Source organism: Malaclemys terrapin, chromosome 4 (genome assembly GCF_027887155.1).
Source record: "Malaclemys terrapin pileata isolate rMalTer1 chromosome 4, rMalTer1.hap1, whole genome shotgun sequence".
Classification (NCBI taxonomy): domain Eukaryota; kingdom Metazoa; phylum Chordata; order Testudines; family Emydidae; genus Malaclemys; species Malaclemys terrapin.
Window position 1 is genome coordinate 48386718 of NC_071508.1, and position 106032 is coordinate 48492749.

General features: G+C 44.7%; 1 protein-coding gene across 1 annotated transcript; it reads right to left on the reverse strand.

The window, feature by feature from the left end:
* Positions 1 to 247: 247 nt before the first annotated feature.
* Positions 248 to 64180, reverse strand: TMEM86A (transmembrane protein 86A). Its single transcript, XM_054025881.1, has 3 exons — positions 64062 to 64180; positions 18372 to 18636; positions 248 to 9667 (listed from the first exon to the last, which is right to left on the reverse strand). Exons 1-3 carry the CDS (start codon positions 64080 to 64082, stop codon positions 9240 to 9242), a joined length of 714 nt encoding a protein of 237 aa, XP_053881856.1. The 5' UTR covers positions 64083 to 64180; the 3' UTR covers positions 248 to 9239.
* Positions 64181 to 106032: the final 41852 nt, after the last annotated feature.

Consider the following 106032-nt stretch of genomic DNA (forward strand, 5'->3'; position numbering starts at 1 on the left):
GCTATTTTACTGCATCAAATATGGCTAAAAAATACTGGGCCAAATCCTCAGCTGGAGTAGACTGGCATAGCTCCATTGGATAGAACTACACCCTGTACATTAGCTGAAGATCTGGACCATCGACTGGAGTTCTACTTGGGTTCAATTGAAGTAGCACAGTGTTGACTCGGGACCTGTATTTCAAGATGAAACTGTCATGGAAAGAGGAAAACAAGCAAAAAGTAGTTTCAGCTAGGCAGTAAAAATATCAAGTAAATTAATATTTTAATTATTGGTACACATACAAGAAATTAGAGGAAAAAATACATTCCAAATACAGAATAATAGTAAAATTAACATAAAAATGCATCAAAGATAGTATCAAGTGACCATACTGCATGTGGTGACCTTTAAATTGATGGCAAAATAGATTAGCTAAGTGCTAGTAACTTTAAAACATGGCTAAGTGCTTAGACTGTGAATGGAGGAGGGGAGCTGCTTGATTTGTATATTAAATCTTTAAATATGCTTTGCCTTTAATTCACCAGAACACAGGAGGTTCAGTTCATATAGGAGTCATTGAGATTAACAGGTCAGGACTTGTAGCCTGATCCTGAAGTCCTTACCCGACAAAACTACCACTTATCCCAGTGGGATATTTTCACAGAGGGAAAGATTCTGCCAACCTTCCCAACAGCAAATAGCACCGTACTCCATGAACAGTCTTATCTGGGAAACAAAATAGGCCTATTTTTGCGTAGGCCCTGAGTAAGGACTGCAGGTTTGGGCCCTGGATTTCTAAATTGTCCTGATTTAACAAAGTAACAGTGTGGGACAGTTATTGTTTTTTAATTAGGTTGCCAAGATAATAGTTTCCTTATTGGTGCTAAATTTCCTGATGTTCTATTTTACTGCCAGTAGGAATATAACCTAGGCCCTGATCATACTCCCAATGATGTATCATTGGAGCAGAAGCAGGCCCTAAACCCCCTCTTTCACAGAGTTAGTTGCAAGGGTTCTGAAGTAGCAAATTATCTCTAGCCACAGTACATCAAGCCTGTACTTCATCCATCTTTTCTTTTAATGAATTTATTTCTACAGCAATTTGGTGTCACCACGACACAATACAAGCCACTAAAAATTTTGGCATTTCAGCCAACTGGCCATTTTTTGAATTTTTTTAATCTATAGGTATATAGACATAATTTTTATATTTTTACATTAAAAGGAAAAAAAATACATCAACGGAACTTCCTCCAAACTAAGAAAATGAATATCTATCAAACATTTAAAGAAACAATAAAAATTTGCATTGTAATTGCCTTTGAGTTCATAATAATGTAAGTTTTACTGCTTGAGAATTATGGTCCATTTCACAGGTATACACACATTTTTAGAATGTAAGCGCTTCATTCTTCATTTGTGTTTGTACAGTACCTAGCACATTGTGGGTGCTACTGGAAAAAATAATTTACAATTGGGAGCCTGATTTGAAATCAAGAGAGTTATGCCAATTTATACCATTTGAGAGATCCAATCATATTTTGGAGCCATAATTCTGTTCATAAGTTTGTTCTGAGTCCAGTGGCTGTTTATACAAACACATTCTCATCTGGAAAATTTTATACATCCTACATACAGTGGGACAGGAATTCATTCCAAAATGGGCATTCGCTCTCCACTGGCTTTAAAGTCCATAAAGTTTATGATCAAAGAAAATTAAATCTCTTTTGTAACTCGTTCCTTAAAATCTAGTTGACTTTCTGCATCATAAAAGGTGAACAGAACCGCAGCCTTTTCAACTTCAACATTTTCAGCAATAATCAAGCTAGAATTAGGATATTTTGTTTTGGCTGTGTCAAGGCTTATTCTTGCTCATTCAGAGATGAGCCTGAGTTGCAAAATTGGGATGTGGTGCTCACATCTTGGGGTTTTGCGCCTGACTTTTGGAAAGACCAAGGACCACTTGCAACCTTGGGATCTGAGTTCAGACTTGTTAAAAAAAAAAACACTTTCCTTAAAGTTTGGGTGTGTCTGGGTCCCAGAATTTTGGCTTGGGCTCATCCCTAATAGATAATGCAAATAACTATTTTGCATTTGCTTTCCATCTGATGCAGAAATCTAACTGAAACACGAAAAGGCATTTATTCGTGTCACCTTTTTTCAAGTGAATTTCTGCAGGTTCCTAGAAGCATTTTTATTTTGAATACTATAGTATAATAATAATACTTAGCACTTATCTAGCGCTTTACACCTTTCAAAGCACTTTACGAACATGCACTAATCCTCACACCACCCCTGTGAGGTAGGTAAGCATTTTACAGATGGGGGGGAAGGGGAGGAGAAACAGACACAGAGAGTTAGGTTCTCAACTGCTGTAAACTGGCATACCTATATTGATTTTAATCAGAATTATATCCTTTCAGACCAACTGATTTAACCAAGGCCACAAAAGGAATCGGTGTCAAAGCCAGGCTCAGAACTTAAGAGTTGTAGACATCCTGTCCTGGGCTCAGACCACTCAACTCTGCTGCATCTCCAGATAAAAGAGCATCTCTCTCTGCCAAAACTAGGCAATTCAGCACTCCCATGCACCCAAACTAGAGAAAGAGACATCTGCCACTGAGCTTTATATCGCCTCTGTTTTGGCCACTTTCCCCTCCAAGGCCAATAGCTACGTTAGAAAGAAGGGGCGGGTAGTGAAAGCCTTCAAGTCCTTCTTCTAAACTGTGTATTAAATACTAAGGGCCCATTTGACCGAATTCTGATCTCACGCTGGTGTAAATCAAGACTGGCTCTGCTGAACTCTCCTCTACACTCCAGTTTTACACCAGTGTAGCTCCACTGACTTCAGTGGTATTGGTATGGTCCAGCCCAGCCCAATGGAGTTACAGGAGTGTAAAAATGGTGTGAGGTGAAAATCAGGCCACTTGTCTTCAAAAGGAGCATTTGTGAGCAAAGGAGTTCAGAGTTGGGTCCCATATAAGGTAATGGCTAGGGAGATCAAGTAGACTCAACACATTCTTAGTCTCCCTGAATAAGGAGTTAGTGGATCTACTGGCACTTAATGGTTAGTTCAGTAGTGGAAGATGTGGTTTGTATTGTATATAAAACCTCAATTAACCACACACAAGAATTTCAAAGGGGATTTTGAGTACAAAATCCTTAAAGATTTTGCTTCCAAAGGGAAAGTCTGTGTATGTGTTTGGAGTGGGGGGGAAGGGAAGTAGAACAATACCGTCAAATGTAAAAGGCAAAGAAAGACAATAGGAGAGTAAGGAAGGAAGTGAAAAAGACTCAGATGGACATTTATGTGCTCTCCATTCCTACTTTGCCACCACCTTTCAAATTCCAGATTGCTTTCACCAGTGTTGAACAGTTTTTTGTCCCAGGAAACCGTATCTAACACAGACGCCCACCTCCACCAGCAACTGGTCAATGTTTCCCAGGCTTAATCAGAAGAATTAGAGCTGGCTGTGTCAAATCTGTGCTCATAGCAGCTGGCCTCTTCCCAGCAAGAAAGGCTTTCTCAGGAAAAAGGGGTTTGTTCAAGTAATGTGGATTAAAGGGGTGTGGAGAGGGAGACAGGTGAGAGACCAGGGTGACTAACAGCCTGAGCCTGTGACACCCCGGGCAACCCTCGACTGACTCTGAGTTCTCCAGCGCAGGCCCACAACAGAAGCAGTGCATTTTACAGTGCCCATGCTCAGATTACACTCATATCAAAATGACAGATCACCTATTAACACCTACTGCACCCCCTGCAATCATCATCAGGATCAAGGCCTGAGATTGGCAGATAGTAAAATAAACTGAAATGAAAAAAATTACAGAAAAATCATTAAAACTGCTTCAGGAAACTGAATAATAATACTCTCTGGAGGTAAAGAAAGTGATACCCTACTAACTCAGAGAGGGGGAGGTTATAACATTAAATGAAGGTATCCATTAGCCTCTTTACTTAGCATGTCAGTCTCTCTTACAAGAGGGGGGAAAAAATCCTTGGAGAAGATAAGAAGAGATATGCCAAGTTACATAGTCCAAGAGAGAATTAAATAAATCTTAAATTAGCCATTCACTCAAATCCTGCTCGCACTGGCCCCAGCTGACGGTTATAGCATGAACATGCATATTTTCTCTAGCTGGCTCTATGGCAGGAAGAGGGCTTCAACAAATGGCCTGTGTAACAGCAGGTGACATCCGCAAAGAGCAGCAACGCAGAGGCCAAGCTGGGGATTACGAGATAAGCAAAACTGATGAATGGAGATGCTGCACACCTCCTATAGCTGGTGACTCTAGCAGAAGCAATCCCTCGAGTGAATGAATACTGGCAATATTATGCAGCAGCATTAGAGGGAGGAGATTACAGGAGCTTGTGCTATTTACAATGCTGTCCCCCTCAATAATGCAGCTAACCTTTCTGGTGTATGTTTACAAAGCAGCGGACACTTCTGGAGGGGCACTATTGTTAACCCAGCCTTTTGCAATGGTACTTACATTTTCTAAAATATGAAGAGTCTTTGGAAGGAAGTCCAGATCCTCATTGAACTCAATGGAAGTCAAGAGCCTAAATAGTACTATTGTGCTACTGATGGGTGTGAAAACTACTCAGTAAAGAAAGTGTGGGGTGTCCTCCGTGCCAGCAGCCTATCGTGCACTGCTGCTAATACTGCCCACTGGTCCTGCCAGCCATGCTCAGGTAGAATAGTGCATTACTCTGCCAGTCGTCCCATGGATTCAGTGCTACCCTGTGAGCTAAACTGTAACACAGGAAGGGGCGCTCTTAGCACCAACCAAGGCAAAGGAAGGTTTGCGGGAGCATCACCAAGCCAAGGAGAGAAGCAGAAGCTGTCCTCTGTTGCTAACACTCACACAGGGGGCATGATCAGGGCTCCCTTATATCATGGCAGCCCTCAGCTGCCAGAACTACTGCCCAGGACCACTGGCAACTAGCATAGATTAGAATAGCTTTCAGGCCACTTCAACTTAGACTAGAGCCTGACCATGTGGCCAGAGGGTTACAGATTTGGCAAGGTGCAAAAGTCTCTTCAAGAGATCTTTGCCCCCTCTCCAGCCTGTGCCAAGCACTCCTTGGGTGCACCAGAGAATGGAGGCCCACATGTTTTATAGGAGGTTAAATCAAAGTGGAATTATATTTTCCTAAACTGCAGCATTCTCAGGTAAGAGTCCAAAACAACGCCACCCCCCTCAGTGTGATTGGCTCAGAAGAGTTTGTATGTCATATAAAATCAGGGGGCTGGTTGAGAGACTGGGGTGCTCACCTATGTAGCTCTCTAACTAAACACTAACACTGCCGCCTGGTTTGTTCTACCAGTGCCCGTCTCTCTCCCAGCATCTCCCTTTGAGACAGACACACAAGAGAAGAGGGTGTCAGGTGGAGATGCTGCACTTAGGAGATGCTCACCCATCTAGTCTTTCCCTGGCACAGGTGGTGTGTTCACCCTTACAACCAGTCACTGATAAAGACCATTTTCCTTCAATTCATGGACTTAATGCACAGATCATTCAGTTACTAATATTGTCTTGCTTCTTAGATTGCAAAGCCCTTTGGGCTAAGACCTGCTAACTGTGGGCCAAATCGACAGCTGGTGTAAATTGGCAAAGCTCCACAGAAAACAATGGCCCATTTACACCAGTTGTGGATTCCATTATTAACTCTACATCAGGGACGAATTTGGATCTGACAGCGTCTCTTTGTGTCATATATGGTCCTGAAAAACCTGCCATTTACTTTCAATATCTTAATAACAGGGAAGACAGGAGCTGTCTTTGAACAGTGCTGGGAGAACCCCCAAAGAACAAAGGCTATAGGAGCATGTGAACTAAAGTGACTATTAGTGGATTCCAGGGGGTGTAGTGAGCAGGGCTGCAGCAGAAACTGAGGCTTGGTCTAAACTACAAACTTATGTCAGCATAACTACGTCATGCGGTGGTGTGGAAAATCCATACCCTTGAGCAACGCAGTTAAACCAGGTGAACTGCTGGTATAGACAGCACTACATTGATGAGAGAAGCCTGCGTCTTGGGGAGGTGGAGTACCTACACTGATGGGAGAAGCTCTCCTGTCAGCATAGGTAGTGTCTTCACTAAGTGCTACAACTGTGCACTGCATCAGTGCAGCTGCAGCCCTGTGGACAAGTCCTCAGTCAGGGCATTGCAACTGGCCTACAATGATCCTGCAGGATCAATCTCAGAAACGCCAGGTGCAAAAACAAAGCTCTCACCGCATAGGGCCTATGATGAGATGTACTCCCCATACTAACCCTGCAAGGGCTGAATTAGGCCTAGTCAAGCCTAATCAACCAATTAGGCTGCAAACAGGGGAGATTTAGACTGGAGGAAGCTAATTAGAAGGAAGATCACCTGTGAGACGACAGGCAGGACTTCTACAAAGCCAGGAGACTGGAGCTAGTATAAGAAGGTAGCAGGGAGGAAGTCTGTTGTCCTACTTCTTGAGGTAGGGGAGAAGACTTACAGTAGGAAGGAGTCCAGGGGAGAGAGCAGTAAGGTTAGTACAGAGTTAGGCCTTAACTGTTCACTGTAGGGCCCTGGTCTGGAGCCCCGAATAGAGGGTGGGCCTCGGTTCCCCTACCAACCACTGCAGAGTGGTAGCGCTAAGGGTAGCGAACATGAAGACTGGTGGAGTGATGTTGACAGGGCAGTGGGTGTGAGGACTGCCTGTGGAAGGAGATGTTGAAAGACTATGGTGAAAGGGAAGCCACTTAATGACTTGGTTGGACAGCTGAATCGCAAAGAGGAAGCAGCAGCTCCCTGGAGTGAAAGAGGGGCTGCAGACAGAGAGGTGGATTGAAACCACGGGAAGAGGTGTTTGGTCTGGCAGAGCTAATCCTCAGAACCACCAGGAGGAGGTGCCATCCTGTGGTGAGTAGAGCACTCTGTGACAGGGCTCACTTGTGAACTCGCTCACATTTAGGAACAGTTATTCACCTGTGTAGTCTCATTAGAATCAGTGGGACTACTCATGTGAGTACCTGTCTGAGCAATAGGAGGAAGGGCCACAAAATAAACATTAAAGGGACCCCATCAGATTTGGGAAAGGGGGAAGGAAGCCCTCTCGATGTAATATCAATGTATATCCATAGGAAATGTCTCTCCGTCCATTTGTCATGCGTCAAAGAAAAATCCAGGGCAGCAACATTTCAGCACCTGTGAGCAACCCACAATAAATTAAAACCAGCATGCAGGAGGGAAGGAACTATTGGAAAGTAAAATTATAACTGTGAAATTAAAAAACTCACCAGAATCCTTTAACAGAGTCTAATGGCAGAGGGGAGGATAAGATGGCTAAACAGTTTGGGTTGGTAGGAAATTGGTTTTCCCGTCTCTAGTGGTTCTGATTTTATTATAGGCTCCAGGACGTTAGGAGAAATGGGGTGAGCTGGTTTTAACGCACAGAATTGTTCTTTTCAGGTAGCTTTGCCTCAAAGCGGGCTTTGCAAAGTCAAGTGGTACAAACTTGCTTCTTTGCCATTGACTGGTAAAAACCAGATACTTGTTCTACATAGCTGGCTTTGCAGGTAAGGGAAAATGCTAACAAATACCCTGAGTAAGGGGCATATTAAATATTATGTGCAAATATGCAGAGTATTCTCACTTAGCAGCTGTAAATACTGAGCGATAAATGCTTAAATGACAAATTCCCAGTCTCCCAATTCCCACATTATGGACAGAATGTGAGCCCAGAAGAAATCAATTATTCCTTAGTGGAATGCATCTCCAAAGGCGTGGTGCAAAGCACAGAATACTCCAGCTCAGGTTGCGTATGGTGGCTGCTAATACCATACTACTGTGCACCTATGTATAGGGTCAAGTGTGTAGACATATACCAATAGAGAAGCCTACTGGCCTTAATTGAATAAATAGTTTTCCCTGAAAAGCTGCCAAGCTCACAGTTAAAACAATTGCCTATTAACACTAATGATGCATCTATAAACTTGGGTCTGGAGTAACTTCACAGTGATCAAAGTATGCCATATCCCATTGTGTTTTAATACTTTGCCTTTGTTTTGGAGTTGGCACAAGCATTGTCACGGATTGAAGAGTTCTCAACACCTACAGAGGAGGTGCAGGTGGTTTGCCAGGCTTATTAATTCAGTCAACAAAGCTACTGGTAATAGGGGGTGAGGTCTGATGTTGAAAGACAGACCCATTGTTCCATCATATCTTCGCACACAGCCAAGGGACTGCTCTAGGCCAACATAGCAAATGCTGAAAGTTGCCTGCTAAAACTGCTCATTAACTTACAAGCATGTATCCTTTCATCATAACCCAGCCTGCTTAAAGAATGCCTTTAATTTCCCACTTTCAAAGTTCAGAATGCAATAACACACTTCCAGCAGCAACTTCAGAATATCACATACTAAATGCTCAGCAGCCTTCACATTGGGCGGAAAAAACTTTGAATGGCATTTAAGTAGGAAGTTGCATGAATTTGGAATTCACAAAAGAGCCCTGGTTAGAATCAGGTACAGTGCAAGTTTCCCACCACCCAATTCTTACCAATGTACTTCAGACCTGACCTGCACTACCTATCCTCCTGCTATGCCACTCCTGGGCTTTCTTTGAGCAGAGGCTGTCAGTTGCTGCACCCTGTGTAGTGGCTTTGTAATGCCCACAAGTGGGATCTAGTCTAGTCACCACCTAAACTCTGTCACCTAGGGTGACCAGATGTCCCAGTTTTATAGGGACAGTCCAGATTTTTGGGCCTTTTTCTTATATAGGATCCTATTACCACCCCACCCCCCCCACCGCCTGTCCTGATTTCTTTCACATTTGCTGTCTGGTCACCCTACTGTCACCTCCCTATCACCTTAGCTGAGATTTGGACATGTGTGTCCAGCATCGAAGGCAAGCCTCTTAACCTGCCTAGCCTCTTTTCATGGTCTCTTTAAATTAGCCTTCTCCTTCTATAACATTCAGAACCACCTTCAGGATTAACAAATACAATGTGGTATTAGAGGACTCCTGAAGCTTCCAAGAGGAAAAGGTCAATGAGTAGTTACTGTAGGAGCAGTCTAAATTCTCCAATGTGGTCTCCACACTGAAGTAAATTACATTCAAGGAGAGTCAGATTTAAAAAAAAACAAAGATAATGCTTCAAAGAAGCAAAATCTTTATCACCAATGCACCTTGAGAGATGGAGATCTCCCTCAGCGACTAATGCTGCTGCAGCACCCCAGTTATAATCCATGCAGTTCATGAGCCTGCTGGCGTTCCATCTAATTCCTGCTTTTGAAGTCCTCTTCATCCCTGCTCTCCACAGCTGAGAGTGCAATGAGCATCTGGGCTGCATAGTAAGTGGCCATGATGATGGCACGTGAGTAGGGCACCGGGAAGCAGAACTTGTTAACTGCAATGGTCAGATCTGACACCATGAAAAGCACTGCGCCAATACAGGCCGAAAGCTTGGTCCAAGTCCAGAGGTCATTGCACAGCTGCACGCCAGCAATGGCGCGCCACCCCATGAAGCCGATCAAAGCAATATAGACAGCTACCAGGTAGGTGAAGGGGCCTGAGAGGTAGGAGTACAGGAAGGTGTAGCAGAAGCTGGAAACAAGGGTCATCGCAAAGCCGGCTTTCAGGTCCAAAGGCTTCATCCCGAATGCTGAGGAGTACAGGATGTGTGTGATGGCAAACATCAGCAGACCTGGAAAGAGGCATTGACACAGCAAGTGTGAGCTTTAATGGGAATAACTAACACAGTAGCCCACCACAGTCAGGGACCTGTGGGTGGAGACTTATGAATACATCAGATTAAACAGTCACACAATTCTGCTCCCAGTGGTAAAACTCCCACGTGAGTTTAGTGGAAGCAGAGGTAGGCCAACATTCAGCCCTTCTGAAAATCCCATCCCTTTATTTATTAAAAAAAATAATAATAATAATAATTTAGTGACATCTGTAGAGGAGGCCACCCTGGTCAGATTGTTCCTGCCCTAGGAATATGTCCTGAAGTACACACAGTCGCACTGAGGATAATTCTGCTCTGCCAACCACCTCTGCTAACTCTACAGATCAATTAGGAAGAAACAAAACTCCAGTCTTTCAGACCGAACCTCTTTTTTGAATTTCAGAGTGGAGGAAGGCAGGTCTGAGATCCCAGATCTGTACATACCTGAAGAGTTTTTTGTTTTGTTTTTATTTCTGGGTGGTGCCAAAACTGGAAGGAACCTTTCCCCAGACCAGATGCAATCCAAATATTGTGAGAGCAATTAGCAAAGATTTCAACACCTCAAATTCCTCCAAATTCAGACCCAAACTCTGGCCTTGTTTAGCCACAAACCCAAACTCCAACCTGGGCCTAAGCTAGACCCAAGTCTAAACATCACCTCCTCCACCCACTGCTAGCAGAATCATAAACTGGAAGGAAGCAGCAGGCATATTTCAGGGATTACACCAGTTAAACCTGCCAACTTTTTTTTTATGGCTACTTGCAGGACCCAAATGATTCAAGAATGGAATTGATCAGAGAAAACAAAACAAGCTTCTCTTTGAAGAAAAACACCCCTGAGAAATCCCAGATGTTGGTGTAGGAAGGAATTGCCCATATGTTAATCCCTCTGCACTTGTCCATCTGACAAGAAATGTCACCATGTGTTGCAGCAGGTGCTGATTACTAGTTGGTCTTGCCAGTCTCATATGATGGACTCCAAAATAATTTCAGCTCCCTTCTCCCACCCTCAGCCCACAGACCTACATACACTGAAAGTCTGTTCCATTCTGTTCATACAGATTTGTTAACTTGGCTAGATGTTTTCATGCATAAATGAAACTGAAAAGAATCTGGAAATCTGAGTGCCCCAGCAGGCCAGTGGCTGCAAATTGTCGTGATGCCCTGGTACAAGGGGAACAGGAGCTCCTTAGCAACTAAAATCCACCAGTGAGAAGTTTGTTCTGCATGTCTGTCATACTCACAAACCAACACACTGGGCTAAAACAACTCAACCAGGTGGCACTGCCCCCTCTGCACTGGGGAGCGTCTTGTGCTATGTCCGGCTGATCTACAACTCAGATTGCTGGTGCATCTACAGAATGGAACTGGTAGAGAGAGGAGAGGCAGAGCCCACATGTAGGGCACAAGGCTAGATAGATGAGATCGGGCACTAAAGGAGAGGGATGAAATGGGGTTGGGGGAGGAGAGACACCAAATGATGGCTTCAAGACTAATTCAGGGAACAGGAGGGAAGACTTAATGAGATAGCTAAACATGAGGAGTAGGGAAATTTACTAAAGATCTAGGACAAGAGGTTTTTATACTACAACAATCTCATGCACAGTTTTAAGGGGAAGTTAAGGGATGTGAGGCTACTTTAGAGTAGGTGTCAGGAGAGGTTTCTTCTCCAAGAGGCTCAATTGCTTTATGTGGAAAAGCCAGGGATAGAGAATCAAAGAATATAATACATACAGTCGGGAAACAAGCCTGCTGTTAAGGTCTAGATAAGGGGTTCTCAGGGGTCTCTGAGGCCCACCGCAACATGCTATTAAAAACTCCATGGCCCACCTGTGCTACAACTGTTTTTCTGCATATAAAAGCCAGGATTGCCCTCAAAGGATAGCAAGCAGGGCAATTGCCCGGGGTCCCACGCCACAGGGGCACTGCAAAACTAAGTTGCTCAGGCTTTGGCTTCAGTCTGGGGTTGCGGGGGGGGCTTGGGGCCCCGGGCTGCAGTCCTGCGCAGCTGGGCTTTGGCTTTCTGCCCTGGGCCCTAGCGAGTCTAACAACCACCATGCTAGGTGGACTCCCTGAAACCTGCCCACAGACCCCTGGTTGAGAACCACTGGTCTAGATGGACACAGGATTCTGTGCATGTCTGACAAAAGGGTAGGTCCACACTACCCGCCCGATTTGGCAGGTAGAGATCGATCTTCTGGGATCGATTTATCGCGTCTCATCTGGAAGACAGACAGTGGATCACATGGATTCCTAGTGTAACTCCACTGAATCTGGCCTGGCATTGCTAAGGAAAATGGTGGTCGAGAGGAGAAGCAGAGAGGGGGAAGAGGTTTGTGATAAATTGTGAGGTTAGTCACAGACAGAAGATGGGCTGCTCCCAAGAGAGCTCATTCAGGCATTTGGAAGTGGCAGGAGGCCCCACCCCACCTAACTAAGGATGGGGGGGGGGGGGGGAGAGCAAACATTCAACAGCCTTCCAGTATATGTGTATTGCCATTACAAGGTGCTTGGATTACAAGATGTGCACAGACCAAGTCCTTGGATGTGCAAGAGTGTGATCTGGGAATCCAAATTTCCAGCTAATTCAGCCTTTTCCCTCTGCATCTTTTCTTACTCTCCCTTTCATTCTGGGCCAACTGCAATGGAAGCGGCTGACTTCCCTTACCTTTCTGTCTCTTCCCCAATGGAGAGGGCTAGCCAGCTGCAATCCATCCACCCCCACCTTGAGTGAATGAGATTCCCTTTTGTTACACCTTCCATTCCCGCATCTGAAATGCGAGTCTCTAGCCACCAGTGCAAAGGGCTAGCATAAGCAGAGACCAGAAACTTCACTTTGGTTTTAAATGTCTGTCATCAAGTGAGACGCATTTTCAATTACAAAATATCTCCTAGACACAATAGGATGCTAGTCAGAAAACAGCTTCCTATTAGTTGACTGTAATAGTAAAAAATGAGGCAACAAGACCAGCACAGCAAGAATAGCTCATCAGGACTTTCATCCTATAAAGTCACAAATGTCTTTTACCAAACTCCTCTTGCCAACAGCAGTTCAAAGGAGACCAACTCCAAAACTGTCTTCAGACTGACAGCCATATTTATAGAGATGGAAATGAAATGTTTGCTAAGATTGAATGTACTTTTATGGATATTTCCACAAAGAATGCTGTCAACACTTTAAATTCAAAGGGTTTTTTTCCCCTCAACCAGCACCAACTTACTAACTTTTAAACAAGGAGAAATTACTTTTTCTAGCGTCAATCAAAGATTAACTGTAGTGGTGCATGACATTTTGTCTGAAAATGGCTGAAGCTCAAATCTTCCTCTACTGTCTGTCACCACTGGAAAGAGTATTAAAGACTCCTGAGGTGGCTCAAAATGGCAAATGTTTGACATCAGCCTGTTTGGTGGGGGGTGGGGGGAGGAGGGATGACAATATGAAGGCAGAGATTTTCAAAGCCATCTAGGAGCGTTAGACACCCATTCCATTGAAATTAATGAGAGGTGTGTCCAAATCCCCTAGACCATGTGTTCTCAATGTGGGCACTTAAAAAACAGGCGTCAAGGGCTTGCAACCACACTTCCCATATTGCTAAATGCGTGGGAGGGGATCACTGACCTATTCCAGATATTTGGGAAGTTGGTCTCAAGACGATCCCACTATTATAGTGGTGCAGCAGTGCCATAATGGTTAAGGAAGCAATTTCTCTTTAAAGGTCACACTTTAAATCTTCTGAAATCTACATGTTTAGTTGGATTCCTTTGAAACTGGTGTGCCTCAGGAGCGGGTGGGGTAGGACTAGTGGCCCAAATTTGGAGTCATTTGAGACAGGTTGCAAAGATAAGTCCTGGAAAAAGTAGCCATTTTTCAAAATTTCCAGGGTGTGTGGATTGTGTGTAGGGTTTTTGTTTGGTTTGGTTTTGCGCAGAGCTAGAGATCAAGCTATAAATGTGATGCAAGTAAAAATGGTCTCAAGCTGTTGAGTTTCACCCAAAGTAGTGCACAGCACCCACTAAATCTTTGGGGGACAAATTGAGAACCATATTTAAGAAAACGTACTTTTTTTTTTTGGTGCATGTGCTAATATAGAAATACAGCTAAAAAGTTTCCATTCCTAACATTGTATATGTGCTACAGTTCAACTCTTGGAAGTACTCTAAAATCCTCTGTGGTGAAAGTGAATGGGTGTAAAAGGTGGTGAAGAGCTCTGACATTTCAGCAACTGTGGGGTTGGCAGAGTAAACCTGTGTTAACAGGGCGTATTAGGGCATTACTAAAAGAGGGTAGAGTCAAGGTTGCATGGGCAACATTAACTCTGCATTTCCTGGTTTTCCGAATGAGCTTTGCTCAACTCAGCCAGGCAAGCTTACTTCTGTGTTAATGTAGTTTTTTGCCATTGATAGGAAAGGGTTGTGAAAAGGTTGACAACCACTAGCCCAGACTGCTTTGAAAACCTCAGTTCAAACATTTGAGGAGGCAAGACAAAATTGTCAGCAGCCCCTGAAGAAAATGGGCTGATGGGTATTCATAAGAACAGCCACACTGGATCAGACCAATGGTCCATCTAGCCCAGTATCTTATCTTCTGGCAGTGACCAGTACCAGATGCTACAGAGGGAGTGAAAAGAACAGGGCAATTTATCGAGTGATCCACCCCATCATCCCCACTCCCAGCTTCTGGCAGTCAGAGGTTTAGGGGCATCCAGTGTATGGGGTTCTGTCCCGGACCATCTTAGCTAATAGTCTTTGAGAGACCTATCCTGCAGAATTATTTTAACTCACAACATTCCCAGCAATGAGTTCCACAGATTGACTGTGCATTGTGTGAAGAATTACTTCCTTATGTTTTAAACCTGCTGCCTATCAATTTCATTGGGTGACCCCTGGTTCTTATGTTATGTGAAGGGGTAAATAACATTTACTTCCTCCACACCATTCATGATTTTATAGACGCTATCATATCGCACCCCCTTAGTTGTCTCTTTTCTAAGATAAATACTCAGTCTTTTATTAATCTCTTCATATGGAAGCTATTCCATATTCCTAATAATTTTCATAGCCCTTCTCTCTACTTTCCACTCTCCCCCATTCTAATATTCTTCTATAGATGGTATTCAAGGTGTGTGTGTATAATGACTTTATATGAACAATCTTATTTTCTGTTTTATCTCTCCCTTTCCTAATGGTTCCTACCTTCTGCTCGCTTTTTTGAGTGCTGCTGCACCTTGAATGTATGTTTTCAGAGAACTATCCACCATGACTCCAAGATCTTTCTTGAGGGGTAACTGCTAATTTAGACACTCATTTTGTGTGTATAGTTGGGATTATGATTTCCAATGTGCATTACTTTGCATTCATCAACATTGACATTCATCTGCTATATTGAAGTCGCTCTGTTTTGTGAGATCCTTTTGACACTTCTGCTTTGGACTTATCTTAAGTAATTGTGACAAAGTTCCTCCTCTATCTTGGTGGGTCCAGCACTTATTGGCGGATTTTCTTGCCTCAGAGATTCACCATGTGGGTTGGGGAACAGCCCAGAGACCTTCCCCTCTGGAAGAACCCACAGTCGAGGTCAATTGGGAGGTTTGGTGGGAACCCGGGCCCGCCCTCTACTCCGGGTTCCAGCCCAGGGCCCTGTGGACTGCAGTTGTCTATAGTGCCTCCTGTAACAGCTGCACGACAGCTGCAACTCCCTGGGCTACTTCCCCATGGCCTCCTCCAAATACTTTCCTTATTCTCACCACAGTACCTTCCTCCTGGTGTCTGATAACGCTTGTGCTCCTCAGTCCTCCAGCAGTACTCACTCTCAGCTCCTTGCACCTCTTGCTCCCAGCTCCTCACACTCCCACAAACTGAAGTGAGCTCCTTTTAAAACCCAGGTGCCCTGATTAGCCTGCCTTAATTGATTCTAGCAGCTTCTTCTTAATTGGCTCCAGGTGTCCTAATTAGCCTGCCTGCCTTAACTGGTTCTAGCAGGTTCCTGATTACTCTAGGGCAGCCCCTTCTCTGGTCACTCAGGGAACAGAAAACTACTCATCCAGTGACCAGTATATTTGCCCTCTACCAGACTCCTGTACCCCACTGGTCTGGGTCTGTCACATAATTTAGTATCCTCTGCAAACTTTTTCCTCACCTCACTATTTACTTCCCCCCCACACACACAGATAATTTATAAATATGTTGAACAGTGGTCCAGTATAGACCCTTAGGGGACCCTGCTATTTACCTCTCTCCACTGTGAAAATTCATCATTCACTCCTGTCCTTTGTTTCCTATCTGTTTAACTAGTTACTGAACCATGAGATGACCTTCCTTTTATGTCAAGAACGCTTAGTTTGCTTAAGAGCCTTTGGTGAGAGGGACCTGATCAAAGCTTGCTGAAAGCCCTGCATTTTCAAGATAGCTTGTGACTCAAGTCAGCACATCTCCAATTAGGGGAAGGCCTAGTGGTTTCTATGGCCCACCTCTAGCCCCAGGGGCACTGAAGGATCACAGGCCTCAACCACAGCCACCACACAGCAGCTCACCTGAATGATTTGATTGGAGAAGCAGGCTAGTGAAGCTCTAGTTTGCATGGAGCCCTGCCCACAAAGCTCCTGATTTGGGGGGAGATGTCGAGATATCCAGCCGCACTAATTGGCCCAGATGCACTACTTAAGCCAGAAAGAGGCATAGGAAGTTGTCTGAGTGACTGGCGGAATCCTTGGCTGGCTGCTACTACACACCCTACCTATGTGCCTGACTCCTGTTTCCTGCCTTGCAGCCTGTTTCTGGTTTCTAGTCTCCTTATCCCAGATCACCATCTGTTCCTGCATTGCTAAAGGTCTTTGCTCCTATCCCAGACTCTAACTCCAGTTTCTCCTCCTGACTTGGTTACTGGCTCTGACCTTTCCCTTAGCACCTGACTATCCCCAGCTCTGGTTCCATGTCTGTGACTGTAACCTAGGGTTACCATTCATCCGGATTCCCCCAGACATGTCCGGCTTTTAGAGTTAAAAATAGCATCCGGGGGGAATTTGTAAATGTCCGGACTCTTCCCCCCCTTCTCCCCCCCACCCCCGCCCCCTGCAGAGCATGCGCTGCTGACAGGGCAGCCGGACGGATGGTGCCACTTACATGGGGCTCCGACAGCCAGAGAGAGCCCCTCCTCCATTTTCCCCTCCTCTCCCCTGCAGCTGAGAGCACTCCCTCCCTCCCTGCATTCGCAGATCACCAGCCGGCCGTTCGCACCGGCAGTCTGGAGCTCCTCCCCCTGCTCCTTCTCCCCGGCACGCTGGTCTGAGCGGCAGAGTAAGGGGGCCAGGGGGTCGGAGAAGGGGCAGGGAGGTTCTGGAGGGAGCAGTCAAGAAACGGGGGAAGGGGGGAGTCGGGCGTTCGAGGGGGGCTTTCTGGGGGTGGGGGTGTGGATAAGGTTTTGGGCAGTCAGGGTACAGGTAGGGGGTAGGATCCTGGGGGGAGCAGTTAGGGTGGGGGGGGTCTCAGGAGGGGGCAGTTAGGGGACAAGGAACAGGGAGGCTTAGGTACGGGGTGGGGTTCTGGAGGGCAGTTAGGAGCAGTGGTCCCAGGAGGGGTAGTCAGGGGCAAGGAGCGGGGGGGCTGTCAGGGGGCAGGGGTGGGGAGAGGGATCGGGGCTGTCAGGGGACAGGGAGCAGAGGGGTTTAGATGGGTCGGGAGTTCTGGGGGGGGGCTGTCAGGGGGTGGGGAGTGGTTGGATGGGGTGTGGAAGTCCCGGGGGTCTGTCTGGGGGTGGGGGTGTGGATAAGGGTTGGGGCAGTCAGGGGGCAGGTAGGGGGTAGAGTCCTAGGGGGCCAGTTAGGATGGGGGGAGGGTCTCAGGAGGGGGCAGTCAGGGAACAACGAGCAGGGAGGCTTAGGTAGGGGGTGGAGTCCTGGGGGGCAGTTAGGGGCAGGGGTCTCAGGAGGGGGCAGTCAGGGAACAACGAGCAGGGAGGCTTAGGTAGGGGGTGGAGTCCTGGAGGGCAGCTAGGGGCAGGGGTCCCAGGAGGGGGCAGTCAGGGGACAAGGAGCAGGGGGAGGGTTGGGGGTCCTGAGGGGGGCAGGAAGTGGGAGGGAGTGGAAGGGGCAGGGGCGGGGCTAGAGCAGGACTGGGGCGGGGCTCTTCCCGTCCTCTTTTTTGCTTGCTGAAATATGGTAACCCTACTCTAACCACTGCCCACAGCCTGCTCCCTACTCACATGCTTCCCTGTTAGAACGCTGAGAATCCACTTTCCTCTTCACTTGTTCTCTGCTTTACACTGGGGCTTCAGGAGTGCACATCACAGCAGCTATCCGTGTATAAGATGATTGCACAGAGTCCAGCCAAATGCTGAGTGATGGGAATATGGCAGAGGCAGAATGACCTCACAAGTCCTGCCAGTCCAGGGAATGAGGACAGATGCTGAGAATCAATCCTGGGCCAGCCCCATGACATGGCTACCAGCCAACCCCAGGCTCTTGGAATGTGAGTACAGAGGAGGACAGGGGTCATATCCAGCCATGGTGCACCCCCTCTAATTTCAATGCAAGGGATTTATGCATGGGATGAGTCCTTCCTACTGCCATGACAATGGGTTAAACACTAAATGAAAAATATTTAAACCCTCTGCATAAGAAATTCAGCACTAAATAAATGCTAACTGGTTGCTATTACATCCCTTCCGAACTGGTGCATCACTTACCATGAACAAAGTAGCCTTGCTCCTGCCAGATGAGGAAGGCATCCCCCACGGCAGAGAATATTAACCCTGCTAAGATCCTACTGGCGCTTCGATGTGCGACTAAGAAATTGATTCCATGTGCCAGCAGAAAAACCCATAAGCAGAAGATGGGCAGACACTTGATGAGGGCACTGAACCAGGAAGGGCTGGAAGTTGGCAGCCAGAGGACGAAATAGACACAAGTGGCTTTAAAAAAGGGCACCAGCTTGGGGCCTTCACTCTTCACCTAAAAGAAACAAGTTATTTAAAAAAAAATCAATAGGATCATTAGAGGCTACAGTATAATAAACCCCATTGTAGAATGCACCCCTTGGTTTTGAAAGGCTGCTTCCTTTCTAGTTCAGAGAGCCCCTGCGACTGGCAGTATTTACCCATCAGACAAAAGCTGCTTGCACTTTAACACACTTCACTCCCATTAGCTGTTCAGCCAAGGAGCTGCCCTGCACCTCTGTGCCAAAAATAAGGGTTTGTTTGCTTTTGAGTGGAAGTGGGGGAAGAAGTAGGTTTCTTTTCTTCATTGCAAGATAGTGTTAAATGCTCTACTGCCTTTGGGGGTGGGGGTGGGGGGAGAGAAAGAGGGCCTGAGCCAAAGCTTGCTAAAGTGAATGAAAAGATTTACAGTGACTTAAATAGGCTTTGGATCAGACTCTCTTTAGCATCCCTTCCCCCAATCTTGTGGCCTGGGAGAGACAGCATCAGTTATAGCCTGGTACAGGGGTCGGCAACCTTTCAGAAGTGGTGGGCCGAGTCTTCATTTATTCACTCTAATTTAAGTTTTCCCGTGCCAGTCATACATTTTAACGTTTTAGAAGGTCTAAGTCTATAATATATAACTAAACTATTGTTGTATGTAAAGTAAATAAGGTTTTTTAAATGTTTAAGAAGCTTCATTTAAAATTAAATTAAAATGCAGAACCCCCCGGACCGGTGGCCAGGACCCAGGCAGTGAGAGTGCCACTGAAAATCAGCTCACGTGCCGCCTTCGGCACCTGTGCCATAGGTTGCCTACCCCTGAAACAGACGCACCCTCTCCCCACACAGCTTCATAAACACAAATTCTCTTTGAACAGATGCTGATGATGGTTATTAGCATTGCAATAGCAGCTAGGGCCCACAACTAGGTCAGGGTCCCATTATGTAACCCCAGATGCAAAGTGCAGCAGGTGAGCTATACATGGTAAAAACAATGCATACGGGATAGAGCCACAGCGCCCAGATCTGAGCTATCCCAATGTCTGTAAGCAGTTGGAGTTGGTGTTCCAGGCTCTGCCCACCATAAAGAGAGACCCTAGGGGCAAAGTTCTCAGTCCAGATCCAAACTTATCCCAAGTCTGAGTGTGTGATCCAGTTTGGGCCCATCTCTAAACAGTGGGGTGGTATGATGGGAACATTATGCTATGCTGCCATAGCCTAGTGTTTCTCTCCACTTTAGGCCATATAGGGAAAAACACATCTAACCATGTTATACCCAAGAGATAAAAGGATCTTAGATCCTGTACACAGCTGGGCAGGGGAAAGGGAGGCTACCTGGCACAGCTGTCAGCTTATTACTGCAATCATGTCTGACAGCTGCTGGAGTCTTGGGGGAGGGCCAGCTCCCGCAGCAGAGCCATTGGTGGATGGTTTTGAAGGGGCCATTGATGGAGTTAAAACAAAGTACCCCACCGTGGACAGATAACCATCAGCTGATATGTGATGGCTCATGGAAAATCTCCCAAATTATGTTTGCTTTCATCTCCTCTAATGGAGTTACTCTGGCTTTACATGGATGTCACTGAGACTAGATTCTGGCCCACAAATGAGAAACACAAAATCATGCATCGTGCATCTGAAGAAGTGGGGTTTTACCCACAAAAGCTTGTGCCCAAATAAATCTGTTAGTCTTTAAGGTGCCACTGGAGTCCATGTTGTTTTTACAAATATCATGTATTCTCAAGTGGCCAGGGGTGATTATATTGTGTGTTTCCAAGCAGTGTTAATAAGGAGGCTGTATTCAGCACAGTGAGCATGCACCCTAATTGTCTCAGAAGGCACTGACCTTCATGCCCACCACAGAGGGATTTACAGCTCTCAATATTCCTAATTTTCTGGAGGCCCTAGATCAAGTGTTTCTATTTACTGTCCCCATGGCTGCTGCTAGGTGGGTGTAGCTCCCAGTACTGATGGTTTGGGGATCATTCGTTCAGTCAGAATAGGGACTGTCACTGATGCAACAGAACAGAATGTTGGGGTGAATATGGGAGAGGAACAGTTTGTTTCCAGCTGTGAAGTCTAGCAAAGCCAAAACTGCTCTGTAATGTGACGTTCTATGGGTCACAGTGCTATAGTGCTGAAAACCCAGTTACAGACCCCCTGCTTCAGAAGTATGGAAAAGAGAGTTGGCCTCTTCGCCACTCATTAGGCCCTCTGTTGCTGGAAAGAGGATTGTAAGGCCTGAGGCAAAACCCACTGAAGTCAATGGCAGTCCTTCCGTTGATTCAGTGTGCTTTGGTTCAGGACCCTAGAAGACAGGCTCTTCTGGTGTGTGGTTACATCATCTTCCTAGTGCAATGCCAAGTCCCTGAAGCCCAAACTCCCCACACGTTCAGTGGAGTAGAGCAGAGTTGGAATATTGAGGTGAAAAGTCAATCTGTAATGGGTAAAAGATGAAGCAATAGGACCACAGCAAATGAGCAACCCTAGGAAACTAGAGCTTGTCACAATAGATAAGGCTTTCAAAACTGCTGTCACATTGAATGGAAAGTTCCTCCACATAGCAGCAGCTCCTTAGCAGTGAGATTTTGTAACACCTCTGAGTACATTATTTATATTGCCAACACAAATTTTAAATGTTCTAATAAGCAACCAGGCTAGATAACTCATTCTCTCACAGCACATTAGCGTCTTACATTATAAGGAGACGCTGGTAGTGACTCCTATATTTGGGTTGCCTAACACTTTCCCGTATAAAAGATTCTTGTGAAATGTTTTAGAGACGCTCTTACTCCGCCGTTGCTTGACACAAACCTTTGAAATAGGGAATGGAGAAGTGCCTTTTCTTTGTTCCATGAAATTCTATTTAGATTTAAAGATCTGTAGAAAATTATTTTCCTTCTCTCACTTGTGTTTCTCAGGAAAACTTTGGCACCAAAATATTAACAGGACATGAATGTTCTAAGGCCAGATACATGCTGTCACCGAAACAGAAGACATTGTACTGGGAACACCTAGTAGCTACCAAACATCTGTAACAGGAGGGATGGGAGGAAGAGGGAGAGATGGGCTCCCCCCAACCACCCCTTCAAACCTAGCATATGGCCCAAGCAGCCCATCCTCCTTCCTCTGGATGCCATACAGAGCAAAAGCTCCCTCAACTCCTGGTTCGAAGTGGGGAGAGAAGGACACACACACACACACACACACACACACATATATAGGCCAGAGTACCCAACCATCCTCCAGGCCCAGCTTTTCGGGCCTGTCAAGGCTCCTTCCCCACTCTGAACTTTAGGGTACAGATGTGGGGGCCTGCATGAAAACTTCTAAGCTTAACTACCAGCTTAGATCTGGTCCGCTGCCACCACTCCCAATGTGCTAATTCCCTTCCCTGGGTAGCCTTGAGAGACTCTTCACCAATTCCCTGGTGAATACAGATCCAAACCCCTTGGATCTTAAAACAAGGAGAAATTAACCATTCCCCCGTCCTTTCTCCCACCAACTCTTGGTGGATCAAGATCCAACCGCCTTGGATCTAAAAACAAGGAAAAAATCAATCAGGTTCTTAAAAAGAAGGCTTTTAATTAAAGAAAAAGGTAAAAATCATCTCTGTAAAATCAGGATGGAAAATAACTTTACAGGGTAATCACACTTAAAGAGTCCAGAGGACCCCCCTCTAACCTTAGGTTCAAAGTTACAGCAAACAGAGGTAAACACCCTAGTAAAAGGTACATTTACAAGTTGAGAAAACAAAGATAAAACTAACACGCCTTGCCTGGCTGTTTACTTACAAGTTTGAAATATGAGAGACTTGTTCAGAAAGATTTGGAGAGCATGGATTGATGTCTGGTCCCTCTTAGTCCCAAGAGCGAACTCTCCCAAAACAAAGAGCACAAACAAAAGCCTTCCCCCCACCAAGATTTGAAAGTATCTTGGACCCTTATTGGTCCTTTGGGTCAGGTGTCCGCCAGGTTACCTGAGCTTCTTAACCCTTTACAGGTAAAAGGATTTTGGGGTCTCTGGCCAGGAGGGATTTTATAGTATTGTACACAGGAGGGCTGTTACCCTTCCCTTTATAGTTATGACAGGGCCCCTGCAGTCCTTTCCACCTCTGGAATAAAAGCCTTGTCTTCCTGTAGATTAAGTAGTAGACATCTGTGCTGAAAAGTCAGGGTTCAAGCCCAGCCCTGTTTGTGATGCATGGTGGAGAAGTGGTTACAAATGCACATAAGGAAACTTGTTTTTAACTTTTACCTTTTATAAAAATGTAGCAAATTGCATTTAAAACCCCTACATTAACTGAACATTACTTAGGTTACAAGATTTAAGGTTACCGGTGTAATCTTAATATGCCCCCCTTGTGTGTATGCATTATCATATACTCTTTAATTACATAATCATTATTTTCCCCAGGGCCCCGTCTCCTTCAGTGCACAGGATAGATGAACAAAAGGGCACAATTAAATTTGCAGTGCAACCATAAAACTGTTATTTCCTAACTTTTGAGTGCTTGATTTTGCAACCTAAATACTCATTTAATGAAGTTTTATAGTTATATAAACTTCATCTTAATACTAGTTTTGGAATTTTTCAAACACTTTTGGCCAGATTCTGATCTCAGTTACTCTGGTGTATACCATACCTGGAATCTGTAGTCATAACGCCCCCTACATAAGGATAACCTGCTGGCAATAGAGAGGCAGTATGATGTCACATTGTTAATAGTTCATCTTTTACATCTTCTAGACCAGCATTATTCTAAATGGGTTTTGTATAGGGTGCCACTTTTGAGGTACAATAAAGGGACATCTGGGATGATCCTTAGCCCATAAAACTGGACAGCTGAGCACCCTTACAGATTTCCAGGTCAGCTACCTTAAAAAGGGACAAAATCTGGACAGGTGGTAACCCTAGTTATGTAACAAAGCATGGAGTGATTCTTTAAGTACACCTGCTGACCTACTACGGCCCTGGTTCAGCCCCAAACAAGTGCAGTCTGGAAAGTAGTTTGCAGGGACTAATGGGAGATGTAGTCAGGGACCACCTGACTGTAGGGTGGGACAGCAAGGCATGCTGGGAAGGAACGGCAGGGCATATAAGAAGCAGCCTTGCTGCAGACCAGAAGGCTAGGGATTAGGTAAGAAGGAGGTGGTTCCTTCCTTCCCTACCAGAGCTGAGACAGTCTAAACACAGGCAAGCTATAGAAGGACCCTAGGGAAGGATGAGGTAAGTACCTGGTGGTAAAAGGATATAGAGGGGCTAAGATGTAAACTGAAAGCTAGAATCCCATTTTGGGTACATGACTGAGATGTTCAGTCTCCCTTCACTCATCACCAACTGAGATCACTGCAGGGGCAATTGTTTTGCCTATGGAAGGCCAGTTCCTATTGGTATTAATCAACCCTATGTCCACACAGGTGAAGGTTATTGCCTGGGGTTGGCCAAGAATGTCAGGTGTTTGGATTTCTGTTCCTTCCAAAAGGGAAGATCTCATTGTTTGGCTAGAGGACTGGACCATATCAAATCATCCAGCTACCCAAGAGTGAGGGGAAACTGAGTCACCTGTGATGGCTGTGTCTGGATGTTGGTAAGGTAAGAACCTGCTACTGCTGACTATATACACACATGCTAGTTTAAATGTCTGTCATGAGCTTAAATAAGCTTCTATTATCTTCACTATTCTTTCAAATGCTGTTTTTCTGGGATTTATAAACTCAATTGCCAACTTTACTCTGGGCTGAAACTTACTATGTAAAAAATTGCAGAGGAATTGCATTTACACATGCTGAATTGTATAACTATATATTAGCTCTGGACATTTCCTGTGCTCATGACTTCCAAATTACTTTGATTTTTAGAGGCTTTAAAAATTAAATTGCTCTAACATATTTTCACTATATCTGTGCAATTACAGTTAAAATATTATCACAACTACATGTATGCAGCCAAATCTAATAAAATGTTCCCAAACTTGGGCAAGCTAACAGGAAGTCAAGGCCTTTTACCTGTAAAGAAGTATGTGTGTACTTTATTTTATGCAGGAGAAAAATTCCATTGATCTAACTGGGGCTAACTGTGTAAAGCTAAAAATGTGAGTAGCTCTGTGCAGGATCAGAACTTTAAAATGCATCAATCACCTGCGAGACAGGAATTAATAGGGTTTCCGTATTTTTTTCCTCCCTTTTCTTGTTTATTCCTTCTTACTCTAATATGATATCATCCATCTCTTTGTAGCTGTAGTTCAGTGGTGACAGGTAACACTATGAAATATGTACCCCACTCAGGCAGCAGAGTGAACGCTTAGTGTAAGGGTATGACTGCCCGTGGAGTCAGTATACTCTTTAAAGTAAACAATGAACAAGCTATGAAGGCAAAACATGTTGAAGGATCTGCTAGTGCAGTGGTTGTCAACCTTTTTTCCATCCTAAAAAATTTCAAAGGGAGGTGTGGACCCCTTTGCAAATTGTCAACATAATCTGCAGACCTCCAGAGGTCCACTGTCTACAGCAGCGGTCACCAACCGGTAGATCGCAATTAACTGGTTGATCGCGGAGCTTCTACCAGTCAATCTCCGTCCACTAAAAGTCCGGTAGCGCAGCGGGGCTAAGGCAGGCTCTATTACAGTCTGAGGAAACCTGATTTAATGTGGTACAAGGACTACATAGGTAGGAGTAATGGGTTGAGTTTAAGACAGGGAAACCTTATTCTGAACAGCAGAGGGAAAATCTTTCCAACAGTGAAATGTACAGAAGTGGCAGAAGGTACCTACTTGGAAGCTATAAAAATGGATAAAACACTAGAAAATGTTTTGTAGGGAACAATCCTGTGGTGGCCCCCAGTAACTGAACTGGAGTACTGGATAAGTTACTTCAACCTGTAACTTCTCTGAAATTCTCTTGAATAGAAGAGGAGGGAATCAGCTTGCAACTTCTTCTAGACAAATAGGTGAGTGGCTACCTGCTAAAGGATGTAGGGGTCACTCCCATCAGGTTAAGAACGCTGCTTACTAGGAAACCTGCTTATAAAAATTTAATATCCCAAATATTCCAGTTAGTAACACTTTAGCACAACATTCTGTACAAACCAACAAAAGCTGGGGCACTTCCCCACTCACCCTTCAGAGTGGCCTGTTTTAACCAAGTAGAATGATACATTCAGTTGTCTTCACAAAGCTAAACTGTTTTTATTGGCCCTTGGCCTCCCACACTACAAATTCCACACTTCCCTGCCCTCCTGGGATAATTGTTTTCATTTCCTCTGTCTGTCAATGTTTAAGTGGTTGGCAGCTTTTTTGTGGTGGATGTTGTTGCTAGTCCAAGTCATGACTTGTGCTTCTCGTTCTCTGGTCTCCATAACTACTGTGACTGTTAGAATGAATGTCAACCATTTTGTCTCAAGTTGGAGCCCTGGGGCAAGGAAGTTGGCTTGGATTTGTGATGGTGTGAAGAGGGGGTCATGACTGCATGTGCAACTGTCAGGCTCTCTTCACAGATAGAAGGAAGAAGATTGTATTCAGTTTTCTTACCAGATCTTCTACTGAGTAAAACAGTGGCTCTCAACCATTCCAGACCACCATACCCCTTTTAGGAGTCTAATTTTTCTTGCATACCCCCAAGTTTCACCTCACTACTTGCTTATAAAAATACAAAAGTGTCACAGCACACTATTACTGAAAAATTGTTTACTTTTTCATTTTTAGCATTGTGATCGACCCAGACCAGTTGGGAACAGCAGAGTAGCAGAAGGGAGATATACTGGCCACTGGATAAATAGTTTTTCTGTTCCCTGAGTGACCAGAGCAAGGGCTGCTCCAGGCTAATAGACCACTTGACTGCTAAGAGTCAGGTGAGGCAGTTAAGCACCTGACTCTAAGGCACCTCTGATGCTATAAAAGGGCTCACTGCAGACAAGCCGGGGAAGCCAGAGGAGAGGAAGTATGTGTGAGGACCTGGGAGCAAGAGGTGTGCAAGAAACAGAGAGTGAGTAGGCGTACTGCTGAAGGACTGAGAAGTACAAGCATTATCAGACATCAGGAGGAAGGTCCGGTGGTGAGGACAAAGAAGGTGTTGGGAGGAGGCCATGGGGAAGTAGCCCAGGGAGTTGTAGGTGTCGTGCAACTGTACCAGGAGGCATTCTAAGCAGCTGCAGTCCACAGGGCCCTGGGCTGGAACCCAGAGTAGAGGGCGGTCCCGGGTTCCCCCCATACCTCCCAACTCCTGATCAAACACCGGAGGAATTGATCTGGACTATAGCTTCTACCAGAGGGGAAGGTCTCTGGACTGTTTCCTGACTCACAGGGTGAATCTGTGAAGCAAGCAAATCTGCCAATAAGCACAGGACCCACCAAGGTAGAGGAGGAACTTTGTCACAACTGGTGTCAGGAATGGGATTTGGGGTGCACAGCGCAGCAGAAGGAGTGTGACTTTATTTAAAAAAAAAAGAGGGTTCATTTATTTTTTTCACCACAATGGATGACTGAGTGCGGGCACTGATACAAGCTACGGCGGCCCAGAAGGAGGCTACCCGTGTCCAGGCAGCCGCCCAACAGAAGGCAGTGCGGCTGCAGCAAGAGACTAATCGCCTCCTGATGGACCAAGCTGCTCAAGACCGAGCTATGTTGCGAGAACTGGTAAGCCAGGTAAAGACCCTGACAGAGCTGAACCGTGGTCATGATGGGATGCGGCTCACACAGGCCAGCCATTGGCTGCAGAATATGAGGCAGGAGGATGATGTAGAGGCATACCTTCTGGCCTTTGAGAGGACAGCCCTACAGGAGGCCTGGCCTTGAGATCAGTGATCTGGCATCCTTGCCCCATTCCTGTGTGGGGAGGCCCAGAAGGCCTACTATGATCTGCCTGAAGAGGCTGCAGCAGACTATCCCCCCAGCTGAAAGCAGAGATCTTGGCCAGATCTGGGGTAACTACTGCAGTGCAGGCCCAGCGGTATCATGAGTGGAGGTACCAGGAAAACAAAACCCCGCGGTCCAAATTGTAGGACCTCATCCATCTCGCACGAAAGTGGTTGCGAACTGAGTCCCAGAATCTGGAAGAGATACTAGCGGTTCTGGTCATTGACCAATATATGAGGGGACTACCGCCAGACCTTTGTGCCTGGGTAAGCCAGAATGAACCCTGAACCTACGACAAGGTCGTCGCATTGGTAGAGGCGAAGGACGGTGAGGGAGTTGACCCGACCAGTTAAGGAAGAGGCACCCCGGGTTAAATTAGCAGCACCAAGCCCCAAAGGTCGGGTGACTGGGCCACCAAGAGGCCCCAGGTGGAAAAAGAGAGTGGCTGAAGGCCCACTAGAGGCCACAAAGAGTCAGAGCACTGAGGGAGAAGAGGATCGGGATGTTAGACTGCCCAAACCAAGAGATCTGGGAATGCCTAGGGCTCCATACAGATGTTATGCCTGTAGGGAATGGGGACACATAGCTGCACAGTGTCCCAATGCTGAGGAGCCTATACAGTAACCTGGGGAACTGGGCAGACCCATGCTCCCTAATCCACCTTGTGGGGGTCTCACTAACCCCACATATGTATACCAGACCAGTGAAACTAAATGGGGTAGAGACCACAGCACTGGTTGGTTCAGGGAGTGCTATCACGCTTATCTCGGGGAAGCTCGTGAAGCATAGTCAGCTGCTGTGGGCTAAGCATACAGGGATAACCTGTGTCCATGGGACAGTTGGTTATTACCCTACCATCCCAGTAAAAATCGAGATTCAGGAGAACACTACTGAGGTAGTAGCAGGTGTAGTCCCTAAACTCCCATACCCGGTGCTCGTAGGGAGGGACTTCCCAGGGTTTGGAGACTTACTCCCGGTAAGGGGATTGGAGAAAGGGGGAAACACTGAAGTTAGTGAGGCATCCACAGTAGACTGTCAACCCCCAGTCTTCTCTGAAATATCCCCAGATTTGTTCTCTACTCCCAGACAGGGTAGAAAGACAAAAAGGGAAAGGAGGGCAGCTAAGGCTTTGGGAACCCGAATACTGACCCAAAGCCAGAGAGTCACTCTCGTAGGTAGGTGGACCCGAGCAGCTGAAAAGGAGGCCACCCAGGAGGGAGAAGCACCCAAGTCTATCCCCCCACCCTAACACTTCTGAACCAGTAGAGGCAACAGAGACTGGCCCCCTAGATCTTGGGCAGATTAGCCCCGGGAGAGGAAATTTTGGACAGGACTAGGCAGAAGACCCAAGGTACGACAACATTAGGAAGGAGGTGACTGAAATAGATGGGGTCCCCGTGGAAGGGAAAACCCAGGGACCAGGACCCTACTTCATAATGAAGAAGGATCTCTTATACCGGATTGCACCAGTACAGAGGCAGAAGGTACAGCAGATCCTAGTACCTCAAAAACACCAGAATGCTGTATTAAGTCTTGCCCATAGTCATCTTTTTGGGGGACATTTGGGGGTAGAGAAGACTCTGGCCAGGGTCCTACGATGGTTCTTCTGGCCCAGAGTACATGAAGAAGTGCGGAGGTACTGTGCATCCTGCCCAGAGTGTCAGCTGCACACTCCCTGTCCCCACTTGAGGGCACCTTTAGTACCCCTTCCCATCATAAAGGTCCCCTTTGAGCGAATAGCCATGGACCTAGTGGGACCCCTGGAGAAGGCAGCCTGGGGCCCCCAATATATACTTGTCATTCTGGATTATGCTACTCGCTACCCAGAAGCCGTCCCCCTGCGAAACACGGCCTCTAAAACAATAGCTAAGGAGTTGGTGGGGATCTTTGCCCGAGTGGGGTTACCAAAGGAGATATTAACAGACCAAGGAACCCCATTTATGTCGAAGCTAATGAAGGACCTCTGTACACTGCTCCATATACATACCCTGACAACTTTGGTCTATCATTCGCAGACTGATGGATTGGTAGAAAGGTTTAACCGAGCCCTCAAGGCTATGATAAGGAAGGTGGTAAGTCGGGACGGGAAGGACTGGGACCTTATGTTCGCTATCCGGGAGGTACCTCAGGCCTCAACTGGATTCTCCCCCTTTGAGCTGTTTTATATGGGCGTAACCCCCGAGGCATCCTGGACATAGCCAAGGAAATTTGGGAGGAGGAACCCAGTGAGGGGAAGAACATAATAGAGCATGTGCTACAGATGAGGGACCGGATAGCCTGGGTCTCTCCCATAGTGAGGGAGCACCTAGAAAAGGCCCAAGAGTAATGGTACTGGTACCCATGGCCGAAAGTAAGCTGTTGGCCCAGTGGCAAGGGCCTTACGAAATAGGTGAACCCAAAGCCGGGTCGTACAACTGGATCATCATCACATCATCACGAACCCTGGGGCCAGAGTAACAATGAGGCCCTACCGGGTGCCAGCAGCCAAAAGGGAGGAAATAAAAGCAGAAGTCAGGAAAATGCTGGAGATGGGGATCATTGAAGAATCTCAGTCAGTAGTCCAGCCCAATAGTGTTGGTGCCCAAACCTGATGGCACCACAAGGTTCTGCAATGACTTCCGGCGACTAAATGAGATATCCCAGTTTGATACTTACCCTATACCCCGCATAGATTAATTAGTAGACCATCTGGGGAATGCCTGGTACTTAACGACCCTAGACTTGACAAAGGGGTACTGGCAGATTCCCCTAGCTGAAGATGCAAAGGAGAAAACAGCGTTCTCTACACCAGAGGGTCTTTTCCAGTATACAGTCCTTCCTTCCTTTTGGACTACATGGGGCCCCAGCTACCTCTCAGCGCCTCATGGACAAGTTATTACACCCCCATGCCAGCTATGCTGCGGCCTACTTGGATGACGTGGTGATTCATACCCCAGACTGGGAAACCCACTTGAAGAAGGTGGGGTGGGGGGGGTCCTTGATACCTTCAGGTGAACTACAAAGGTAGAGGAGGAACTTTGTCACGCCATATAATTATAAAATCAATTTAATATATTTTATTTTTCAATGTATAGTATATAGAGCAGTATAAACAAGTCCTTGTCTGAATGAAATTGCAGTTTGTACTGACTTTGCTAGTGCTTTTTATGTAGCCTGTTGTAAAACTAGGCAAGTTGATGTACCTCCTGGAAGACTTCTGAGTACCCCCAGGGGTACATGTACCCCTGGTTGAGAACCACTGGAGTACAGCACCTGCCTACAGCATTAGTCAATACTGAATGCTTCAGAGAAATAAATCTAGACCATGGGGGGGCGGGGTGAGGGGAAGGGGACTATTCTGATCTCAGTAGTAAATTGTCCTTTCCCTGAAGCAGACTGATTACCCCAATCTGCAATTGTTAATCATCTGTTGGTCTATCTGTGCAGGGCCAGCCATAGGAACATGTCACATGTGCAGAAGTAGGGACCACACTCTGGGAGGAGCACCCTTTGGGCATGCACCTAGGAACTACCAGCTGCTGGCTTACTGTAATTCCTCCAAAGATGAGCTTGGGAAGCCAGTCCTTCCAGCTTCACTGACTCTCCCCTTCCCACACAGTTACTCACCAGCTCATTTCTCTGTTGTGTAACAAACCTGTTGGATGTGTGTATGTATCATAACAGATAAAACAAGGGAATTTATGGTCAGCTGGGGGATTAGATTCAACTTTTGGCTCAGTCTGTTTGAGCAGCTGAATCCTCTGTTTTGGGTCTGAGTACCTAAAATTCCACTATTTTTATTTCTCCCTCTTAATGAGAGAAATCTTCCCTCTTATCCTCTCTGGGAAAATTCTCTTCCAGAAAATGCCTGGTGCTTTGCCTTTAGCACCAATTGCTGTATACCACTGCAAGTAAATGTGGAGGTACAGAAGGCATTTATACTAGCGTCTTCTAGATTTAAATTGCAGTAGGACGGATTGACACAGGGTTCAGAGGCCTTGCTTGTTCCCAAGTAAGGGGTTAATTCTAGCTGAGGCTTTGAAGGGTGTAGTAAGAAGGCAAGGCTAGAGAGACAAGGTCCAATTAGGCTCTCAAAAGGGACTAGAGGAAATTCTATAGGACAAACTCACTCCTGCATTGTGTTTGTTCTGCACTACCATAGCTAACAGCTCTGTGCTGTTGCTGCAGAAGCCTCTCCCTGTCTGGCATAGGGTGGCATTCTAAGATGGGCAGATGCCAGGTTGGAGGAAGGCCAGAGGATGGAGATGAGGGATCAAACAGTCCTGCATTTTGGCAATTCTGCACCCTAGCAGCGGCACAAAGCAGCCAGTGCAATAGTGGTGCTAATGACACTACTCTACAATTTTTGAGAAGTCGTCTGCTTCAGAGATAAAATGTGCTATTATGTATTTTGATGTGCTGAATTCAAATATGACAATTAAAACAACTGGCTACTGTTTAAGATATTTAAGTTTTTACATTTTATGTCTATGTATATTGTGTAGATAGAGTTTTAATCATAAATTGTAAATCTAGGTCTTTTCATGTGTTTATGGTTGCTTTACATAATTCACCTGTCCTGTTTATGTAACATTTTAAAAATCAGCAAAAGGGTTATATAAATAAAATTGTTTATGAAACAAAAGGCAAACTTATGTACATAGTTTAGTCCTATTCAGTGTCTACTCGGCGCTTCTTGGCTTGTCTCTTGTATTCATTAAATGGAGCATCTCTTGTCACTGTCCAGCAATAGTCTGCAAGCATTGATGGGCTCCATTTGCCCTGATAGCGTTTCTCCATTGTTGCAATGTCCTGGTGAAATCGCTCGCCGTGCTCGTCGCGCACTGCTCCGCAGTTCAGTGGAAAAAAATCTAGATGAGAGTGCAAAAAATGCATCTTTAGTGACATATTGCAACCAAGGCTTTTGTATGCCTTGAGGAGGTTTTCCACCAACAACCTGTAGTTGTCTGCCTTGTTGTTTTAGAGGAAAATTTATTGCCACTAACTGGAAGGCTTTCCATGCCGTCTTTTCCTTGCCACGCAGTGCGTGGTCAAATGCATCATCTCGAAGAAGTTCACGAATCTGAGGACCAACAAAGACACCTTCCTTTATCTTAGCTTCACTTAACCTTGGAAATTTTCCATGGAGGTACTTGAAAGCTGCTTGTGTTTTGTCAATGGCCTTGACAAAGTTCTTCATCAGACCCAGCTTGATGTGTAAGGGCAGTAACAAAATCTTCCTTGATTCAACAAGTGGTGGATGCTGAACACTTTTCCTCCCAGGCTCCAATGACTGAGTGGCCAATCTTTCTTGATGTAGTGGGAATCTCTTGCACGACTATCCCATTTGCAGAGAAAACAGCAGTACTTTGTGTATCCAGTCTGCAGACCAAGCAAGAGAGCAACAACCTTCAAATCGCCACAAAGTTGCCACTGATGTTGGTCATAGTTTATGCACCTCAAAAGTTGTTTCATGTTGTCATAGGTTTCCTTCACATTGACTGCATGACCAACTGGAATTGATGGCAAAACACTGCCATTATGCAGTAAAACAGCTTTAAGACTCGTCTTCGATGAATCAATGAACAGTCTCCACTCATCTGGATCGTGAACGATGTTGAGGGCTGCCATCACACCATCTATGTTGTTGCAGGCTACAAGATCACCTTCCATGAAGAAGAATGGGACAAGATCCTTTTGACGGTCACGGAACATGGAAACCCTAACATCACCTGCCAGGAGCTTCCACTGCTGTAGTCTGGAGCCCAACAGCTCTGCCTTACTCTTGGGTAGTTCCAAATCCCTGACAAGGTCATTCAGTTCACCTTGTGTTATGAGGTGTGGTTCAGAGGAGGAGGATGGGAGAAAATGTGGGTCCTATGACATTGATGGTTCAGGACCAGAAGTTTCATCCTCTACCTCGTCTGACTCAAGTGAGAATGATTCTGGTGCATCAGGAACCGGCAGTCCTTCTCTGTGGGGGACTGGGCGTATAGCTGATGGAATGTTTGGATAATGCACAGTCCACTTTTTCTTCTTTGACACACCTTTCCCAACTGGAGGCACCATGCAGAAGTAACAATTGCTGGTATGATCTGTTGGCTCTCTCCAAATCACTGGCACTGCAAAAGGCATAGACTTCCTTTTCCTGTTCAACCACTGGCGAAGATTTGTTGCACAAGTGTTGCAGCATGTGTGGGGCCCACCTCTTGTCCTGATCTCGAATTTTGCAGCCAAAATAAAGGTGATAGGCTTTCTTAACCATAGTGGTTATACTGAGCTTTTGTGATGCAAAAGTCACTTCACCACAAACATAGCAGAAGTTATCTACACTGTTCACACAAGCACGAGGCATCTCTGCTCACTTTGGCTAAACAGAAATGTGTCCCTTTGCAAAATCAAACACTGACACATAAGAGAGCATGACACTGTATGATTTCTAGAGCTGATATAGGGCAATTGGTTCAGTAGAGTGATGTAAGCTTTGTTATGATTGCATCATCCATGACTTCTAGGAATAACATGATGCAATTCATATCATGTATGACGCAATACCAGCTTCAGATTGCATCATTCATTGTTTTGCCTAAAAAGCAAGTACTGTCCAAACCCAGTCATAGATTTATTCATAAATCCAGTCAAAGATGTATTTTAGTCATTTCTGGTTTAAATTGAGATCCCTTTTCTTTATAACTCACTTATCCTCCGCCATTCCCAAGTCAAGGGTTGTATATACTGACCCAATAGCATATCTTGAAAACCAGAGCCAATCAACCATTTTAAGCATCATTTTTGTTCTCGGTGACCCAGAATTAGTAAAGTTTGACTACATTTATTTCAGAAGCATTTTGGCTGTAGAGCAGTGTAATCTGCACTCAGGCTCAAACAAACCACCAGTTAAGAGATGAGGTTCAAGTCCCCTCCCCCTCCATCCCTGCTCCAGTGCAGGAATGAACCTGCCTCAGGAAGAACAGCTCCTTCCTTGTCAGGAGAGAAGGGCAAGCTCCACACCTGTGCTCAAAGGACTAGCTTATGTCCTAGGTTGCCCTTCAACACAAGAACAAAACCTTGACCAATAGAGCTTGCTGACTGAGGCGGATTACTTTTGCTGCTGAACAAGCAGATTCATTCTCCCACCTTACAAAGCCTCACATGAAATACTGTGTTTACGCAATGTATCCGTCTGAGCCTTTATGCCTTTGAAATACTATGGGGAAAACACTTGATACGTGATCACATGCCTGCCAGAGGAACAAGTTTAAGTGTGCACTAGTCAGTAGAGGTGACTCTAAAATAGGTCCCAGAAGCTGGACTAACTGAGAGACTCCTGACCCTTTAAAGAGTTCAGTGCAATGACTATAACCTTGTACCACATGCAGACAAGCAGCTGTGGCAAGGGCTACAGTTACTGTTCCACCCACGCTGCCACTGTAAAGAGCTTGTAATTAATAAAACCAGGAAGGGAGAATGGCTACAGGGGTTGTACCTGAGAAGGTGATTGCTGATGATGAGGAGATCCCATCCATTACAACTGGTTGCTCCTATGGTGAATGACTGACAGCAGCACCGGAACCATGGGAGCCTGCTCCCCCCCCCCCCACACACACACACACACTTTTTAACATGGGTATAGTTTGTGAGGGCAGGGAAAGAGTTGCTCCCCCATAGTGCAAGCCACGGGCAGGTGTGGAGCAGCACTGGCAGGGGCTGTGCTTTGCCACAGGGGAGCTGATCACGGAGCTGCAGGTGCCAGACAGTGACTGGTAGGAAGGGTAGAAAGGACGGGCTGCACCGTGGTTCCCAACGAGCTATGTGCAGTCGCTGGAGGTATGAGACTGGATGCACCAAATACCTGGGGGGGTGAGGCGGTTAGTGCCACAAGGGAGTGCAGGGTTAGGGAAGAAGGGGGCACAGGAGGGGAGTGGAGGGGTTAGGGTACAAAGGATGCAGGAATCCACTTTGCCTCTGCCAAGGCCAATGTGTATGGGGGTGGTAGGCATGCAGGGTCACGTGACACCCCAGATTTCTCAGGATGCCTCTGGCTGGGACAACCAGCAGCGAGGAGGCAGTGTTCCTCCTGGCAACTGCACTCTCCATGTGTCTGTGCAGCGAGGGGAGGGAGGAAACAGGGTGCCTGGCTGCCGACTGAGCAGCCCCCCCCATGGAGCTCCTTCTCTTTCCCTGCTGCTGGACTCCCAGCACTGCTGCCTGCTTTGCAGACTGTCTGCTGAGGTGAGTCGGGGGGAGGCAGAGGCAATGTGTGGGGCAGTCACGTGCCCCACAACCTTTCAGTGGTGCCCCCCCCCCTAGCCAGTTGTCGCCTGCCCCATCCCCCACTTCTACAAAGGTTCTGGTGCCCTGGGTGACTGATCTGTAGAGAAATCAGGCACATACAACAAAGTGGCTTGTGACCTCTAATTGGACTTGGTGCTTGGGTCAGCTGTAGAGCAAGTCTTGTTTTTAGTGAAGTGAAAGAAACTTGTGATGCTTTGTAGTAGAGCACCAGAGGGCTCCATTTAGCACATGCCTAAATGAAGGCCAGATGTCATGTGACTAGATTTTAATGCTGACCATTCGTGCCAACCTTGCTATGGGGCACAATGCCTCTCCTACAAATTGCATCTGTGGCAGGAAGCAGTGCCATTAAACACTTGTCCCTGCTGTGGCTAATCCATTTGGTCATAATTAAATGAGAAATATAGATAGTAGGGTTTGTGATGACTGGGAGAACTGCACAGTAAATTGCCTGCCAGGTCCAAAGGTTGCAGATCTCACAAGACATCTAGACAGACTTATGTACAGTGCTGGGAAGGAGTCAGTGATTGTGGCATATGAATGTACCAGTGACATAGGGAAAGGTCTGAGAGAGATCCTTGAGGCCAAATTTCAGCTGGTAGGCAAGAGATTAAAGTCCAGGACCTCCATGGTAACATTGTCTGAAATGCTTCCAGTTCCACACACAGGGTCAAAGACAGGCAGAACAGCAGGATCTCAGAGAGTGGATAAGATGAAGGTATGGGAACTGGGAAACTTTTGGGAAAGGAGGAGCCTAGACAGGAAAGATGGCCTCCTCCAAACCAAAACCAAACCAGTTTGCTTGCATGTAAACTTAAAGCTTGTACAGGAGTTTTTAAACTAAGGTCTGGGAGAAAGCCAACATACAGAGGAGCACATAATTTGAGTGGAAATATCTCCTAGGGATGAATTTATTAAAGAAGGAACTCTATATCTTAGTAAAGAGGACAGGAAAGAAGTTGGTAAAGTACAGGTAGGAGCTAGTGAGGAACAGTCAGTCACATGTAAAGTCCCATTTAAATATAATGCATGAATGCAACCAACAGTATATTGGCAAAATGTACAAGTTCTTATGCATACATGCTAGAAGTCTAAATACTAAGATGGATGAACTAGAGTGTCTTGTATTAAACAAGGATATTGATCGAATAGACACAATGTATACTTGGTGGAATGAAGATAATTAATGGGATATGGTAATACCAAGGTACATTTGGTATATATAAAATAGGAATGACCAAGTAAGTCACACTGGTAGAATGGCATTGTTTGTGAAAGAAAGCTGAATTAAATAAAACAAAACATCTTAAATTAATCTAACTGTACCAAAAAAACCCTCTATGGATAGAAATTCCTTGCTTGAACAATAAAAGTGCAGCAGTAGGAATAAGCTACCAACCACCTAACCAGGATGGTGACTGAAATACTCAGAGTGGAAAGGCTGCAAAGGCAGAAAATGCAATAATAATGGGGGATTTCAACTATCCTCCTATTGACTGGGTATGTCACCTCAGGGAGGGATGCAGAGATAAAAATTTCTAGACCCCATAAATGACTGCTTCTGGGAATAGCTTGTCCTATAACCACAAAGGAAGAGGCAATTTATGATTTAGCCCTAAATGGATTACAGGATCTAGCCCTGGAGGTGAACACAGCTGAACCGCTTAGTAATAGCAACCGTAATGTAATTAAATTTAACATCCTTGTGGGTGGGGGGGAATGCCAAAGAAATCCCCCATTGTAGCATTAAATTAGTAAAAGGGAACCACACAAAACCGAGAAGAGGTGGTTGGGGCAAAAAGGCAGCCTTTAAAAATTGGAGATCCTATCCTAGTGAGGAAAATAGAAAGAAGCATAAACTTCAGCAAATCAAGTGTGAAAGTATAATTAGGCAGGCCAGGAAGGAAGAATTTGAAGAGCAACTAGCTAAGAACAAACTAACAAAAAAAATTAAGTACATTAGAAGCAGAAAGCCTCCCCAACAATCCTTGAGACCACTGGATAATCAAGTGCTAAAGGAGCACTCAAGGAAGACCAGGCTGTTGAGGAGAAGCTAAATGAATTCTTTGCATTGGTCTTCACAACAGAGGATATGGTGGAGATTCCCACACCTGAACCATTCTTATGAGGTGACAAATCTTAGGAACTGTCCCAGATTGAGAGGTTTTGGAACAAACTGATAAATTAAACAATAGTAAATCACCAGGACCAGATGGCATTCAGCCAAGAGTTCTGAAGGAACTCAAATATGAAACTGCAGAACCACGAACTGTGGTATGTAACCTATCACTAAAAATCCGCCTCTGTACCCGATGACTGGAGGGTAGCTCATGTAGTGCTTTTTTTTTTTTTTTTTTTAAAAGGCTCCAGAGGCAATCCTGGCAATTACAGGCTGCTAAGCCTAACTTCAGAACCAAGGAAATTGGTTGACTCTACAGTAAAGAATGAAATTATTGGACACAGGTGAACATAAGGTGGGGAAGAGTCAACATACCTTTGGTAACGCATGATTTCCCTTTACAAGTCTACTAGTATTCTTTGAAGGAGTCAACAAGCATGTGAACAAGGGTGATCCAGTGGATACAGTGTACTTGAACTTTCAGAAAGCATTTAACAAGGTCCCTCACCAAAGACTCCTAAGCAAAGTAAGGAGTTATGGGATAAGAGGAAAGGTCCTCTCATGGATCAGTGGAGAGAGGTAACCAGCAGGGTCCCCAAAGATTCTGTACTGGGACCAGCGCAATTTGACATTCACAAATTATCTGGAAAAAGGGGTAAACAGTGAAGGGGCAAAGTCTGCAGAAAATACTAACTTACTCAAGATAGGTAAGTCCAAAGCTGACTGAAAATTTACAGAGGGATCTCACTAAACTGGGCAACAAAATGGCAGATGAAATTCAGTGTTGATAAATGCAAAGTATTGCACAGTGGAAAACATTCCAATTATACATACAAAATGATGGGGTCTAAATTAGCTGTTACTACTCAAGAAAAATCCTGGCATCATCCTGGATAGTTCTCTGAAAACATCCTCTCAATATGCAGCAGCAGTCAAAAAAGCTAACTGTTAGAAACCATTAGGAAAGGGATAGATAAAACAGAAAATATCATAATGCTACTGTATAAATCCATGGTACATCCACATCTTAATATAGTGTACTGTTCTGGTTGCCCCATCTCAAAAATGAAAATGAGGAAGGTTATGGAACAGCTTCTATACAAGGAAAGATTAAAAAGACTGGAAGTGGTCACCTTAGAAAATGGACAGCTGGGGGAGAATAAGATATAGGTCTATAAAAGCATGAATGGTGTGGAGAAAGTGAAGAAGGAAGTTTTATTTACACCTTCACATAACATATGAACCAGGGGTCACCTGATGAAATTAATAGGCAGCAGGTTTAAAACAAACAAAAGGAAGTAATTCTTCACACAGTGCAGAATCAACCTGTGGAACTTTTTTCCAAGGGATGTTAAGGCCAAAAGCATGCCTGGGTTTAAAAAAGAATTACATAAATTCCTGGAGGATAGGTTCATCAATGATCCACCAACACAACATGCTCTGGGTGTCCCTAAGCTTCCAACTGCCAGAAGCATCAGGCATTGGCCCCAGTCAGAGACGGGATACTGGGCTAGATGGACCATTGACCTGCTGTAGAATGGCCATTCCTAAGTTTTTATGTAATCTGAGGGAGTCCCCTGCCAACTGGACACTAATGCAGACTTTGTTAGCTTAATACTTTCCACCCTGGAATGTCACAAATCAACCCCTCACCCTGCATCCTAATGGAATTTATGTTCTCTTCCTACAGTGGGCTCAGTAGCAATACCCCCAGTTGAGCAAAACAAGCCTTTCACATCCCTTCAGAGCCTTGCTCCTCAACTGACCAAAGCCGTTGGCAGCTAATAATGCTTGACTGTTTCTAAAGAGTAGACTGTGGCTATCTGCCAAAAGATTACAATTACACCTTTAGCACTGGCCCTTGGAATCCTTGGGTGCTGAACTTGAATGTATTGCTGGAGTAGCCTTGGTCTCAGAAAATCTCCTTTCCTGGCACCTCAGTGGAGGTGTAGGGAGAGGATGGGGTGGGAGAGAATTAATCAAATTGTCATTAAAAGGGGGGGGGGGGGGGGACTCCATCAAAGTGGATGGGAATTCCTTCACCGCTATGCTCTGAAATGGGAGTCACAAAAAATTGCTTAATTTTCAAGACAAAATTTTGCCATCCTTTTGACTTTCGGTTTCATCTCTGTATGGCAAAGATCAGCATTAATCATTGTGGCTGAACACAGAACTAAAACCATCCCAGTCATCGGTCTTGTCCCAACCAAACACATGAGGGAAGTGAATCTCTGACAGCATAGCTCTGAGGAAACAAACTAAGACAATATCTACTGTCAGCTCTACTGTCCTGTGGCTGTGCAATGTCTGCCCACAGGACTGAGTGAGCACTACTCAACCTCATGGTTGGAACCCAGTGTAACTCAGCAATAGGAGCTACTTCAATTTTGTGTTGCCAAACACCAGCCTCTCACTGCCCTGGCAATGCTGACAGGTGGTATTGAAAAGGCTAAGTATACTGTGGGTGGGTGAGGCGGGGGTGCCAATCTGCTGGCAAGGAATTGATTGTGATGTCACAAATAAAGTATTATAAACCAGAGTCAGCCCTGGGGAACCTAGAGATGCAACTCCCTTAAAAATCAAAGAAGCAACACTCACTGACGCCGGTGGGGAATTAGTCCCTGTTACTTTATTGCAAGACCAAGGGGAATGTGGTTGTGAAGATCTGTTACCTGTTGTCAATGTCTCCCATTGTGCCTTCAGACTTCTCAGGAAAAGAACCTGCTGTCTCTTCTTATCCAAGAACCCCAAGATATCCTGCATACTACTTTTCAACCATCTCACGGGTAGGGTACCAGGTGGCATGGTTTACCACAAACAATAATACCTATATCTTACATAGGATGTGCCTCTCCTCACCCAGGTAAACTTATGCAGTGATTCTACCATATCAATCATGAATCTTTGAAAGGCCTCCTCTAGGCTAGGTCTCCATCTCTTTTTAAAATGACACCATTCAGAATATATAGCACATGGGATTAGAGGGGGAGTGGAAGAGACAATGGGTGTCAGACAAGCTTTGAGGGATTGCCCAGAGGCCTACAAATTGAATATAACTAACAGGTCTCCTTGTATAGTGATCAGGGATAAGACACTTGTAATAACAGAAGTTGGTAACGAAGGAGTGACAGGTTCTATTGCTGCTTAGACTTTATGCAGGAGGTGCCCTGCCACCACTCCACAAAGCAAATACACCTCTACCTCGATATAACGCTGTCCTCGGGAGCCAAAAAATCTTGCATCTGAAGAAGTGAGGTTCTTACCCACGAAAGCTTATGCTCCCAGTACTTCTGTTAGTCTCAAAGGTGCCACAGGACCCTCTGTTGCTTTTTACAGATTCAGACTAACACGGCTACCCCTCTGATAAAAAAATCTTACTGCATTATAGGTGAAAACGCGTTATATTGAACTTGCTTTGATCCACCGGAGTGCACAGTACCCCCCCACACACACACACACACACCCCGGAGCACTGCTTTACTCTGTTATATCTGAATTTGTGTTATTGGGTCGCGTTATATGGAGGTATCAGTGTAAAAGTGCTCAAGTGTTAGCACCATCATGGTAAAATCTGATAGTTGTGTTTATTGATTGGGTATCTAATTTCTGAGGAGAATTAAATCAAAAAGGGAGGAACAGGTATTCATTAGGTGTGTCAGGTGTCAACAGTGAAAAGTGTTACTATACTGTATTGAAGGAGTATGGGAGAAAGGGAAAATATTTGATTTCTTTAATAGGTTCAACTCTGCCTATGATTTGTCCATACAGTTTCCTAACTGGAAAAATAGTACATTTTATATAACATATCTATCTTCTTTGGGGTGTAATCAGGCAGTTGCATATCTGACTTAGAAAATGCATCTGTAGTTATTTGTGCCTGTAAAACTGTAGCTGCAATTGCTTCCAGATGCAAAATTGCAGGCATGGAATCAAAATCAAGTGTCTAGAAGCTAGAGGAAGTTGCTCCCATTGAGTACAACTACTTTAAAGTACAGGTGGTCACATTTTGGCCCTAAACAAATACACCCTCACCCCACCCCACTTTGACACATTAAGATTACCCTATACAAATACATAGCATGCAAGTTGGCACCCGCTTTTGCTTTGTTAACCACCTCACTGCCATTTCTTGAAGTTGTGTACTGTCATTATGCAATGACACCAGGCATTGGATTATCCAGGTGTCACCATTAAGTCAGTGTTTGTTATGTCAGGTACCACAGTTGTCAATTATGTCCTGCCCTAAATATGGGGCGGGGGGGAAAGAGTGGTATCTCAGCTAACACTTTATGGTGACTGTCAGGACTGAGATCCCCACTTTGAACTTTAGGGTACAAATGTAGGGGCCTGTGTGAAAAACTTCTAAGCTTAACTACCAGCTTAGCTCTGGTTCGGCTGCCACCATCAATGGATTCCCTCCCTGGGAAGCCTTGAAAAACCCACACCAAATCCCTGGTGAAAACAAATCCAAAACCCCTTGGATCTTAAAACAAGGAGAAATTAACCATTCCCCTCCTTCCTCCCACCAACTCCTGGTGAATCAGTTCCAACCCCCCCCTGGGATCTACAACAGGGAGAAATTAACCATCCCCCCTCCTTCCTCCCACCAACTCCTGGTGAATCAAGATCCAAAACCCCTTTGGATCTAAAACAAGGAAAAATCAATCAGGTTCTTAAAAAGAAGGTTTTTAATTAAAGAAAAAGGTAAAAATCATCTCTGTAAAATCAGTATGGAAATTAACCTTACAGGGTAATCAAACTTAAAGAGCTCAGAGGACTCCCCTCTAGTCTTAGGTTCAAAGTACAGCAAACAAAGATAAACACTCTAGTAAAAGGTACATTTACAAGTTGAGAAAAACAAAGGAAAACTAACACGCCTTGCCTGGCTATTTACTTACAAGTTTGAAATAGGAGAGGCTTGTTTAGAAAAATGTGGAGAACCTGGATTGATGTCTGGTCCCTCTCATTCCCGGAGAACAAACACCGTCCCAAAACAAAGAACACAAACAAAAGCCTTCCCCCCCCAAGATTTGAAAGTATCTTGTCTCCTTATTGGTCCTTTAGGTCAGATGCCAGCCAGGTTACCTGAGCTTCTTAACCCTTTACAGGGAAAAGGATTTTGGAGTCTCTGGCCAGGAGGGATTTATAGTACTGTACACAGGACAGCTATTACCCTTTCCTTTATAGTTATGACAGTGACTTTTGGCAACAATTGGCTGTTTAACAGGGACCAGTGTACCTAGCACATTAGGCAGCATAGAAACTGCCATGAGGATTTAACAGCATAGTTCAATTTTTTTTCCATGTCAAAAGTAACGTATTTGTCCACGATTTAGTAGGAGAGAAGGAAAGCCTTCAAGTACTAGCCAACATGACTCCGCTATAAAGCCTTAATTTTGTGGCTAATGATTCATAAAGACAGATTATCAGAAACACACATTTCACTTTGTACTTAACCTGATGTTCTGCACCAAATGTCCTGTTATCCTACTTATTGGACTAACGTACTACTGTAAACAGGGCTCTTAAAACCCTTTTTAGCCAGCAGTAGAAATATGATTGGAAGGGGGGCTGACTAACTCCTGATCCCTCGCAATCCTTTGGGCATCAGTTTTCAAGGTAGTATTCATTGAGTGTGGTCAACAATGTACTGTTTCCAGTAGCCAACAGAATTAAAATGTGTTGCTGTTTCAGATACCTCTGGAGGGGGAAGGGAGCTCATGACAAATCAGCACTTTCTGAATGGTTATAATCAGTCATAGGAAACTGAGCACCAGAAAGTGGTGGTAGCAAGACTGCATCCTACTTAGCAGACCACGAAGTTGTGTGAAATGCTGGAGGAGAGGAATTGCTTTCATTTTCCTATGTCTTCCCTTATGCATAGGAGGAGTTCTTGCTTTGTAGATTATTTTTGTAAACCCAGTACATTAGCCTCTGTCAAATCTCTCCTTAAAAACTCACCTCTGCTGTGATAGCTTAAAAAACAAAACAAAAAAATGGTTAAAGACTGGATATGCTGTAACTGCTGCTTACTGCACTAACCATAACTGTCTTGTTACCGTGTGCTTCACACACCCATACCTGTATCTGCTTGTCCACCTGTTTCTCCTCATACTCTGACAGTAAGCTCTTTTGGGCAGGGACCATTGCTCTGTGTGTGTAGTGCTTGGCACAGAGGGACCCAAGTTCTTGACTGAGACCTCAGGGGGCTAATGTAATGCAAATGATAAATTCCAGTAGAGCCAGAAGCAGCCATCTACCAGACTGCAGGCTTACAATAATCACAGGGAAGATGCCGTGTATTTTCCTCCAAAATAACTTCATTATCGGGGGGGGGGGGGGAATACATTTAGCCGGGCAAGCCAATCTAGATAAACTTCTACTGCTACAGGAAAAAAAAAATCTTCATGGAGGATTGTGGTGATGGTTTTCAGGTCACAAGCACATGGTCTCATGAGACTCATCATTATTTAGATCACATTCTTCTGTGAAAAGAACAGATTTTACATTATCAAGGAAAAAATGCAGCGTTAGGTTTCATATCATTTTAAATGTTGCCTTGCAGGAGACTGGAAGGCTCAAGAAAGTGGTAATGGGATACACAGCTTCACAGCCTGCTTTCTAACTGTAATCCTGTACTTTGAGTGTGGATGGAGTAAGAGAGCAACGATGGCTCTAAGTCACTTTGCACTAGCCATGTTCTGGAGTTGTGCAGGGTTCTGTCTGGCCCACAGTGTAACTAGAGCAGCCTCAAGGCTGCTCTAACTTACATTCTGCTTCCTCAGGGCCCTGGAAAGCAGAGATTGTCTATAGTGCTGTGCACTCTGGCCATTCTCATACCAGGGTCTGGGAGCAGGGCTATAGTAGAGTCCTTACTTTACCTCTTCAGGAGTTGAGGAGGCTCTCTGCAGGGGTATTCTCAAGGGGGCATTTCTGCCCTCTTTCGGGCCTCTTTACAATGCCAAAATGGTGTAAAAAGGGCCTTAACATAAGGGAGAATAAGGCCTCTATTTCTAGGTTGCTGGATCAAAATGGGGAATAATTAGGTGACTAATTTCTAGGTTGTTGAGTTATTGGTGACCAATTAGGCCATGAAACAGTCTTCATCACTCTTTTCACATATAACTTGCTGGTCTCCATGCTCCTCGTAGAGCAGGTGCATATATTAAATAAACCACTTCAATAGGCACTTCACTGGTATCTGTTGGCAGTGTCAATAGGAAGGCAAAGAATTATTACAATGGAGACAAAACTACAGTCTCACCAATGGGACACGGAACGATGCTGTGGTGAGAGTTGTATTGCTATTAACTGTGCTGTGCCTGTTCTACAGATAAGCTATTTTGGTTTCCAGGCTGCAATGCTAGATTTTTGCCACCTTCATACATTTAGACCTGATTCTCCTGTCTGATTTGCACTGTATAAGCAGCAAATTCCCCCACTGTGCAGGGGAACGCTCCTGTACCTCCCCTACCTGTACACTCCCTCTCCCTCTGGCATGGCCAGCATGGAATGCGTGTTCCAGTGGTTAGGAAGGAGCAGGGCAGAGAGGTGCTCCACTATGTCCTATCTTCCACTGGCGTAAGTTAGAACTGCTCCCCTGCATGGACAGGGCTGAGTGAGGGCCCAAAAGAAAGGGAAGAGGTGCCCTTCTGTGTAGAATGGGGCCATTCCAGCCTGGGAAGTCCCTGCCATGACCTCTCGAGGTTCCTTTCAGTCCTAGAGTCTATGAATCTACGTACATTCTATGGGAAGTGATCTGAGTCTGTGAAAATGGTGATTCAAAACACACATGTAGATAGACTACAGAAGTACTAACATGGCTGAGCTGTATGCTCATGGCACATCACAGCCCTGTTTAAGATTCCAAAGGAGACTCTTTTCCCTTGGCAAGGCCAGGAGTCTCTTATCTCTGTGAAACTTTCTCCAGCCAGACTGGGGCTGCTGAAGGAATGCTCCTTCTGCTAGATTAACACAATGAATTCTCTCTCACACACACACACACACACACAGCCTAGCAACTGTGGACTTTGCAAGTTAAAGGAGATATGTGAGATACAGGGAAGAAGGGTGATAATGGATTTCAGTGGTGATGAAAGCCATTATAGAGCTGACAGCTGTAAAAGAAGGAGATTTACTGTAAAGGTGCTAGCACCGGGGTGCTGTCTGGATCTGCAGAATCTGTCAATAGCAAGCTGTGATTCATTGTTATAGGAAAAACATACTAGGAGTGAAGCACAGATTGCATTGTTCCCAATTTAGAGCAGAATTAGTACACTTAGTACAGGCATAGATGCTTTAACTGCAGATCACGTTCTTCTCACAGAAAGCCGGTGGTGATGAAGAAAATGAGAGCAAAATACTGAAGCGTCCCAATAGATGTGTATCCCAGTGAGATGTAATATTAGGAACAAATGGCAGCTGTCTTTGTTCTTGATGTGCTTGGAGGACAGTCTTGAGGTTAAAGCATGGCATTGGGGATACAGATTTTTAATTTCCAGACTTTGCCACAGGTTTCCTGTGACTTGAACAAGTCACTTTCCGACACTAGTCGCTGCGTGGGTCTGATCTCACACCAGTGAAGTCACTGGGAATTTTGCCATTGACTTCAGGGGACATAGCATCAGGCCTCATATGCGCCCTTTCCCCTCCCAATGTAGCCAAATTTGGCAGGTGCAATCACTATCAGTAATATAGTGCAACAAGTGTTTTGAACATGCACAATCCACTAACCCCAGTGGGTTTTGCAGGTACAAATTCTAATGATTATGTGCCTGGGTATTAAACTACTTTAAGAGGGGCACACAGGGGTCTGCACTCATAATATGATGGTGCAGGTATGTGCATGTTCCAAGTCCTAACAGATAATTAGCATTTTACAAACCGCTATTGTTCCACACAACAGTCTGCCCTCATCATGCCCACTTTACAGATAAGGGGAAGAAAGACAGAAGTTACGCAACTTGCCCAAGACCACCCAAGGGATCAATGTAACAGCTAGAATTAGAATCTAGGAGTGCCTAGCTCCCTGCTTTGTGCTTAGATCACACTTCTATCATTCATTACAAAAGCACAAGGAACAAAATAATTACTGATCCTGGCAGAAAATTGTGCCAGTCCCACAATTAAGTCACCATAGCTCTACTGAAGTCACTGGACCTACACCAGCTGAGGATCTGTCCCTTTGTCTCTTTAATCCATTCTACACGGAAAGATGTTCAGCTATAGCTCTTGATTTGAAAGTTACCTGTAACCTTTGGCAATAGGTCACCTGGAGCTTCCTGCTATTAGCATGAATGTATATTGTTACCTTTAGGAAATCCCTGTGCCTGATGCCAAGTAATTCCGATTTCACATGATTTAAAATCTATCTGCATGAAGAGTTGGGCTCTGGTTGGCGTATGGAGCGACTTCCTACATTCAAACACTACAAAAAGCTCAATACACAGCTTCACCCATTCTTATTTAAAGGTGTGGCTGGCCCAGTTTCCCTTCACACTTAGACTACAGATTTGGAAGTAATTTACAAAATTACTGTTAATGAAAGAGGACATCACAGCCCACCAAAGGAAAATGTGGTCTGCCTAGTAATGAATTGTCTCAGCTTTGACATTCCTTATTGTTTTAAACCCAGACTGCAAGGATATTTAAACCCCATGTGCCTCAGTCTAATCTCACAACTGGGTAAACCTCAGTAACTACTGTCATCAATGGGGCAGATCCTCAGGTGATATAAATCTGCACTTGCTCCGCTGACATCAATGGAGCTGTGTCCATTTATACCAGCTGAGGATCTGGCTCCATGGCATTAAAACTAGTGTAAATGGAGAACTGCATTCTCTTTGTCCAAAGAGAAACAGCCATTTATCTGAATCAAGGTTGTATTCCACTATGTGAATCACTTACCCAGGAACTCTCCACAATTATCACAAAACCCTTTCGGCCTGTGCCTAAAATCTTCAAGGCATCTGGCTAAATGGGGCTGTGCTGTACATGAAGAGAAGTCTGCCAACCTGCCACCTTCAAGCTGCTATTCCAGCTAATGATCAATTCCCTCCTCTTCACCACTATCCCAGAAGCAGCTTTGTCATGGTTACCTGGATACTTACTGATGAAGAACAGGAGTACCTGTGGCACCTTAGAGACTAACAAATTTATTTCAGCATAAGCTTTCGTGGGCTACAGCCCACTTCTTCAGATACATAGAGTGGAGGATGCTCCTACAGTAGTAGGTGCAGCGATGATCGAAGTGGTTAAACAGTCAGACTTATCTAGAAGTCAGTCATTAATTAAATGCTTTTTAGCTAATGGCAGTTTAAGCAATGGAGGGGGGGCGGGATGGGGAATGCATTGCTCCATCTGTCCGATGTGAGTACAAGGCAGCAGGATACCAGCACTGAGGATGGGGACATGAGGCCTTTTACTATAATAAATTGCCACGTGATTTTTAATAGGACATAACTGGTAGAGCTGGGTGACATGTTTTAGCCAAAACTTTTATCATTTGAAAAAAAAAAATGCAGATGAGTCAAATACAAAGTTAGATTGTTTTGATTTCAGGTAATTGTTTTGGTCAAAAAAGAATTTGGAAATGTTGAAACGGTTCACTTCAACAGTCACCACATTTCAAACATTCATAAAATGGAGGTGGTGTTAGAGGTGCTCCTCTTATACCAAATAACCTGGTGGTTAAGCCACTTACCTGGATGTGGGAGGTACAGATTCAGATCCCCACTCTGGAGGAGACTTGAACCAGCTTTTTTTTTTTTTTTTTGGGGGGGGGGGGGTGAGTGCCCTAGCCACCCAGCTATAGCCTATTATGGGGGTGGGGGCTCTCAATCTATCCTGTTGAAGATGTTCAACTTTGTATAAGTAGCATATTCATTGGCCTAGAGAAGAGTAAGGGATTCTATAGCCTGATGATTAGCTGGGTCACCTGGGTTCTAGTCCCAGTGTCAATGAACACTTAACTACTTATACAAAGTACAACAGGAGACCTTGAGGTCCACCAGCATATAGGCTTTCAGGTGGCAGCAGGGTGATAGGAGTTCAAGTACCATGTTCCCAGTGGGGATTTGAACCTGGCTCTCCTACATCCAAGGTAAGTACCCTAACCACAAGACTATTGGGTGGCAGGATGGCACCTGTTAAACACAATTGGCTACTTTAAAACTTCTATAGAAGTCTCATTCTCTATGGGATTTTCCATAAATGACATTATCTGCTGTCTTGCATTCACTTGTCACTAAATGTTAAATGACTAAATACTTTATAGTTGAGAAAAGTCTTGCAGGAAACATCAGTGGCTCTGTGTTTAACAAACAGTTATCAAAAGTGTTACTTCTCGCCAAATAGATACAACTCCCAGGAGGAAAGCATAGGTTCATTCCACCTGGCGAGCTGGATTAGAGCCCCGATATGGGACGGTTTCATGCTCTCATTAACTAAGTGGATTTTCCCCACAGAACATGGATGGCTCTCAGCCCTGTGCAATTATCTGCAAAGTTTATGGTGACTGAAGCCCTTGTGACCCTTGGGGTATTGTTTTGGATATAGATACTTCAACTTCAAATGAATATGAAAAGCCATCCTAAGGGAGTTTTGTCTAAGGACTTCAGACCCGGATTTTTATTTTTTTTTAAATCTACAAAGCATGTTTAGATTTATGGGCATATGACTAAAGATAAACTTGAGCAAATGAAGCAATTTAATTCCACTGCATTGTTGACAGTGGTGATCAGCACTGATTTCTTAAAACTTAACCACAGTGGGAGCAGGAGCAACAACCTTAATTAAGGTACAAATGCATCTTCTATTATAACTAGGGTTACCAGATAGCAACTATGGAAAAAAAGGGACAGGGGGTGGGAAGTAATAGGCACCTATGTAAGAAAAAGTCCCCAAAAATGGGACTGTCCCTTTAAAAATGGGATATCTGGTCACCCTAATTATAACCCTCCAATTTCAGTTGTTCATCACTAAGGCTAGTTGTTTGTCATGAGGGGTGTAAGGCTGATAAACCAAGGGCCAACTCTGGCCAACGCAGTAGGAGTTAGCTAAGAATTGACAAACTCATAGCTGGAAACCAAACCAGCTCTCCTGTATGTTAGTTTTGTTCAAAATAGGCATTAGTCTTAGAAGAAAGTATTTAGTGTTTAGACTCTATGAAACACTTGTCAGTTGCTGCATGCATTAATCTCACTTGTAATGTCTGTATTTCATGCCATAAGGAAATATGTAAATTTTCCTTTATAACTTTGAAAATGTTTGCTCTGAACATGTGAACCTGGCCATGGGGATTGTCACTGCATCCATTCAGGAGGCCTATCAAGATTAAACCGGCTACTAAGGGACATCACAATACAAAGGATTGGTGAATGGCTCTATCACACCTTGGAAATGCTGCATGCAAGGGGGCTCGTCTTATGGATTGGAAGCCAAATGTAAAAGATTAACAGAATCACAAGAAAATTTTTATTCTCTTTGCTGTTTGAACTCTCACTTGGATGGAGACCTTAAACTAAGGTAGAGATCCCCAGTGGTTACCCCGAAAGACATTTTAAACTTAGATTACCACATCTGTCATCCTTAGGAACCACAGAATGTAACTCAGTGTGTATATGTTTGCTTTAACTTGTAAATAACTAATTTCTCTTTCTTAAACCTTTAGTTAGTTTAACAATTATAAGATTGGCTATAAGCGCTGTCTTTGGTATGAGATTAAAGATACAAATTGACCTGGGGTAAGTGACTGGTCTCTTGGGACTGGAAACAACCTGAATACTTCATGTGTAAGTGACTATTTATCACTAAGTCTAGCTTGCCTGGGTGGCAAGATAGACTGGAGCGCCTAAGTGGACTGTCTGTGACTCCATGGTAAGACTTAAAGTGATCCAGGAGTTCACATTTGTTACTGAGTTAGTGAAACTTAATTATAGAACACACCACCAGTTTGGGGTGTCTGCCCTGTTTTTGACAATCTGTCCTGTCATGAGCCACTCTAGACCAGGGGGAAATAACTCTCATAGCAAAAAGTGTGCAAGTGATAACTTTAGTCTTTTTAAAAGTCATGACCTATAAGGCTGTCTGCTCAGATACTCAGACGGTAAAAACTGGCGTAGCTCCAATCTGGCCCATGAAGCTTTGCTCAATAGCAGGTCAGCTAGGGTGACAGTAGCTGTATATCCATAATCATCAATTGTGTCACCGAAGTTACAAAAGAGACACATGCAGCAATTAGCGCTCTGTCAAGAAAAAGCTTACTGCATTTTTGTTTAAACTTGGCTTGTTTTTTGTTCTGAGTCTTAAGACAATTCTGAAAACTACTGTAACTATGTAAACTTACAGCATAAGAAAAAAAAAAAATCTAGTTTGTATTGTATATTGACTGAATGAAAAAACTTATCAATACCGCTAGAGAAACAGCATTAGGACATAAACAAGATGGAAATAAGATTGTGTTCCACCACAACTATTTTTTTTTTTATCCTGAGAGTAGTGTTTAATTTCTCAACCTTAACCCTGAATCAATACATGTCCGGGGGAGGGAGAAAAAAAGAAAATGGGGCACTCCTATGACATGGCCAGGCAGGTTGAAACCCTGTTTTTGTCTTTGCAACAGCAGTTGTTTGGTTACACAACTTTAATCATCTCTCAATACATTTTACTGCTGTAGAAAATTGTGTAACAGCACCAGTCTTCAATCTTTTTTCATTTACAGACCCCTAAAAAATTTCAAGCAGAGGTGCTGACCCCATTAGAAATATTAGACATTGTCTGCAAACCCCAGGTTAAGTACCATTGTTCTATGGTAATGACAACTATTTGCAGACCTCTTAGACATAGTCTGGACCCCCAGGGGTCTGCGGACCACAGGTTGAAAAACACTTTTCTACAGTGTGTATTCTCTAAGCAGAGAAACTAACACCAGGCATATGTACACAAGCACAAACAAGGGAAATTCAGTTGGCTCTGATCAACAATGACATTGGCTTGGATGGATCTGAGGATACCCAGGACATGTGAGAAGCTGAATAACCAGCCCATGCAGCGCTTCTAGCTCTTTTACTATCTAGATACTTATAGGCCCAACATGTTATCTCCATCACACACTTTGTAGTTCCCTTCGTTGTCATGTATGTTTACAAAAACAAACAAGGTTTCCGCTGTAATGAGATCTAGCCTTCTACTGTGGTAATCCCATTACCATTAGACTTACAATGGATCTTTCAAGATTCTTTCCTTTACTGCTTTCCTCTTGTGAGGAAGGGGATCTGATGTAGCTTAGGAAGAGAACTGCCTTTAAACCAAAGCAAACTAATCCTAAGTTGTTCTCTACAGAAGGAACTGGAATTTTGGTTAAAACAACCTAAAAATATTATGCATCAGGACACAGGCTGATCACAAGCCAAGCTCACAAAAGAATGTACCTTTCCTCCCCATATATTGTATTGCACTAAGTTAGGGGCATCACTGGAGGGAGTTGGCTTTTCTGAAGGATCATGTACTTACTGTCAGGATCCTGTGGGGAGAAGAACCCTAGTGGATTAGTCTCTCTTTCCCAAAAGAGAAGTGCATGCTCAGGGGCAAACTCATTCATGCTCTTGGTAGCCTAGAAGAAGCCCTGTTTGCAGTGGCTCCCAGTGTGGGGATGTTTTCTTATGTGCTTGGTGCCCTACTTCCCATATAGGTGGAGTGAGAAGTGTTGCTATTACAAGTGTCATGTTCACACCTGCATGAACATTTGCCCCAAAATGGTTTAGGTTGCAACTAGCAGTATGAAATGATTCGGGGGCGCTTTGGAGGACCACATGAACAACATTCAAAAAAAAAAAAAAAAAAGTTACCAGGCAGGGAAATATTTGAAAAGCCCTCCTTCCTGCAAGCCCAATGTGCAGTCTGTCTAAATGAGGGTCCCATGAAATATGCAGCACTGCATACTCAGTAACTCTCAGTAACTGTCTTGTGTTTGCCTGGTTCTTATTTTTTCCAGACATTGAAATCAAACAGCGTGTACCAACAGGTCACAGGAAGGGAATCCTGCTTCCGTTAGTCATGCAGAGACCATGAAACACCTCATGCGCAGGGAAGTTGGTTTTGGCTCAAGGTGCCCCATGGGAATTAGTGCTGGTGATGTGATTCTGAGGACAAAGAGCACTGTTTGAAGGATACCAGCATCCCACTTCAATGGGAATTGACTTTAGGAGCCCATGATACTCTTGACCTTTAAAGGTTAGTTCCCAAAAGGGCAAGTGTTGCAGAACCGCACGACTTCCATGTGTGCAGAGACCATAAACTAAACTATGCATACAGTACAACCATACACAATGGCCTTGTCTGGCCTAGGGGAAAATTAGGAGTATAAATTCACCAACCCTATTCCACGGATGCTGTCATTGGAGAATTAAGGATACTGATTTTTCTTTGTGCAGAAGCAGTCAATGTTGCTATAAAGCCATTTGGAGAGGTAAAAGAGGAATAGAGGAAAAAGCACAAATGGTGGTAGATGCTAGTCACGTTGCTTAACACATCAATGGAAGATTCCCAATACCACAGAGATGGGTGCAGTATAAGAACCTAAATGGACTAGAGCAGAAACCCTGGGAGTGCAGGTTGAGTTGGATTCTTTAGGCACCAGTTCTTATTAAGGCATGAATAATATTGGCAAGCCATGTTTTCCACCGCCATTGCTAGCACAGGTGTAGAGCATGGCTTGAACATGGTCCCCAAAACAGAGCTAGAGACCAACTACCTGCTACATAGCCTATCACATGGCTTCAAATACAGTTGTAACCTGTTCTTTAACCCTGATACAACATACGTGGACCCAAACTGGCCCATCATGTTATAGTGTTACAATGCTTGAAAATGGTTTCTAACCAATTCAGCCTTGTCAAGACCAGGGAACAAATCAGAGCTGTGATGCTCCACCAGTGGTAGTGATGGTGGAAACAATACAGGCAAGGATTAAACTGCCTAAACCTTCTGCTGCTGCTAGTTGGGCAGAACTAGATTTTTTCAAAGAGATCTAAGGGAGTTAGGCACCTAAATCCCATTAGAATCCAAACTTCTTTAAGATCATTTGAAAATCTCAGGCTCCACATCTAAGTTTTTTGTCTAGAAGGCTAGAGCTACACTAGCAAGACTATTAGTGGGTGGGTGAGGTCAAGCCTAAATAATACCCTGGCCCCAGAGATAGCAGGGGCTCTGAGGCTGCTAGAAGGCATGAGCTGACAGTGGCTTTCAGTAATGAGTCCCTCTAAACCCATACTGGAAACTGTTTAAGTGGGAGAGGACAAAACCCCTTTCAATACCGTTTCAAAAAGCATTCTTTTCATTGAGACTGATGCCAGTGGCTACTGATTGAGAATAGAATTAATCAGCAAATACTTACTAAACAAACAGTCTCCATGTAATGCATTATATTAGTTTTCCTTTCTTTCTGCTAGTAGAAGGGGCCCTTAGGCCATCCTAGCCTACACCAAGGAAACAGCGCTTCAGTCTGGGTTTTGTTGCTTGCTTTCCCTTCAGTTTTACAAACCCACTCTTTAAGGCTGGTGCTACTCATCATTGCTGCACTAGTCCCTTCCAGAAACAAGGGCAGAACTCACTAACTCCTCCCACTAGTGTAATAATCTGCAGTGGAGCAATTGGCATTCTGCCTTTTCCTCCCCAATTCACAGAGCAAGTGTTCACAATCTAAGTGGTCCATCTCTTCAGTATGTGCCCAATCTCCACCTGCCCAGGGTGGTCAAGATCTTGGCTTTCCTCCATTAACTAACGCTCTGCTGCTGTACCACAAGCAAGTAAAGGCCAGGAGGTTATGAGATACCCAACGAGACTATAAGAGCTGCCTGCTAAGATTAGAAGGTGGTATATGCCATGGAGGCAAAGGAATTGCTTTGAGATATTGGGGGTGGGGAGGAACAGCATCCCAGAGTAAGTACTGAAACTTCCATCACGAGGGTCAGTTACAACAGAATCGTCAAAATACTGAAGAACACAGCAGGAAGGTCTGGCAGAGGGATGAGCCATTTCTGGGCCAGATCTATGCTATTTTACACCAACTGAGGCTTCATTGATGTTGAAGGAGCTACACTGATTGACACCAGCTGAGGCTCTGGTCCAGAGTTGATTCTAGCAGAGATGGCTTGCAATGTATCTGTAACATGCTCCTATGGCCTGTTTTATGCAAGAGTGTAGGGATATTAAAGAAGGTACTAACAGTGATTCCCCCAAGAGACAGTGACCCCCTCATAATTTGGCCCTCACACTTTAAAATCCAACAGTTTCACCAAGTACAAAAATCTCTTGGGTCTTCTGTTAAAACTTGTAAGCTACTGTCTGTAGAAACCATTGATTATATCTATCCTGTGACTACTATGTAAAACTTACAAACAAGTTAACTGACTTTGTTATACAATGTAAACAAACACTATAAGCTGTTAAGTGTCTTTCACTTCATTCAACTGCTCCTAGGACAGACCCCCACCCTCTGTGATTAAAGGGCCGGGAGTCTCAAATGAATTAGCACACACTCTGAAAGTGGTGGAGACCATAAATTAAAATATGGTTAAGGGATGGAATGTATGCTGATGAATGCTTGATATACATGGATGGTTAGGGAGGTGCCAGCCTAGAAAAGGAGTATCCATCGGCCGAAGAATGTGTCAAGTGGATGACCAGAAACCCCCGGAGGGTAAACTGGGACCCACCCCATCACCTGGAAGGATGAGAAACACAAACTTTGGACAGTGTGGAGCCACCAGGAATGTGCCACTTTGGACAGGAATGTGTGCCATCTGCTGACTGAGTCAGCAACAGCAGGATGAAACAGCTCCCATAGACTAACATAGGAATTAATTCCTATAAGAAGGGACTCTAAAGACTGATGACTTTGAGTCTCTGGTTCTGCTGCCAGCCTCCAGGAGCATCAGGTGCACCTGACACAGACTCGGCTCCATCCTCATGACCAAGATACCTGGCCAGTAACTTGGCATGAGCAACTTCTAGGCTGGTAACTATAACACCTATACAGAACTTGAATGAATGATTGTGTGAATGAATCTCTCTCTCTCTCTCTATATATATATATATATATATATATATATATATATATATATATATATATATATATATATGTGTGTGTGTGTGTGTGTGTATGTATAAGAAATAAGTAGTCAAACAACGTTGTTTACTTTTATCTTTTGCTTTATCAGTATATTTACAATAAATGTGGCATCTTTGCCTTATCCCTCTTAATAAGATCCTGCTGGTTTTTATTCTATTGGTATAACAAGAGGTCAGACTAAATTATCACAATGGTCTTTTCTGGCTTTGGAATATATGACTCTATGCCATAATACACTTTGCAGCATATACCCTTATTTACATTATGTAAGAATATAACTTGCATATAAGATATGCATAGTATGTATGAGAAAATGTCCTATTTACAGTGCCAAACCTCCATAAGTTATTTTTTTAAACAATAAATTGTGTGGTGGTGGAAATTAAACTTCCACTATTCCAACTTCTTTGCATTCAGGGATTCTTCCCTCTTCAACAAATTGCTTCATTCTATGTAGGAGTATTTGAGGGGAAATAAAAACTGGGAGAAAGATACTCCTCAGTAGCCAAAGACAATTGCTGCATCTGGAATGCACATACAAAGATCATCTTAGAAAACAAGAGAAATCATATCATGTGCTGTTTTCAAATATTTTTCCCACCCAGGCCAATACTGCAGGCAGGCAAGAGATGATATGCATTATGACCAAAAGCAATTCCATGTGCTAATCTGGTCTTGTATCAGGTAATAATGCCTTTGTGGTATATGCCCAGGATATCCCACATCCACTTTTCAGCTTGCTAGTCAGCTATCCCAGCATACTGCACTATCCAAGTCTGTGGGGAAAAGAGGAACATGAAAAGCGGCTGTTAAAGGTGAACTGCAAAGTAGTTGGTTTTGACTTTGCTGCTTCCTTATGAAATATAAAGACTCACTGTTTTCTTCTGCCAACTTTTACAAGATCGGTGGAGGAGCACAACATTGACTTTTAGGCAATCAGTTTCCTTTCCCACTTCTACAGTAGAGTGGAGCAGCTGCTGCTCTGGATACAGCTTCATGTGTTATCACTGTTCCAGTCCTCGTAAGGTTTTACCAAAGTTCTCCAGCAAACAAGAGGGGAACGAAGACTATATTTCAAGGGGGAAACAAGCAGAAACCAACTTTTAAAAAAGCTTGACTTTGGCATTGTGTAAGCACAACTGAAGGGCCCTAGTCTATTTTCTGCTCCACAATTCACTTTTAAGATGTAATTTCACACGGTGCAACATTTTGGGGTTCAACACAGACCAGTGAGAGGCCGTGTCACCAGCTTCCCTGTGTGCCTTAAATGCTTTGCTGCTGTGGCTCACAGCCTGATCCCCAACAGACAAGCATGTAGTTTCCTGAGCCTGTGTGTGCTGTGCAGCCCTGGTTCTGCACTCTGGCCCCAACCACCTGCCTACACCACATCAGCCCCACCCAGGTCTCCACTAGCCATGGTTAGTGCTTGCAAGGTGACCCCAACACACCCCCAGTTCTGAATTTGCCCAGAACCATCTGCCCTGAAGCCGCCAGCCCTCTCCTGGAACACTCAGGGAAGAGACAAAAGTACAGCTTATCATTTTAGCTGAAGTTAACCACTGTTGGATTACAGTGAAAATACAGCAAGGTTAAGTGATCCCAAGTATAAGGGAGAATGGTTACAAACAAAAGTAAAAATACACTTTCTAATGGCTAAGACCTAACTTAACAAGCTACAGACAGTGCTCAAGGTAGTTTTCTCTCTAATCAGTCTTTGTCCAGCACAGCTGACTAGACCCTGTGACCAGGAACCAACACACCAAGCATAAAGTGTTTGGTTCCTTTGTCTCCCCAGGTGTAAGATAAAGATGGAGTCTCTCTCTGTCCCTTATACTTCCTCCAAAGGAATTGTCTTTGTCCAGAATGTCAGGAAGGCCTCCTGGGGATTCAGGCACCAGTGGCCTTCTGGGGTGCAGGAGCCATATGAATGCTCTGCCTCCCAAGTTCAGTCTGAGGATAACCTCCACTGGTTTAGACCTTTCAGGGTTCCTTCCAATTCTAGGAGATAGGTATATCTCCATTTATTTATTTTTTTGATGGTTTTGTTTACTGCTAATATGTAAATTGAGGTAAACCCACATTCCTTTAGGACAAACCTGTGTATTATTGTGACAGGGTATAATTCACCACTGCAACACCTCCTACTGGTGGTCCTGGGAATTAGCTCTGCACCCTTTTCTGGTAGGGTCTCACCCACCCCCGTCATCTCTGTTCCTGGACACACATTACTCCTAGGATCACAGCATCCTCTTCATGACACTGCCCTCCAGCTGTGCCACACTGCATTCTCCCCTTCCAGGGGACCTGCAATCTCCACCCAGCCTCTTCCCTCAGTGGCAACTGCAGTTCATTGTCCCAGGGCCGCTTCCCATGCAGTTCCAGTACCCTCTTCTGCCCTTACCTCAGGGCCTCAACCTGCTGTCCCTAGCAGCCAGCCAGGAGCTGTCTCTAGCTCTCCAGTCCCTGCTTGCAGCACTGAATTGTCCCAGATGCTAGGGCTTCTCCCCTTGCATTCCAGTCAGTTACTGAACTCTGCTCTGCCTGTAGCCCGTCTTACATGGGCTTTCCAGGCCACGACTGGCTACTTCTCTCAGTCCCTTTCTAATTGGCTGCCTCTGGCGCAGCCTCCCTGAGGCTGCTTAGCCCCTTTTCTGCCAGTGAGGGGCAGCCACCCCCCCACAATTACCTTTTCCTAGCCTACAGAGTCTGGTTTTAAACATGTTCTAGAACAAATTTAATTGGGGGGGGGGGAGGGATAGCTCAGTGGTTTGAGCATTGGCCTGCTAAACCCAGGGTTGTGAGCTCAATCCTTGAGGGGGCCACTTGGGGATCTGGGGCAAAATCAGTACTTGGTCCTGCTAGTGAAGGCAGGGGGCTGCACTCAATGACCTTTCAAGGTCCCTTCCACTTCTAGGAGATGGGATATCTCCATCAATTCTTCAAATGCACTAAGAGCAAACTTCAAAGGCTGCCCCCTAAAAGCATAAAAAGAAATTAACAACATTTGCATGATATTGCAGTTATTTTAATTCAGGCTCTAAAGACCTATTCACCTCTTCACTACTGTTGCACTGACTGCAAGGGACAGTCACTGGAATGTGAGGCAGCAAACTATTGTGCAGGCCTGGCAAAGACGGGGGTAAAGAGTCTTTGCACCTACTGCTTTTGAAGTGTTTGATCAAAGAACTTCCAGCTTTGATGTAAAGCACAAGGGAATCACTTCAAAGAGAGCCATTGGCCAGAGTACTTTGAAAACAGGAAGATGACAAATCAATATCAATTGCTGATGCCTAATGTAAGGGGACTGTTGCCCCCTTACTAACATTCAGTGGGGGTGTTTTGGTTGCTAGCTCCCAGCACTAAAAGGGGAAGGGTCGATGGGAAATCAGGACCCAGAGACTGACAGTTCGCAGGAACAATGGGGAGAGGCCAATGCGCCAGATCAGCCTGATTGACAGGGAGTCAGGAGGCCGGGGGGGGGGGGGGGGGGGTCCCGTCCTCCATGTGAACTGGAATTGCCTGAGTCAGACAGTGGGGCCGAGCTAAGGAGAGAGCAGGGGCCCAAGCTAAGCTGCTGGGAGCAGAGCTGCAGCCCCAAAGCCAGAGCACAGCCCAGAGAGAGCAGACCTGCCCTGGGAGGAGAGCTGCAGCAACCAGAGCCAGAGGGGCCAGACAAGCAGCCAGGAAGCAGGTCAGAGCTGGGAGCAGCGTCACAGAAGCAGCCTGCAGAGCAGACCTGTCCTGGAGGCAAAGCTGCAGCAACCAGAGCCAGAGGGGCCAGAGAAGCAGCCCCGGGAGCTGGAGGCAGAGGAGCAGCAGCAGCCGGGCTGAGGCCGAGTGGAGCTGGGGCTGGAGCAGTCCGGAGCTGGGTGCGGTGAGCAGCTGGGGAGAGAAGGGGGACCTGGGCAGTGGGCCCAGCACAGGGAGACGCCTCGGCCAAGAGGCTCTGCAGGCCAGACTTGGAGGGAGATCATAACCCCGACCGGGCAGAGGCAACGCTGGGAAAAAGGGTCCTGCCAGCTAGAGCCTGAGAGCGTGTGGCCACCGCCAGAGCAAGTGTCCAACCCACAGCGTCTCTGCAGCACAGCCAGGGCCTGAGAAGGAGGCCTGGGACCTACAAGGAACAGACTGTGAACTGCCCTGACCTTCCAGAGACACTGTTTGTGATGTTCCCTGCCACAGAGTGGGGTGATGTGTTTTCCTTTAACTTTTCCCATTTTTCCTTATTCTTTTTTAAAATTGTTAATTAAACAACTTGTATTTGCTTTAAATTGTATGAAATGATCAGTGGGTCACGGAGGTGCCCAGTGCAAAGAGATTACCCCAGAGTGGGGACACCCTAGCCCCTCTCCTGGGTGACCACAGCAGGGTTGGGGGTTGAGCCCCCCAGGAATCCTGGGCCCAACCTTGTCGAGGTTTATGAGGACTCTGCCAGACAGGAGAGTGGAAGGGGAGTCCTCAAGGGCAGGGAGGCCTCTGGGTAAAGGAAGTGGGAGTGAGGACTCAGATCCTTTCGCTAGCCCACTTCACCGGGGTAGTGCAGAAGCCAGGAAAGTTCCCCACAATAGCGGGACCATTCCTCCGCTTACACTAATATCTCTGGGCTATGTGCTGTAGTGAAGGGACTATTTATCCTGATGACTAACAGTTATTCCTGATGCGGCTATAGATTTGTCAGTTAAACTCATTCAGATAAACTCTGTGTCCTGGAAATAGGACAGCATATGAAGGCACGTAAGATGTACACAGAAGTTCTTTGATCCTGGGATCACAAAGTGCTTTTCCACATTAATGTAATAACACCCTATATTGACTCATCTGTAGGGATTGAACCTGGACCTCTAAATCTTAAAGCCACAGCCACTGTTACTTCAGTTCTAAACAACCAGCTTTAATAGTTCATACACAAACCTTTACATGTGGTCTTGCACATTGTATTAGTATGGATTATATTAATTAAGCTTCTTGACTACGCGGTGAGACAGGCAAGTAGTAGTATTCCTATTCCACATAGACAAGGCCCTTTGTTTTTTACTCATTTTTACAAAAAAAAAAATGTGGGGTTTCAAAAGTTATTTGGTTTTTACCCATTTTCAACTGAATTGTGAACCACTCAGGTACATGAAAATACTGATTGTTAGGAAAATCCAATTCATTACACTAGGTAGATATATTTATTTTAGTATATTAGTGTAAGGATAAATGTGGGGTTGTCTATTTAAATTAAAGCAAGGTAGTGGAAGATATACACGCATGCACATGTAGGGACATATATTATGATACTGGGTGCACCAATGAATGTGTGCATAAAGACCAAAGATGCCTTGTGACAAGAGGAAGAGGGGGACCAAGTCTCAAAGATAGACATTCTGATCAGTTTAAAGAATTAAAGCCTCAATAATAGTAATTTAAAAAAAAAAAAAAAAAAAAAAAAAAAAGGCCCTGGTGCTGCTTCTGGCTTGGTGAAGGAAGAAGAGAGGAGTTGCCTGCACCTAGCTGTCTAACTCCATCGGGAGCAGCTACTGCTGGGAAAGAGCAATATTCGAGGTGAACTTGGGGCAATACAGCCCTCACTGGTCTCTAAGGAGGAAGAAGCAGAGGTACTGTCAAATCAGAAATCTGATAATCTGGACAACTGAGTCTGCAGATGAGAACCACAAATGGGCATAGAAGTGAAGGAAAGTCCACAGGAAAATTATAAGCAAAGTGGTCTCTTTCTGAAAGGATTTACTAAAAAAAGAGCAGGTGGATAGGTAAATAGAAAGCTCAAAGTGACTTGGAAAACCAAGGCAGAGCTAGGAATATGGACATAACTAAGAGGTCCAGAGAATAAATTGGGGGGCAGACCACCAGGCGGGAGGAGGGGGCGATAAAAGCTGATTACTAAAACAACTGAAACTCAATTTTACTTAGAGAGGGTTCCCACATCACTGGAAAGGAACTAGAGAATCTCAGCAGAAAGACAGGAAATAGCAGTTCTATCACAGCAACCCTGTCTGAGGGAATACACAAGATTTCGGAATACAATGAAGGCAGCAAGGAAAGTTACCTATAACAGCTGCAACCTAATTTTTTCTTTAGTCCTGAGCCTTTATGAATCATGTTCAGCAGGAGAGAGAGAATTTTCAACCCCTGAAATTACTCAGGTGGCAAAAGGAACTGATACATCAATCGTGTCTCTGGCAAAATTGCAAGCAGTATTTCAGGTCCAGGTATATTTTGAGGACACTGACTCTGCCAAAAGAAAATGGAAGGAGAAAAATACAACTAGGCATCTTATTACTGGCTTCTGCTAGTAATAAATAACAAGATGGGCAATACACAGTTACAACTGGAGACCTTGAAATGTTTTTCAGGTTTTTTTTTTTTTTTTTTTTTTTTTTTTTTTTTTTTTTTTTTTTACACACACCACACACACACACACACACTGGGTCAAATTTTGCTCTTAATTTCATGGTGTAATAATTTTGTCAACTCCTAGCAATATTTTTATTTCTATTTATAATATATATTTCCAGGTACATAATTATTCATTTTCTTTCATATTTTGACATGAGGTGAAGTTGCAATCTGCTCTTTGCTTCCCTCCCTACCCCAGCCAAAAGGCCAGACAAACATATGATGTTTAGGATATATCAGTGTATAGAATTTACAATACAGTCATGATCCCCTATGAACAATATACTTTAATGTTAATAAACACTGAAATTTAACAATGATTTCTTTTTTTAGGGGGAAAAAAGGTCTTTCACCTATGCAGTGTTTTTACAATTATCCTACAGGAATCAAAGTGCAGTAGGATAGAATATTCCATTATGAAAGGGGGGTGTGATACCATCTCCAATGAATGTTGTATTGATATTTTATACTGATACTTGTATAACTCGAAATTTATCTGGTACACTAAGTACCTTGTTTTTCACTGATAGTCTGAACATTGCATGAAAAACAATACAGGAATATGTAAAAATATTGATGGGCGTTTCTGGCTAATACCAAGTGTTTTCTGAATATTTTATCTATTTTAACTGGGCATAGAGAGATATTTTTTGTAGTACTGGAACAGCATAAACATACAGCCAACCATAAACATGACATCAGCCTTGCAAAATTGTCATGATAATTAGCCGACCCAGGCACAGAGTCTAATCCCTTCTTCCACCACCACTGTTGCAGCTACTAGTCCAGGCTGAATGGCGAGAGGAAGAAAATAATGCATCGGGATAAATGTTTATAATGTGAAGGGAGGCCACTAACTTTTTTTAAAAAAACTCCCCAGAGGATCTCTCGATCCTGGTGAGTGGACAAGGCTGCATTACACCTACGATGCACATCTAGGCACGCTGGTAGAGAGCTGGTCCATACACCTTGCACATCCCTCCCACACGGGCATTCAGCACACAGACTGCACAGAGGTTCCCAGATGTACAATGCGCACAGGGATTTTGACAGACCCGCGTCCAGTCACATAAATTACAAACATACCACGAATAGCAATAGGACAGCGCCTGCTGCTCCTTAAGAAAAATCATGGGGCGGCTCTGCTCAGGCTGCTGCGGGGGGCTGACCGAGCAGGGCTCTCCTTTCCCATTGCACCGTCCAACCGGCGAGACCCGAGAAATGAAATCAACAAAGTCACGCTTCCTAGTCACGTGCACGGTGTTTTCATCCTTTTTCGCAGGATTTCCCCCACCCGTCCCCTGTTAAAGGCGGTGTTAATTCTCTCCCCACATCCCAGCAGAGGAAAGCTCAGGGTGGAGAAGATGGTAGCTTTGAGCCTAAAGAATCAGATTCTGGCCCCCTATTACTAACTCCCTCCCTCTCCCCAGAGCCAACCAGCTGATGGAGAATCCGATTTAACAACCCAAGGCAGCAGCCCCAACGCATTACTCCGGTCCCTGGTGGGGCAGAGATCCTGCAGGCAACCTAGCATGGGGCCAGTTCCCGTCCACCCACACTCCGTCCTATGTATACAGGTTCCCCTTCTCAAAAAAAAAAAAAAAAAAAAAAAAAAAAGTTGGGTTTTTCATTGTTACTGTATTCCGGTTTCATCTCCAATCCATGCAAAGCCCCGTGTGCACTCACCACTGTGACCGGCGACACCATGTCTGCTCGGTAGGCTTCAAGCTGAACTGCAGTCCCTGACTCTAGCTCTGCGGCTGGGTCCCGGTGCCTGGCGCTTTCCCTTTAAATAGGATCAGAAAATGTATTTGTTTTTCTCAATGCCGATTGTTCTCTGGGTTCTTTTTTAGAACGCAATGACATCACAAAGGCCGGAGCCAATGGGCTGAAGGGAGAGGAGTTGGGGGTGGGACCCCAGCCGGCTCTGTCTCAGTCGCCCCTCCCTCTGCCTTCCTCTCTAGGCTCACAGCCTGCAGCTGATTAGACTCAGCTCATAAGGGGAGAGGAAGAGGCTGGCAGTTTTCCGCTTCCCCCTCCTCTCCTGCCTTCTGTCCACAGTAGGCTTAAATACACACACATACTCGCACACAGAAACATGGGTACACTTACAGACGTGCATAAACACATACACTCACAAATAGATGTGAGTAAAAATCAGATTCTTCCAGAAAAGCCTGCTGATTTTCACAACCCAGCTCCTAAATAAAGAAAATGTCCAGTTGCTACTTATGTGCCAAAAAATTATAGAATACAGCATATCTTGGAACCATAGTGCTGCAAAAAAATTATTCTAGACATGGATTCTGATGGACCCTGCTGTTTTTGTGCTCAGACTCCCAAATTCCACTTCCTAAACGGCTCACCCACCTGCTACTGGTGTGCCAAAGTCTTCTGGAATATGGCACATCTAGTTGCTACAGAGCAACAAAAAAGTAGATCCAGATCTTGCCAGTTTTTGCGCCCTACTCTCCAAACTGCTTATAGTTTACCAATCATATGTGAGAGAATCCTTTCAAGTAAACCATAGTGGAAAATGATATTAAAATAACACCCTTAATCATTATTTGTCAGACCACCAACTGAATTACACAATAGATATTTGTCCATCAGTAAGTTATCATTTCTTATTATATGCACCAAACATGTGCTAGGCAAACTACAGATCAGGAAGGCCATGATGGTGTAGCCAGAAGAGGTCACAATCTAAATATAGACATATTAAAGGATAGGTTATTGTAAGTGAATTTTGAAGAGCAAAGCGCAACTGAGGAAATATTTTAGGGCAAGATGGAGCGAGGCTAATGGGGGATATCAGAAGCCGGAAGAAGTTAAAAGCTGCATAATAAGGATTGGGCAATGTTGCTGATATTGGTATGTAAACAAGGTTTGATAAACAGGAGTATCAACTCTATAAGCATCAATTAAATAATTACTCTTCCTGTTTTTACCTCTCACATGGTGAATATACTATTATGTTCAGGATACTATCATCAGTGTTTCTGAGATAATACCAAGACTACCAAGACTCCTCCTTTGCTATCTTCAATTACAATCCTTTGATAAATCCTGGTAAACATCCATTAAGTCAGAGGTTGTTAGCCATGCTCAAGTAATATCACAGCCACTGCAATATAATGCATCTTCCATGTGTCATAAATGGTCTGCTCTCTTATATAAACAGGTTTCCTTCTCACTCATTTAAAGCAGACCAGAAAACTGACATCTTCCACTTAACAGAAATAGCATGTGAATTTTCTTAATATAAGTTCTTATAATTTACTGTAGTCTAGAAAGACTCAGGGTTGGTGACTATGGGAAAGATGGAGTTTCAGCTACAGCCCAAAAGCTTCAGCAATGGAAATAAATTTAACAGAACCCAAACTGGAAAATAGTAAAGGATTGCGTGATCGGTGTCTGCCCCCACTAGCATGTAAGGGGTTAATAGAGCCCTAGGGAGGCTGCACGGGAAGCAGCCAATAAGAGAGAAGCTATGAGGAACAACCAATCCAGGCCCAGCAGGCCCATATAAGAAGGGTTGCAGGGCAGAATGGGGTCAGTCACTGTCTGGAACTCAAGGAGGGAGGACTAGATTCCTAACAGGTGGATAGAAGCTAGTACTATGGACAGAGCAATTGCTGGCAGGGACTGGGGGAGTGAGAGGGAGGTCCTGGTTGTCTGCTAGGCCCTGGGGTAAGTGTGAAGAAAGTGCTGGGGCTGTTAGGAAGTGGCCCAGGGAAATGTGCTGAGAAGTTGGAAGGGATACAGTATGTGGCTATCATCTACAGGGTCCCTGGGTTGGGACCCACCTCTCTGGTCCCATGCACTTGCCACTGGAGAACTGGCTGGACAGTTGGACTGCAGTACTAAACCCTGGAAGGGGGAGCACAGATGGTGACATGGCTGGAGGGCTGTGTCATGAAGAGGATGCCATGGGCCCTGGAGTGATGTGTTTTAGAAAGCTTCTATGATGGTGGGAGAAGTACTATCAGGAGAGGGCATACTGACCTGCAGAGCTAATCCCCAGGTGGCCAGAAGGAGGTGCCAGTGCGGTGAGTCACACATAACTGAATCACAGTTGGCAAATTGCATGAGTTCTGAGTAAGAACTGGATGATTGACCTGGACTTCAACTAGCAGATAAAGTTGCCAAAAAAAGTTTGGGAGTCCAAAGATGTCCCATAGCAAAACTATTGCCCTCTCCATCTTGCCATCATAGGTGGCTCATAGTACTTTTGTACATCCCTTCCTGCTTGCATGCGGATGTGTGCTCTCTCTCCCCCTAAAAGTTATGGTCCAATCCTATCTGTGCTTCTCTGCTCCTCACCAGCACTAACCTTCAGTGGGCATTCTGAGTCCCACTTATTGCTTTACCTTCATTCTCCCCCTCCACTTAACTTGACTGGACCTGATTTCCTACTGCCCTGCACCTTATGTTGCTATTTAAACCTGTGCAAAGTGAATGCATAGTGGATATGAATGGCCACCGCTCACTTTTCCTCCTGCTTTACATAGGTGTATATGACAACGCAAGATACAGGGCAATGAAGAACAAGGCCCAATATTTCTTAGTTCTTAAATGTCTTCTCTCTGTCCCCCCTTTATCTTCCGATTGCTCTCCTCAACCTCGGTCAAATTGCCTAGTTTAATCTGTTTCACCCAATACCCTGAAAATTCTCAGTCCCTCTACCCTTCCTTACTCATACATCCACCTTCCACATGAATTCCCACATGCCTTTCATGCACCCTATTCTTCCTCTATAATCCCCACTTCTACCCTGCCTACATATCTCTGTGGTCCTAGTTTCCTTCCTCTTCACTCTGACTGAAGTTTCATAAAAAGAACAGGAGTACTTGTGGCACCTTAGAGACTAACAAATTTATTAGAGCATAACATATAACATATGCATCCAAAGAAGTGGGCTGTAGTCCACGAAAGCTTATGCTCTAATAAATTTGTTAGTCTCTAAGGTGCCACAAGTACTCCTGTTCTTTTTGCAGATACAGACTAACACGGCTGCTACTCTGAAACCTGAAGTTTCATAGCTCTCCTACTAGCATCCCATTTCCCCTCCCTCTCTCCTCCAACTTCTCAGTTCACAACCAGTCTCCCTCTTCCTTCAGTCTTATTTATTAAAGAGACAAGAGTGTTTTGATGCTGTTTACTATTGGGTATGTGACTGAGTCTATTCTTCCCCGCTAGTCCCTGGCTCTTTAGTGTTTGATGTTCACTTTCTAAATGCCAGGAACAAACCCATAACAAATTCTCTCTACATGTCGCCTCAGCTCAGACTGATGCTACTTTTTTGAGGTCAGTACATACTGCAGAAAGTTGTTTTATGGGCAACACAAATTTGTTTAAGTGCTTTGCTTAATAAGGAAGGGAATACTTATGTACGTTGCTGAAAGGGAGTCTGGGTGTTTTAAATTATTAGGACTACCACATTGACATAAAACCAGCTTCACATCAAACCAGTGCAAACTGTGTAAGAGGCTTGCAAAGGTATAACTGAGGGCAGAAGGTCAGCAGGTAACAAATTTGCTGTTCAGTGCCAAATTCTGTTCTCAGTTACATCCATGCAAACCCACTGATATCAATGAAGGACTGAGGGCAGCATTTTGCCAACCAGCACATGGTATAACTGGGGAATGTTTCATTCCTTTGTACAGAACCATGAATATGCCCTTCCAAAATCACCTTGCATTATCTACCAATTAGAGATGGGCTCTGTAAGTAGAGAGAATGAACTGAAATCTGTACTAAGAGACCAAATGTCTCTGCAATGAAATTTGAAACAGGTAAATATCAAGTAAACAAAAATGCTTTTCCACACAGCATGAAATTACATGCAGGTTTCACTGCTACAAATGGTGGTTAGGTAGTTGAATATTATGGCTAGATTTTTAATTAGGCTAGTTAATTTGATAAGTTGCTATATATTAAGGTAAATGCAATCAAATCTCATTTTTCAGGGCACTAACTGAAGAGAGATCAGGAAGAAATTTCTTTGCAATATACAGCATTGCACAATTAAGGCTGAATCCAGCCCCATTGAATCTTGCTATCCTCTTAAAAGGAACAGAACTAGGGGCCAGATTTTTAAAGGTTTTTAGATGCCATAGATGCAGGTAGGTGCTACTGGGAATGTCAAAAATAGGGCCCTTGATTCTTAGCCAAACTCACCTGTTTGTTTAAGCCTTTACTTACCCAACACAGTAGGGTATAGATATTCCATTTTTTGTACATTTTGGTATTGACTTTTACTGCTGTATGACACTCAAAGGGCCTACCATGGTCACCAATTGTACATCTTTTAATTGTTTCTTGTGAGGTTTTTACCTTTGTCTGGATTGTTGGATATTAACTGTGGCTAAAGACTGATCCAGCAAATCTTGTATTGCTCCATTCATGCAGATACTCAACATAGTTCTTTGTAATGGTAAACTGTAACATTAGGGTTAGCATATTTAGCAAATAAAAAAAGAGGACCCTCCACGGGCCCTGGCCCCGCCCATTTCCCACCCCCCAGCCCTGCCCTAACTCCGCCCCTTCCCGCCCTAACTCCGCCCCTCCTCCCTCCCACTCCCAGCCACGCGAAAAGGGCTGCCCGAGCGCTACCGGCTTCACGGTTTGCCGGGCAGCCCCCAGCCGGTGCTTCCCCAGCGCAGCTGGAGCCCGGGAGGGGAAGCGCTCAGCCGGGGGCTCAGGGTCTGGAGGCTGCCCGGCAAACCATGAAACCGGTAGCACTTGGGCTTCGGGCAGCCCCTATGCCTCCGGACCCTGCGCCCCCAGCCGGGCACTTCCCCTCCCGTGCTCCGGCAGCGCAGGGTCCGTAGGCACGGGGGCTGCCCAAAGCCCGTAGCGCTCGGCTCTTAAACAGAGCCGAAGAGTCAGGGGAGGAGCAGAGCTGCCGCCCGCGAGCCGAGCTGCCCGAGCGCTACCGGCTTCGGGCAGCCCCCATGCCTCCAGACCCTGCGCCGCCGGAGCCCAGGAGGGGAAGTGCCTGGTCTGGGGCTGGGGTCCGGAGGCAAGGGGGCTGCCTGAAGCCCATAGCGCTCGGGCAGCTCGGCTCTTAAACAGAGCCGAAGAGTCCGGGGAGGAACAGAGCCGCTGCGGGAGGGGAAGTGCCCGGCCGGCATTTTCCCGGACATGTTCGGCTTTTTGGCAATTCCCCCCGGACGGGGGTTTGATTGCCGAAAAGCCGGACATGTCCGGGAAAAACCGGACATATGGTAACCCTATGTAACATGGGTTTATAACTAGCTCAAAGAAACGTATTGCAAGTGATGGGGAACACTGGGGAAATGTCTTGGCTTCCCAATCCTAGGGAGGTACTGTGAAAATTAATCTCATTTAGCATGAGGCATTACATGATCTGGTTGCATTGCGTACAATGGGTCAGGCATATCACCTTAAGATAATTTCCTGCAAGAACTATTATTAATTTGTTATGGGTTGTTGCCTAGAAGTCCTGGTCAGGGAAGTATTGTGCCAGGTACAATGAAATGATGATCCCTGTTGCAAAAAGTTTACGATCTAAACATAAGATGAAACTATACTGTTTCCAACATTATTAATAGTGCACCAGTTTCATGACACCTAATACATTATTCCCAATACTTTAATGTCTATTTCTAAGATATCAAAATAAGTGCTAATGTAAAATGAGTATTCCTCGTGAGTCCGGTACAATGCTGGAAATCATGGTTTGGAACGCCAGACTAATGTTCTCTGCTTATCATAATGAAAACACTCACAGAACAGATCCTCACACAAACACCCTCCATTTGGATAAACAGCATGTCAGGCAACCATTGGAGTCACTTTGGCTGGTATGTGAAGGAAAGAAAAGGAATACAGGATGCAATGAGCTGATAAGATGATAAACTTAGTCTTGGAATGTGGGAGTAGCTTTTTTGTTGTTGTTGCGGTAACTGGATTCCTCCCTCTAGGATTACTTTTCTGACTGATGCAGGAGAGATTGTGATGAGCCACACGAAAACAAACATTTTGTTTAAAGTACAGCTTTAGGGAATTTAATAGGAAATTTAATGCAGTTTTGATTTTTTTTTCTTTACAAACACGCTCACAGTAAGCATGAACAGAGTTCAATAATAGTCATGTGATCATACACTTACTGGGTCAGGGTTTGCAAAACAGAACTTAATGGATTTTTGTGTGTGTACCAGTATGGAAATGGCTCTGGTGAACGTTTGTGGGTTATGAAAAGAGAGAGAGAAACTACCTCTTAAGAATTTTGTTTTTGGTCTGATAATGAAGTTTTTCATTCCACATTTTCCCCCTTGGTGGACTTCTATGCAGGGGGATCCTGGCAGTGGATCCAGGCAGCACTGACCTGAGAGCTAGTCTATCTCTAGGTTAAATAGTCAATGGTCGTTCCCAATTACATGCACACAGGGCCTACTCCAAAGCACTATGAAGTCAATGAAAGTACTTCAATGGATAAGGCCCATGATGGTGTGTGTCAGTCTCAGAGTATGCTATTATTTGTATTACCCTAGCACTCAGAGCTCCATGGACCAGGACCCCTTATACTAGGGCTTAGTGTAACCTCTTCCATGATCCCCCTCAGAGCCTACCTCGTTCGTCGCACCGGGCTCGGGCCAGTCCATCTGCATGGGCTCCTCTCGGCCACGGCTTGGTGGTAGGTCCGGTAGCTCTGCCGGGAAGTCAGGCCAACGGCACTCGGGTGGCTCCTCCGGGTAGCAGCAGGGGCGGAGGGGTTCTGGCGCGGTCTCGCCCTTGGTGCTAGTGGGGGGGGGGCTCCCAGGGATTCTCCCAGCGACGGGAGCGGACGGGCTCCGGCGGCTCCTCCTCGTAGCGTGCCCGGGGTAGCTCGGGCCAGTTAGGGCCCGGGCCTCAGAGGTCTCCTGGTCGGGAGCTCCCGGCCGCACGTCTGCTCCCTGTGGTGGCTGGCCCCCGACTGAGCTCTGGCGGCCGGCCTTTATACTTCCTGTCCCGCCCCTTGACTTCCAGGGGGCGGGGACAGGCGGCGGTGGCTCCACCCACTCTGGTGCTTGCACGTGGGCTCCCTCTTCTGGGCAGGAGGGGAGCCACACCGACTCACTACACAGGGGTACGGTATGACGTGGAAAACAGTACAAAGCAGCGAGTAAGAGAAGAGCTATCCACAATAAGGTTGGCTTAAAAAAAAATCCATGAAAACTGGTAGGGGTTTTGCTTTGTTTTGAAAGCAAATTTGGTTTTTGATTAAATGAAATTTCTCACAAAAAGCATTGGCTTTCTGCACAGAATTGATTTTTTGGTCAAAAACCAAACACCCAAATTTAGGGGTGGGGGTTGATGAAAAGTTGACATTTTCATTAAAATGTTCCGGGTGGTGGTGGTGAGACAGGAGGGGGAAATACCCATTTTCTGACCAGCTCTAATCAACAGTCAGGTTTGAGCAAGAGGGGCAAGGAAAGTAGAATCATAGAAACAGAGCTGGAAGGGACCCCAAGAGGTCATCTAGTCCAGAGGGCTGGACTAAATTGTACAGTAGAGAAGGAAAGAAATTATTTTAATTTGTCTACCTTTTACCCTAGGTAGGTTACATGGTTTACAAGACAATATGCAACAGAACCAATTGAAATCTTTGGTTATTTGACCTATATTGTTCATGGCTATGAGGTGTGAATTAGGGAGTACTTGGAAACTGAAGAGAAGTTTGAATTTATACAGAGAGGAGAGGGAATTCCAGAAGGTGGTTGAAGAAGTGGGAAAAGAAAGTATCTTGCTGGAGCGGTACTGAACGGGCTGAAATGTGGAGAGGTAGGAGATGGTGATGCTGGAAAGGAGGAGGTTACAGCAATAAATATGGGAGGTAACTAGAGCATGGGCAAGTGTTTGGGCAATGGGAACTGTGAGGAAGGGGCATGTTCTGGAGATGTTATAGAGAAAGTAACAAGAAGTTTGGAGGAAAATGATAAACTCAGTTTTAGGATGCAGCCATCCCTAGGTTGTGCTGTGGGCATTTTGCACTGCCCTTCATAGCCTACCATGGGAAGAATAATCTAGCGTAAAGGGATCATCTAGTGACAGAGCCAGTGGAACAGCTCATATGCCACCCCCCTCGCCCCCGGGGTGCCAGTGCATGGGATGTGACTGGAGAAAAGGAACATATGTGGTGTATGTCTGTGCCCTGGCAAACCTCGGCTGTCAAAATGCCACTGTAGGGGGCCACTGGCAGATAGTATAAATTACAGCAGCCTTTGGGTTGCTCTGATTTACAATGGGGAATTGACCTGGTGCACAGCTCACCCAGGATTAGGGAGCATAAAGCTGGCTAAAGGCTTGAAACCACCTTTGCTACCCTGTCCTGAGTTGCTTTCTGTGCTCACTCACAGCCAAATATGTGGGCCAAAGAATTACATCTGAGGTGACAGCAGGAGACCCAGGAGGAGATTTTGGGGAGAGAGGGACATATGGCTTGTCTGCAGAGCCTTGGCCAGTATAGCTACGGCAGCAGAACCCCCTACTGTGGATGCAGCATAAGAGCTTCTTCTGCAGGCATAGCTAAACCACCTCCCTGAAATACATACATGAAGCTGACACTCTTTTCTGTCGGCATGACCCAGGTAAGTCAAACAAGTATTGGCAATTTCCTCCAGGGATGAGCCGTCACCAAATTTGTTACAAGCCTAAGAATTTGCTCTAATCACCCCCTGGTAATTTTCATTCCTGTAGGGAAGCTATCTCCCCCATAAAGCCAGAAAACAATCCCTAGCCATAAATATTCATACAACATGTATAAAGGTGATGGAATAGTCTTTGGTTAGTCCATGTTTCCTCTCTGTTCCTCTATTGCAACTATTCTCTGAACACTTGTAAATAATAAATACATTTGCAAAAAAAAAACCCACCAAAAAAAAAAAAACAGGATCAATTTGATCCTGAAAACAGAAAAAAGGGCTAACTTCATCACATAATGAATAGTTCAACCAGCTCTAGCTAAGTTCACAACATGTTTAAAGAAACTTTTCATGCTAACGAGAGCTGATTGGGAAATTATTTTTTCCCTGTGAAAAAATTAGATTAAAAAAAAATAGAAAAAACAAACTTTGATCAGAAACTGAAAATTTTAGACCAAGAGACAAAAAAATTCAGTTTGACCCAAACATTGATAAAAATGGGTATTTTCTTAAAAAAAACATCAAGAAATATCTTGACAGATTTTTTTTAACAGCTGTAATACCAACATTTTTGCCTGACCAATTCTGAATAAAACATGCAAGATAATACTAGTTAAAAATTAAGGTTCAGTAGTTGCAGTGCATCCAACTTAGCTGTGTATATCGGAAAGGGGTCTGGAAATCCAAGCCCCAGAGGAAATGTGCACCACTTCAAATGATGTTATTGCAATGAAAGGTTCTGATTCCACAATCTGATTATTTCCTTCTGTGCAGGGTCCTCAATTATTATAGTATATACATCTCCTCAATATATGTTCCACTCTATATGCACCCGAAGAAGTGGGCAGTAGCCCACGAAAGCTTATGCTCTAATAAATTTGTTAGTCTAAGGTGCCACAAGTACTCCTGTTCTTTTTGCAGATACAGACTAACACGGCTGCTACTCTGAAACCAATTATTATATTGGTACCTAATATAGCAGGTGAATGGGGGTGCAAAGCACACTCCCAGTACTGCTCCCATGTCCCTAGAATGACCCTAAGTAATTGTTAATATTCCATTAGTAAGTGGGTAATGAGAATGTGTGCAATAAAGGGCTCCTAAAAATCAATGGAAATTGAGCTGGTATAAAATCCGTGTATTGCTTGTTGCTGCTGGTGTATTTCTATGGGAAAAATATATTGATTGGATTTTTTTTTTTTTTTTGGTAGAATAGCTTGTATGAACTCATTAATGGCTTGGTTTGACCTCACAGTGGCCTGAAAAGTACCTGCACTCCAACATCAAGATTTTCAAAAGTATCTGATGATTTCAGATGCTGTAATTTTTGGATGTCCAACTGAAGAGATCATAGAAGGGGGCTGTAGTGGCATGGCTGGAGCAGCAACCTCTTGTGGACCTTCCAGAAGAAGTCTTGGTCTCTGGTGTCCACTGAGGCCTCTGGTGTCCACCAACTAATTGTCCCTTCAGTCCTATGTCCTTCTGCAGGAGTTGGAGGGGCTTAGCAAAAAGCAAAGCTAACTCACTATTGGTCTGCCTACCAATCCTCCCATGCAGGCCCTCTGCTGTTTCTTTCAAGCTTGGTTCCCAAACAGTCCTTTATTAGTGCATCACTTGGTCCTTGGAGTCTAACTGCTCCTCCCCAGTGGCTGCTCTGGCTAGCAGGCCCATCTCCTCACATCTCTGCAGGCAATGCTCCCTTCAGGCAGAGAGGCAGAGCTCCATTCTACTTCCTGTCCAGCCAGCCCTAAACTGAGCCAGGTTCTCTCCTTTTATTCCACTTCCAGGCTTGCCATTGGTTGCATGTATAGTGGGGATGAGGCTAACTGGGCCTATAGGTTCTCCTTAACCACTCCTCTCTGCCACATCATAGGGCCAGATTTTCAGAAACACTCTGCGCAAATCAGGCCCCTCTGAAGGTGTCTCAAGCCAGGCACCCAAAATCACCAGCCACTTGATAATCTTGAACTAAATACTTCTGTCACTTTGACAGCCAATGCATGACTTCTTAGTTTGTTTCCCCATCCAATTCTTCTTGTGCTTATCGACCCTGAACCTTGGGAAGTATTGTTCTTCTGTGAGGACAAGAAAGGACTATCTTGGGCAGCACATTGTTTTGGGCTGATATCTCCTGTTTCCTCTATGTGCTCTCATTCCCTCTGTCCTTACAGCTGCAGTTTTTCCTCTGAAGGCTCAGATAGATTATTAGTGTTTCTTCACAATTGGAAGCAGATTTTTGTACAGTAGTTGTTCTGCTTTTATTCTGCTTTGCAACTTAAATGTTTAATTGCATGCAATCTTTATTCTTGCATATTGCTTGTCTGAGACAAGCCCAGCCTTCACCTCTGTCTTGGATGAGCAGTACAGCAGTTAACAGGACTTGTTGAGAATCATGTGGTAACTGAATCACTCGTGTACAGATAATTCCCTACTATCCGTTGTAACTGTAGATGCATTTTACACAGGGAAATGGGGCACAATTTTTTGAAGTTGTAGTCAATTAATATTAGCTCACCATTGGAGTATCAGTGGATTTATTTGGCATGGACTGGGTTTACTTTGTTTATTTTAATTGAGAGATTTGCAATTCTTGTCAACCTCCATTGATTGGTTACATGGCTGTACCTGATTCTGAAGGATAATACAAATATATATGGTTTAAAAATTTAGATTTTTGAACCACTTTTGGGTTGGAAAAGAAAGATAACAAAAGTGAATTTCCCTTAATATTTTTTGCGGGAGGGGGATAGCTACTGGAACAAAATCTAATTAGTAAGCCTGCAGTCTTGATCAGGTTCAATTATATTTATGTGATGGACTCTAATCTTACATATAAAGATAAAGTTTTTAACACTCATGGCTGTGAAGAAAACTTTTCAAATGTGAACAGATACAGTTATCTTCCTGAATCTGTAGACAGCCTAAAGCATTGATGTGAACTTGCATTGTCCCCCATTCATTTCATCATGGTGTTAACTCAGAGTCTACACATGGCACATTATGGTTCAGTTTTAACTATTTTACTTTGATCATTTTAGCAGCTGGAATGGGGAAGAGGATGGGAGTAAAGCTTATGGGGTGTAAATTGGGAAGGAAGAAAGGAGGAGGGACATAGGCAGGGAAGAGGGAGAGAAACAAAAAAGGGAAGAAACAGCATTGGTTCTAAAAATGAGCATATTTTCTCATTGAGTAATGCTGAAGTGATAAGAGGTTACGGAACATATAATAGATGAGGGTAACTATGGGCCTGACAATTATCTGTGTGGAGCTCATAGCAGGATCAGGGTCCAAATGTTTAGGTACTTCATAGGGTCATAGTCTACTCTTGATCCCATTCACATTGTCATAATGGGAATTCTGCTGAAGTGAGATGAGGTAATTTCCAGATTTCTCTGGGCTTTGGAAAAAAACTTGGTACAAGAAGGAATAGCTTATAGTTGCCCTTTAAAGGAGAATGCACTAGATTTCTTCGTAGAATACAAGCATATTGGTTGGTATAGAAACCGAAAAGAGTGTCATTGGACTCAAACGGAGATGGATATAATTAAAAATAAACATTTTCTATAATGTTTTCTTGGATGAATCCCGCAGGCCCTAGCATATGAAAGTAGTCTGGATTTTAGTACAAAGTGCTCCAAATAACTGATATGAGAAGTTAGGAAGGAGCAGACCAAGGAATTCTTTAAATAAAGCATCTCTAGTACTTACTAGATCACACATCTGTTTTTGCTTTCCTCAATGGTTTTGTTCCCAGGCACTTTAGTATTAATAATAGATTTGAAAGTCTGAAACAGAATGTACACCCCTGGCTATATTATCAGAAAACATAGCTGCCCTTGACAAAGCCCTGGCTGCGATGATTTAGTCAGGAATTGGTCCTGCTTTGAGCAGGGGGTTGGACTAGATGACCTCCTGAGGTCCCTTCCAACCCTGATATTCTATGATAGCTTGTTCTAGCAGATCTTGGGGCTGCACACTAGGAAAGCTTATGGGACTTCCATGTTCTCAGAGGCACCTGGAGATCAGAGGTCTGTTGCTACTGCTTTAGCCTGTAGCTAGGGACAATAGACACCATTGGATAAGAAGAATTTAGATTGATGGATTCTTATTCTCCAGCCGCTAAAAGTTCAGTTACATAAATATTCCTAGACCTTCATATTACTAAGATAACCCTTGTAATGTAAACCAATACATAAGCTCTTTGGGGCAGGGACCATCCTTTTGTTCTAGGTTTGTGCAACACCTAGGGTATGTCTACACTACGGGATTAATCTGAATTTATATAATTCGAATTTGGGAAACAGATTGTATAAAGTCGAAATGTATGCGGCCACACTAAGCCCTAGTGGATCATGGAAGTAACCCGGGGGTAGCCGACCCCGGTCCGGCTGCAAACAAGTGTGAGCCAATGTCAGTGTGTTGCGGTCTGGATACCCCACTGACCAGCAGCGGCAGTAACCGCTGCTAGGGCCCCAGGCTGGAACGCAGTGGAGTGGGTGGGCCTGCGTTCCCCCCTGTCAACCCCGCTCACGGGTGGCAGGCTTCCCCCTCACCCAACACTCAGCTACAGAAGCCTAGGCGTACCCTACCTATTTGCTTGCTCGCTCAGCCCCTGCAAACAAGGGCCTGAGCTTTAACTGTGTTTTGCCCCGCTCTGATCCAGGGCCTGGGCTCCTGAACTGCTTGCTCGCTCAGCCCCTGCAAACAAGGGCCTGAGCTTTAACTGTGTTTGCCTGCCCTGATCCAGGGCCTGGGTTCTTTAACTGCTTGCTCACCCAGCCCCCCGCACCTACGGCCCTGGGCTAGCACTGTGTGGGCCCCGCCCTGATCCAGGGTCTGGACTCCCTAGCTAGCTGTCGGCTTTGCTCCGTCCCTGCACCGGAGGGCCGGAGCTGCTGAAATAACTGACTATTTACCCCAACAGTAGTGAGTCGGTGTGGCTCCCCTCCCGCCGGAAGGGTCGAGCCCCAGCAAGGACCTATTACACCCTGGAACATTCTTCCAATCAATGCATCTCTCTGCCCCAGTGGTTCTCAACCCGTGGGCCAATCAGCACAGAGCTGTATCCCATGTGACATCTCTCAGGGCCATACAGGTAGTATTGGATGCAGCACAAATAATACACTGTGGGCCACAATGGTAAATAGGTTGAGAACCACTGCTCTACCCTCACCTCCACTAAGAAGCTCCTGAACAATCATCTGTTCCATGCTGCTGTGACCAAACAATGCTGTGTTTATCTACATGGTGCTTGTTCATTTTGATATTGCTGTGTACTCAGCTGTACCCATTTGTGTCATTAGTCTGTAAATCCCTTAGGCAGGCATTCCTTTCTTTGTCTGATCCTCACTTTTGTAAAGCACTGGGTACATCTAATGGCATTATGGACCTAAGAAACTCCCACTGACTTCCGTGGGCTTTGTATCAGGCCCTGTAAGAATCATTAACAAAATAAAAAGTAAAATGAAAGATAAAGGCAAATAAAATCATTCTTAATAGCAGGCAAAGGGGGAGGAGAGTAAGAGGGCAATAGTGGGGAATGAAATTATTCATGAGGGTCAGTCACAACACCCAAGACTCTAGAAACAGTTTGCAAGAGTTGTGTGTGGATATACATATCCAATAAGCCTGCTTCTTTATCTTTTTATACTGCGTTTAAATACATCAATTAAAAGCTCCCAGTAACCTGGGACTCGGCATGTTCCTGTATCTTCATTAGTTGGCATGCTAGAGTGCTGTGTGGTGCTTTTGCTTGACACACCATTGAACTGCAGGACAGTGAATAAGGAAGGATGAACCAATTCAGGTAAGTGAACGTGCTCCCTCACCTTCACCCATTTGGAATTGAATGGAAACCAAACCTTTCCTGAGGTCATTCCAAGACACTCACTTCCGGCCTGCAGCTGAGACCAGAGGTGCCTGAAGTCTCATGAGAGCCTGCTCTTGTGAGATTTCCAGCCTTGTTTTATAGACGCAAGATGTTCAGGTGAGCACCAAAGCCTTTGGATGCCTGGCCAAACTGTTCCACTAAACTTTTTGAGGTGCCCCAACTCAAGGAGGAATTTCCAATAAGGACAGATGGAGGAAGGATGTGGTGACATGCACAGCTTTGGAGAGGATGAAGAGGGAAGGCAGCATGTCCTGGGGAAGAGGGCACTGGACTAGGAGTCAGATTTAGGTTACTCCTAGCTTTGCTGCTTACCTGCTGTGTGTGACCCTGGGCAAACCACTTCTTTTCTCTGTGCCTATTGGCCTGCCTGCACTAGGGAAATGTTTGAGAGCCATGTTTGAAAGCAATATTTTTTTAACACAGCTTTCCCCTTCTCCCTGAACCCCAGTGAACTTTGAACAGAGCTAGCTGAAGCTGGTCAAAACATGAAACAGAAAGCACGTACAAGTCTGCTTTTAGAATTTGCTGTAGTGTATTCCGTGGCCTGGCGCGCTCCAGCCAGCTCACTGTATTCACATTCAGCTTGTTTGAAAATGGCTTTCCCCCCACCATTTCCTGGTGCTGACATTGCCCTGGTGCCCCACAATTCTGAGCTTGCATATGCTACTGAATTAATGGGTAACACTGGAGCTGGGCTCTATTGGTCGTCTACACTGGTGTCACAGCTCCCCGTTACTATAGAAACGGATCTGTGAAAGGCATGAATAAAAAATTAAAATTAAGAATTGAAACCTGAAACGTCCGCTTTGTTTTCTTTTCTCCTTGTACTGTTCCTATGGGAACAGTTGAAAGCCTCATGGAGACAGTCCCGGACTCTACTGTAAAACTAACTCCATTGCCCTTTGTCAGTTGCCCGCAACTGAACAATCAGCAATATTCTTAGCAGATAGAGGTAAAAGTAACAAAAGCCGTAAGTCAGCAGGAAAAGCCCCCAACTGTGCAAAAATAAAGACTAAGGGGAACAGGAAGCAATGTAAAAAACACAGTGCGGTCTGTCTTTCGTAAATTCTCTGGCTTGCTAAGGGCTGGCAGAAGAGAATTTCGCACAGAGCAGACTAGCACTATGGCTGTTTACTGGATGCTCCTGAAACAGGTTGGCCAGGCAGACAAGAGAAGTTACTTTATGACACACTTAATACACAGGTGTAGGTGAGTGCACTAGAACAAGCACAGAGAGTTGTGGGGTTAAAGGGCTAGAATGCTTTTTGATTTAATAATATGGCGTATTCTAGATTTCCCACATGCATGTGTGGGGGGTACTGACAGCTGGCCCTTTTTAAGAATCTGATTCAAATCTAATAAATATTAAAGTAACCAAAAGGGTCTTTTCTTCCTGACTCGTCGGCAATGAAAGGTCCTTATTGAAAATGACTTTGTCTCTATTTCTTTGACTCTACAGCTCGAGGCTAGCTCTGGTCTTACATAAATGAATAGACTGTGCTTGAGCCAAGCTGAAGGCAAAAAAGCCTGCAGCTTCCCCTACAGTCAACCCCTCCCTACACTCCTCCCACCCCTACCTTCAAAAAATGGGACTGGCTGATGGGAATGTTTTTCCCCTGATGGGCCTGCAACTGATCTGATATGGGGCTGACAACTTTACTGGCTCCGAGGACAAAAGCCACTGGATCTTGTAGCCTGAGGTGGCCCTATGCCAGAGAGCGATCCTAGTGGAAGAAGGGAGCTCAAGATCTCCAATAGTGGTAGAAGCACAGCAGACAGCAGAGATGCCATCATGCCTGGAACAGGAAATGGAGGGGCCACATATGAGGGCCTGTGGGTAGCTCTAGCAGAAAAGAGATGTTCCTGGGGTGTTAGAATTTCACCCAGTGAGTCCTGCTTCAAGGCAATAATTATCACTTGTGTCATGCAAGATGACCACAATATTTGCTTCTGACCCTAAAAATCTAGGAATCTATGAGCAAAGCAGTAGGAAAAACTGGCTTGACAGGAGGAGACCAACAACAGCCACTGAAATGGAGGTTCGGACAGAGATCACCTCCAAAAAACTGGTAGTGAGGTAGGTTCAAGGGGAAAGCTCTGCACAGAAACACTTCTGGGTTGTTAATCCCATCCCCTTTTAAATTATGCTAAAATCTATAGGGAGCACGCTAGTTTTATGGAGGAGGAGGAAGAGCATGAATCAACCTGCTCAATTGTGGGCTCTCACTACCTCTTAAAATTAGGCCAGTTCTTTAAGAGTTAAATATGGATTTTGGTACCTAGCTTTAGACACACAAGTGTAAAAATTTTGACCATAACCTTTGTCATCTGAGAATCTAAAACAGGTTAATCAACATTAAATAGAGCCTTATTATTGGTATTGCAATAGCGTAGGGTTACCATATTTCAGCAAGCAAAAAAAGAGGATGGGAGGAGCCCCGCCCTAGCCCCGCCCCTGCCCCTCCCACTTCCCGCCCCCCCAGAACTCCCAACCCTCCCCCCGTTCCTTGTCCCCTGACTGCCCCCTCCTGGGACCCCTGCCCCTAACTGCCCCCCAGGACTCCACCCCCTATCTAAGCCTCCCTGCCTCTTGTCCCCTGACTGCCCCAACCCTTATCCACACCCCCACCCCCAGACAGACCCCTGGGACTCCCACGCCCCATCCAACCACTCTCCACCCCCTGACAGCCCCCCCCCCGAACTCCCAACCCATCTAAACCCCTCTGCTCCCTGTCCCCTGACTGCTCCGATCCCTCTCCCCACCCCTGCCCCCTGACAGCTCCCCCCCAGAACTCCCAACCCCCCACCCCCCCGCTCCTTGTCCCCTGACTGCCCCCTCCTGGGACCCCTGCTCCTAACTGCCCTCCAGAACCCCACCCCCTACCTAAGCCTCCCTGCTCCTTGTCCCCTAACTGCCCCCTCCTAAGACCCCCCCCAACTGCCCCCCAGGACCCTACCCCCTACCTGTACCCTGACTGCCCAAAACCTTCTCCACCCCCCAAAAAGTCCCCCCCCGAACTCCCGACCCCCCCCCGTCTCTTGACTGCCCCCTCCAGAACCTCCCTGCCCCTTCTCCTGCCCCCTGGCCCCCTTACCCTGCTGCTCAGAACAGGGTGTTGGGCTCTGTGCGAGCCGGACACATGGCTGCGCTCCCCAGCGCAACACACAACCCGGTCCCTGCCCCTGCACAGTGCTGCCGGAGCGGGGCGCGGGGCTGCAGGGGAGGAGGAGCTGCCGGCTCAGAATGCAGGGAGGGAGGGAGGGGGGGGAGGAGGAGCTCTACAGCTGCTCCGGAGTCCAGCCCATGACTTTCCTGCAGCCCTCCCAGCCGCTCGCTCTGCTCTGCCTTGGGGGGGAAATCCCGGACATTTTGAGTGATTTACAAATTCCCCCCCGGACGCTATTTTTAGCACAAAAAGGAGGACATGTCCGGGTAAATTCGGACGAATGGTAACCCTACAATAGCGCCTATAGGCACAACTAAGTAGGCCCAGGTGCCTAAATCCAGTTAGAGGCTCTGGGCCCTAATAAAAGACTGCCCTTCCAGTGAAGATCTCTCAATCTAAATAGATGAGATATACAAAGGAAGAGTTTCCCCTATTTTAAAGATAGGGACCCAAGGCACAGAGATTAGATCACTTACCCTCATGTAGCACATCAGTGGCAGAGCCAGGAACGTGACCCCCAGTCTTCCTGAATCCCACCCAGAGCCTTCACCACAAGACTGTCCTTTCTCTCTAATTAAATCTCTAGTAACCCTCATTTAAAAACTCTAAATTTCATCACACTGTGAGATGGTGTGAGGCATAGAACAAAAGGGATGGGAGCAGAGATGAAATAGATCTGATATGGTCCAATGACCAAGTTACTACTGTTGTCCTCCCCCACAGTGTAAATTGTCTGTTTAAAAAAAAAAACAGGGAACATGACCTTGGTGCTGATAACATTCTTTGTATGGTACAGACAGAATAAAACATTCCAGGGACTGAATCAATAATGAATTTGTTTTCATGCTTCCTGAGTTCTGAATTTATTGTTTCAAAACTACTAATTATGTCTATTTGCTGGCCTTTGCTTCCTACACTGCTGTCCATTCTGGTTAGCACTGAATGGTTTCACATTTTGGGGCATAAATATCCACCTAGCTCGTCAGAGATCCAAAGCAAATCAGATCTCTGAGGCTAGCACTCCCTGTTACTGACCTGATATGGGAGAAAAGTGGGATCAAAATGAATATCATGCTGAGCATTTGATATTGCTTCTAATAACCCCACTGTTATTCACCAACACAAAAATAACAAAATGTAAAAGTTATCAGTGTATTTGTTTGGATCAAAAAAAGATGAGATTGTTTATATGATTCTAAAACACAGAGGCACTCAACCTCACAGCCACTCCCACTTTTCATGCACATTAGATCATCTAGTCTGACCTCCTATATGACACGGGCAATAGAATTTCATCCACTAACTCCTGTATGGACTCCAGTAACTTGTTTGACTAATGCATACCTTCCAGAAAGGCACCCAGTCTTGATCTAAAAACTTCAAGAAATGGAGAATCCATCACTTCCTTTCAGAGTTTGTTCCAGTGGCTAATCACCCTCACTGTGATTGTTCTGCCAGGGCATGCAACCCCAGATACAGTCTCAATTAGTTGTTGTCAAAGTCCAGCCTGAACTGGCTGGAAATTGAGCAATATTAGCTATGCCTCACCTAGAACCTTGGTAGAACTATTTCCACTTTCCTTCAGTCTATGCCCTCAGCATTTTTAACATACCCTCAGAGCCACATAGCACAGCTGTGGAAAGTAGGCCCCTGGCTATAGGTGCCCCGATGCAGTGCCTGTGCTGCAGGGATTCTTCCAGGTTGGATGCAAGTCTTAACTGGGTCATAGTAGAAGGGCTAATCCCTCCCTTATTTTTAAACACAAACTGTAAGTCCTTCGTTTGAACCAGAACAGAAGTTTCTGATACAAGCCACTCTCTGTTTTCTAAACACAATTGCCCCACTGACTTTATCTCCAATATATATAAGGCCTTAAGCCAAGCAAAACAAAAGACAGGTCAGCACAATGAGTCAGATAAGAAACAGTGTTACATTGATGTGGGAAATCTGTCTATGTAAAACTAATACATTCTGGATGAGCGTAATTAAGCACTGGAACAATTTACCAAGGGGCTTGGTGGATTTTCCATCACACAATTTTTAAATCAAGATTACATGTTTTTCTAAAAGGTATTTTTTACTGCAAACAGGAATTATTTGGGGACAGTTGTATGACCTCCATTATACAGGAGGTAAGACTAGCTGATAACAGTGGTTGCTTTGGGCTTTGCAATCAATGAATCATAGAACCATAGTGGACATCATATATCAGGGAAATCCAGACTCCTCCAAGCTCAGTGGATTTTGAACTAAAATATAGATATGGCTGATGCTATGATAGGGCAGAGGAATTCTGGGCTGATGTACCAGTGAGGTGATATTCCATATTTCTTCAGTATAACTCATAAATATGAGCAATTGCATTGGCTTTCTCTACATTTTTCTCCAGGAGGCAAGAAAGACAGGAATTGAAGAAAGTGAGGATCCACATACCCGAAGCACACACACTTTAGTAGTAATTTTAAGTGTTCTGCACAAGCATCTACATTTTTTCATCTGATACATGTTTCCTGTTTAGCACAAAGGAGTCCTGTTTGTTATTAGAGATCACCTAGATTTTGAGGTAGGGCTAGCCATAGAGAATATATAAGGGGCAATAAAACAGCTGAATCTAGATTTAAACAAGAAAGAGGAGAATTACAAATGGTTGAGAAGTCTAACTAACAGCTTTACTCTTGCAAGAGACCATGGTAGGAGAAGTTTCCAGTAAGGCCAATACATTACCTTTGGTGCTCTGTTTAGAATAATTCATGGGACTAAGGAAGCACTTTAACCACAGTTGGAGTTTGCTTGCTTTTACTAAGGAAGTTGGCTGTTTTTCCTGTGACCATATATGAACTGTAAAGAAAAAGGCTGCATCAGCTAAAATCTCTCCCTCAAGACCTTTCTCATTACTCTGAAAGGTGAAATGTCAAGAGGCTTATGAAATGTGGACCTAGGGGAACATGTGTACATAATCTCTTCCAAAGAGTCCCCTTATCAAGGTAATACTCAAGGGCTTTGTTCTTTGTTTTCTGTAGCAGATCCAGTAATTATCACTGTATAAACAGCCTGAAGTGAAGTTGATCCAAGAGCCAACCCTTTTAATTATTGATCCTTTCTATACAATCTACTGTTATTCTTATTTGTACTGGTAACTGTGACTTCATATCATGTATAAAAGGAAGGATGGTCTTATGGTCAAGACGCTGGACTTGGACTCAAGCCATCTAGGTTTATTTCCCAGCTCTGTTTCTTACTGTCTGTCTCTTCCTATATGTGTGCACGATGGGACCTTGACCTCAGTTGGCACCACTAGCCACAACTGTAATACAAATAATAACAATATTTACTTTGCTGATACTGTGCACTAAGATGTGTGCGTCTGAATAGGGGGCCTTAGTTTTGATTAATCTGACTATACAAAATGAAATAAACATATTATAAAATGGATGTTCCTAATTCCATCTCCTTGACCTTTGCTGAGCCAAAGCATTTACAGAGATAGGGCCTGATCCACAGCCCATCGAAGTTAATGGGAATCTTTTCATTGACATTAGAGGGCTTTAGGTCAGGCCCACAGTGCAGCAAACTGGTGCCTGTGTTACAGAGACAAAGTTATATTGGAATAACTCAGTCAGTGATGTGGGAAAAACTCACACTCCTGACTGACGTAGGTGTGCTGACAAAACCTCCAGTGTAGACAGTTATATCAACAGACGAGGGCTTCCACCAATGTAGCTGACATTGTTCAGGGGCCGGGTGTTCCTGCACCAACAGAAAAAACCCTTATATTGGTGAAGGCTGCATCTTTGCCCCAGGACTATGCCAGTATAGCTGTGGCTTCACTGCTGTTGGTACCTTAGCTAGCTCGATTAAAGCTCGCTCAGATAAGTCTACCCATAATGCAATCACATCTTCCAACTGCAGTGCAGACATACCCTAAGTAGTACAGCCAGCAGTTGTAGGATTTGGCCTTTCCTTCAGTAAGATTTCTGCCAGACTATGGGCTTTCCCATGACTTTAGCGATCCCAGATAATATCCTGTTTTGTTGTTTAAAAGCACTGGCAATGCAGTTTTTACAGAGGGTTGGGGGTTTTTTGATGGAAGAATGTTTGACAATATAGTGTAGCCATTCACTGCAATTGGAGAGTCTTAATATAAATTCCCTAAGGCTACCAATCATGGCACAATACTATTGCAATTAGCAGAGTGTTTAAGATTATTTATCTTCACTCAACTAAATTTATGAGACAATTCATTCAGTTAGTACAATTATGTGATTGTCCTTTGCAACTGAAACAGTAAAAGAAGGTTTATGGGAGACATTTGGAAAAAACAGTCAGTAAAAGCAAAGACAATCAGACAGTTTGGGCATGAGAAACAAGAAATCAAACAAGCACACACAAAAAAGCCCCTTTAGATTTATAGACATCAGAGAACAAAGCTGACAAAGAAAGCCTGTGTAAAGTGAGAAACGACATCACTTCACAGACTAAAGAGAAATCTGTAGACTTGGGTCCAATAACTTATAAAAGGGCAAAGAAAATGGGGGGGGGGGTGATTCTCCTCACTTTCAGTGCTGTAAAACAGGAACACCTGTACTGTAGTCTTATTTCAACAGACTCATTCTAGAGTAAAACTGGTTTAAGTGAAAGGGGACTCAGACCCAGAGGAATGGGTACAAAACCTGGCAGCTATCCATTAGACTTAGGGAGAGGGATGTGACATTGACCTTAAAAACCACTAAAAGATAGTGACAATTTTTTCACAGGAAAGAGCACAGCGACTCTGAGACATTTACTGTCCCACGAAAAAAAACTCTCATCTGAGGAGGTCTGTGTTTAATAAATGATAAGAAAGGCAAAGTTTTGGAGTTGTTTATGTTTACTTGTTCTATAAATGTTGATGGAAGATTCTATTTCAGCCACTCGGAGGATCCTGATTAATATGTTTTTCAGCTTCATTTCAGTGGCTATAAATTCAGGGATGACTCAGGATTGAAATACACAGTAACCACAGCTGCTGAAAATAGACCACTATAATATAGTATATACCACAGTGTATAACCACTGCAAGCTGCTCTCCACCCCATCTCTCTGAAGTTCCCACAGGTAGGTCACGACTTTATATATATATATATATATATATATATATATATATATATATATATATATATAAACTTGTTGTGGCTATCCATTGTTGTGTACAGAGCAATGGTGTGAAGTGGGCCAGAAAACAACAATATATTTAAGAGTAATCCTAGACAGCAGCGCAGCCGAAATACCAGTCTGTGCACTGCCCTGCTCCTTGGGGTAGGAAGGAGAAAATTGTTTTCATGTGAAAGTTGGGATTCCAGTCTTTTAGATGCTGTACAGCACGGATTTTGGCTGCAAATAGTTCTTAAGATAGCAGCTTCTAAAATCAGGTCAGAAAAGGAAGAGGGAAAGGGTATGATGATAATCAGAATGATGTGATTTTATTCCTTGCAAACCCTCAAAGTCTAAAAATAAATGCTGCAAGGCAATGAAAAGATGGAATTTTAAGTTTCCCAATGGCATATGGCATCAATTTTTAGCCCTAATAAAAGGTTCAGACACCTGCTATTAAATGAACACAAAATACTGGACATTAAAATGGTCACTGCTTCTTCAGCCCCGCAGTGCTATTTTTGTCTAGTTCCAGGACTTAGCAAGCTCTATGCCTCAAGCAAGGGGCAGTGCATTGTTTCACGGCCTCTGGAGCAGTCAGGAAGTAGAGTGTGACTATCCTAGCAGGTGCGATGAAGAGGCAGATTCCAGACTTCACTCATTCCCTGTGCACAGAGCATCTGAGTAGGAGGTAAGCTGAAGATATAATAGTTGGGCGGTGCACACTAAGGCAGCAACTTGAGGAAAAACGGGAAAGGACATAGACAGCCACAGGGGGTAGCAATAAGGCAGGATTCAGAGTAGCAGCCGTGTTAGTCTGTATCCACAAAAAGAACAAGAGTACTTGTGGCACCTTAGAGACTAACAAATTTATTACAGCATAAGCTTTCGTGGACAAGCTTATGCTCTAATAAATTTGTTAGTCTCTAAGGTGCCACAAGTACTCCTGTACTTTTTAATAAGGCAGGCGGAAGTCAGGGCAGGGCTAAGAAAGTGAAAACAGGGGTCACACTGTAGCAATGTGAATCGTAGAAGCAGTCGGGGAGTTAGGATTGCTTTATGGGGGAAGGAAAGAAAAGACACAAGCCAAGTAAATTAAAATCCCATCTTTTGGCTTAAAAAGCTACAGTTCCAATGGTGAAATATATTGGCCCTTCTTGGTTCACTAAAGTAATCCCATAATGCATAATTTTATTATATTACAGCTACCAGAAATTTCACAGGCTGCAAAGAGACTTCTGCTTTTCAGGATCTCACATAGTGATTAATTTTATTATAAAGAGTTATATTCAGCAAACCAGGAAATGTCAGAGTGCACCAAGTTGGGGGAGGGGATAAAAAGGTGGGGGGTTTTTTAAGATCAGTTAATACTTTTTTAGGTGCTGAATTAAATCTCACACACAAAGTGGGGTAATTCAACTGAGATCTCTGGGATTAGCTGCTTAGACTTGCAACTCACTCTGAAAACCATGTGATGTCCAAGTAACTTTCATTTCAAAAGACAAGAGTTTATCTGCCTCAGCAGGAAAAGCAGCTGCAGCAGCAGCAGGAGGAGGCAGCTAGTTTCCCCCATCTCTCAGTTGACAATCACCATCCTCCTTGTCATTGGGAGAGAAACAAAGACATTTCTTAGCTGATGCAAGCAAAGTTAAAAGGTGCAATGTCAGCTAGCCAGTTCAGCAGCACATGACAGCCTGCAGTGGGGCAAATGCCAGTTACATGAGGGGAGAATGGTTCCGTGATTTGGATGTGGCCAGTATAGCTTCTATTGTTTTTCAGTACTAGCTGCAGCAGTCAGTTACATTCTCACACAGCTACAGAGTCTGGATTTCTGGATATAAGGCCTTTGACTTCTATTGGCTTTGGATCCATTTATTTTAGCATGAATTTAGTGCTGATGCAAAGTGCCAGATTGACGGTCCTGGAGACAGACGTCTTCTGTTTATCTGCGCAATGCCAGATTCTGGCTCCTGCTCTCACTTCTTTGTGCAGCTCCAATGGTGCAAAGGGGCTCAAAAGCAGCCCTCAGTGGGCAGCTTAGGATTCCCCAAGTACGCTAGTATGCCTAGCATAGAGCTCCTGTAGCTGGTTCTATGCCCCCCTCTGTCCTGCCCCCTGGGTTGGGGGCACATGGAAGAGAGTAGGGCCAGAATGTGCTGCACTCTGGTGATCTCCACCAAGCCCATTACAAGCTGGCATAGTTTAAAGAACTTCTGAGGCTGTTTATAACTTGCGCTGGGGGCAATGCCATGGGTTAAAGGAGCACCAATCCCCCTAAACTCAGGGGGTTGTTCTGCAGAACTGTGATAAGCTCAAAAACCTACCATTTCTTTGTTGCCTACAGGCGTAAACTACTGAAGTTCCCCATGGCAGCCTCTCATCACTGTCTGTGTCTACTGTCCCCAACTACTGCTGTCGATTCCTTCCTTCTATAATGTTTCCATGATTATAAGCTATAACTGCTGTGCATTGAGAGAGATTTGTATGAGTAACATGTAGGATTAAATTGCATGGTGTGGTTATACTCTGGGCTAGGTTAATGAATACCTGATTTTCCTGCTGAGATTGCTGAAAAAGAGCATCCTGGCTGGCGAATCATGTTTAACCGCAGAAAAACAAATATATTTTTCTTGTTGCTCCCAGTCTCTCCACTTCTAGTTGCTTAGCATTGCTCCTGGTTCATGTGGCTCTCGGCAGTGACTCAGCAGGGTTGCCAAATAAACTGGCCAAACAAATATTGAACAGAGCTCCAAAAAAATCAATTTAAAAAATAGCAGGCATTGATGGGACACACAGACATGTCACTATGATAGCTAATCAAGCTCCTCGGAGTGACAAGCCACACTCATTAGATGCCAGAGTCAGGAACTGGCCTCTGGCTTTGTCAGCAAAGCCTTGGAAATTGCCACAGAGGTTGAAACCGGAGCTTCCCAAAGAACCCCAGTTAGCTAGCTTGTATAGATAGAGGTGTTACTGGTGACTCCATACTGTTCAGTTTTACCTTCAGAGCATGTCTATGTCCTGCAAACCTTTAATTACTTTCCAAATAAAAATGAATCTGCATCCAAACAACTGCAACTACAGGCCTCTTAGTTTGACATCTGTAGTATGCAAGGTCTTGGGAAAAAATTTGAAGGAAAAAGTAGTTAAGGACATTGAGGCCAATGGTAATTGGGACAAATTACAACATGGTTTTACAAAAGGTAGATCGTGCCAAACCAAGCTGAGCTCCTTCTTTGAGAAGGTAACAGATTTTTTAGACAAAGAAAATGCAGTGGATACAATTTACTTCGATTTCAGTAAGGCATTCGATACGGTTCCACATGGGGAATTATTAGCTAAATTGGAAAAGATGGGGATCAGTATGAAAATTGAAAGGTGGATAAGGAACTGGTTAAAGGGGAGACTACAACGAGTCGTACTGAAAGGTGAACTGTCAGGCTGGAGGGAGGTTACTAGTGGAGTTCCTCAGGGATTAGTTTTGGGACCAATCTTATTTAATCTTTTTATTACTGACCTTGGCACAAGAAGTGGGAATGTGCTAATAAAGTTTGCGGATGACACAAAGCTGGGAGGTATTGCCAATACAGAGAAGGACCTGTATCATACAGGAAGATCTGGATGACCTCGTAAACTGGAGTAATAGTAATAGGATGAAATTTAATAGTGAAAAGTGCAAGGTCATGCATTTAGGGATTAATAACAAGAATTATTGTTATAAGCTGGGGACGCATCAGTTGGAAGTAACGGAGAAGTATTGGTTGGTCACAGGATGACTATGAGCCGCCAATGTGATATGGCTGTGAAAAAAGCTAATGCGGTCTTGGGATGCATCAGGTGAGGTATTTCCAGTAGAGTTAAGGAGGTGTTAGTACCATTATACAAGGCACTGGTGAGACCTCATCTGGAATACAGTGTGAAGTTCTGGTCTCCCATGTTTAAGAAGGATGAATTCAAACTGGAACAGGTACAGAAAAGGGCCACTAGGATGATCCGAGGAATGGAAAACCTGTCTTATGAAAGGAGACTCAAAGAGCTTGGCTTGTTTAGCCTAACCAAAAGAAGGCTGAGGGAAGATATGATTGCTCTCTATAAATATATCAGAGGGATAAATACCAGGGAGGGAGAGGAATTATTTAAACTCAGTACCAATGTGGACACAAGAACAAATGGATATAAACTGGCCATCAGGAAGTTTAGACTTGAAATTAGACGAAGGTTTCTAACCATCAGAGGAGTGAAGTTCTGAAACAGCCTTCCAAGGGGAGGAGTGGGGGCAAAAAACATATCTGGCTTCAAGACTAAGCTTGATAAGCTTATGGAGGGGATGGTATAATGAGATTGGTCTTTGACTATTAGTGGTAAATATGCCCAATGGCTTGTGATGGGAGGTTAGATGGGGCAGATCTGAGTTACTACAGAGAATTCTTTCCTGGCTGTCTGGCTGGTGAGTCTTGCCCACATGCTCAGGGTTTAGCTGATCGCCATATTTGGGGTCGGGAAGGAATTTTCCTCCAGGGCAGATTGGCAGAGGCCCTGGAGGTTTTTCACCTTCCTCTGCAGCATGGGGCATGGGTCACTTGCTGGAAGAGTCTCTGCACCTTGAAGTCTTTAAACCATGATTTGAGAACTTCAACGGCTCAGACACAGGTTTGATACAGGAGTGGGTGGGTGAGATTCTGTAGCCTGCATTGTGCAGGCGGTCAGACTAGATGATCATAATGGTCCCTTCTGACCTTAAAGTCTATGATTCTATGAATTTATTTTAGGACATTTTTCAAAGCAGTTGGCCAAATTCTGGTCTTAATAACACAGGTACTAATCTGGAGTCGACAGAATTACTCTAGATTTAGGCCAGGTTAATTGACACCAGAATTTGATTCTTTTATGCAGGAATTTGAAGCAGCTAAAACTCGCCCCTTTGAGAATTTTTTGTCCTGAACCTTTATGGGTTTTATTTTCTCATCCTTAAATGGGAAAAATGATATCACTTGGGTCCTTCAGACTTTCACATATCACAGATCATTCAAGAATCAGGGTACTTTGTAATCTAAACTTAAAGAGGAAGCTGTTACAACCATTATTTGTCCTTTTTGGTTTTGTTCAACACCCCCCAGAAGCTGATAGAAAATATGTTGTAAGTGTAACGGGGTGCCCAGCTCCTTTAAGGGCTGGAGGCCTGGAATGAGTCTGTCAATTAACCCGCCTGCCACCCCTGAGATGGGGTGTGACTTGAAGTTTAATTGGTAAAACCAGCTGAGTATGAAGGAATTGATTCCCCTATAAAGAGCAGCAGGCAGAAAACTATAGAGGGAGATGACCGGAATGAAGCTAGTGTGTGAGATTTCAGCAGAGGTTTAGCAAGGCATGGAATGACTGCTGAGAGCGAGTAGATTTTAGCAGGGATCCCTGAGTCTTTAAAGAAAAGGTTCCAACCACAGAAGGCCTTGGAGACTCCTAGTGGGAAGGGGGGGGCAGGGAGGGGAACTATGGACTTGCTGGAGATTTGATAACTTGATTTGGGGTATGATTGTTCTTTTAATAAATCCAGCCCTAAGGAGAACTGTTGTTGAACCAAAGAGTTTGTTATGGTAGCTTGAGTGGGAGAGCCCTGAAAAGTGGCGAAACTGAGGCAGGGCTGCAGAGCAACCTCAGGCCATGAGGGGGCACTTGGGAGGCAGCTGACCTAGTAACAATCAGGATCTGACACAAAACATTTTTTTTTTCATGCCAAAACTTTAAGTAGCTAGGGCAAATCTGCTGGAGGCCGGGGGAGAGAGAGAGGAGCTTCCACATCTCCTGTGGAGCTAAGGAATTCTGCAGGAGAGAGAGATAGCAAAAGCTCCCTTTGCCCAAATTGTTCCTGAGCAGCGCAGCAGAGAGGAATTTCAGAAATGCCCCAATCCTGCAGAGTTCAGGAACTCCACAGGACAGGAGAGTATTGGATGCTTCCCTCCTGAGGACCTTTCTGCTGTACTCTGCAAGGTGTGGATGGATGGAACATCTGTCCTGCTCCTTCCTGTATGCATTAGGAAGTGCACAAGAAAGGAGCTAAGATTCTATGGACTTTCGGAGGTTTCCCTCTTGTACATTTGTTAAGAGGCCCCAGAAACGATAGACAAATGAGAATTTAAATCAGTTTATCTTTCCTGAGGCAGATTTCATGTTTGTTTCTATTTCTGTACAGAATCAACAAATCATGCTGGCTCACAATTGCCAATAAAATAACTGGAAATTGGAATTGTTCCCAGTCAGAGTGTTCCTATTGCTATGGCTGTCCCATTAGAAGATTCCTCCTTCCCACACAAATCATGAGATTATCTAGCAAAAGTGGAAGATAGAGAAGCTAATGGGCTCAGAATCCCTCCTGCTGTTCTGGCCTCTTCAGCACACTCAAGCAAGTGCAAAGTAGCAGAATCTGGCCCTAATGACCAGCTAAGAATTTCCCTGGCAATGGGGAGCTCTGAGCTAATATAAAGTGGCATAGCTAGTTCCTATGGCAAATGTCCATCTGCATCCTATGTAGGTAGGGTGATCATCTGTCCCATTTTTAAAGGGACAATCCTGTTTTTGGGGACTTTTTCTTATATAGGCTCCTATTACCCCCACACACACACACACACTCCCTGTCCCATTTTTTCACAGTTGCTATCTGGTAACCCTATATGTAGGGGCCAGGAAGAGGTGAGTTATGGGTGGGAAAAGTGCACTTGAGCTACACTAATTCACAAGTAGTGTAAAGCCCCTGTGACCTTAGCTAGTTGGTGTAAATTAGAGCAGCCCATTAGCTGCTCTAAATTATGCCAATCATCTGGGGCTGATGCATGAAAAGCAGGGAGGTATAACTTGCTCCCTGACAGCACCTCTCCTTTTCTGTGCCAAATGCAACTAATGCAGGAGAGCATCTGGAGCCAGCCATCAAAGGAGATTTTTCCAGCATACAGCTGAATTGACAAGAAACTGGCACAGTGACACTGCTATTATTATCTTGTTTTATTATTATTTGTAGCACCTGGAGCTCACAACTGAGATTGGACCCCATTGTGCTAGGCATTGTGCATACAGAGACTAAGAGACAGTCCAAGCTCTGAAGAGCTTATAACCTAAATAGACAAAGGGTGGGAGAGGCACTGATGGGTAAAGTGACTTGCCCAAGGTCACATAGCAGGTCTGTGGCAGACACAGAACAAGAATCCAGGTCTCCTAACACAGTCCAGTGTTCTTGTTTTAAGAATCAAGTGTATCCAGTTGTTTCACTCCTTCTAATTTCATATAGTGACTAGTCTCTAAGGTGCCACAAGTACTCCTGTTCTTAGATTAGAATCATTTCGCTAATCAGCCTTAAAATATTCACCCTGACAAAGTGAGGTATTGAGGCCAATGGACATTGCAGGTGCTCAGGAGGGGGCATATTGTAAGTGTGAGTGACATCATTGAGTATTTCTGGCTAAAAACTGGTGGTACAGTATGGCCCTGATTTTGACACATTTCCTTTGTTGGGGGTTTGCCCGACTAAGGACCTTGCAATTTGACCCTTAATTTAGAATGTGTTACTCTATAAATGAGTTATCATAATTTGTCTGCAGTGTGCTTGTCACAAAAGCAATTCAGAAGAAATTAATCTGGAGGTAGGGTGACCAGATGCCTTGGTATTCAGGGCTTTGTCTGATAGGAGCACCTATTACCCCACTCCCCCTGTCCCGATTTTTCACACTTGCTATCTGGTCACCCTACCTGGAGACAAGCAGTAAGAGCCATTCTTATGTAACCTACGGCTGGAAACTTCTCCACAAGGCAAATGCCACTCCTCACCCTGACACAAAGCCAGAGCACATGGGCTTTGCACAGGAGATCTGAGAGATGTGGGTGAGAAGGAATCCTTTGCGCAGTCCAGCAATGGGTGAGAAGTAGCTGCACCACTGTCACTCTGACAGTTTGATGGATGATACTAGCAACTGAGGACTCTGTGCTACTCTTTGGGGGAGGGTTTACACTGTGTGCCCCTTCCTTAACTCACTTCCAAATACCTCCTCTGTGCTGCCAGAGACTATATGTCCACCCTACAGAATTCACTCAAATGATTCAACCTCAAGTGACTTCCCTTACACAAGAGAGTGCAACTTCACTGTAAAAATAACAAGTGAGTTCAGTGCCCTTCCTCCTCATTGGTGCTGTACTCAATTGTGCACGATGCAAAAACTTCTGGAGGCACATCCCATAGCAAGAGGCACCAGGGAATTGTTCAGCGCACATGGAGATGCATCATCCCCATATCCAGCCTCTCATTGGCCTACAATAGAATCATGGGACTGTGGGGACATGGCAGCATCTGGCCTTGAGCAGAAGCGTTGGCCAAGTGATGTTCTTGGACATCTTGAGTGGGTGCTTGCTGCACAAGGGAGCCTTTGGCTGGGATGTGTTGAAGACTGTCATCGTGCATAATGACAATTGAAGAAATGTTCAGGAGACAGGTGCCATTGTGTTAATTATTCATAAGAATGGGATACTGTTGCCACTGAAGTGCTCTGTTGCTCTTGTTAGAAGTGGGACGTTACAGAGAGCTGCTCTTTGGTAAAGTCAACAGCAATGATCAGTGTTCCAACTGATGCTGCCATTGTTTGTATCATTCTTTTAAAAGAGTAAATAAAGCTCCCAAGATAAGTGTGGTGCTGATTTGAATTTAGATTGGGAAAATGTGGGAGCCTGGTCTGCTGATGGGCATTTTCAGAACCATTTAACTGTGTGATCGTTTTTGCTGAATAATCAGACTTCTTAAAAGAGGGAATTCTATGCTCATGATAATATCTTGTATTCATACAGCACCTTCACCCTGAAGGCTTCTGTGTTTATAGTGATCCCTCACCCTCCATTCAAATGCAGCAACATTTGGGGTGAAAGGTAGTCACTGTTTAATGAGTGCACAGCAACTACATAATGCTTAGGACAGGAAGTGACAATTAACTTAAATTGAACTGAAATGGCAGGAGAATTTAGGCAGGCAGAATGTAATTACTGAGGGTGGAATTTAGCCAAAACTCCGGTGATTGTGAGAAATGCCATGTCCACAAGAAGGTCTCATCTGAAAGACAAAGCATCTGCACAGTGCACTCAATGCTATACCAGTGCACTGGATCACTCAGAAAAGTGTCACCTGATAACTCCCCAACACCACTTCTTGCAGTTCCTTGTTTTTCTCAGTAGGGGTCTCTCATCCAACTACAAGTTGAACCTCTCTAGTCCAGCACCCTCAGGATCAGAGAATTTCTGAACCACGGGAGGTCAATATCCTAGCAAGCAGGTCTCTTTTTATATTTATCTTGCCAAGGCAAATAAATGGAACAACACTTGCAATGCCGCCTAGCCAAGGCTTACTGGCTCTCTTCATAACAAAGTGTTAGTCTGTTACACAATTTTACTGTATTGGCACAAGGAAATAAGTAGATAAAGCATAAAAAACATAAAATAAAGTCATGCCGGACCATGGATATTGCCGGACCACAGAGTGCCACACCTGAGAGGTTCAACCTGTACTGACCTGTCTTGAACCTTGTGAGATCTAATAGAATCACAACGCAGGCTGTTATGGCTATAGATTGTATATAGACCATTACAGCCTCAAATAACATGTTTTTCATGTACTTTAGTAAAAATAGTCCTTGCTGCTTTTCTTCATTCCAAAGGACATTTGCATTCAGGCAATGGCTTTCTTCTTCGTTTCCTTTCTTCACTCTCTGTTCAGCCCTGTGCAGTCAAGTTAGAATGCAGGATTCGGCAGGACAAGCTAAGCTGAGAGATTACTCAAGCTTGGACAGCATAAGTAATAGCAGAGGGAACAGAGAAAGTTACAAGCAGAGTAGATTGTTATTAGTATGGACCAACCAAGATCTAGGCCCCATTGTACCTGTTGTGTCTCCTAACTGTACGAGCTTACAGTCTACATAGACAGGACAGATGTAAGGTAGGAAAGGGGTAGAACAAACTAGCAGAGTGGACAAAGATAGTGTCAAACATCAAATTAGTGTCATGATTCTTTTCTTGAGTAGGTGGGTGCTTCATTGGGAGGGAATAAGCTCAATAGAAAGAAAGGGGGAGGGGACATTAAACCAAGTGGGGTGGGGAGGGGAGGAAGGAGTAAGTAGGAAGGGCAGGTGTGGAATGAGGCTCTGGGGCAGAAGAGACTATGAGATGGGAGTGGGAAAGGGTTGGAGTGAACAGCCAGTCAGCATAGGGGAAAGAACATCCACACAAAACTGTAGAAAATATTATTAGTGTCCATAGGTCCCTGCATAAGCTGCTTCTGCACCTGCTCTCACTGGCTTCAAAACACAAACGTCTCTTGTAAAGAAAAAAAGTGGCAAGGACAATTTTTACTACAGTATATGAAAGACATAAGTATGTTGGGATATAATGGCCTACACATAAGTGCTGGAACTAGAGGTGCTGGGGGTAGGGTTGCCAGGTGTCCAGTTTTCGACCGGAACGCCCGGTCAAAAAGGGATCCTGGCAGCTGCAGTCAGCACCGATAACCCAGCTCTGCAGCTCCCATTGGCTGGGAACCACAGCCAATGGGAGCTGTAGAGGCAGTGCCTGTGTGATTGGGCAGTGCAGGGCCGCCTGGCCACGCCTCCGCCTAGGAGCCAGAGAGAAATGCCAGCCGCTTCTGGGGAACCACCTGAGGTAAGCGCCACCCGGAGCCTGCACCCCAAACCTCCTCCCATGCCCCAACGCCCTGCCCCAGTCCTAAGCCTCCTCCTGCACTCAAACTCCCTCCCAGAGCCCGCTCCTGCACCCCAACCCCCTGCCCCAGCCATGAGCCCCCTTCCGCACCTGAACTCCCTCCCAGAGCCCACACCCTGCTCCCGCACTCTGAATCCCTCAGCCCCAGCCTAGATCCTCCTCCTGCACCCCAAACCCCTCATCCCCAGCCCCACACCAGAGCCCACACCCCCAGTCGGAGCCCTCACCACCCTGCACCTGAACCCTTCATCCCAAGCCAGAGCCCTCTCCGCAACCTGAACCCCTCATTTCTGACCCCAGCCCAGAGCCCGTACCCCTTCACACACCCTATCTCCCTGCTCCAGCCCAGTAAAAATGAGTGAGCGAGTGAGTGTGGGGGAGAGCGAGCGACGGGGGGGGGGGAGGATGGAGTGAGCAGAGGGCAGAGGCTTGGAGAAGGGGCGGGGGCAGGGCCTCGAGAAGGGGCGGGGTAGGGGGCAAGGCAAGGGTGTTCGGTTTTCTGCAACTGGAAAGTTGGCAACCCTACCTGGGTGTGCTGCCACAGCCCCTGGCTTGAAGTGGTTTCCATCACATACAGGGTTTACAGTTTGGTTCAATGGCTCTCAGCACCCCACTATTCAAATGGTTCCAGCATCCCGGGCCTACAGCCAGCACCACTTGTGCTTCACTCTCTGGCTGGCTCCTCCCTGCATTGGACTTTGTTTAAATAGTGTATGCTGTATCCTGTTTAAATATTCACTTCTTACAAGTTTAGTACTGTCAGAGGATGAGTGTTTCACAGGAAAATTAATGTACAAAGACCAATCATCTCTCACTGAGCACCATCGCATCATTACAGCCTTAGACACTGAATCAACTGATCCTGTCATTTGTGTTGCCCTGAAGGCTGCATTTCAAAAGTTGAAACATATGGATTGCAAAAGCTGACAAGGGTCCAGTCCGCTCCAGCTGTAATCTATGACCTCCTTTGTACTATTAACACTGCAGTGAGCCTGCTTGAAAAGCTCACTCACAAGGGTGGGAATACCTCCAACTTTCAGATCAACTTCCTACTCCATGACACTCCACAAAAAAGCTCTTCAAAATAATATTTAAACTCACAAAAGCAAGGAAATCTGAATTAAAGCTCAAATTCCAGTCTGACGCCCCTGTAACGGCTATCATGTTGACTGTAGCAGCTATAGTACTGAGCTAGATCTTCATCTGTTGTAAATTGGCATAGATCCACCGAAGTCAATGGAGCTATGCTGATTTATGGCAGCTGAGGATCTGGCTGAAGACATCTTAGTATTTCTCTGTAATCTATGACCTCCTTTGTACTATTAATTTTATGCAAATGGAATTAGCTTTATCAAAGCCAAACTGAGAGTGGACAGTTTCTCCTATAAACAACTTATATTGGGGATAAAATGGAAGAATATTACAGCATAAGGCCGTCACTGATAACAAGACAGTTTTGCTGAAGGAAATTCAGAAAAGACCGTATAGTTTACTAATATGCTGAAGGTCTTCTATTTTTCAAATCAACACCAAACGTGCAATATGAAGAGATGCAAATTACAAGTTTCCTAAGAAATTGAGGATAAATCCAAATAGAGGTGAATCTACTGTTGAAGAAAGTTTAGCTAACGATAGTGAAATCTTGATCATACAAAGCTGAACTACCTAATAAATGTATCTGAATGAATATGCCCCCTACGTACTACAAGTCCCTCACTTAACTGAAACCACATTTATCCAAATGAATGCCTATTCTGCATTTCAGACCCAACCCCACAAGGTGCTGAGCACCCTCAACTTCCGTTGACTTAAAGGCTCAGCATTTTGCAAGATCAGGACCTTCTTGCGGATAATCAAGATTTCATTCTACTGGTTTTAAATATGACACGCTCTAGTTTTTATTATGTTGACTGCACTGAAAACAATTTATCACTGTAAAGGCTCATGCAGTGAAAACTCCATTTGAGATTACACTCCTGTAATACACTCAACATGGGGCTACGTTCGGAAGATGAAGCTAGTGTAAAATGTAGCAGCCCATTTATTAGGCAGCTCTTCACACAGAGAGCATATTACACAGGTGCGCCAGGATGTGCTCTGGCTTTCAATTAGTTTCCTGGTGGAGTTTAAAGCAGTGATTTAGTCTTATAATGCCCTACATGGGTTAGGACGTGGTTACCTGAGAGAGCCTCTCTATTTCAGTGTGATATAGCCACAGCTGCAACCAAAGGAGGCTCTTGAACTAACTGCTTTCTATGTAAATGAAAGAGGATGGTGGCAAGGCAATTTTTGTCAGGGGTCCTCGACTCTGGAACTGACTCCGTGCCCTGTGCTCCAGCAGAACCCAGATCTGTTGATCTTTAGAAGAGCATGCTGCAGGGTGTACCTATTGTTTGAGTGGAGCGGGTTGAGAATAAAGGTGGTCATATGATGGTGAGGGGAGTTTGCTTAATTGGATTGTTTCCTGTTCTGGCACTTTTGGGGGGAGCAGTAATGGTGTTCCGGTACTTACACCACTATCACTTACCAGACATACCAGAAGCGCATTCCAGCACTTCTTTTATTAGGACTGGAGCACTGCTTGACAGTAATATAAATAATAATAATAGGCATCTTATTCTATTTTGTTTTCATTTATTTTACAGATTTGTAAAAGTAGTTGCGAGCCTGATCTCCAGAAGAGCTGAGCACAAAGCAAGGGGAGTAGCTCTGAAAACCAGGCTGCTAGCACCGTTTGGGAACAAAATCCAAACACTTAGATAAATGTGTTTGGAAAGAATATACTTTGGCTCAAGAGTGATATGTAAAAACGTACAATCCATCTGATTTGCTTCAGATGCCACCACAACCATCTGCAATTGCATGCAGGAAACTCACACTTCTCAGTTGGATAAGAAACGTATGATCATGAAAAGATTTTAATTCCACATTAAATAATACAATCCTTGGTATGCTCTTTTTGCTATTCAACTTCATCTCAATGCCTGCATGTGAAAAAATCTTGTACGCTGAGGCCCTCTGGGGTTTAAAGCTCAGTAACGCAAGGCTGAGACTTTTAGGGGAGAAAAAACATCATGTACAAACTTGTCTGACAAGCAGCCAATAAGAACAACGGGCTGGCACCAAATAAGGTTCACAGATGCTTCTTTTGGCATGCAATTGTGCAATATCTCTTAGCATACTATTTTCTACTGCTGCTGCCGTAACAAGGACACTGGCGCCATCTGCTTTTGCACTAGTACTCTGGCAGGATTAAACTATAATGAGGTGAAACCAAGATTGGAAAGCTTGGCACCTGCAAGTGCCTGATCCAAAGCCCACTGGAGTTAGTTCAGCGGTTTTCAAACTGTGGGTTGGGACCCCAAAGTGGGTCATGACCCCATTTTAACGGGGGCGTCAGGGCTGATATTAGACTTGCTGGGGTCCGGGGCTGAAGCCCAAGCTCCACTGCCCTGGGCCAAAGCCAAAGTCTGAGGGCTTCAGCCCTGGGTGGGGGGGCTCAGATTACAGGCCCCCTGCCTGGGGCTGAAGCCCTCGGGTTTCTGCTTTGGCCCCCTGCCATGGGCGGTGGGCTCAGGCTTTGGCTTTGGCCCCCCATGCTGGGTGGTGGGACTCGGGCAGGTTCAGGCTTCAGTCCCTTCTCCTGGGGTCTTGTAGTAATTTTTCTTGTCAGAAGGGGGTTGCAATGCAATGAAGTTTGAGAACCCCTGGGCTAGTTGAAAGGATTGAATTTAGGATCAAGTCCTTAGTTTCTCTCTTCTTACTTTGCCTAGGTTTTAATGTTTACTCTCACTTATTTTACCTTTTTATTTATTTACTACAACCAAGGAAGGAGCAAGACAGAGCTGTAACACTTTGCATGACATACAGACAAGCAACCAGAATCAAACAGTGGCACAGCTTTTAACCTTATGATGCTGGAGGGAGTTGTGATTATGATGTCATTGTCAACTTAAGGGACTTATATTCATCTGGGTTTACAGCTGCATCAGTAGTATCATTTTGTTCAAATTCAACTAATAGGATTTAGAGGCTAGTCAAATTGCTCATCACTGGATTCTGAGCCCAGATCAGAGGTATAGATTTGGAGGTTTGGTTCCAGCCAGTCTCTAGTAGAGATCTTGTACCAGTATCAATCCATTGGTCCAAGGGAATCATTTATTGAATTGAGAGACTACTGCCTCAGACCAGAAATTACTTACTTTTGGACACTGTTACTGAAAAGCTTGCATTCCTTGAGCAACTAAGTCAATGGGAGGTTTGGGTGCAAAGAAACAGCCATCCTAGCCATGGAGGGAAATATTTATGGCTCTGTAGCCTCTCCCGTATATACTGTTTTCAGTCCTTCTCCCACTGACCCCATCCCCATTTTTGGGCACTTTCCCCTTTATTCAATATCTTAACCTTGAGGGTTCCCCTTCCTTTTATTTTGTGGCATTTAAGCAATAGATGCTATTAAGAATAGGTACATATTTCAAGCATAGATACTTTTGTAATTATTTAGTGACATTTCAGTTTCCATTTTAATTTGTGAACTGTTTGTCCTCTCCCTGTTTCACTAGTTTGTGATTTTTGATACCGTAATTCTCATTTCTTGGTACACCTTTGAGCTAACCTCCACGTCACTCCATTCTCCTGCCAATTGCCACCCTAATTACTCTTTTTCTGTTTATATTTTAATATGTCATTCTAAATACAGATTTTAGTTGCGTTTTAGTGCCCAAGAAATCAAGGGCTAGAGCCAAGCATAACAGGCAGGTATTGTGAAAACTCTCTGCCCACTTACTTGAATCTTGATTTGCAACACCCATGTTTATTCAAATCTCAGGCTTCTCTTGAGCATAGATCACCAGCTGTGCTAATATCTAAGGTGATTTATGATCTTGAGAACTTACCATTGGACATTAGGATGATTTTGCTGGAATAAACATTCAATTTATTACACTAAGTATGCTGTATGAAATGGGGACAGAATAAGTGATACAAAATACTATCTGAAAAAAAGCAAAATATTGAAGTTCCACACAGACCTATCTCTCTGAAATCTGATAACTGTAGCTGACCTGTAAATTAAGTCATCAATCCTGTAAACACTTATACACGTGTTTAACTTGACGTTAATGAGACTAGTCACATAGCACATAAAAAGTGTGATTGGGGCCTATCACTGTAATAAATATAGTGTTGGGGTCCACTAGGCATAGCTACCAGGTAACTCGGGAGAGTGGAAGGCCACAAGTGCCGATGAAGCTCTTTTGCTCTGGGTCTGTGAACCACAGTGACTCCATCTTGGGAACTCTCACCTACTTCTATGCTAACTGCTTACATGCTCTGAAGTAGGCTGAAGCAGAAATGTATTGGTCAGCGTTTCTAGCAGATGGCTGCAGTTTTACTCACACTAGCAGAAATAATAGAGATAAGAAGCGGGGTAGTTAGTTTGCAGGCATCTAACTCAAGGTCGCAAAGACTGAGAAAGTTTTCTCACAAGCTTATGTAGAGCTTATTGTAACCGTTGTCTGGAAGGGAGGGGTAAGGGGGAACAGCCAGACAAAGAGATGTATGCAAACAGTTTGGAGTATAAAAGGTAAAAGTTGTTTGTATTTGTGGCACTGGATTTGAGACATGCTGGTCTCCTAGTGCCATTTCAGAGCTCTGAAATAAACTTGGCTTGCTTTCTCCCCTCGGTGTCTTTATTGGTGCCAAGCACACCGGGCGACGGACCATTGTTGTCCCCTCGAGCCCTTTAGGGCGGGCAACAATAGCTGGTTCAAACTTTCATTGAAAACATTTTTGGGGCAAAACATTTGGTGAAAAAGAAGTCCATTTTTTTCAACCAGTTCTAGCTGTAAGTAGCTTCTCACTATAAAACTGTTTTTTGAAATTTCCTTTAACTTTGCCAAAATTAGAACTGGTTGACAAATCGTGGTAACATTTCATGGGGATATTTTTTCCCCCGAAACTTGTACTGAGATGCATAATTTTTAAAACAATTAACTAGCTCTATAAACTAGTAGAAAAAATGTGAAATTTTCTTTGAAAAATGTCCAGTGGCTGTAGCCAGAATTAACCAATCTAACTGAAATTTCTCCTCTTCAGTAAGTTTTTTTTTTTTTTTTTTTTTTTTTTTTGGTAATTATATTGTGGAAAGTTTGAGGGTAATTAGGCAATAGATCAGTCAGATGAGAAAGTTTGGAAAAAACAAAATCAGAAGAAAAATCTCCTACCTTTTTTATGCCAGGTCATAACAGGAAATCAGGCTTAGAAACTCTGGAGTTGGTATACTGTGTTGTCCTCCATGAGTTGAATCACTATTTTGGGAAAGTCTGATGAGTTTATTTTGTGGAATTATTCTTTACATTGTGGTCAAACATATGAGAAGTTCATGGGACTACTAGACAAAATGTCGGAAGTGACTTCCTTAAATGATGTACTGGAGCTGGCTGAAGATACAGGGTTGTAGTTATCCACAGCAGCAAGTTTCCAGTCCCTTGTGTCACACTACTGCCAGAGAAGAGACTGGGTGATGCCAGGCTACAAGATGATGTGTAAATGTGCTCAAATTTCTGAAATCATTTTTATTTTATGGAAATGATATCCATCCCTCAGGCATTGCCTGGGAATGTTTACATGTCACTCATCAGTGGCCCATGAAATGTCTATACCACACAACCTGATGGCACACAGACACATCATTTTAACCACCACTAGTGTAGACAATGTTGGCGGGGATGTCATTCTATTATGATGCACAAGAAAAAGTAGCAACTGGGTACTGAGCGTCACAAAAATGCAGGGCTCTAAAGAATCATAGTACTTGTATCCAAGACTGGCCTTTGTTATCCTGTTAGATCTAGGAAAAGATCAGTTTCCTGCTAGGGTGACCAGATGTCCTGACTTTATTGGGACAGTCCCAATATTCGGGGCTTTGTCTTATATAGGCGGCTACAGCTCCCCACCCCCTGGCCCAATTTTTCACACTTGCTATCCGGTTACCCTAGTTCCTGCACTCATTCCCAGGATTAGAGTCAGCAGAATTAAGAGAGTGTATGGGACCAAATGTAATTATCAAATGCAAAAAAGACTAAACTAAGCAAACACAGAAGCCCCAGACTAATAGCCTCACTCCCCTAGGACAAACCAAACACCCTTGCCCCACCCCCTGCCCTGCCCCTTCCCTGAGGCCATGCCCCTTCCCTGCCCCTTCTCTGAGGCCCCGCCCTGCTCATACCATCCCCCCTCCCTCTGTTACTCACTCTCCCCTACCCTCACTCACTTTCACCAGGCTGGGACAGGGGGTTGGGGTGCGGGCTCTGGGCTGGGGCCGAGGGGTTTGGAGTGTGGGAGGGGCTCCGGCCTGAGCTTGGGGCAGGGGGTTGGGGTGCAGGAGGGGTTTCAGGGTGCTGGCTCTGGGAGGGAGTTTAGGTGCAGGAGGGGGCTTAGGCCTGGGGCATGAGGTTGGGGTGCAGGGTGCTGACTCCAGGAGAGGGCTCAGGCAGCGGGTTGGGGTGCAGGGTGTGGGCTCTGGGAGGGGGTGGGGCAGGGGGTTTGGGTACAGGAGGGGGTGCAGGGTGCAGGCTCTGGGAGGGGGTTGGGGTGTGGGAGGGGCTCAGGGCTGGGGCCAGGGGTTGGGGTGCAGGAAGGGGTGCGGGCTCTGGGAGGGAGTTTGGGTGCGGGGGGGCTCAGGGCTGGGGCAGGGGGTTGGGGTGCGTGTCCAGGAGCGGCACGAGGTCAGGGCAGGCAGGGAGCCTGCCTTAGCCCCGCTGTGCTGCCGGACTGTTAGCAGCCGATCTCCCGGTTTGGCTGCAGGAGGATTGGCAACCCTAGACTGAGACTGAGATCGACTGTCAGGCGCTCCACAATCGATCAGTCAATCACGATCTACCGACTGGTGACCACTGCACAGGAATCTGAGTCATAACCAAGCCAGGAGACCTATCCAGAAAGGGAGGGCAGGGGCATGACAAATGAGGAAATGAGCCGGGAAGTTCTAGTGAAAGAGACACTGGTTGATTTCTGTAGGAAGAGGACCAGGAGAAAACAGCATAATAAATTCTGAGGGAAGACAGAATGTTGAAGATAAG

Bases quoted from the DNA above. Each gene is read 5' to 3' on its own strand.
- TMEM86A (XM_054025881.1), bottom strand. From the start codon at position 64,082: ATGGTGTCGCCGGTCACAGTG. The intron at 18,637-64,061 runs GTGAGTGCACAC...TGTTTCTTTTAG, and splicing joins TGGTGTCGCCGGTCACAGTG to GTGAAGAGTGAAGGCCCCAA. The intron at 9,668-18,371 runs GTAAGTGATGCA...GCCTCTTTCCAG, and splicing joins GCAAGGCTACTTTGTTCATG to GTCTGCTGATGTTTGCCATC.